The sequence below is a fragment of the Sorghum bicolor genome, chromosome 1 (genome assembly GCF_000003195.3).
Source record: "Sorghum bicolor cultivar BTx623 chromosome 1, Sorghum_bicolor_NCBIv3, whole genome shotgun sequence".
Classification (NCBI taxonomy): Eukaryota; Viridiplantae; Streptophyta; class Magnoliopsida; order Poales; family Poaceae; genus Sorghum; species Sorghum bicolor.
Window position 1 is genome coordinate 67,780,131 of NC_012870.2, and position 140,509 is coordinate 67,920,639.

Below are 140,509 nucleotides of genomic sequence, written 5' to 3' on the forward strand. Positions count from 1 at the left end.
CTGAATTCGACTGTACTATGTGTAAATCATGAATCATGTGGCTGAGCTAATCGAATCATCGTCCTTCTTCACAGAGTGGATTGACCCTCAGTTCAGAGGGCATCTTAGGACCATTGTCGTCGGACGCACCTTCAGAGGATTCTGAACCCACAGATGAATAGAAGCAGTTGACGAAGTGCACCAGATTTGAGATATGTGATGGCAGTTCATCATACTTATTTTTCTTGGAGGGAAGGCATGACAAAAGCATGTTCTGTTCAGATCGTTTCCCCCTTTCAGTTATTCTTGTCTCAGTGTGTAGGAAATCTGAAAATGTAAGAAGGTTCTGAAGACGCCGGAAAGAAATGTAATTTGCGTCCCTTGTGAAGCTATCCGATTCTTGCAGGAACCCCAAAGTATAGTTTGACCGTGACCGTGAGTGTATATTTTGTAACGCGTATTCAGCGGGGAACACGCAAAGTGTTCTGACGAATTGCATCACGTTTCACTCGAAACCGAGGCAAAAAGACGTGTCAACAGCAAATCAGCGTACGAAAGCCAAAGTTCCAAGCCAAATTTGCTGTTGCACTGTGGTGGAGCGGATGGTTGTGCAACACTTGGCACGTTAAAAAAGTTGGACCGAAAACTTGTTTGAGTTGCCCACAGCCCCTTCGGCACAGTGGCAGTGGCACAACAGATGTCCACACAAGTGTCCAAGCAAGCTGTTTCACCGAAACAGTGTCAAAAGGGCAAAGAGAAGCAAAGCAACTTTTGCATACTTCGCAGGTTGACAATCTTTAAACTCGTGTTTGTATTTACGAAAGTTAGTTGTGTCTGGAGAGCTGCTTCTCCTCATGGCCACTACTCGATAGACAGAGAAGATAGAAACGGTTTTAAAAACAGTTTGCTTGTACAACTGTGCCCCCCCCCCCCCCCCCCCGCCGGTTGCTCTTTTGTTCAAACATATCAAGCTGCCAAACCTTACTAGTTTCACTGATAGCTCCCTCCACTATATTTACATACCAAACCAAACATATATCAAATGCCCCTTTATTTCTTCAATCCGAGCCCATGTCAACTCTGAATAATTTTCTTCAGAGAAAAGGCTTTCACATTGTGAGGAAAATCTGGGATTATATCCATTGAATTACCGGGGTCAATTAGCTTTGCTGATGATCCTCAATCACGCGTAGCCTAGGCGTCTGCTGAGAGACCTGAACGGCTACCAAACTAACAAGGCAGCAGAGTCAGCAGGCTAGTAGTAGTGTCAGTCCCTTTCCAGTAGTTCATATTTTTCTGAACCCTTGTACCCACTGCAAATCCGGCGCCATATCCAGCTTCCAGCGATCGAGTACAGCTTCAGATTTTAAGTGCTTTCTCCCCAGTATATGGTATCTTCCTTCAGGTGGACCTACTGTTCATGCACGTCGACCGGCCGGTGGCTCGCTCTCTCGCCGGTGCGCGCGCCGATCAGTCTCCCCGCCCGCCGTGAGTGCGGATTGGAATTCGCAGGGCCGGCCGGCCGGATAAGCCTCTCCCGTCGCCTGCAACTTGCATTATATTCTACTAGTGGCTTGCTTGGCACCAAGAAACAAAAAAAGCGATCTTGTTTTCTCTCTGTATATCTTGAGCTCTCTGCACCGCAATGTGTAGGCATGTAGCTGTCGTCGATGGAATGGATCGGCAGAAGCTGCTGCATGTACAGTGCACACGTCCATGGACCACACGGTCCACCAGCAGTCCAGCAGCTGAGACTGAGAGATCTCATGTACGTAACGGCTCAGCAGTCAGCACGTATTACTTGCTTTGCTTGGCCCTCCTGGCTTCTCTTCGTTCACGGCTCACTGTGCTGTCAGCTAGTAGCTACGTGGTGTTTGACCATGAACAGCAGCAGTGAAGGGAAGGGATGGAGGTATCTAGCCTGTCCCTGCCTACTATAGCTCACTGCTCGATCGCTGGCTTAATAATTGGTATTTGACAAATGGAGTGTATACGTTGACCGGCAACTCTGGAGGATTAGGTAGCATGGCATAACATGACAGTACATGCACCATGCAAAGGCATATACAGTCGTTGTACAAGTTTATAATGAAATATATAACCACGGTTTTATTCGCATTCCAAGTAGGAGTACTAACATATAGTATATGACAGTCGTCGTCTGTCGTCTCTGAACACTTTCGAACCGCTAATTAACTCTTTTGCTTTCCTGCTCCATTTGAGATTGAGTTGAGCATGCATGCATGGTACGGTGCTACTAGTAGATTAGCAGTTCATGCTCGAAAAGGGCAAACGGCGACGACGCCGTAGTCAGTCTCGCTGCCGAATTCGATCCGGCCGGAGAGAGGTAAATTAAACCGACCGGTTCACCACCCAGGCACGTGGTTATTATACGCGTACGTATATACTACACGTACGTGTCAAGTGAGGAGCTTGAGGCCGATCGAGTTGAACAAACACGTCTACCAAAAGTCCTCACGCTGCAAGAGAAATGGTTTCTTTTTGGATGCTTTCATGATCTATCGTCTCTCGCCTTTTGAACTCAAATGTCAACACAGCATACGGCAGGCGCGCGGCCGCGACGGACCCATCGCCGTCGATGGCTTTCTGCCTCCACTGACCAGTACAGATACACAGCGCGGATCGGTAGATGGGTACACGTACGCCGCGCCGCGCCGCCCGCGCACCGAACCCTACTAGTCAAGCGAGCCGGAGAGACGCGCGCGTATACGTCGAGCACCTCGATCCATCTGGCCGCTGTCACGTTGCCTTGCTTGCGTGGCGGTAGATATGACACGCGCGCGGACACAAGCTCTAATAGCCATGCACACATGCTAGACGTTAATCCGTACTCACTGGCTCGTACGTATGTACAGCAGCGTAGCTGGTTGATCACGATCGATATCGAGTTGCACACTGCGCATATGCATGGAAATGGCTGATCGATCGACCGAGCTCGTTGTGCACATGCTGGACCGTGCCAAGTTGCATGCAGGTTCCTCTAATCGTGTGCCGTGCCGCCTTTCTAGCCATCTAACTCATCCCGTTGACCTGATGACGATGGCACCGCGATGATAGTGCATCATATGATATCGTGCACTATCGGGGCGCTGCGTGCACCGATCGATATGATGATGATGTGGAGGGCCGGGAAAGGGGCCGATATGTGCAACTAGCTACCAGATCGGCCGGCCGTGTGATCCATCGTACTACGTCCGTGCGCGCTTCGGCGTACGACGCCTATAGGCCTAGCTAGCTAGGCGCCTATAGCTACTAGTTGATCGCAACAACACGCGGCCACGCGCCGCGCCGCCTGCAACAGTGCGCGCAACCCTGAACACGCGAGGCCGACGCGTCGTCCGCCCGCGCGCGCGCGCAAGTTGCCGCAGAAAAGCTCAGTGGTCCGGCCGGGCGGTCCTGGTCCTGGGCAATCAACCCGATCGAGCACAGAGATCCGCCGAGTAAGCCAGCAGAAATGGAGCGCGGCTAGGTAGTGCACTATAGTGCGTGGCCGCGCACACACACGCGAGCGCGCTAGCTAGTGCATGGCGCACGAGAGTGACGACACGAGCAAACTGCGCAGAGGCGGGCGGGCGGGCGGGCGGTCGACACGCTTCTTCTTCGTCGTCTTCTTTTTCTTCTTCCCCAAGCCGTGTGTGCGTGCCTGCACTTGGCTTTGCGCATTGTTGGCCGCTCCACTATGCAGCGCGGGCAGGCGTGTCCAGATTAAGCGGTTTAATTGTAGCCTTCGTAGCCATGCATAGGCAACGACAGTAGTACGTAGTAGCATAACACTAGGGACGTACGCTAAACAACAAGGGCTAGCTATTAGCTTGTGGAATTTACTGCCAGTGTGGTAGCTCCAGCCAAGCCATCTATGGTGACACGCTGACACTCGTAGTGCCACAGCCAGTGGTGGTGCATCTGGATATATTGGGGGAGCTACCTTTAATCTCCGGAAAGCAAGCGTTCGAAATTGCACTGACGCCTACGTGCACTGCGCCCGGCGGCCGGCCGCGCGCGGCCGGGGCGGGGGCTGCCGGCACAGCAGCCAGCCCAAGCGCGCGGTCGCGGTCGCCTGCGCTTTCCTGCAGGTAGACGTACTCGACGACGGCGACGCGGACGCGGACACGCACACGCATGTCTTATCCCGAGTGCAGTGCGTGTGCAATTAAGCCCCGGCCCCCGGCTACCTAGCTGCTGCCTACATGCCGGGGACGGCCGGGCATCGGCCGGCTATGTGGCGGATGTGCTCTGTATCAATCACACTCGCGCGCACGCACATCGATCTTTTGTGCGATGTTAATATATTCCTTCATTCCACTGCGTGTGTTTTTCGTATATATACGTGGTTCCATCGTCGATCAATCAGTGCCCTGCTGCTGGCTTTATTGTAGGTGTAGGTCCCCGGTCTGCTGTTCCATCTGCTGCATGCTAGTAGTCGCTGATGGCTAGCTAGCTAGCTTTCTCGATCGATGATCGAATCGGCCGGCCGGCCGGCGGCTTCGCATCCATATAGCAATAGCGTGCATTGCTAGCTTATTAGCTTGTCCGATACTGAACCATGCATGCATGGTAGTATTATTACTATTAGCTATAGCTAGTGAGGACCCGAGCTTGATCCGTTGTGTCATGAGTGACGGCAACCGGCCGGATTTCGCGTAAGCGGATAAGGCAGCGGCGGCTCAAGCACAAGCAGTCAGATACAAACAGCTGCTACCTAGGCTATATAGGATATGAATTAGGAGTAGTGTTCTGCTGCCCATTTTTATCCTGTTTACTGTGCCACTTATTATCAAGATATTTGTACATATATGCAGTAGCAGTATGCCGCCTTTTTTTTCTTGGAGATATTTGCTTGTACCCGTACTGGCATATTGAAGTGCCACTTTTACAGATATTTGTACATGTTGCGCGACAAAAGGCGCGTACGAACTATTGGTAAAGCATGCTCTAGGCATATCTAATGATATATATATATATATATTAGTGATCTTAACTGTTTGATAGCTATATATGCTCAAATAAAATCGCATTTGCATTGTATCTCTGAAGTTTGATCAACGAACACTAGCTAGCTCCCGCGCGCTGGAACAATCGAAGTAGTGCTGTGTGATTGAAGGATGATGCACGATTGATGGTCGTGTGTTCCTGGAGGATCGTCGTGCATGCCGCAGTTGGGCACCTCAGAAGGTTGAGCTTATCTCACTTTAGGGGCAGAGGGTGATCGATGATATTTCTGATATGAAGCATCGATCGTTAGTGCTATGCATAATTGATGCGACATATATGCATCAAGGTAGATGCTAATTATTATTGTTTTTTCTTCTCCTTCTTCATATATACATGCATGTTTGTTCGATCTACACTTGCGTGGCCATTTGCTTAGTGGAATCTATGCAACCAGATCCGTCTCCAATCATCCTCATGGAACTGTGTATGCACAAGCTCAATATGGACTCAGGTTATATATTCGATTTAGCTAGATTAATTGCAGTTTGTAACAATCCAAACCTGGCTACATTGTTATAATCTAATAACCTCCCCACTAGCTACAAACTGTAATGATATGCAATCCATAATTCCATAATAATATAGGCAAAGAAACAAGGCCAGACAATACAACCTTGGCAATGCAACCTGCCTCAACCAATATATATAGATAGTTTAGGGTCTTTCCAAAGTTGTTTTTAGTCGTGTTTCGGGGTCTAGTGGTGTCTGCTTAAGGCAGTTCCTTTTTCATTGGGTAATTGTTAATGGTTTTGTCTTGTTTCGACCCTGGCTCAAGCACTTTTTTTTCTGATCTGTGTAGTGCTTGTATCCACTTTTCATTTTTCTCTCATCTAACAAAAATCGTGACAAATTTATCGCCGTCCTTTAAAAAAAACAAAATGGCCTAAGGTTTTTTTTTGTGCTTTGCTTTGCTTTTACTAGACTAACCTCACTAAATCATAAAGTGTAAATTACCATGTTTATGATAGGGAAAGTATTCATTTCTTCAAAAAAGATTAAAATGATCCAATCACTTAAGCGCCTTTAATTTGGAAAAAGAAATAAGACCTCACATCAAGAGAGAAGATTTGACCCTACTGCTATGTCTATGTCTGCAACTTTTCTGAATGCTTCCAAGGAATGGAAGAGGAATATAATGACGTCAGTAGGTCAGTGTTTGCTTAATTAGATTTATATAGATAGGGTTGAAGAAATTTATCGTCCCATCCCTTCGTTCTATCTTGTCCTGATAATATACTACTAGTATCTTAGTAGTTAACTGCTACTAATGCCATTGAACTTTTGACAGGCGATTTTTAATAGGAAGGTAGTTATTGTAGCTTGTTGTATGCACTGTCGAGTTTGACCACAGCGACGTAAGCAGCAGTTGGGACTAATTTGGGCCGGGCATATACACGATCTCCAGTCAAATCATGATCACCTCACCCAAGCGAGCTGAGCTAATAGCATTCCCTCCGACCCACTAATCAACTAAATTGCGGCTAATAATGTCGCTCGCTAGTGTTTTACTAGCTATAGAATAGATCGTGCCTTGTATCTTGATACTTCTAGATTTTTTTTTACCTTCTTTGGTGTACTTTGATCGACCTTATATTAATTAAGAGAGGAATAGTCAGACTGATGTATCAACTAGGTTTTGTCGTCTCAACTCGGAAAACAAAAGAAATATGTCACGAGTCAAATCATTTTCAACGAAATCATTGGATATGTATTCTTCAAGTATTCAACCTGTAAACGTTCTCTACTGCTTCAGTCCAAAAAACTGGACATCGATCAGTTTCAACGGAATCCTTGATATTCAACAGGTAAATCTGTACTAGTACATGAGGATGTCCATTTCATACCGACATGGTCTCAAATTTGACCATGGTAGTAATTTTCTAGTAGTGACATGTCACTTATTAAACTAGAAGCTTTTATTACTATATTATTAATGTGGTAAAGAAAACTAAGTGTTGAACTCATTTGACAATATTCCCTCTGTCTTGGAATGAATATATTCGTAGCAAGTTTAAGATAAATTACGCACATCCAACTGTAGAAACTCAACACTAGATTGAAATGGGAGGGAGTACAATAAAAGTGAGGAGACTTCGAGAGAAATAGTTGGGCCCGGTGGACTATTCGACCTCCTAGAGATTGATTTATTCATAGATAAATTCTTGACCTAGGAATTTATTTACTTAGGGACAGAGGAAGTAATATCTTTGAGTTAATGGCCATTATTACACCAATATTATGATGATGAGCTTGACCTGTTCCAAATTACTCCATCTCTTTAGAAAGATTGTTGTTTTAGTTTTGTTCAAAGTCAAACTTTTTTTTATGTTTAACCAACAGTTTGTAGAAATCGATACAATTTAACATCATAAGATTTATGTTTCTAAATTTGTCTTGAGAAGTACTTTCATAACATGTAACTTGCTCATATGTTGTTTTAGTTACTATATATGATCTTGTAAAGATTTAGATATACATATTTGACTTAGGACAAAATTAAAACTCTAGCCCTTATGAAACAAACCAAGGAATAATATTGAAACATAAATATTGTGGGATTATGTCCACATAAGGCTACTAGTATCATACTAGCAAACAGATGCAGCATATTTACGAGTGCACTTTTTTTCGGCGGCATTTTTTCGAGAAGGAAAAAAAATATCCGCATGCAGGACAAAATTAAAAGAAAGACTGAAGATACTAGGTTTGAACTGAGGAGTGAGGAGGCAGTTGATTCAGAATATTTTTTGCAGAATTCTTACGTGTTGTCTTCTAGAAGCGCATGCATGCTTCCAACATGTCTCCGTTTTTGTAGACCCCCCAGTTGCATGCATTGACACAACGCACACCGGAAAGAACTCCAAACCGGCGCATGCATGATTGAGAGCATCAAATCAAACACCAAATTAAAGTTGTCAGCGGCGTTTTGTACTTTAATTTGCACCATGCCATATTGCCATGCATGCATGCATCATCCCGCTGGCTGGCACCTAACACTGCCCGTCGTCGCTCCCAAAGTCAGCACGTCGCGCCCCTGTGCCTGTGCCAATGCTCACTCTGGGCCCCTCGTGCAGCCCTAAACATTTTGTCTCTACGTGTCTCCATGGAAAAATACCCCCCAACATGGCATCATTTAGTTTTGACCCTCTCGATCGATCGGCCTTTGGATAATCGCTCCCGTTTGACCACTGGTCTCTGGGGACTTAGGGCCTGTTTAGATTGGGGATGAAAATTTTTTGGGTGTCACATCGGATGTGTCGGAAGGATGTCGGGAGGGGTTTTTAGAAACTAATAAAAAAACAAATTACATAGCTCGTCAGGAAACAGCAAGACAAATTTATTAAGCATAATTAATCTGTCATTAGCATATGTGGGTTACTGTAGCACTTAAGGCTAATCATAGAGTAACTAGGCTTAAAAGATTCGTCTCGTGATTCTCAACTAAACTGTGTAATTAGTTTATTTTTTTATCTACATTTATTGTTCCATGCATGTGTCCAAAGATTCGATGGGATGGATGAAAAATTTTTTAGTGGGGAACTAAACAGGGCCTTAGAAAAAATTTCTCTGGCCATCATCGTCGCCGATCGTCCCATCCCATCAATGATGGATCGACCAGACCAGGGTCTGCTGGCTGCCGGTCCAAGCTGCGGGCCCGGCGTCCGGTCCGAAAGTTGCGTCAGGTCGGTAGTAGGAGTACTGCGACGACGCCGACGAGACGAGTATATTAAAACATGCAACCAAAGAGAGGGTCGAGTCGTTCGTCCATGACGCTCTCTGCACCTTAATTTGAGTTCAAGGTCTAAAGATTAGTGGTGCCGCTAGCTAGTGCCTAGTGGCAGTATACTTAAAGCAGGTTGAGTCAAATACGCTTCATTCAGCTCTGGGCTTGCCAGCGAGCAATTAGCAGCGACAACGCTGAATTAGCCGTCGTTGATTCTGCATTACGCGCATAATCAGTGGAGAGTTCATGCATGCGTCGTCGTCGTACGCTGAAATTTGAATAATATATCCGAGACCAGGAAAAGCTGCCGGGTAAATCTAAATGCATGCATGTGGGGTCTCACTTAGTTGTATTTGTATTATATCTTATCATTTTGGTCATTGACACGTTTGAATTTTACGTTTTGGGCTTCTCATGGCATATCTCTGTTTTTATATATTAATTAAGCATATAGTTAATTAGTTATAGACTTTCTAATGGTATGCCACAATTCCTTATTACTTAGGCACGTAATGAGTTTGTCCCACATTCAGTATCTTTAATTTGTGACGAGGCACTTCTTCGCTGTAAATAAACTAAGAAAATGAAATTTAAAAATATAAATAAAAGCTACATACAGCTGCCATGCCAACAAAACTAACAGCATGTTCATTTGGCTGAAAAGTCATGGCCAGAAATACTGTTTGTTAATTTATTGTGAGAGAGAAACATAACTAAATAGCTGACAGATTAGGTTCAAGCGAACAGAATAAGTTTATATGCATGGGGTGGCTGCCAAGTGGGCCTTCTTCAGCAGTTTTCAGCATGCATGGACTCCACTTGCCAGTGGCCAGCCCTTTGACATGTTCAAAAAGCTGAGGCCTTGTTTAGTTCACCCCAAAAAGCAAAAAGTTTTCAAGATTCTCCGTCACATCGAATCTTGCGGCACATGCATGAAGCATTAAATATAGATGAAAGCAAAAACTGATTACACAGTTTAGCTGGAAATCACGAGACGAATATTTTGATCCTAGTTAGTCTATAATTGGATAACATTTGTCACAAACAAACGAAAGTGCTACAGTACCGAAATCCGAAATCTTTTCGGAACTAAACAAAGCCTGAGTAAAGAAACGTCCACACACGTAGCCGCCGCCGCCGGCGTCTCGGCCGGCGAGCGAGCCCCCCGCGCGCGCGAGTGCTCACGCGTTCGACGAGGCTGCTTTGATCGTCGTTGTCCGTCTGCTGCACGCGCGCGCACCATGAGAACAGTGCGCTTCTAGAACTCATAGACTCAGTCACACATAATAATCATATAATTACTCGTATTGCTTCATCAGTGATCACTTAATCTGAGGCGAGAGTAGGGACCATAGTAGCCATTTGCAGGCATACTGCTCCTACTTGGGCAATGGGCATGCATGCACTTGGCACGAATATTTTAGAGACAGATCGTACTAAGCAGAGATGAAGTACTCGGCAATGGCGTGGCAAGCATTAGCCTATATGCACTGTGAGCCCTAAACTTTCAAGGAGCATTAGCGTGCATAGCATCTACTAAAGCTCTAACAACTAGAAATATATTAACAAGGAGCTAATAGCTAGATGAGGTGCTCATGATAGGGGATCAATTAGGTTGGTGGTGAAAACTACTAGTACTATCGAGCAACATGGATCATTACTTTAATTTCTACTCTGACATTGACGCCCTACTATAAAAATATGATATCGGTTACCTTGTAGGAGGATGCAAAATATCCTTTGGTAGTTGGTAACTTTTCTTGAAAGGCTGTAATTTTCAGTTATGTGGATAGAGAATGCATGACGATCATCATCAAGCTTGACAACGAGCGCAGTGCAACTTTGCAACTTTATTTGTGTGTGTATATATAGGTTGGTGATATCCTTTTCCTATGCCATGGTTACATTATGGCTCCCATCTATTTCACCAGGTTAGGGGAAACCCACACTTGTGTGCCTATATATATAGCATAATAATAAGAAATCAACTGTGTATTTGGTAACTCTAATTATGATGCGTACCACTAGAATTCAATTCCGTGTGCGTGTGTAATGATGCGGATTATCGTGCCGCACGGGCTTTATATATATATATATATATATACACACACACAACCACAATTTACTAATTCTCCTAGTGAGGTGGACTTCTCCTAGTGTTTTAGCATTCAAAATTTAGTATAAACTTTCCCTACTAAATGTCTCCTAGTAGAATTCCCTAGTGTTTTGACTAGTGGTAGTATTTTATAACTACTTAAAAATTCCACTATTTTGGTAGTGATATATATATATCTCTGTCATATTCAGCTGGAACTAATAAAAGTTAACTGATGTGTGCGTGTTATACTTGTATATACATCATTTTGTTTGGTGGTGAATTCTTCAATATAATGTCAATTAATAAAGAGTTCATCGAAGATATAAATATATTTAGAGATGGAAGACCTTCATACAACTTTTTGTCACTATGTTAATAGCCACCTCTTTGATTCCAGTATTATTCTATATATTATATTGTGCTGACCTGTCATCATGTACGTTCACACAGTATTGTAATATTGTACGGTCCTTGATGCATGGTCACTACTGCCACAAACATATTTATGTCCCAATTGAGGTTCTTTAATTTAATTTAATCACACTTGGAGCATACAAACTGTCCAGTACTTTCTAAGTTTGCCGCGTTCAGAGTAGACCTTTCCATACAAATTTGTTTTTTTTTTTAAAAAAACATCTCAGATTGGTACCAGCTGAACTAATGCTTACTTTTGTACCTACACTAACTTCCTTTTCCACAGCTAATGTTGATAAGATTACTGCAGAATCCCCAATCATTATACCCCTCAAGAAGTTTATTACTAGCTCATTGCTTGAGAAAAGAACCACCCAGATGCTTAATCCAAAGCATGGCCAATCCAGCCACATGTTTCAAAACTTTTTCTTGTTTATATGTTATATCTGGCCATGGTAATCATGATAAGAGAAACCCTTACCATTTTCTATGCTTGCTTTATTTACCATTGGAACCAACAGTGGTAGGACTGTGTGTTGCTGGAAAGTAGGAACTAGTACAAGCTTTGTGATTGTTAAAGGCAGACAGCTCGATGGAGCAATTTACTAGTAGTAGTACGCAAGCAGCAGAAAAAGTCATTGTTGCACCATGTTCTTATTCTTCCGGTTAGTAATTCTTTTGGCGATGCCCTGATGATTCTGACACACATTGCGACAACAGCAGCACAAGGCTAGCTCTAAACAATAATTGTGCCCAATGCAAGTATGCACAAAACAAAGCGCAAGAGAAGCTCCTCATTTCCACATCACTAAAGCAGTGCTGTAAAGCTTGGAATATGTTCTATATACTGATGACTTTGAGATGTAACTTCTAGATCTCAACAAAGTTGTTGCATATATGTACCGCTAGCCGCGGACGACGCGGTTGTTGGTTAGTTTCCCTGCAAGGATATAAAATATGCTCAAATCAAGCACCAATCAAGCAGAACAAGAAGGAGAAAGAAAAAGGTTATCATCATCAACTTTGTCAGTGTTTGTTTCACTATTGTACGTTGAATTGGGAAATGGGCAGAACAGCCATCTTGATGCCCATATATATAGGCCCTTTTCTAAAAGCTATTGTCCTATTTATTTGCTTGATGCTAAGCATATCAAACAAGCGGTGCTTGCTTTAAGGGACATATTCTTGAGCTGTCCTTAAGCATGGGGATGTTCCTTTCATCTAGATTTCTTTTTGTTTCTATCAACCTTATTTCAGCATCCATAAAGCAGTACCTAGCTAGGTATATATATAGTGCCCCTATTTAGGTTCTCTGCACCTCCTAATCATTTATTAACTAAGTTTACATTTTTCTCTAAAAGGAAAAAAATCACATACATAGTATTGTTTATTAAAAAAACACGCTGTGTGAAGTTCTCCAGAGTAGTATTCAGGAAAAAAAAAACCTAAACTACATACAAATACAAGAACTTGATCATCATCTGCCGCCTCCAGGATTGGAACAAGTAAAGTACCTGACCGAAACTACCTGAAACAAGTTATTATACTGATAGCTTTTGTACCCTCTGAGCCCTTTGAAGCCTACAAATACTGACCCACACCTAGTGCTCCCCTGATCGAACATTAACACGCTTATGCCTTCGCTTTTCCACTCACACTCACACATCACACACTAAACCTATGTGTCTCCCACTCAGCCATTAGCGTCCTGTTGCACTAATATATTTCCGACGGAGATAGAAAGCCATGCAACCATCCTTATTTTACTCGTCGCCGACGTGATCGTGTCTGATTTATACGAGGCCACGATCATCATTTTTTCTGTTCGTGTGTGGAGCGCCTTTTTTGCGAGCACTCTTGGATTCGAAAACGTGCATCGCGATTGATATGAAAGACTAAATTTTACTTAGGTTTTTTTTATATGGTGGTAGGAGCACTTTAGTACGTAATGGCTTCCCCTGTCCTATTCTATCGCCATATTGCCCCTCGTTGGAGGGCTCTTTGGGGACAAGAGCTGCCTCCTTGTCGATGGAGCAAGAGAGGTAGCTAGGTTGCGCAAAAGACAGGCCATACGTGTACATTCCTTAGTTTTTTTGGCAACCAAGAGTTCGGCTTCGGGAGCTATGAACATCGTGTGGAATTAATAACGAAATGTATGTTATTTGCCGCGTTTTGTTCATGCACGGGGTACTCCGCGAAACCTGTCAATATTGGGCTAAATCAATTTCACAAACACCCCTCCGCGTCCAAGACGTGTCAACGCAAGGCCTCCAACAGAAAGGATCAACTCTATCTTATCCTACTAGTACTATACTAATTGGAGTCCTCGTTTTTCTTTTGCTATTCAAAATTGAGGACTTGTTTTGGAGCATCCCTGTTAATCCTCTACAAAGGAAATAAATATACCTAACCATAAATTTACTAAACTCTAGTAAGTGTTAAAAGATAACTTTTCTTGAATACATAAGAGCGTTGCGTATCATTGTATTAAAAGAGACTGTCAGATAAAATATAAGAGTGGTCGTTCCCGACTGGACCGGAACCCGAAGGAGCTACATTTAATTATGACTTCATTGAGATCAACCTAACTACAGGCACAACCCTCTGCAAGCCGGGAACAGCTCGTCGAGGGCCTCAACTTCTGCAGTCAAAAGGTCGCCCTTGAAGGACTCATAGGAACACTTGACCGCAGAGGAAGGTGGTGCCGAAGGTTCGAGAAGCCCCAACTTCTTCTTGAGCAGAACCTCACCGCGCTTGGACGCCGAGATGTGGTTCATCTTCTAAGCAGTGATCCGCCTGCTTCGAAGAGGCAAGTCCGCTTGGAGCGGCGTCTTTTGCTTTGGAGGGGAGCTGATGAGCGGTGGCTCCCTCACCACCACCACCACCTCCTCCTCGATGAACCTGGTCAGCCACCACGTGGCCTTTGTAGGGGAGGGTGAATCCTCCTCCGTCATCGCCACAGCGTCCGCCGATGTGCCCCACACAGGAGACGATGAAGGTGACTCATGCTCCGTCGTGCACTAAGGGGCCGTCGACGTAGGGTCCCACAATGAGATTTGATCCTCCGACAGGCAGTCGGGAGCCTATGCAGACCCGGGACAGGTGACAAGCAGGGCGACAATCTCATCCAGCATCGGATAAGCATAAAGCATGCATTGAGATCGACTTCAGCGGGTGCTTGCCTCCGCATCGCTCCTCCTTAGGGGCAACAAGAGTTGACCAATAAGCCTAGGGAAATTTGGCCACAGGACACTGAAAATGATCACTCTTTGCCACAAAACATAGAAAAATTAGAGGCCCTATTTGAGGTATCTAATTTGTAACTTTAAGATGTTAATTTATACTCCCTTCATTCCAAATTATAAGTCATTTTGACTTTTTTCTTCATTTATTTGCTATGTATTTAGACATGTTATTATATATAAACACAGAGTAAAATGGATACCAGTAACATCAAAATGATTTATAATTTAAAACAGAGGGAGTAGAATATAGGAGAGAAATAAATTTCAACTTTGATCCATAAATACTTGTATTGGCCTATCGTTAACCACATGTGCCAACAAAAAGATGAGCACCGCGCCGGAAAAACGTGAGAGAAAACACAATCAGAGAACTTATTAGGCACGGAGAATGATTGCAGGTGTGATTTAACTGGCCATGCACTAACGCATGCACAATGATTAACCGATGCGTTTTTCTCAGCTCCTCCTCCCAGTCCCACACGCAGACTTTAATTTGCACGTGACCGTACACAAGGAATAATGTTTCACCATCGTGCACTACAGCATATGGACGGCCTCCGCCAGCCCGTACTCACGTACTGTGTATACCTATATATAGGCCATCGTCAAGTCGTCATCTGTATGTCCTCGCTAGTAGTGTCCTACAAAAATGACAGCCGGCCAGATAAAACAAAACCACCATTCAAATGAACGAACCATATGGCAAAACGTGCGACGCCGGACGGGAACGGCGACCACCTGCGGTTTCCACACATCGATCGGAGCCAAAACAGAGCTCAAAACCACGTACGCCGCCACATTTCGCGGGCGGAAGGGAAACGTACGGGCGGAAGGGGAAACGCCTGGATCCCGTGCCTCCGTGCATCGTGGTGGGGGATGCATGCATGACCCCACCCAATACGTGTCGCGTTCTGGCAGACCGCTGGTGGAGTTTTCCTACGCCTGATGAACCGTGGCCCGGGGGGCTTGTTCTGGCAGTCTGCCAATGCCACGGCGGAGAACCGTCGTGGTGGAGGAGTAGCTGATAGAAATGGTGAGCTTGGGATATTTGGAACATGCGAGTACGTATACATATTTTAAAAATAGTTAGAAGAACATGCGGGTTGTGCTATGTTTATTTGGTTAGATTCCCTAGTTACACACACTTTGCTTAATAATTAACATACAAAAAAAAAGTAAGCGTCAGCGTTCGAGCCCATTGCTCAACGTACGTTGGTGCTTGCAATTTTTGTATGTGATAATTTCAATGATAATTAAGCAATTTGTCTAACAACAATGGAAGTGATAATTAAGCAATGTGCCTATTAACAATGGACTACATATATAGTGACTTCATTAATCTTTAGATTATAAGATAGGACATATATACCTACTCTCTCCATCCTACAATACAAAGTCACCATGATTTTCAAATTTTGTACCAAAATATCCTGGTATCTCTAGCAGAACCCATATCCAATTTCCTATCATACTTGCGAGAGCTAGTAGGCAAAAAACCATTCTAGTAGCTCTCTACTCAAGCCCTTAAAAGTAAGAGGTCCTCAAATTCCATCCTAAGACACTCGTTTCTAAGGGCTCTAGAGAACACCCCTGTTTTTCGACTTCCCACATTCTCCAGCTTTCATGTGAACTGTGCTCACAACTAACCACCTAACTACCACCGCATGCAGATGCACCATCTATCCGCCTCCCTTTGTCCCTGCTAGCTAAAGGGCTCACTAATTATCAGCCAACTCCTCCATCGACGTTCACTCCCCTCTATGTGCCTCCTCATAGTGGAGCTCCTCCTAGCCGCCAAGCACCTCCCTGCTATGGCACCACCCTTGTGGAGCCTTTTCCCCCACCAAGCCTTCCTCATCGCAGATGCCTCTCCCTAGCAGGCACGTCCCGCCCCGAGCCTCTTCTCATTGTTGAGGCCCTAATAAAGGGGGCACATTTCCTCACTAAGCCCCTGCCGGCCTCGGGCGCCTCTCCCAACCTCTACCCTCATTGTACGATAATGGAAGATGGGAGAAAAAATAAATTGGATGCTGATGACATAAGGGTTGGAGACCCTCAAATTCTAGCGAGGGTGGCCCTCAAATTTCGGGTAGGGACCTTAATTTTAAAGGCTAGTAGTGAAGACGCTCTAATAGATTCTATATGGTATCATGTTCAGATTTAGCAAAAGTTGTTTAAAAACAAGATTTAAGGATAAATTTCTTAATTGAGTTTAAACCATAAGTATACGCGTCAATTGAGTATTTTTCTAAGTTATATTGATTTTTTTCAGAATGCTTTATATTAGGGAGTAGAATCATACACGTGAAGGTGAGTTTACGTATTAGGTCACAAGCAGCTTTCTTGGTGAAACTAAGCTGTTTTGAAAAACTATTTGGTAAAATAGCTTCATTAGCATCCTCATGCATGGCTGAAATAGGAAAATAAGGGAGAGAGCTACGATAAACTACTTTTTTTTCGAACTTCACCTCTATCAATCCTTTGTGAGAGCATAAAAAAGAGCTCAACCCATAATACTGTTTGAAAAAAGGTTTGGTAAAAACAGCTCACAACAACTCATAAAAGTTGTTACGAAGTTGTACCAAACAGAGCCTACATTATACTATCTATTTTGAAAAAAAAAATCTTAGAACTATCTCTGTGTTCACCTGCTTCCACTTTCACTTAAAAGAAGCAGAAAAGAAAAGGGTGACACCGGAACTTATATGTAGTTTTCTTGTTTTTTTTTTGTTTAGGGTAGCTACATGAAGTGCTTTTTAAAGGACGCGACCTAGAGCGAACAAACTGCAAAATGCGCGACATTCATTGTACTGATCAATGGACACGGGCTGTTGTACGCATCTGCACTTGGGCTCTCGCATAGTCGCATGAAGACAGCGATCGACATGCATCTCTGGGGAAAAAAAAAAGAAGGACACCACGCTGCAAGCCTCAGCCGCAGTTGGGGGTCAACGAGCACGACGGTCCAGCTCAGCTAACACTTTGACCTTCCATTTGCACGACACAAGCCAACAAGCAAGCACAGCTCCGCAATGCGGAACCCGGCCATGCTGGCCACCCACGATGAATCAAACCGTGGACTCCCTCTGACCGCATCCGGTTTGTTTAAAGCCCCAGTTCCAATTCAGAGCACGGACAAATCCAAACCCAGAGCAACAATACAAAACTGCTGCGCTGCGCTGACCAACTTGATGAGCAGAGCAGCCTGGACAGAATCCAAATCGATCCGGAGCAACAATACAATAGCAGCAGCAGTAGCCTGTCATTTTGAGCTGAATCGATGCATCATGCATATTCATATCGAGTAAACCATGTAGCCTGTCTAGATATCATATCCGGGAAGAAATGGATGCCCTGCCCTGCCCTGCCCAGCATGGGTTGAAAAACCGGCGCATAAGAATCCAGCCGAAGTGGCCGAAAATTTCAACCCCCAGCGTGGAATCCGACCACACCGGCGGCCCGGGGCCCTCTCTATCTCTCTGTGCAACCATTTTTTTTTTCATGCTGATACATATACAAGCGTCAACTTGGCGGTTTTAAATTAAATTATTTCACACAGCGCAGTCAGCAGAGGACTTTGCAGCGCTGTTTCAACTCACTCACTCACTCACTCAAGAGTTGGGAGTTGACTCGTGCGAAATTCCATCTAATAATAATCTTCTAATAATAATAGTACTAATAGTTATAGGGGCGACTCCGGCCAATTAATAACGCCACACTTGTGCAGTGGGAGACGACCGCCGGATCATCATTTGGTTTTCTTCGCCACGTTTGAAAATTCGAGCAAATCGTGTCCTTTTTTCTTGTTCTGGAGAAGAAGAAGAAGAAGAAGAAGAAAAGAAGATGGCAACAAATCTTGTCAGCTCGCTAGTGTTCCTGCTGATTGGTGTTCGTACGTAACGTGACAAGATTGGTAGTTCGATCGTGCTGTCGTTTCTTGCCGTGCCGGGGAGGGTAGCTAGCCCATCGCACGCACGGACGCTGGTGACCGGTGAGCTAGAGCTAGGTCGGTTGATCCATCTCGCGGTGACCGGTGCTCTGTCGGGGCTAAAATCCGAGCAAAAATGTCAAGTTTCGCTCGGTCCCGTCGTCGGTGCTGCTGTTTGTAGACCTGAGTTGCATGCATACTATAGTACCAGTACTTTCCGTAGACAACTGCACGAGTACCTGTCACGTATAGCTGCAGCGAGTAGATTCACACGGCGCAGCAGAGACTCGAGCGCTGCCGCCAGGTGTGCCGATTGGACAGTGTGTGCGTGGACATTGGAGTAATTGGCATGCCGTGATGGTGAACTGCTGGTGACGCGGACAGCAGGGGGGAGGCAACGGATCGCTGTCCCGGTGATCGAGGAAACAGCTAGTGTGTCTGTGGTGTTACGTGGATGCCTTCATAGCATATGTTGTGATCTTTTTCTGGTCGTCATTTGACCGTGTGAGGGTATGGACTCTGGAACTCAAAACTGGCGGTGGTTTTGAAATGAACCAATACCAAACATTTTCGGATAAATGTAGAGAGCGGCTGTCTTGAAAGTGCAGTTTGGAGCGAGCAACACGTTCTTGATTAGGTCAGGAAAAAAAAGTGGAGATACAACTTTGGCTAGATATTTAGGACTATAACTAGAGAACCGTGTATTAGCTTTGGGCCTATCGTCACATATACAGCATATGCAACAATGAAATGCAACAATGAACCGAGTATGCTTTTTGTGAGGTTTATCATACTTTTATATTATATGACATGTCAGTCTGTAGCTTTGGAAAAAAAAAAATCTAACATAATACAATGCATTGGAGTACATCTTACTCTCTTCATGATGTAAAGCCTTTGAAGTACAACTCAAGTAGAACCACGTGATAAGAAATAAACCATGGCTGAATATTGTTCGCTGATTTGTTATGAGAGAAAAACACTGTTGAATGACTGACAGATTCAATAGATAATCACAAGCGAACAAGCTGAACATGCATGGTTGTTGTACTTCAGTAAAAAGTCAAAACATCCAACACATTCATGAGTCTTGTTATCCATATGATTTTAACAGTTAAATCTTGAGTTACACTCGGTCCACGCATACTTTACCTTACTTTTAATGCTTTTTTGAGGGCATCGTGTATCTTAATGCATGATTTGCTCTTTAAATTTTTAAGATACACTTAAAAGTGTCTTCATTTGATATATATTAAGGAAAACAAGACGAGAAAATGTTTGGAGTCCTATTTGAGAGAAGCCACAACGGTTGGAGTCTTATAATAGCGATTTTCTCAAGACGAGAAAATTTTAATGAAATGGACCAATAAAAAGAATGAAGTCTATAGAGAGGTCTAGATATCTTTTGAGGTCTTCTTCCTTCAAAAATACGGTGATCACTAGTGATTGAAAAGTACATTATTGAGCTAGTAGATGCTATTTCCCCTATAAAACAGATTATTGTAGTAGTCACTCCATTGGTGATAAGATCTTAAAATTGAAAGAAGAGAACCAACTAGGGATTCACCCCAATACATGCTTGATTTGTACCAGAGTATAGAGGGTAGAAGGTACTAGATCTTGTTATAGAAAACAAAGGAAGATGTTGGATAATTTGTCGCTTCCATCAGTGTTGAACAACGTGAAACTCTTACAAAGAGGGGTAGAAGCACTAATGGAAGCTTGTCCTTTGTCACCGTTCCCCTTTTGTATGGAAAGCCTCAAGGGTCTTAAGTAAAATTTTTAATAATCAGATAAATGCATTAGATACATTTATATCTCTAAGAATATATTAACTCTGTATCTTTGTCAAACATCGGACAACACACATGGTTTCAACAGTGCAACTAGAAGCTATTCACAAACAACTCCTTATGATTGTGGTTTGGAGAGGCTAATTCGATTTGTGTCATTTTTAAATAATGAAATCCTAGATTTGAGATAGTTCGTCTATGGCAGGTGCACCCAAGATCCACATGTAGGTAGTAGACCTGATCAAACGTCGAGTTGGGTAAAAAAAATGATAGGATCAAAATCTTTGGCTTCAGGATGACCCGATAGTTGGGCCATTCCTTGAGATATTTTAGGTTTTTTCCTTTGTGTCGTCGGGTTTTTCTAAGTTGGGTCAGTCACGGGTCAAAATAATGGCATGAACCTGACCCGACACTCTATTAAGTCAAGGTTGGTCAGGTCAAGTGGTCTCTGAATAGGTTTGAAAACACAAACTGTAGAATATAAAGTATTATTTAAAGTTTTAAAACCAATACACCTAATACTTATCTTAAGATTGATGAAATCGCCATATAGACGATTTGTTGTCAAGGGCAATGTCTCTTACCACTTAGAAAATAATGAGCACCCATGAGAATCTGAACCTGATAGACATTTGATTTTCCACATCAAGAAACTCATTATCATTCAAGTAATTAAAATTATAATTAAATATACGTCTTATCATACTGTACAAGAGAAAACAGAAAACAAATTAAAGAAGAAAAGCAAGAAAAAGAAAGGGATCACTATCGGATCCACGTAAACCTCCCTATGGGCATATGCTCCTCGCCATCCAGGCGGCACCAACATTTGTGCTAAATTTGGCTTGGTTTTCCATGTGCTCAAAACTCCACCGATCTCCACCGAAGTACGTACCTGAGAGCTGGCCTACATGCGTTCACACCAGCTGTATCTGGCTCGTATTTTCTACGCTCAAATCAGTAGCCCTGCCCTTTTTTATTTCAAGCCGGGGCCCACATCCCGCGCGGCGAGCGCGTGACCGGCGAGCTCTGCCTCCATCCATGCCCGTGGTGCGGTGCGGTGAGTGCGAGTGAGCTAGCGGGGGCCCGGGCCCAGGCGATGGAGTCAACCAGTCAAAGTCCCCCGGAGCCCCCAACCCGTGTACGCTAGCCGATCGATTAATTAGCCGTTAATTAATTATAATATAATACTGTAATCGCCAGTAATTAATCCACCACCACACACACCCCTCCATCTCCAGTCGCGGGGAAAAAAATCTTAATCGCACCTGATTAACCCCTGAACTTTTGGCTTTAAAAGGGAAAGAAATGAAAAGGGATAAACTAATCTCCCTGGTTGCGGCGTGCTCCCCCACATGCTGCTTTCTTTCCATCCAAGTCCACCACCACCAGCAGCCTACTTCTTCCCCCTCCCCCTCCTCACCTCCGCCTCTGCGTCTCGACGTCTATATAAGCCCCGCCTCCTCCTCTCCCGCCCCACCTCATCGCACTCTTCTTCCTTCGTCTTCCTTCTTTCTCCCGCCTTCTCCTCCTAGCTCCCAGCAAAGCAGCAGCTGCGAGCTCTTCGAACTTTTGAATACTAGTCATCAATCATCCAGCAGCCAGCAGTCGTCGTCCGCCGCTCATCAGCCGATCAACGTCTCAAGGGGATCGATCGGAAGAATCTGATGGACATGGCGCACGAGAGAGACGCGAGCAGCGAGGAGGAGGTGATGGCCGGCGAGCTCCGGCGCGGGCCGTGGACGGTGGAGGAGGACCTCCTGCTGGTCAACTACGTCGCCGCGCACGGCGAGGGACGCTGGAACTCGCTCGCCCGATCAGCAGGTGGGATATATACATATATACATATATGTAGCTCAAATCATCAGTTACATGATGTTGATCGAAGCAGCTGCATCGTTATAGTATAGCCGCCTCATGGCTGCTGGGCTCTATCCTATCAATTCAGCCACCGATTCCAGATGCTTAGCTTTACTTGCGTATCGTTTTCTTCTCCGCGTTGCCGTACAAGCTAGCCTGAGCAATCGTGGAACACGAAGGGCTTTGGCAAAGCTGCTGTCGCTTTGCATCTGGTACGTACATGCTAATATGGAAACAGATAGCTGCCTAGGTAGGAGAGGCTAGAGAGCCTAGCAGCCATCCAGCTAACCGGAGCCTACAGTGAGTGAGAAAGATAGACCTTTTAGTGGTTAGCATCATTCCCCGCCACCGTAGGGATATTTACTTAACTCCATGTCTTCCATTCCATTACATCACGCATCTTGTCAGCATCACATACATATACTCTCATGTCTCATCTGCATAACTAATTAGCTTAGCTAGTTGGTGACATGTACCATATGCAATCAGCAGCTAGCAATGGCGTGATAAGCATGGTGACGTATGGATTACTAATCCTGTGTTGTGTGTTCCTGTGATGCAGGGCTGAAGCGCACTGGCAAGAGCTGCCGCCTCCGGTGGCTCAACTACCTCCGCCCGGACCTCCGGCGCGGCAACATCACGCCGCAGGAGCAGCTGCTCATCCTGGAGCTGCACTCGCGCTGGGGCAACCGCTGGTCCAAGATCGCGCAGCACCTCCCGGGGCGCACCGACAACGAGATCAAGAACTACTGGCGCACGCGCGTGCAGAAGCACGCCAAGCAGCTCAAGTGCGACGTCAACAGCCAGCAGTTCAAGGACGTCATGCGCTACCTCTGGATGCCCCGCCTCGTCGAGCGCATCCAGGCCGCCGCAGCCAACGCCAGCGCCGGCGGGGCTCCTCCGCAGCCTGGCGCCGCCGCGGACACGCCGCTCTCGTCGTCGTGGCAGCAAGGAGGCGCCGACGACGGCCTGTACGCGTCGCCGGAGGAGCTGCCCACGGACGCCTGCAGCTGGCCTCCTGCAGACTGCTATTACCCAGCCGCCGTTGGTGACGGTGATCACCACCAGCTACTGATGATGAACAACCCCGCCGTCGGCCCGGAGCTGTCGAGCACCACGGCCGGGTCGTCCTCCCCGTCCTCGGATTCCGGCGCGGGGGCACAGCCCTGTTGGCTGGTGGCGCCGGTGGGTGGCGCGGAGTGGTTCACCACCGCCTGCGACGCCTCCAGCGCCGTCCTGGCCGGGCAGCAGCAGCAGCAGCAGCAATCGTCGTGCCTGCTCGGGGAGACGACGACGTGGGCCTCATCCGAGCTCCCCGAGCTGGGCGTCGCGGACTTCGAGATCGGCAGCTTCGACGTGGAGAGCATCTGGAGCATGGACGACAACCTGTGGTTCACGCAGGCGCAGGGCGTGTGAATAATCCAAGTGCAACGAGCCACCACGCACGCGCGCGGCGACATGGAAATCCGCGGCATCATGTCGCCGGTGAGTGGATCGGACACCCGCGTCGATCGGACACGTCGGGGACGCCGCCTAGCAGAGGAGCAGAGGTAGCTGAGACACGGATTAGAAGAAGGAGAGAGATTATTTGGAGGAATCGAAGACGACGGCGTACACTTCTCTTTGTTCGGTTCAAGATGCTGTTCTTGGGCTCGTATTCTTCCGCTCCAGTTCTACTCCGTTTCTTAGTTTTTTTTTTCTTGTCTTAATTCCCTAGCCGCCTAGCGGCTAGTAGGGTACATACGCCAAAGAAAATTCCAGAAAAAAAACGTAGCTGTTGTAGTAGTGTATACTATACTAGCGTTAAGTGTTTGTACGTGGCCCGTCTAATTTTACTCATTCTTTTTGAGTAAATACATCATATATATGAACAACTGAAGTTACTGCAATGATAGAGTGATAGATAGACTCTTAATTTGGAGTGATATATATAGCATGAACAAGTTATAACGAACTGAAGTTACTGATGATTTGACTACTTCTAGAAGCGAGAAGGACGAAGCGATAAGAGAGGATGAGAGTGAGTTCCGACGTCAAGTCGAAGTCGCCTACAAGTACTACCGGAGGGTCCAGCATACGTACACCCCCTGCCAAATTCTCGCCGCTAATTGTGATCCTCATGCGCCCCCGGCCGCCTCTCGGTCTCAGTGGCGATCGATTAAATTCTCCTTTCCGTTTCTGTTGCAGTGGTGTTGGTTTAGTTATCACCATGATGATGATTATACCCCGACGACGGCGACTGCTGCGCGACTGATGTTCCGATCCATTTGTTTATATGCCGACATGGATGTGTGTTTCATTCCGCCTCAGATTACATATCACGGCTTCAGATCTATGGAGCGAGCGAGGGAGGGAGGGAGGGAAGGAGCCGTCGCGTCAGCGCCAACAGTCTGCCGGTGGCGTCGCGGGCGATCGATGTGATCGGCAGGCCCGCGGCATGACACGTGTTGTTTTCACAGCAGTTTTGCTATATTGTGCCTCGTCGATTCAAGAAAATATTTCTTCTATACATCTGGTCCTTTTGTTTTTCTTTTGTTCCAATTTCTTCTTCTTATAAACAGTACTCTCTCCATTCCAACTATAAGATGTTTAACTTTTTTACCTCAAATTTGACAACTCGTTTTATTAATTTTTTTTTGCGCAAATATAGTTAAATTTAAGTAATTCTTGAAGAATTTTTATTAATAAACCAAGACACAACAAAAGAAGTGATATTTTGCATAAATTTTTGAATAATACTAGTGGTCAAATTTGATGTCAAAAAAGTCAAACGTCTTATAATTAGGGACGAATTAAGTAGCATTTATAGAAAAAGAAATAAACTGAATCGGTTGAAACAATTCTTCTTCACACCCTAATTTTAGTTACTGCCTCTTGGATTTACACTAGATTTTACTAGATAGGCTTGCATCGACTATTTCGATGTGATTTCTAGATAAAATTGCTTTAACTAAAATTTCAGATGTAGGGAAGAAACATCTCACCGGATTCCTACAATCCTATCTAAGACGTGAAACTCTTGTAAAACATCTGACCTTTTTTTTTTTGTAACATGTTCACGAAAATAATGTGTAGTAAAGATCTTTTTCACCTGAGCACGGGGTAGACAATGCATGCCTTTTTGCAGGTGGTGATGACGAGAGCAGAGATGAGTTCGCGGTCGCTGATGAGCACCCTGACGATATATAGCAGATTATTATTAGCAGTGCAAAAGCTACTAAATGAGCTAGTTTCGAAGTGGTGGTGCCGAGCAGATAAGCTTTTAAAATTGCAGCACTAACGACATGGGCACGCCGCGAATGTGTGATCGACGAGCTGCAGCAACAACGACGGCGATGGTAACGCTTCCATTTGCACGCAGCTGCTGCTGTGTGGGCCCGTACTCCGCGTCGGATCGAATGATCAGTAGGGAAAAAAAAGAGCACAGGTGAAAAAGAGCGCGGGGGCCGCCGGGCCTTTCAGCTCTGGGTCTCTCTTTCAGGCCCTATTTTCACACCGTAAGTATGTATTTTTCCATCTTTTTCTGTGAGGAAATTAAGAAAATGGGAGAGAGAAAAAACGTAAGAGAAGGCGGCGGCGTGGCGTGGTCTGGCCGCCTGAGAAAAGCGGCCCCCCGCGCGATTGTCGTGCCCCGGCCGACCTGAGCTCAAGCTCCACTTGCAACTGTCAGCTTCTACCGGTCCACCGGTAAAACAGCGGGCGTCCCTGATGCTGTTAAGGAGGCAGGGCAGCACTAGGCCGGGTGCCACGAGGGGGAAGACTCGGCGCTGCATGCGCCGTACGTACGCCGACGCGCGCAGTGGTGGATGGATACGGAGACAGCAGGGGACTCCACTGGGAGCAGAAGATCCGCGCCGCCGGCCGCCCGCCCGCCGCCGCGGTGATCTGATGATGACGATGGACGCGTACACTCGTCGTATCATCAGCTGGCGAGCACGACGATCGACGAAGGCGGACGACGCGGCGGTGGGGAGGCGCGCGGGCCCTCGTGCGACGTCGGCGGCGGTCACGGGTCACGGGGGGGCGTCGAGCTGATGAGGCCCCAACCGAAGGCTTGCAACTCGCCAACTCGGGCCACTGGCGCGGGCGGCCCCGAGGCAGACCGCGGGTTGAGAACGGGTCAACGGCGCCCGGCGGACTCGACTCGCGCAAGACCCTCGTGCCGATATGCATGGCATGGCATGGCAATGGGGCGCGCTGCCTTTTCTCCTCGCGCTCTTTCACACCGGCCCGACGCGTGCCGCCCGGGGGCTGCTTTTCCCCGGGTTCCTACTTCTTCCTATTGGCCGGGCCGCCCTCGCTGCGTTCACTCTCTCGTGGACGCTAACATCGACCGCCAAGTGCTCGTGTTCCGCTGCTTCTTCCCAGTGGTTGCTGCCTGGGATGGCTACTGGATGTTACTCGTCGGCTGTACTATTAAATTTGCACTGGCACTGGATTTAACAGTCCAGCTATAGCTCGTGCTGTATATGTGTACGGACTAAAATCTTTTAAAAGGTTTGTGGATGAATTTATGATCCAAAGTACTGTACGTGCTAATCAAAATGCTTATATATGTTCACGCATGCCCCGTATGATCTCTATCTGTTATGAATTATGATAAACTTTCATCTAGTAGTACCAGTTAATCTATATGTTTTCTTATCTATATTATGGTTTCACCCCTTTGCATCACATAATTGCTGTGCGTATTCCTTATGTATTTAGTTCGCAAAAACTAAATTCCCTATATCTAGTTAAATGGGTTAGGTAAAAACATAATTTTAGGTTACAGATGAGAACTACTACAGTAGAATGACAAAACACGTCAATCGTAAAATATTTTCTTTTTTCTCTCTTCTCCCCCTTCCTCCTCTCTTGGTGCCACTGCTCGCCAAGGCCCTCCATGACGCCCGGTGTGATGGCTTCTTCACAGCACGGCAGATTCGCGAGCTCGCCTGCCGGCATGCAGGGGCAGATCCAAAGAGGGGGCTGGATGGGCTCCTACCCCCTACGAGTACGATTTATCCATTAAATTAGTGTTAATTAGCCTTAAATTTTATTATTCTCTAGCTTTAACCCTATATTTTCACTATTTAGCTCCTCTTTCGTCCCCATCTTAGATTCGCCACTGCCGGCACGATGATGTGGCTGGCCAGCGTGCTCACTCGCCTGGTGTTGGTGAGGGTGTGTGGAGAGATTTTAGAAGTTAAATTAGGAAAAAAAATAAAAGTGGGGATTTGTTGAAGCTTGTTTTCTCATCTAATTCCTCTATATGGTAATTTTTAAGAAATGGTGTTACTTTTCTCTATCGGTGAAGTTGCTCCAAGATGCACGCCGTGATGACTGACAGTAGAACCATAGCATCTGGTGAGAGAAAGAAGCATCAATAGACCATTTATATGCAAAATATGGCGATACAAGAGGATAAAAGGTACTGCACTAAGCTTGAGCCCCGTATATATGCAGCTCAAGTTTGTGGCGTAACATAAAGCAACAAAGTAAGATGTACTGTACCTTGCAGATCGCTGATGATGGATTTAGAAGTTCAGAACAACTAACGTGACGAAGTCATTGATTTAAGAGCTGGATAACTCTTTTGTTGGAGTTGCTCTCAAGAGACTATTTACATGTAAAACATGATATATGCATGAGTAAATGTACAAGAAGATAAAAGGTACTGCACTGCCTTGAGCCCCATATGTAGCTCAAGTTTGTGGCGTAACCAAGCAACAAAAGTAAGATGTAGCTTGCAGATCGCTGATGACAGAAGTTCAGAACAACTACTTAGCAATAAGAAACGTGACAAAATCATTGATTTAAGAGCTGGACCAGTTATCGTGATCAGTAAAACAGCAAGATATATTCCACAAGAATCAAGGGCGAATCCAGATGGGCGGACTGGGCATCTCCGACCTCAAGCTAACCAGTTATGCACTCCGCTAACCAGTTATGCACTCCAAACCAAATGGTTGTGGCTGCAGCAAACAGACCAAGACAGAGCCGGGGAGCCAATTACCTATCCAGACTGCTCCACAGGTGCAAGCCTTCTTCAGAGCTTCAACCTTCACAGCCATTGGCGACGGCAGGATGACTCTATTCTGGGAAAATCGCTGGATCAATGGCAAGTCAGTCTCCCAGCTTGCACCATGCATCTACCACCTAGTGCCGAAAAGAGTCCGGCGGAGGCAAACTGTCCAAGACGGACTGCAAAACAGAAACTGGGCGCGAAGCATCAGCGGGGGTATGTCGCTGCAGGCGATCCTGGAATATCTCCAACTCTGGAACGCGGTGGCCGCGGTGCAGCTCAACGATCAGCCAGACCGGGTTCTTTGGCGATGGACAACAGACGGAAAATACTCAGCCAAATCAGCGTACATCATGTTGCACCAAGGTTCCACCCCGATGTTTGGCCACAAACTGATCTGGCAAACCTGGGCGCCACTAAGGGTGAAGATTTTCCTCTGGCTCGCACTCAAGCGTAGGCACTGGACGGGCGACAGAAGGGCGAGGCATGGCTTAGAAGCTAGAGAGCTTTGCTACCTTTGCGATCAGGCCACAGAGACCATCGACCATATCCTTGCAAGCTGCCCCTTCTCCAGAGAGCTATGGTTTCATATCCTGCAAACTTTCAGGCGACAGCTACCGCCAACCACTGCAACTACGGTTCGCTGGTGGCGCGATCTGCGCAGCCTCTTCGATTTTGAGCAGCGGTCTGGATTTGACTCTCTCTCTTCGCGCTAGTCTCCTGGCAAGTCTGGAAAGAGCGCAATGCTAGATGTTTCAGAGGGCAAAGCGCAAGCTTCAGCGACCTGTTACAACTAATCAAAGCCGAAGCAGACTGCTGGATTCAGGCGGGCGCCGGTGATCTGGGGTCTATGGCGGCCGCTTAGTGCGCGTGCAGCTGCCTTCTACTCTTGGTTGTATTCTATTCAAAATGTAGCACCGGCATGTACTAACGGCCGGAAACGGCACTCTCTGTATTATAAAACTCTTTACCTTCTAATACAATGATATACACACTCGTGCATATTCGAGAAAAAAAAAGGTGAATCCAGGCCCCGGGCTAGGGGGGGGGGGGGGGCTGTAGCACCGGAGCGCAGCCCAAATTTTCTATAAGTAGGTCTTCCGAAACCCATAAAAATCTTCAACGTTCAGCTGAAGATAGCTCATTCTACAACCAGCCCAAATAGCTCTTTACTACTAATTAGTCACCCTGACTCGAGAATTGAATGGCACAGTAGCCGTTTAATTGTGCAGTCCACTCCACTGACAAAGATTACTAGCGAGGACTTTGACGGTGCTCAGTGCTTTCAGTACAGAGAGATTATATTACTGTGACGTATACGCGGTTGTAAGATTCGGTTATCTTACCCGCTTGCTTTAGTTTAGTCTATATGCATGCGTCAAACAAGCCAACTGTTGCAGAGCTCAACGGGCCTGTCGCCTTGACTCTCTAGCTAGCTAATCAACAAGAGTTTGATTCCCGCTGACACCTGCTCTGGTTATTAAGTGGCCATGTTCTGTGGTTTACTGTTAACTCTTAATTCCTGTTAGCAATTACTTTGACTTTTTTTTTAAAAAAAAGGGAAAATACATATCTTCTCTGTTGTTTCAACCCGTGCTCTATTTGTTGCAAGCACGAGCCCTATATAATTTAACCGAGATCGTGCCACTCAGTCGCGTCCACAATCACTGAAAACTGCTGGTATTAAAGCCTAGCTAGCTTAGGATTAATTGGACAAAAAGAACTTCATGATCCGGCAAGAACAATGATAGGATTTTGGGCTGCCGAAAGAGCTGAACAGGTAACTGAAAGTCCCCTCTTCCCAAACACAACCAGTATTTTGATTGGCTTAAGGTGGCATCCGGTGGTAATTGCACTTTAGTCACTAGACAACCTACTGATATGTGAATGGTAATGACATCAGAAAAAAGCAGAAAGCGCATGCACCCGGATATTAGTTGCTACCGGATTACTCAAATTTTCAGCCGTTCCAATCATGCGAAGCACTAAACAAAGAACGCGAGCACGCATGATCTTATCTGTCTAATCGCTATCGCCACCGGGGGCCATAGATTTACTGGCTAATTAAACTGAGAGACCAGAGTGATGACGACCTAGCTCTGCAGTCTGCTACTACTAGCCGTCATGTGCATGTGTGTGTGTGTGTGTGTGTGTGTGAACCTCGCTCCGTGTCAATATGGCTGGCTAGTGTTTGTGCACCATACATTTCGCAATCATCTAGACCAGATCTCCCATTCAGCGCCCTGGGGTTTCTGGCCAGTTTCATAGCGTCGTCTAAGCTAAGCCGCGCCCATCGGTGCGTCCATCCACCAGCAGAAAAAAGCGCATGCACTGCCGGCCCGGCTTGTTGTCAACGAAAAGAGGTCCGCCTCCTCTCCGGCTCTCCCCTCAAGCTGAAAGACTTCGGAAAGCGCAGCAGGAGAAAAAGGCGGGGGGCGACGAAACGGGGGAAAGTCCAAGGCTTGTCCGCAACAAAGCGGTGCCAAGTCGCTGTGAGGTTGTGAAATCGACAATTCATGGAGCAAGTTGCAGCTCGCGGATCTCTCCTGATCACGAATTTTTTCTGCGGCATTGTTGCGAGTGATGGCTGGTCAATCCCGCACGTTCTACTCGGGTCTTATACAAGCTTACCTTAAACTTGCCTTTTGGGATTATTATCCACGCTATCCAGATATGTTCGGTTCATATATGGGTGCCAGAGTACACATACATTATATATATGGATATAAAATATAAAAAGCGGTACTACTTGTACTACCAGATAAGCTAGCTAGCTAGTGGTGTCGTATCTCCCATGTGGTTTTCAGTGATCATACTGCCGCTCTCTGTAAATTTGAAAGAAACAGTAAATTATCACTTCTAAAGCGATCAGAGTTACCACTAAGGTAGTGGGTAACCGACTAACTGTTATTGCTGATCAGTGAAGCAGCTATTAAGCCAAGTAACTGAAATCTCTGATGATACTGAAAATCATATACAACGGCCCACGGATTTCATGTGATAGACCACTGTATATATTCTTCGTGATTTATTCCCCTCTCGCGCGCATTGTACTTATAAGGTAATTCTCGTCTCTTCTCCGGCTGTGAGCTGCTCTGACTTCCGGCCGTAGCACCGTATATTTCAAGCTATCTGCTAGGGCACACACGCAGCTTCGAGGCAGCTTCCGATCGAGGGCCACGGCCGTCTCGGTTCGGCTGGGTTCCATGAACACTGTGGCGCGCGCTTGAAGTCACGGGACTGACAAGATCAGCCACTAGCTTATTAGCTTGTCTCTAGCTATTATTTTCTCGATCCGATTTCCACCGCGATTTGCAATTCAGGCACCGCGCACAGTCGCCGCAAATGAACCAGATCCTACCTGCCCGCCGGCCTCCATATGCATGCATATATGCATATATGCATGCTTTAGTTCCTGGCACCGATCGAGATACATGTGCTCGCGAGCACTACTAGTATCTAGACACCTTTGGCAGTTGGCACCGGGGCATTAGCGGCGAAGCTTGCACGATGCATCGTCACCCCATCACCTGGACGGAGGCAACTTGCCGTTCCGGCCGGCTACGGTCAGCTGATCGACGACCACGCATACGCCTTTCCACTCGATTGCAAGGCTATATGCAAACAAATGCGTCCCCGATGTTGTATCTGGTGTGTATTAGGGGTACTTGGACTAAAGTTTAAGAGACGCCACATTGGATGTTACATGGGTGTCGATCGCATAGGGTGTTTTATACTAATAAAAAATAAATTACAGATTCCGTCAGTAATCCGCAAGATAAATTTATTAAAACTAATTAATTTGTTGTTAGCACGTGTTTAGCAATCATAGATTAATCTATTAGTAATTATGGACTAATTAGGTTTAAAAAAATTATCTCACAAATCAGTCTCTGTATTTAGTATTATAATTAGTCAATATTTAATAGTTCATAGATGTGTCCAAAAATATGATGGGACAACAACTAAATTTTAGCCGTGGAAAAACCATACCTTAGTACTGATCCTGGCCTTATTTAGTTCTCCAAAAATTTTGCAAAAATTTTCAGATTTTCCGTCACATCGAATCTCTAGACTTATGCATAGAGTATTATATATATATATATATATATATATATAAATAAAAACTAACTGCACAGTTTGGTCGGAATTGACGAGATGAATCTTTCGAGCCTAGTTAATCCATAATTGGACAATATTTGTCAAATACAAATGAAAGTGCTATTATTCATATTTGCAAAATTTTTTGGAAGTAAACAAGACCAATAGTCGGGACTTGGGCCGTGTATTAGCAGGGCTCCATCAAGTGATCTTGCATTCGTTTTGTTCCTCGATAGAGCTAAGACCTGGACCGTGTTATTTGAGGACGGAACCATGCATGACATGATTTTTTACGACCTAGGCCTTGTTTAGTTCCGAAAAGTGAAAAGCTTTCGGTACTGTAGCACTTTCGTTTGTTTGTGACAAATATTATCCAATTATGGACTAACTAGGATTAAAAAATTCGTCTCGTAATTTACAGCTAAACTGTGTAATTAGTTTTTGTTTTCGTCTATATTTAATGTTTCACACATGTGCCACAAGATTCGATGTGACGGGAAATCTTGAAAACTTTTTGGTTTTCATGGTGAACTAAACAAGGCCCTAGATCACAAAAATAGCACGAGATATTTTGGGTGGCCATGTCGTGAATTGGATCTCTGCATAATGGGCTAGCCCATTCGCTTGTCTTATAAGTCGTAATTTTCTGTCAGCCAACAATATTTTTCTTTCACGATGAATCAGCGAATAATATTTTCAGCCATGACTTTTCGTACCAGCGAACATGGACCCGCATGGCATGAAAGCAGCAGATATGCATACCTACAACGCTGTGCATGCAGTTTTCTAGTATTACTTATACCACCTCTCACATCTACAAATTGTTAAGGATTATAAAAATCACTGGAACTTTTCTCAAAAATGGTATATAAACAGTTTTTTTTAGAAAAATGACATGGTCCGACGTGCTTTACGTGCCTAGAGGTCATGATCTGAAACAACACGAAGCATGAGAAAACTACCATCTAGGCACGAAACGACCTTAAGTACCACTATTTCTGATAGAGGGAGCATTTCATATATCACCTTCTGTTTCATTTGAGACGATTCCCTCAAAACTTGTGTCACTTCATATATGGTCGTGGTCAGATCATAGTATTCCTACTTTTTTTAGAATTAGAACAATCATAGTACTCAAGTTTTTTTGGGGAGCAAATCATATACTCCTGGTGCCCTTGTTCTGTTTGTTGTCTTCATCTAAAATGGTGTGCACCATGGGCCCTATACAGCCCAGGACCAGGCTATCTGTGTATAGTACACAACAACTGGCATTACCAAACGGCCCAGTGCATCCCTGGAGCAGCCTACGATTTAGGCCCATGTGTGTGCTACTCAAGAATGCGTTAGAACTTAGAAGTAGCCCACGGATAATTCCACCATCGGAAGCGTGATTGATTATGTGATGAGAAAATTAGTTCCTTGTGCTACTGTTCAACATTGTTTACTTTTTTTTTCCTTTTTTTATTTTTATTTTTTTTACTATTTTTATTTTTTTTCTTTCCATTTCCCCTTCCATTTTTTTTTCCGTTTCCCCTCCTTGCCCGCACACCTTCGTAGTTGATTTCAACTGTACATATAATAGCAAACAGCTGCAGCGCTGCAACAGTGCAGCCAGAAAATCACAACCGACCAGGCTACGAAACGAACAGAATCATAGAAGACACCGGGGATATAATTAATATTCGTCAACGAGATTCAGCCAAAACTTACATTGCTTCCAAAACCGCAATGCCAATCATTCTATGGCTCTGATAATGTGCCTTCTCTTTCGCGAGAACTTATTGCTATAATAATTAAAAATCAGTCTTTACTCATATTTATTTATGAAAAGTATCTAATGTAACTGGTCCATCTTTAGTTGACAACGCTTTTTGGGAAAGACAGACGTAGTTTGAGTAGGCGTGTAGTATGTGGAGATATATTGAACGGCGTAGTGATTGAGATTACTTTTTCTTGCCGGAGCCGTGGTCTCGTGATATTGGGTAAGCAACTTGTATCAGACATATCAACAATAATTTAGCATAGGAAAAAATAAACCGTCAGGCTATTCTTCCATAGTAACAAAAAATTGTGTTTGAGAGAATGAGAGTTTTAGTTGCGAGAGGGGTGGTAGCTCGCAACGCCCCCGACTCCAGCACTAGAGTCAGAGCTGGAACTGCATTCCAAATAGGTTGTGTATTGAGGTGGATATGTAATTCTCCAACCAAAGAATATAATGTGGGGTCGTCAGAGGAGCAGGGGGCACATTTGCTGCAAAGGCTAACTATCAACAATGGCCATCGTGTTCCTTAGGCCGGGTAGGAACACAGTGAGCGAGTTCCGGAATTCACACTGCATTCAACGAGAGAATAGGTGCCTCGCAGAAGAACTAACCCAGAACGTTGGCTATGTGGAGAGGCCTTTTTGGTTGAATTAGAGCTAGTGCTAAAAGTGATTATTAAAGCTTGTTATTTTATTAACCACCTTGTATTACTGTTTCTGAGTTTGTAATGAATTATTTTTAGGATATTCACACACCTCTTTTGTCATCTAAATCCTTTCGCTGTTATATGAGAAGAAGGGATATGAAATTTGTTGCAATTGCTCAAAGGAGACAAGCCAGCTAGGAGGACGAGGCAAACGTGGGAGCATAGCGGCTAGGCGGTGGGGCCACCAACAATTGTGGGTGACGAGAGAAAGTAATTAGGCCAAGAGAGGACGTGGGATCAATCAGGCACCGTTCGGTTACTATATTCTCGGCCTGGTTTGGCCAGGAATAGTTCCAGCGTTATTCAATATCTTGAAGAAAAGACGGGCTAGGATTGATTCTGGAGCTAGATAGAGATAGGTGATAACCGAACGAGGCCTCAGTTAGCCTAACAACACTAGGTTAGCATAACGAGAGATAGAGGCAGCGAGGCAAGCTCAACAGTAGAGACGCCTCCAGGATGCAAGGCGGCTAACGATACGTGAAGGAGTGGGAACAAAGAATGTTTCTTTTGCTGTGACTCTGTGAGTAAAAAAGGAAAGGTTGAAGAAGAATAGTAGCAGCTGAGCTATGAACCATGTTGAACTGGTATATGACGGTTATTGTTCATGACTTGTAAAAAAAATATGAGCAAGTGGTATAGCAATTGCCCAGTCTTCTCTCTTTTACCTCCTTTGGATTGCAGGAGAAACGTAGGAAAATCATAGGAATTTTAGATTCCTGTAGAAATAGTTATTGTAAACCTCTTTGGTATGTAGGACATAATGGACCAAAGAAATATGAAATAAAACTTTCCTTTGCAATCAAGTTTAGTGGAAAAAGTACATGAAAAAATAGTCCACTCTAAGCTTTTTGTTTCTCTCTTGTCGTCTAAGATCTAGGAAGATTCCTGTGTATTTTCTACGAGCTCATCCAAACAACATCTCTAATAAAATTTCTATGTTTTTCAATCATTTGTTGTGCACATGAATTCATATTATAATCCTACATTTTTGTATTCCTATACTTTTGCAATCCTACTATGTTTCAAAGGAGGCCTTATCTACTAGCACTTCCAAGTTCCAACACACGGCGATGGTATTGGTGGTATGGCACGTTGCATATCTGAGACTTTGTGAGTTACTACGTGTGTCTACAAAAGATGCAATCTAGATGAAGTTTAACTAAATGTATAGGTAAAACTATTAATATTTATGATATCAAATAAGTATATTATGAAAATATATCTCATATATAACAAATCTAATGATACTTAATTAATTATAAATATTGATATTTTTTATTTATAGTTAGACAAATTCAAGATACTTGTAGTTTGCTATAATTGTATTCTTTTATGAATGAAGGTAATAGTACTTTAATGGTTGCTCTGGCCGTGTTGCTCAAAATCTATGAATTGAGAGCTTGTTTGGATGTATTGGTATCCATCTCGGTTCATGTGCCTTAGCTTAATTTGTATCCTAATCCGCTCTTGGACATATAGAATGAACTAGATACGAGTGTATTCAAAAAGTTCAGATATAATACATATTTTTTTTGAAAGTTTACAGAAGCACTACATATCATTTAAGAAGAGAAAGCAAGTTCAATACAGGGTTGTATTACATAGAAAACCAAAAGACGAGCGCTGCATCATATCACTGTTTCCAACTAGCTAATTCTCCCCTAAATGATCCAGCAGCTTCCAGAGATAGAAGCCACGTCGCCCAAAATTCTCCTAGCCATTGGATCTTCCAATGCATGCTCCAAATTGATCGAAGCAGATGTCGCCAGAAGCAGCTCCTACAAACGAGAGTCACTCATCTAGATTTGAGCCCTCATTTTCCTCTTTACTCACATCGAACCCTAATTTTAGCCTTCCTATATTTCTCTCGCCTATATGTTATACATAACTTCTAACTACAAAGTCTAGCATTTTTGTATGGCTAAATATTGGAGGAATTATTTAGTAACAGACGGGGGTCTACGTAGGCATAGCGATGGCCATGAGCGACACCACAACAAGGAGCAAAGTATGGGGACATATTGACTAGAAAAACTTCTAGGCAGCACACGAAGAATAAATAAGGCTTTTGATCAGAGTACCTCAAAATATAAGAGAGATTCATTGGGGATTGGATAGAAGATAGGTTGAAGAACATTTTGTGTTTTGAACTCTCAAAATGAGACTAAGGCTCTGCCTCATTGAATTGTCCTGAGCTGTCTCTAAGGCCTTGTTTAGTTGGCAAAATAAAAAGTTTTCGAATACTGTAGCACTTTCGTTTGTTTGTGGCAATATATTGTCTAATTATGTATTAACTAGGCTCAAAAGATTCATCTCACGATTTACAGACAAACTGTGTAGTTAGTTTTTGTTTTTGACTATATTTAATACTTTATGCATGTGTCGCAAGATTCAATGTGATAAGAAATCTTGAAAAGATTTTAGTTTTTGGGGTGAACTAGCCTAAACCTCTTTTACAAATGGGCACTAGATGCAAAGGTGCAATGCCGTTTCTCGCTCTTAATCGCATAGAGCTTACGCTGGCTTCTGCCGTACCTGTACCTATACCTGTAACTGTATCTGTAACTGTAACGGTAAGATCCTTGCCTGGACCAAGAGCCAAGCGATAATGGATTTTATTTTTTAAATCAAATATGAAAAAAGGGCAGAAGAAAATTTCCGGCACGCGAACCACAAATCACCCGCCACATCTGCCCCCTCAGCGGCTCGGGCGCTCGGCCCTTCCAAAGCACACCGGCACGTGTTTATTAACCGCCACGAGCCCACGAACGTGGCGCGCCCTGCGCCGTACGATGCCACAGCAGCCTATATTTTACACTTTCCCAATCCAGAAACGTTTTAATCCCGTTCCAAGCGCTGTTGCCTGGTAATTACCGCAGCGATCGAATCGAACCACCTTTCCGTCCTTCCCTTATCATCCCAAAATTCGGCAGCGCCGAACCCAATCGCCGCGGACAGCCGGAAACCTTCCTTCCTCCGCAATTCAAACCGGCGGGCGCCGCCGCCGGCTCCAATGGCGGCCGCCGCCATCTCTCACCTCCGCCGCGGCGCGCAGCGCCACGCCCACGCGGTGCTATGCATCTCGCTGTCGCGCCGCCGCTTCTCCTCCTCCGCCGTGGCCGCGGCCTCCCCGCTCGCCGCGGCCGCGCGCCGCCTCCTCTCCACGACGGCAGACTCCGCCGGGTCCACGTCGGGGGAGCACTACAAGCCGCCGCCCTTCGACCCCTTCCGCGCCGCCACCCTATCGCCCTCGGCTCTGCCGCTAGAGTCGCCCCCGATCGAGGATGAGCCCCCGAGCAGCCCACCGCCACAGGATGAGGCGGCTGCGTCCGAGGCGGCGCACGAGCAGGCGACGCTGGCGTGCCAGGAGGTGGAATTGGAGGGCCTCAAGGCGGGGGTGGAGGCGGTGAAGAGCAGGGAGGAGTCCCCGGAGGAGAAGGAAGCGTGGTGGCTGCTCAGCCGCGCGGTCGTCAACTACTGTGGCAGCGCCGTCGGGACGGTGGCCGCGAACGATCCGTCCACCAGCCAGATGCTCAATTATGACCAGGTGTTCATTAGGGACTTTGTGCCGTCGGCTATCGCGTTCCTCCTCAAGGGTGAGAGCGATATTGTGAAGAACTTCCTGCTCCACACGTTGCAGCTCCAGGTGAGTCGTGCAAACCTCGGAATGACTTAGTAAATGGCACTTCACTTGTGGTGTAGTGGCATACTTTGCTGTTTTTCTTTGAAAATGTAGTTTTAGTGAAGGTATAATTCTATTTGTGAAGTTGGCGGCTGTCTGATTGCTCTGGATTATTTACTTGAGTAACCGATTTAGAACCTGAGAATTTTAACCTCTGGTGAACAATCATTTAAATTATAGCTATATGCAGTCTCTAGGATTTAGACACCCTACCAGAAAATTGAACGGTTGAAAACATTGGAGTATTGGACAGTTCGATTAAGAAAATAAAAAGTTTTCTGACTTCATATTCTTACCTAGTACATCTAGTCCAGCAATACCATAAACTGCTCAAGTGCCATTTCTGTAAGAAGAGGGCACACATTGATCATAGTGGCCATTCCAGCAGCTGCCAAGAGGTTTCGAATGCTGAGTCAAGATCACATAAAAAACAGGATACCTGCAATTTGGTCGCATCGTTTTTGCTCAGAACTCTTTTGGTAGGGTTGCTGCACAATTGTTCACTTAAGATCCTCACAGTTTTGAGGGATTTGAATGTCTTTTGGCGCGTGCGCGAGCAGAACTAGTTTGACAGTGGTCCATAATTCTGTTGGACTAAGCTAATTTGAGCTATTTTAGTTATCTCTTTAGCTTTTTTTATTTATTAGATTATTAGGATTATCATGTAGCATTAGTGATATGGCCAATATAGCTGATTGCCTTAGGGTATTTGCCGTTAGTTATGAACTGAAGCTTTGTAGTCATATGTAATCCATAGGCACACATTACAATGCTAAGTGTAAAATATGATGCTTCTGTATCTAAAAGTAGCCCACATACTATGAACCAGAGAAGTGTAAGAGTCTGTTGGTTTGACCTACCATAAATGGTACTCTTGGTTGTCTGTGGGCATATAAGGTTAAGATAAAGAAAGTTACAGAAAGATTACATTATCAGTTTAGAATTCAATGCTGGTCACCATTGAGGTTCCTGTTCCATTCAATAGCTATGCCCTCCATGATCAGATCATAAGGCCTTGCAAAACTAGGATCATATGTCAGCATTTAGTTTGTGAATATTGATGCTTGTTGATTATTTATAACTATTTATATGTATGCTAGGAAAGATAGTTAAAATGATATTCTCAGGTAAAGTTATCAGAGAAGGGAATCTACTCAATCTAGTTTTATCACATGGATATGTCATGCATTGGTGACTTGGATTGTTTTAAAGCAATTTGGTACTTGATTTTGACTAATGTTATTGAGGATAGAGATATGGAGAACTGATATCGGAGTTCGGAGACATATATGATAAATGTTGCCTCGTCAAAACAAGCCTATCATTTTTTTTTCTAACCATCCCAAGTGGTATGCATGGAAGTACACCTATACCACAATTTATTATTTTTGAAAACCCTGTAAAATAGTACTATACACACACAAACACAATGAGTACATAGAGAAATGCACTGGTTGCTTTACTGGCTCACCAGTCGGCTAGTTTATCACCCCAATTCTGAACCTTTGGTTCCCTCATACTAGTTAGCTCGAGCAGCAGACCAGCACACTGAGCAACATGCCCAACCTTGTGAAGCTATGTTCCCATCAACTTGTTGAGTACTTGAGCCTTTGCATTAGCTGATCCTGCCTCACTTGTCTACTGGGAGAAATGATGTCAGGGTTTGTGTGGGCTGGTGTGTGTGAAGGGACAATGTAATCAAATTGCCTAGCATTATTCTGTGATGTCTACTATACTGGTATATCATCTATGTGATGACTATTGACTAGTCTGATTGTGTGACTTTGTATTATTTCATGATGCTCTTTCGTATACAGGCGATGCATATGCTCTTGGACATCCAGAACGATGCGGATTTGCTGAGGGACACCGCGGAAAGCTACATTTGCTGGTGGACACTCCTGACGCGGCCAATTTGCCACAAGACACCATCTTGCCCGAAGGGAGGAAGGGAGGCTACGAATAGACCATTTTGCCCCTGGCTCTTCTTCTCTATATCTGCCTTCCAGTTAAACACATGCTCAAAACTATCATCCTAGCCACCAAGGATCTCATCTAGTGCCATTTGTCGACCATCCCACACAACGTAATATGAGATCTGTCCAGTCAAGACAGGGGTGAAATGGTCTATTCACAGCCTCTCTTCCTCCCTCCGGGCAAGGCAGTGTCTTCTGGCAAATTGGCCGCGTGATAGAGTGTCCACCGGCAAATGTAGTTTTTTGCGATGTCCCTCAGCAAATCCGCATCGTTTTGGATGTCCAAGAGCAAATTTTGCCTAATTTCTAATACATGTACAGCCTCCTTTTTCAAATAATTCTCGACCTATTTATTTTCTTTTCACAAATATACTTGGTACTTTATGATTCCCAATGCATGCAACAACAAAGTCTTTTATGATCCCAATGAATACCTGTGGATTGATCCATCTAAATATATTTTACCTTTTTATGTGTGCTTGAAAATTATTGAGTGGTACTTTGGTCAAATTTTATCCAAAATCTTTGTGCTTAGCTATGTACGTTTGGTCAGAACTGTTAGTATTTGAAAAGGGAGGAAGTAATTGCCTAATTGGAATCTTCTGCTGAAATGATTAATTTCACCAATACCAAAATCCTAGCTCCACTGATCCTCCAGTGTTAGGGTGCTTTTCTGGTTGATTATTGGGTAGCTTAGGACGCTGCATTTTAATAGGTTTCTTTGCATCGTGGCATCATGCTGCTAGCTCATGAATGTTTTCGCTCACTCTAAATATCAAATTAGTAGGAAAAGTAACAGTTTCCTTTATTTTGGTCTATTAGAGTTGGGAGAAGACCGTGGATTGCTATAGTCCTGGTCAAGGGTTGATGCCTGCTAGTTTCAAAGTTAGATCCGTGCCTTTAGATGGAAATAGTGAAGCATTTGAGGAGGTTCTTGACCCAGATTTTGGAGAGTCAGCCATTGGACGTGTAGCACCTGTTGACTCTGGTGAGTATTTCTATGGAGTCATATTGTAATCATTATCAGGGGAGCTTTTTTTTTTCCATCTGTTTTAACGATAAGCTCTCTTTTTCTAAGGTCTTTGGTGGATAATCCTGTTAAGGGCATATGGAAAAATTACTGGAGACTATGCTCTACAAGAAAGGGTTGATGTGCAGACAGGCATCAGGCTAATACTGAATTTGTGCTTGTCTGATGGATTTGACATGTTTCCTACATTGCTTGTAACTGATGGATCATGTATGATTGATCGGCGGATGGGAATCCATGGTCATCCTCTTGAGATCCAGGCAAGCTGATGAACTCTTCTCCTTACATTCTCAATCATGTTAGGTAACTTTTGGATGATGTTATGGTCGGCCTTGATCATAAGGTCAAATCCATGATCTCTACTTAGTCAATATGTAGCTGGTCAAATGGTGTTTAACTTACGATATGTTTGGTTAGTTTTTGCATGATGATATTGTTTAGATTTTGAAATTTCTTGCTATCTATCTAGTCTCTATTCAATATTTCAATTTGACTTTTTTGGTTAGTGTTTGAATTGTCATATGTTTAGGTTGTCCATTTGATTTTGTGACTGTTATTTGCTATCTAGTACCTATAAGACCTTCAAATGTTTTTGAAATTGCATGGGCTCCTATATTAGATAAAATCAGTATATATGGAAAATAACTCTCATAAACATCTTATGGGATCTGTTTCACAGGCTCTGTTCTATTCTGCTTTACGCTGTGCCCGAGAAATGATTGGTGTAACTGATGGATCCAAGAACTTGATCCGTGCTATTAACAACAGGCTCAGTGCTCTGTCATTTCACATAAGAGAGTATTATTGGGTTGATATGAAGAAGATAAATGAGATTTATCGCTATAAGACTGAGGAGTACTCCCATGATGCTATTAACAAATTCAACATCTACCCAGAGCAAATTCCGTCTTGGCTTGCAGACTGGATTCCTGTGAAAGGCGGTTACCTTATAGGCAATCTGCAGCCAGCTCACATGGATTTCAGGTTTTTCTCCTTAGGGAATCTGTGGGCGATTGTCTCATCTCTTGCTACTCAAAGGCAAGCAGAGGGTATTCTGAACCTTATTGAAGCCAAATGGGATGATATAGTAGCCAACATGCCTCTCAAAATATGCTACCCTGCACTAGAGTATGAGGAATGGCGTATCATCACCGGCAGTGATCCCAAAAACACGTGAGCAACTGAACTTTTTATATTCTTTTGATTTTCTTCTGTATATTATGTTACTATGTTTTATGGGGATATAAAAGTCCAGTACTTAGGGAATAGGAATGTGAAAAATCCAGTACATACATCCTAACATTTAAGAACGCCAATATCTATATGAGGCCCTAAAATGTGTTGAAATAGCACCTCCTTTTCTCTCTTAATACTTATCAAAAGCAAGGCCAGATGCATTAACCAGGTTGGCTTGCATTGCCTTTATTTTCAGGCCCTGGTCGTATCATAACGGTGGATCTTGGCCTACATTGTTATGGCAGGTATACTTAAGTTATTGGCTACTTTTTGGGACTTGACATTCTCTGTCCATGATGCTCCTGAAAGCTCGCTCTAATAGATTGATGTCCAATATTTTGTCTTGGATTTTTCAGTTCACCTTAGCCTGTATCAAGATGGGTAGGCGTGACTTGGCACGGAGGGCAGTTGAGGTGGCAGAAAAGAGGCTCTCAGATGACAAGTGGCCAGAGTATTATGACACCAGGACAGGAAGGTTCATTGGAAAACAATCGCGACTGTATCAAACTTGGACCATTGCCGGATATCTTAGCTCTAAGATGTTATTGGACTGTCCAGAGATGGCATCCATACTAGTATGCGACGAAGACTTTGAGCTGCTGGAAGGGTGTGCTTGCAGCTTGAATAAGAATGCTCGCACCAAATGCTCACGTCGTGCGGCCAAGTCGCAGGTTCTTGTGTAGTTCCGTGCCTGTTCTTGACCCAAAAGCTGTAACGCTGCTTCAACTTTGTGCAATTGTTCATCACAGAAGCTGGTATTAGTTAGTAGTTGCTTCAGCAGGATGATCACAGACCACCTATGCCGATTATTTTGGCGAGTTTGTGGTTGATCCATTCATACAGGAGTATACGTTGTTGAGAGTATACTTTGTTGTGTGTACATTTTATGTACCCTGCCAGTCAACTCAAGTTGATTGGTAGTTTTTTTTTTTTTTGTAAGCAGACATGTAAATATCACCACTCCTTACAAATGTACTATGAGTCTTGTTCTTGTGGCCCGACATTGCCTGTCGTTCTTATTTCAGGTTCAGTTCAGAGGACTGGACCTCGGTACGTGACAGAACGGAGACATACTCAGTAGCAAAGGTCTAGCAGCAAACAGTCATGACTCGTGAGCCAAACTGTCGATTTTCAGGTTTTTCATCATGGCTAGATCATGTGTGCTTCCCGTGCAACTCTGAGCAGTCAAGATCTGGAATTGATTTTTGCACTGATGCACCATCTTCAACACTCTGCTGGTCATGCATCCTCTGGCGCCTGCAAGAACAGGTGAAATTTCATCTCTGCAGTCCTTGATTCTAATTTCTGCCGTAAGTTGTTATGTACTCCTATCTGCGTAATGGGTTTGAATTTCTGCTCTGTTGCACATAAGAGAGCATTTAACTTCTGGGAGAACAGACTTTTGTGACCACAGGGTCTGCCTGGCCACTTTTTAATGCGCTTCAGTTGCACAGTTTACTTGTGTAGGTGTTTTGTTACTGTTTGTTGATCAGAAGTTCAGAACACAATCATGCATTCATGCACCTCTTGCCTACTAGCGATAGGGTTTTCACTGCCCCGTCAACATGCACTGGGCGGCTGCTGCCCTGCTTGACTGCTTCTCTAGCCTGTAGCCTGCCGCTTTGTGTCTTGTAGGAGTAAACATCACTGGTGCGCCAGGCGCGCGTCCCCTCCCCTGGAACTGCGAGGTCTCCCACGCAGGACGAATGAGATCCAGGGGAGATCTTTGGCTTGATAACCGGTCATTTTGATTGAATGACAGCAGCTCTAGGAACTGCAATATTTATGGTGAAATTTTATGACCATAAGCTACCCATTTATGGTCATTCGATGATGTGTCACTGGCCTGTCCTGGAGAGTTCAGGTAAATACAGTGGTCCAAAACAAACGAGCCTTGAAGAAAAAGTGGGGGGCATCAGAGCTCTTGCTGAACAATAACCATTAGACAATTCAAATTCCTTGCTATGAAGGTGCACTTTGAGTTAGGCCCTCACTGGATCTCCAAGAAATTGTAAGAATGAGGTAGAGAAAATCGACACTATAGCACTTTCGTTTGTTTGTGGTAAATATTGTCCAATCATGGACTAACTTAGGCTTAAAAGATTCGTCTCGTCAATTCCGACTAAACTGTGCAATTAGTTTTTATTTTCGTCTATATTTAATACTCTATGCATACGTCTAAAGATTCGATGTGACGTGAAATTAAAAAATTTTGCAAAATTTTTTGGAAACTAAACAAGGTCTAAGAATGAGATTCAAACACTTGGGTTCTATTTTAAAATGAGATTCTTTTATCCTACTATCTATCCAAGTCTTACTATTCGGAGATAATTCCTAATTCCTATGCAAAAACAATAATCCACGATCCAAATGCCATTCATTTGTTTTGTAGCTAGAATTCAGAATCTAAATTCACTATCTAGAATCTAAATTCCCCCTATGAGAAAAGATTTTACTAAAAAGAAATTCTTGCTAGCTGGCATGCTGCAGTTGCCGAGAGATAACGAGATACACAACACACATGGTTAGCGTTTCAGATGCAGATTAAAATGGACACTTTTATAGGACGACTTGCAAGTAGCAACAGCTATTTTATTCATTCAAGAGCTAACTTGTGCGAGGTAAATCGTTTTTTAAAGAAAAAAAAAGAAGTAACAGATATTTTCTTCTAGTGTTATACTGAAAGAAACCTCTGGTCTCTAGGGTGCATCAAAGTTGCCTACAGCCAGCTTGAAAATGATATATTATCAGTCCGGTCCATGATCAGTATTCAGTCTTTAATTGACATACACATTTTTCAAATTTCCTGGGATTCATGATAGAACTCGTGTGGCTGGCAAGTAATGCATTCCATTCCATTCCAGTCCAAGCAATGCATGCTGTGTTGTGTGCACCTACCTTATTGATTTCTACTGACAAGAGAAAGGCTACTACTCCTACTACCCATCCTCTGAAAAAACTGGTGAGTTGTTTCTTTTTTCAAGGAAGATGCAAAGAGATATGTAGCCATTAACTCCGGAACCGCTTGCATCCATGCATGCGCGCATTAGATTTCGACTAGTCGGGTTGCTGCAGCAGTAACACGCAGCACAGTCTTGCATGCTTCATCAATGCCCTGTGTGTGCTGTTCTGAGCTGAGGCACCCTGTTGGGCAAAGGTAATGCTATTTTTTCTTTGCTTGTTGGGCCTTGTTTACTTCCCAACAAATTTTGCAAAATTTTTCAGATTTTCCGTCACATCGAATCTTTAGACACATGCATAAAGTATTAAATATAGACAAAAATAAAAACTAATTACACAGTTTGGTCGAAATTGACGAGACGAATCTTTTGAGCCTAGTTAGTCTATAATTGAACAATATTTGTCAAATACAAACGAAAAAGCTACAGTGTCGATTTTGCAAAATACTTTGGAACTAAACAAGGCCTTGCTGCCTCTGTTGTTGCTACTGTTTCTGGACATGGCATGGATTCCTTCCTGCACATCTTGCTAGTGCACAGTGGCCGTTTCGCTTCACTATTTGGAATTGAATCCATTTTGTCCAGTCACAGTCTTTGCAAGCATGCATGCATGCGTGACAGCCGTGAGACGGTGTTGATGCACCATTGTGCTGCATTCTGTAGAGAGATACAGAGGGGAAGCATTTAAGAGCAAAACTATACCCCCTGTGTGAACTGTGAAGCAGTTGTCCAACTGTGACAAGGGCACATTAAGGGAATAAGGGATAGTTTTTTCTTTCTCTCTTTTTTTTTTCCTCTGGAGGGGACAGATGGAGGTGGTGGGCGCCTCATAAATGTCTACCTCAAAGGCATTTGTGAATGGTTGGAATTGTACAAGGGGAAATACAAAGATTAGGGAAGCATCTTATTGCTATAGATGCTAGTACATCATCAATCCATCTTAGCAATATCAGATGCACAAACTGATCCTTCATCCTTGCATGATAGAGCCTATCATCATTTAAAACCATGCGCATGTCTCTTAAGGAAGATCAATTAGTCATTTTAAATATATTCTTGTTCTCTACATGTCCTTTGTTTGAAATATATATGCTTTCGGCCGAGTTCTGCATTGTCCTCACAGATAGGTCCATTCTGATTGTCTGTTAAGATACACCCACTCTTTTTGTTAACTAACCAATGTAAATCCTCTTCAAGAGGAAGTATGCGCTTGAGTTTATTTCACATCTTGAAATTCCTGAAAATTAGCGTGACTTTGATTATGATGATGAAGAACATGAGGAGCATTCCATCCAGTTTCTTCACATGGTGACTATAAGCCTTGTAGCATTCCATCCAGTTGGAGAAAAATTTTGGCTTTGACTACTGTAACATTTTCGTTTGTATTTAGCAATTATTATTCAATCATGGACTAATTAGGCTCAAAAAAATCATCTCATAAATTACAGACAAACTATATAATTGATTATTTTTTTATCTCATATTTAATGTTTCATACATATGCCGTAAGATTATATGTGACTGGAAATCTTAAAAAAATTTTGGAAAGCTAATGCTGATGTGGGAGCAGAGAGACATGAGAGAGATAATAATTTTCTCATGCAAGCACCAAGCTGGACACGGATGCATAGGTAGTGGTGGGTCCAAATAGCAAATGTTGTGAGAAAAAAATAGGAAAGAGAAGGTGTCTTAGGTCAGTCTCAATACATGTTTCATGAGAGTGTCATGCATATTAAATATGGTGCATATAAGCAAAATTGCTGACTTGGCAGAGTTATTAAATAAAGGAGTTTCATCAGATGAGAGAGGAGTTTCATCCCCATAAAACTCCTGTGGCTCGGTTACCTAGTTTATAGTCTTGGTAACTGTGTCATGAAACTATGCATTGAGACTAGCCTTAGAGACAAGTATGAGACAACTTAGGGCCTGTTTAGATCTCAAATCTTTACATCCCATAACTTGCTGTAAACTTTACATTCAAGTAGGTGTTTAGATGCTTTCCAAATTTTTTGGTCTGCAAGACACATGACACGGGTACCCAAGCAAGTTTACACAGTTTTGGAGCTCCAAGGTCTCAAATTCCAAATCTTTACAGCCAAGTTTACAAGCCTCTGTTTAGATCCATTCTTCCAAAAAGTGCTCATTTCTCCAAAAGTTTTGACTGTTTGGCTGCATCTAAACAGGTCCTTATTGTATAACTTAGCTCTAATCACTTGATTTATAGCTAAGCACTTGGCTCTATTATTGACCTTGCAAACCTCTTTTGCACTACTACCTTGACCATAGCACGTGTGTCTACCCTCAAGTGCGCATCGATGGAGCGGAGGCCCGGCTTTTTTGGCTTGTCGCGTTTGCTGTGTGCATGGGGAACGCCTTTCCTTCCTTTTTGTTCCCCTCTCTATTCTTTTCACCAGATTTTTGCCTGAATTCTCTCGTCTAGACAGCGCTTGGTGGCTTCCACAAAGGAAAGCGAGGCCTAAGGCAATGCAATGATATTCCCGTATATAGCCTTTGAGCTCCACTGTCCTTTTTACCTCTCTCTCGCAGTGCTATGTGAGCCAGCGGCTAGCCCATGTGGAGAGCACCAACCAGCTAGGGCCTTGTTTAGTTACCAAAAAATTTTGCAAAATTTTTCAGATTCTCCGTTACATCGAATCTTTAGACACATGCATGGAGTATTAAATATAGACGAAAATAAAAACTAATTACACAGTTTGGTCGAAATTGACGAGACGAATCTTTTGAGCCTAGTTAGTCTATAATTGGATAATATTTGTCAAATACAAACGAAAGTGTTATAGTGTCTATTTCTCAAAATTTTTCGGAACTAAACACGGCCTAGATCAGTCCATGCAGGCCATAAAGCCTGGATAGTGTTAGGGCATTCTGCTGCAGTTCTGCCTCCTAAATCCTGCCCCTACGCAATCGTTCATGCATGCATGCATGTTTACATTTGTGTTGTGTTGTGCAAGAAGGGTAGGTTGCTTCATTTGATGTCAATGGCTCATTTACTGTACACAGAGGATTGTGTGTAAAATGCCAGCCAAATAGACGACGACGTGCGTACCTACATGGCCTGCCACTATGATAGGAGGCTTCAATGGACCTGTACGTACTGCTGTTACAAGTGGAAGATGTATTGCAGTGGTGGTATTTACTTTGATTTGCATAAATTCAAGAATATTTGCATGTAAAAGGGATGTTTGTTTTTTGGGCATTTTGCTCTATATATACGCTCCTTCCTATAAAGGTCAGTGGTGTCAATGATTTATGAATTGACTCTCTATGCCTTGTGGAGCAACCTAGTCACAACCTTTTGCCCCTCTTTACCTAAAAATCTGTCTAGTTAGTGTCTGGTGTATGTCCTCCTTAATTGTTGGTCAGTATTGGTCCTCGTGTCATTTGTTCTTGCTTAATTAAGTACACATTTCAGCTACTAACATTCTCTTAATTAGTTTCAGAACAAAATTTTCACCTATACTCTTGATGTCATTACAGTTCTAGGATCGATATTTTTTAACATCCCAGCTTAGCTCGCGAATTAAACAGTAGAGCAATTAATCAGGCGCCCAGTATGGTGTTCTCTTTGGTAATAATATGTCCTATTTGGCCTTTTTGACCAAACCACCTCAAGTTGAGTGGGCAAGGATGGTCACGCTATAGCTAACGTTTAACCTTCTTTATTAAGATGGACTGAGTGTGATTGATACTCTATCTACTCATTCTGTCAGTTCGACCGGAGAGCTACGATTGACACTTGTAATGATTTCTATCCTGGACTCTAACTGAAAATGTTAGCTTTTTATCTCTCAGACCCTTAACTGGAACTGTTCTGCTAGGTCAGGATTGTACTACTCTCTTGGAGCTATCTATTCAGTTCTTTCCTGTCATATGGACATTACACTCGTCACGAGCTCTATCTATTTCAAAATTTAACTGTCCCAATAGGCCTAGTTGAACAAGAAATGCCAAACCTAATTGGCCTCACCGGCTCGTGCTTGTCGGCTTAATTTGAATTACTTGCATCAAAATACCGAGATGAGTTGCACCTGAGAAGGGAGGAACCTCGGATTGGGCTGTGTTTGTAGCGATGATGAGACACAACTTAACTATTACTGCTTCTGTAGAAGCATAACAAAACGAAATGACAACAAACTAGTCTTGCATTCAGTCTGCAGTGTCAAATGATCAGTTCTCAACAGTAAAGAAAGGATATGGATCCAAAATGTTTGAAGCAGTACATAGCCATCTTATTCCATTGAAGCAGTACAAGTAGGCGCCTACTTCACATGCCTGAGCATCATGGGCTCATGGCGCAACAGGAACATGCTTTTGTATGTTTCATCTACAGCACACTAGCAACCATCAAAACAAAATATACAACAAAGGGATAGTTTTTCACAATGAGAGTTCATATCATTACACATATGAGAGGCAACACACTAGCTATTCACCTCACGGTGAACACACCTATACCCTAAAATACTTAACTAGGACCTAACATAGCTCAACACAGCTCAGAAGGGATAGACATAGAAAAGAAGTAAGAATGAAGAGGAAGGTGTAAGACAGAGAAGATTGAGTCGAAGGAAAGAGATGTCGCAGAGTTGGGTCTTACAAGGTCAAGAAAAGGTCTTGCAAGGTCAAGAAGACCTCACCTTGCGAAACCACAAACATTGGGATACAAAGAATATGAAGAAGGATGAGAACGGTGGCTTGAATGAAAAGCTCAATCAGGATAACGCCATGATAATACTACGCATGAACCATCTGAACTGCTGCTCCCGGTGGCCACACCGGACGCTCTCTCGGCTCTTCATGCCAAGCGGACACTTCCTGCACATGGGGCTTGCCGGTCACAGAGCTCCTCTCCGCCTGATGAAAGAACAAGAGTACCATAAGTGCAAGATCAAACAGACACAGAGAAGAAGGCTAACATATATGAAGAGAGAACCTCTTGAAGTTTTGATAAGCTTACCGCAACGCTGCAGAGTTTCATCGTGCCTTCAATTCGACTCCAAGCTTTGTACGAGATAACACTGCGAGAAAGTGGCATCAAACATTAGCAGTGCAGCACACACAAACTGCAAGAAAGTAGCCTGTGAAGCTCAGGACGAGGAAGAGAGACTTCAAGAATGCACACACCGATCGAGCTAGCTAGGTAGCCACCAGCCGGGCCGGCCGGCCAGCGGCACGAGAAGGAGAACGAAAACGCCTCAGCTTCTCCCAGCTCAAGTGTTGAGTGTGTTTGTGTGTGTGTGTGTGGTAGTGCAGGAGTGTGTGCGGTGAATAAAAAGGCCAAGGAGGGAGGGGAGGGCCTGAGGAGAGAGAAAGGGAGAGAGCAGGCTCAGGCTCAGGGGGCGCCGGACATGGAGACTTGGCAGTGTGTGTATGCAGAAGCTGCAGCAGATGGAGATTTGGGGTCAGGAAATCTTTTGGGGAGTTAAAGGGGATTTGATCTCTCTTCAGGCTTTTCAAGAGATCCATGTTAGCTGGCCTTGGGCCGTGTTTAATTCACCCCGAAAATCAAAAAGTTTTCAAGATTCTCCGTCACATCGAATCTTGTGGCACATGTATGAAGCATTAAATATAGACGAAAACAAAAACTAATTACACAGTTTGTCTGTAAATCACGAGACGAATCTTTTGACCCTAGTTAGTCTATAATTGAACAATATTTACCACAAACAAACGAAAGTACTACAGTAGCAAAATCTAAAAAGTTTTCACATCTAAACAAGGCCTTAGTTCACCCTAAAGCGAACTTTTTTCAAAATTCATCGTCATATCAAATCTTGCGGCACATGCATGGAGCATTAAATATAGATGAAAATAAAAACTAATTGCACAATTTACATAGGCTTTGTTTAGTTCCAATTTTTTTGGGCGGGTTTGGTACTGTAGCACTTTTATTTTTATTTGATAATTATTATCCAATCATGGACTAACTAAGCTTAAAAGATTCATTTCATAATTTACAGTCAAGTTGTGCAATTAGTTTATGTTTTGTTTATATTTAATACTTTATATATGTGCCGCAAGATTCGATGTGACTGGGAATCTTGAAAAGTTTTGGATTTTTGGTGTGAAGTAAAAATATTTATCAAATATTAATATTTAGTAAAAGATTCATTTCCTATAAATCACGAGACAAATCTTTAAACTTAGTTACTTCATGGTTGGACAATATTTATCAAATAAAAATAAAAATACTACAGTATCAAAATCTAAAAAACTTTTTGATCTAAATAAGCCCACGAATGACATATCATGACGCATTTGTTAACGGGACTTTGAAATCTTTCATCGAGAGTCAAACATTTTTTTATAACGGAACAAAGTCCCGGCCTTTACCATATGGGAATGGTGTCGAGAGTCTATAAGTAGGATGTCTATCATCTTATTTCTTTTAAAATAGACAAAAATATAACTAATTTATCATATGAATCTATTAAATCTAATTAGTTTATAATTTAATAATATGGTGCTAGACAAACTGTAGCACTTAAGTTTGTATTTATTAATTATTATCCGATTAACTAGGATCAAAAGATTCGTCTCGTAAATTACAGACAAACTTTGCAATTGATTATTTTTTATCTATATTTAATGTTTCGTGCATGCGTCTAAAGATTCGATGAGATGTGAAATCTTGAATTTTTTTTTGGAAAGATCCAAATTTTTTTTGATTTTATTATTGAAGCATTTTCATTTGTATTTGGTAATTATTGTCCAACCATGGATTAAGTAGGTTCAAAAGATTCATCTCATAAATTACAAACAAACTATATAATTAGTTATTATTTTTCTATATTTAATGTTTCATACATGTACTGCAAGATTTTATGTGATGAAAAATTATTAAATGTTTTTGGATTTTGGATGTATGTAAGTACAAGGGCTCAGGTCTTGTTTACATTCGAAATCTTTTTGAATTTGGCCACTTTAGCACTTTCATTTTTATTTGATAATTAGAGTGTCCGCAATGGTGTTCAAATTGCTAGCTATTTAATCTCTAGGAAGAATGTGGCTCTCAATGGCAATTTGTAAATAGTTAGCTTAGAAAGTCGCTAGCTATTAGAAAAGTCGCTAGCTATTAGAAAAGTCGCTAGCTATTATGGAGAGTATTGTGAGAGAGTTATTTTTAGAAGATTGTGCTAGATTAGCTACTTATTATGAGTCGCTAGCTATTAGGAAATCGCTAGCTATTTCATCTCTCTCCTCGATAGCCAATGAGTGCTACTTTTTATTATTTTTATACGTTATCTCGCTAGCTATTTGTAAAGTGCTATTTAGAGCCAATAGAATTTCTTCTAGCTAGTTGTTTGATAACCATTGCAGATGACCTTATTGTCTAACAATGGACTAACTAGGCTCAAAAGTTTTGTCTCGCAAAGTACAAGTAAATTGTACAATTAGTTATTTTTTATTTATATTTAATACTCCATACATGTGTTACAAGGTTCGATGTTACGAAAAATCTTGTCATAATCTTGCGACACATACATGTAACATTAAATATAAATAAAAAATAATCCATAATTAGATAATAATTATCAAATAAAAACAAAAAGATTACGTACAGTACTTTCAGAACTTTTTATCTCCTCGGCCTCAGTCCTGCTCGCGGCTGAAGGAACCAAGAGCTAAAAACTCGCGGCGTCACGTCCGCCGGCGCTCATGCGCTTCGCGCGACCGAAATATTCTCTCCCATCGATTTGATGGGAGGAGTCGAAGCTGTCGTTACCGCCGTAAAAACCCGTTACGTTACACGTACGAGCGCACATGCCGTCACGCCCTCCCATTCCATTCCACGACGGAAATAATAAAAGCGGCTGCCTCGCGCGCCGTAGAGCCCGTAGACGAGCGGATGCGGATCCGAGCGCCGTTCCCACGAAATATTTTGCTGGAATCCCCAGGCGCGGGTGCATGGAACTTCACGTGCGCTGCCTCCCGCACAGCACAGCTGCACAAGCAGGCAGGCAAGCGCGAGGCGCCGTGCCGAGTCGGGACGCGCACGCACGCACGGGCGCGTCAACTGTGGAGGGCGGTCCGGTCAGGACGAGCTGGGGCGGCGGCCCGAGACCGGGAAAGGAAAAAACCCTCTGGTTGACCTGCCGCTGTGCCGGCTCGGCGTCGGCGCAGCGGCGGCCCAAGTCCAAAGCCGGAACTGACCGGAGCACGAGAATTTACACGACCATCGATCGGTTCGCTTGCATCGCATGCTTCACCGTCTATGGGTTGGGCGGATGAAGAAATGGAGGAGGAGCAGACGCGTGTCGACGTCCTGGGACGATGGTGCTCACTGTCACTGCTCGCTGATGATCCTGTGTGTGATCCATCACTGATTACTTTAGGATGGCACGTACTACAGTGCCACTACTATTCCGTAGGAGGGGGATATGCCTGGGAATCGCTCTTCAGTAGCCGCACTGTAGTATGCACGACTGCACGGCCTCCAAAAACCCTAGTGTGTCAGTATCACTCATACGGCTGTTATACTACTGGTCCACCAGGACCACCCCTAGTGAAAACTGGTGGTGAGTGAATGATGAAAGGGAATGGCACGAAGGAAATGGGTCGTCGGTCAGACGTAGCCCAAATTAGTTGGGCTTTCTACATGCTGCATAGGCTCCCTGGAATGGGTGTTCCCTACGAACGGCCCAAACCATACAAAATGCATGCGCCGTGCCTTTTCGTACATATCCTATATAGATAGTGGAAATCAAAAAACTTATTCCAACAGGCTACCTACTTGACTACCTAAATTTGTTGGCCCAACAAATTTCCCTCCCACTACCTACATCTGTTGGACCAACAAACCTGGCTATCTATTTTTTTCCTTCCTCCTTTCTCCTCCCGCATGCACTCGCACCCGACGCCGCCGCCTGTGTCTCAACTCGCACCCGACGTCAACACCTTCTCCCACCGGCCGCATGCCTCCTCCCCAATGGCGTGGACACGGGGCCCTTCCCGGTGGCTCTGCCCTTGTCCAGCGCCCTTCCTCGTCCTTGCTACTCTACTACCCATCTCCGATGCTCTCGACGGCGTCCATGTTTGGCCTCGGATCTCGGCCGACAGGTGGCACCTGCTCCGACTGTAGTGACCTCTGACTCCCCTTCATCCCCTTTCCAATGGCGTTCGGCCTCTGGTAAATCCCGCCCCATCTGCTTCCCGCGTGAAGGTATCGATGGCCGAGTTCTTCTATGGCAATAAGGAAGGAGATGACATGTGGGTCCTTAATGTCATAGACTACTAAAATAAAATTAGGAGCCATGTTTTAGATAGTACCATTGGAGTTGGAGGTAAAATATAGGTAGTACAAAAATAAATGGCTAGCTAACCAGATATTTAGGTAGTCTATTTTAGGTAGTACTGCCGGAGATGCTCTAACATAAAGGAAAAATCATTTTTGTCTACAAACGGAGTTCAGGTATTCTTCTCGAACATGAACAAATTGTCTCCTTCGACTCTCGAAAACAATTTAAACTATCTCTTTATCCTGGTTTTCGTTTACAAACTACCCCATTGGACGATCCTATGCACGTCTTGTTCAACTTGGCAATCCTTACTGAAGACATCGTATATATGATCTGACGAGCCTGATCAAATGATCTGATCGGTGATCCGATGAGAATCTTTAGGTAATGTTTGTTGTTTCTTATACTACGTTTCAACTTGGATCTTGATTAGGAGAAAACATAGACTCCGACGATACTTTGTGGGTGGGGTGGGGGGTGGGGATTCCTTGTTAGTACTAATCATGTTTGGTATTTGGAATTACTCTAAATTTTCAGAACAATTCAACTTCAATACTTCATACAAAATGTAAACCCTAGGTTTATAGCGTGGACCACACTTAACAAACATATTCCAGGCCACACAAAAAGTGCAGTTCAAACTTATCATGTTATTTATGGGACTCCTAAATCAAACTACATTTTTTATATGTACTCACTTCGTTCTAAATTATCAGTTGTTTTAGTTTTATCAATAAGTTAATTTTATCTGGTTTTAACCATGATTATAAAAAAGTAAACAAAGATATGCAATATCAAACAAGGCTTATTAATTATACCATAAAATATATTTTAATAGTATATTTAACTATTCATTAGATATTGTATAATTTAAGTCTTTCCATAAATTCGTGGAAAGATAGACAAATTTGTCTTAGACCATACCTAAAATGACTTATAGTTTGAAATAGAGTCAACAAGAACTGAAAACGGAAACAAAAGATTCAATATACCGAGAATCATTTTCAGAGAACTAAGATCATTTATGAATGTTTAGACCACTATTGTATTTAAAATTTTGATTTTCCAATTTCCTTCGGTGTTCCTTTCATACCATCAGTAATAAATAGTTAAATTGAAAGTGTTTCCAACTGAGCAGAAATCGTTTCCATATAAAAGGTAAAGTTTCTGACCGTTTTTAGCCCTGGAGTAACCCCTTTGTGTAAAAAATACATTAGTGTGCAACTAGCAAACTGTTTATGCGCTACAATAGAACCCAATACATTTTTAAAGTCAAATTCCATACCATCACCGGACACAAATGAATCTAACTCGTGTAAACATAGTTCATGACTCCATATCACAAAACAAAACATGTATGAGCATTTTGGGAATAAAATATTATATCAGGTAGAGAGCAGAGATCATTACATGGCTCTAGACGTTTGGATGATAGACCATGGCTGAAAGTATTATTTGCTGATTTATTGTAAAAGAAAAACACTGCTGAATGGCTGACAGATTTGACAGATAAGCTCAAACGAACAGAAGTACTGCACAAAATCATTGTCAGATTCAGATGAAATGAAAATTCCGAATCATCTCAATTTCAGGTGACGGAAGGGAAACATCGGCACTCGCAGCAGGAGATGTGCTCCTGAAAGCTGCAATGACCGCACCAGAGCAAATGCAAGGATGAGACGCAAAACCGTCCATCCACTTTCTGCCAAATGCAAGGATGACCGCACCAGAGCAAATTCAAGGATGTAATGCGTCTCATCCTTGCATTACTACGTTTTCGCAATTACATGTATGAAATTGGATCAATATGTCTGGTCATTTCATCTTCTCATTTGCTGTCGACTGCGTAATAATATGCATAGCATAGCTAGACAGTGTTCTACAGGGTAAACACCACATTGGTGATGTCCGGGAATTTCTCCTTGATGGCCGCCTTGATACCGCTGCCGATGGATTCCGGGCCGTCGTACCTCACCAGGCAGTCCTCGCCGTCGACGGCCAACACATCCACGCTCCCGCCGTAGTTCGCGATCGCTGGCCGAAGTATGTCCAGGTGCCGGTTCACCGCCTGCAGCAGCAGCGACAGCAGCAGGCCAGCAGCAAAAGATCCGCTTGCCAGTGAGTGATATTGCTTATAGTACCAGTGTACTGCAACGGTGCTATGTCTACGGTGGTGGAGTTCGCTCACTGACCTCGGGCGTCGTCTCCGCCGGCGGCTGATCCTCGTCGAACACCTGACGGATTTCCTTAAAAGCGTCGCCGAACTTCTCCTTGAGCACACGCTCGATGCCCATATTCATCGTCGTCGTCGAGCTGGGGCAGCTGCCGCATGCTCCTACATGTTGCAACCAGGGAAATCGGCTAGTACAAGATTTCGATCCTACCCTACCAATCGGATTCCAAAAGATTTATTTACCTTCAAGCTTGAGGGAGATGACACCGTCCTCGACGGCAACGACGGTGACGTTGCCGCCGTCAGAGATGAGGTATGGCCGGACGTCGTCCAGGACGCGGTCGACGTTTTCTGGGGTCAGCTCGTACGTCGCCGCCGAGTAAAGGCCGCCTCCCGGCGCCGACGGTGTGGACGCGGAGGCCGCGGCCAGGCATGCCCGCGAGCCAGAGGTCCAGATCTTGGTGGTTCCGAATTGGAGGCGCCGAGGGGGTGGGAGTGGGCTCGATTTGGTGATTCGGATGCGGATTCGTGGCGGAGGAAACAAGCCGGCGGCGCCGGCGGCGGCAAGGGACGCTTCCATGGGATTGTGTGGTGTGGGTGCGTGTTAGCGTGCGCGTTTGCTCTTTTGCTGCCGTCCAAGAAGTTGGGGCAAAGAAATTTACAAAATGTAGCGGAAATTACAACAGAATTTACTTGCTTCTTTCGTCGATTTTTTCTAAGCATGCTGTACTGTGTAATTTTTTTTTAAAAAAAGGGAGTGTTACAACAACATATGTGAGCGTTGACGGAACAAGTAGCGACCCGTCTAAATAAATAGAAACATCTACGAATTAAAAAAAACAAAACGTCCTATAATTTAGATGAGTATTTACTAATAATTTCCATATTAAAAAAAATTATAGGACGAGTTTTTACCATTAGCAGTTGTGTTTTTACATGGAATTTGTATATAGCTAGCTTTTTCTTTCCAATAATTAGTTTTCTTAATTTATTTATTATTTCAGTTTTACTTTCTACTAATCGTATTAGGCATCCGAGTTTTGCTATAATACAAGTTGTCAGATCATCGTAAAATCCAACATCATACGTCCTTATTCTTTGATTAATCTCGTAACTGGATTGTGGCATCATAAGACCCAGCGGTGTAGGTTCTTTTCTTATTTCTGTTCTCCAATTAATCTCATAATGGCATTAGGCATGATTTTTTAAATTTAATTTAAGTGGTTAGATCATCATAAAATCCAATGGCATATGTTATTTTCTTATTTTGATTAGCCTTATAATTGTATTAGGCTTGGATTGTTTGATTTAATATTAGCCGTTAGATTATCTTAAAACTCAACTGTATATTTTCTTGTTTCTTCCCCGATTAATCTCGTAACTTTTAGGGCCAATGTACAGTTTTTCTACGGTGAATTGTTTTACTCTGTGCATAGCTATGAGTTTACCACCTAAAAAAGATCTTGAAAATGTCCCCCTCAAAGATCGTGATACCATATATTGTCCTCTGTGACGAAGGGAAATACAGTATTTAGACCATGTCCCAACAACAAAATATGAGATGGCTAATTAAAGGAAAATAGTCCATAAGCCATTGATAAAGGAATAGTACATCTTTCTTTAGATATGGAAATTTATTTGATGAAGAATATACACTGTCCATTTTGTACATCCAAAGGTGCATGCACAGAACAGATACTTATTACAAGGTTTATAAACCAACAGACAGACTGAAATGAAACGAACAGGACACTACTTCAAACAAATTTTGAGTGAACAAACAAGTCCTTCAACACAATTTGTAGACGAGGGAAGCACGAGTGCAAAGGATCAGCAGTGCCGTTTCGGAATGCAGATCTGGCCAGTCATGTGCCAACTTTCACCTCCGTCAGGATGAGCATAAGGGCATGCCGGTGTGTACTCGTCCTCCATGACCAGGAGGTTCCACTGCGCGTGCGGGTCATGCGTCGAGAACACGGTCCAGGCAGGAGTGGAGTTCTCGTATCTGCTGTGCGTGACGCGCACGAACTTGTCCAGGTCCTTGTTCTTCTCCATGTCGTCCGGGTCGATGTCGACGGAGAAGATGTCACCGTAGGGCCTGACGGAGTGGAGGAAGGTCGGCAGAGACATCGGGTCGGCGGAGACCGCCGCGAGGTCCGATGTCACGGCGATGCTCCGCCCGTCCGGGCTGAACACCGGGTGGTTCACGTGCCCGGAGAGGTCGTACCCACTCCTAATTACCCTCACCACCGAGCGGTCGCTGACGTTCATCAGGTACACGGCGAAGTACCCCGGGTCCAGGCCGTGGTCGCGCTCCGGCGCGTCGGCGGGCTTGTCGCGGTTCGACGCGAACACGACCAGGTTCCCGTCCGGAGACCACTGGCAGTGCGTGTCGATCCAGCTGCCTTCAGTTAGCCGTGTCACCTTGCCACCTCCGACCTCCCCGAACTCGGCGTCCTCCATTATGTACAGATTCTTGTAGTTCTTGTCTCCTCCATCTCTCGTTGATCGGAAAACAAATTTCGTACCTACATACAGTACATATCATGATTTACAACTAAATCATGCTTAATTTCTGCCTTTCAGGAAGCATATCATAATAATTTATTCTAACTAGTAGTAGAAGTAACTGGAGCAGGGACGGCAAGACCGCAAGAGCGACATTATCTTACCATCAGGATTGGTGAAAGGGAAGGCATTGTTGAATTTTCCCTTCGTGAGCTGTCGCGTATGTCTTCGTGCACGTGCACCACGGGATACATCGGGGATGGCATAGATTTCTAGAGTTTCGTTAGCTTTGAAGGACGGCCCCATACATACGTACAGTATATCTTTCTTTTGGTTCCACACTGGTGAGAAGATGCTGTCTGGGCCATCTGTCTGTAGAAACAACACCAAATCGCTCATAACTGATAAAAAGGCATATTCCTCTAGTTATAAACCATCGCAAGCTTGCAAAATTCACCTGTTTCTCCATTGGAGTAACAGAAACTAAGAGTAACAGAAACTAAGGGAGCCAGTTCCTTACCTCGAAGACCACACGCAATCCATGGCTATCTGCCAACCACACGGCTTTGAACTCGTTATCAACGAATGCAAGCTTAGAGCCATCTTTTGAAAACGTTGGGAACACACCAGACACCCTAAACACTCCAACATCTTCGTGTGGCGACTGCACCTTATGAAAATGTCTCGGCACATCATCTCCATGCTGCAGAAAACAGTATTTCCATCACATGCGTTGCCCCAGATTATCCCCATAACTATGTATTGCAAGTGGATCGGAGGAGGTTAATGAACAATATGTACCTTGAGAAGGTCGCTTTTGCAACGATGATAATATGTACTTGCCACCGTCCATCACGAAGGGGTTGAAATGGTCGGCTTTTGCCCTGGTGTTCTGAGTTATTTGCAACGGTTGTTCCTGTGCACTCGTGTCGAAGATCTCAATGTGCCGGTACTGGGCTTCGTTGCGAACATCAGTGAACTCGGACTTCTGCCGGATGGTTGCAACTGCTACTCTGGTCTCATCAATAGCTGCCGGAGTCACTGCATCGAATGCCTCCGGGGTTACCCGGACTGTTTCACCAGTGCTCAGGTTGTACCGAAACACTCCCCAAATGTCCCCAACCTTCCTATGAAAAAATATGACATTTTCGCTGCCCCATGATGGCCAGCCACCATTTTCTATCACTCGCCTTCGCTCCAGAGGTGGATTCTCTAAGCTCGTCAAGTAGATGTTGGTCTTCAGATCCTTAATCTCGCCATCCCATGTCTTCCCTTGGAATGAAGCCACAGCGATCTTCTTCCCAGATGGGGACACAGAAGGACTTAGGTCAAAAGTTCCTGTTGAAGTAGAATCACAAGATCAATGGTAAGTTAAGCAGAAAGGAAATACTAATATCTAGTCATTCATCTAACCACAAGTAGGACTGTAAGAGGTGGATCAAACAGCAGAAGGCTTCAAGAGAAAGATCAGTAACCTGACCTGGTGGGGTGAGATGCTCAGTTTCACTGGTTCTAAGGTTGGTTTTGTAAACAACATTCCAGGGGCTGCGGCGTTCTTGGACTGGCTCCTTGGTGGATACATAGACAAGGTAATGGTCATTTGTAGACCCATCCACCTCGTAGCCACCAGCAATGCAGCCATTGTCCTCCAAACGAGCACCACTGAATAAGTCGGAGCCATAGATGTCTGCCAAGCTAAAGATCTTGACTTCATTGTTGGCAACAAAGCGAAGGGCTACATGAAGTGTTTCCAAGCTGTGCTCTCTTTCAGAAACAAAGACCAGACCAGTAAGATGGCCAGAATCAACATCGTCATCTATGACGGCTTCAGGAGCCAGTCTCAGGCGCTTGATGATCGTCTTGAGAGCCGCTGGTGGAATGGGTCGGCAGTTGTAATTGTAGGACAAGCCGTCCGTCAGGTGGAGCTCATCCTGCTTGGATGATGGCGGAACTGGACAGCAGAATATGTCCAGTGCCACCGGTGGTCTGTAGCTCGTAAAGAAGGCAATGCTGCCTCTACTCTCGCCCATTCTAGCGAAGTAGCTGTGTTTGCTTTTGGTGTTACTGGTGATGAGCAGATGTAAGAATGCAAGCAAGAGTGATGAAATTATCAAATGAAGCAAGAGTAAGGCATTTTCAAAAGGCAGAAATGCAGGGTATATACAGAGGGAGAAGGCATTTTCAGTATTTGACTCAACAGCTAGCCTCTTCACTATATTATTATTAAAATAAAAATAACTGATTTGTCACGTCCAGGTCCTTGGCTGATTACTACTTCAGTTAGTTGTTTGGTGAGATTTGACATCAACTAAAGATAATACTAGTATATTTGGTTTGTTTGGGATTTGCTACCAGCTAGAAACTTCCTCGCAATATAATACCAGTTAGAGACAGGATTAGTTTCCAATCCTGTCAGGGATTAGTTTCTGAGTCAAGCAATAAATAAGCAGATCATATTCCTTGCGGCTGCAGTTTGCTACGATCGTGCTGCTTGGGTGGACTGACATGTCATCACAATTATTTATATGATTTCATCAGATTTGACATATATTTTTTTATGTGCAAAGCGATGTTGCCAATAATTCTCTATAAAAGACCTTAAATGTGGTTTCTCATAACATCAAACAGATCTATATGCCACTTGACATTGAATACCTCAACTGGACCAGCCCACTGGGATACTTAATGAAACGATCATTATGAGCCATCATGATCTAAATTAATCTATAACAAACATCAAACATGTAAGGTGTCCGCATCTCGTGGATCAGTAGAATGAGTACATAACTCTATTCTAACATACCTGAGCATCCATCCTAACAACTATGCTATTTATATAGCTCAAGTGGTGATTGTCTTCAGTCTAGCACATGTTCTGTCAGTCAATAAGGTTTAGATTTAATCTTTTTTTTATTGAATGTATCGACCTTAATAGCTACTTCACTAAAATAACACAATGGTTTTGTTGACTTTCAAATGCCGTTCCATATTTTCTCTCCTCTGTGTGTAAAAAAGAACAGGAGGGAAATGTTAAGATTTTCTCAAAACATCACAAATAGAGAGAAATTTCTTCTAGGGATATTTCAGACACTAAAGAAAAGTCAACTCACTTGGATGCATACTTGTATCCCTTCAAGTCATATATACTTGGTTTAGCAAGTCCATGTTGATCCCCTCTAGCTGGACCTCAATCATCAATCACATGAGTGATGTTCGAACTAGAAGGAAAACTTACGAGACTGTTGCTGAGCCAATAGAAATCTTGAGGACAATGTATGGAACTACATACAATGAATTACTCCAGTAAACTATTGACTGAAACTCTAAAATAGAAGCCATTTTAGGCAGTAAGCTTTGGCTTGCAAACAGTACTAATCATGTAAGTTTATACAAGGTAATATTTTCTTCACCAAATAACGCTATAACCTTATTCATTATTTCCCGGTATTGAGAAGCTAAAGAGACAACAACTAGGGGCAAGGCAATGTAAAGAAACTAATGTCTTTTCTCTGTATGTACATTTAGCAAATATGACGAGTACTTTGGACCAAATGGAGTACCATCAAAGCCAAAATACCTACAGCATGCATGTAGTAGTAAAGTATGCTTCAACTCTGGGTACATATACAGCTTGTAAACATCTTTACACTAAGGAGTTAGCAGTACTTAAAGTAAATTTCTCAAAATAGAAACTACATTTTTTTTTGTCAGAGCTATCACAAGATTACATTTTCAATTTTTATTCCCTTGAACTACATGAGCTTTAATATAGTCTTTCATTGAACTCCTTAATCTAGCTAAAAACTGGTTAAAAAAAATCTAACAGTTGACTCTCACCCATAGTGGTTTGACATTTAGGACACGCCTATTAATGGCCAACCTATGTGTCCCTATGTGATTTTTTTTCTGACAGTTTGTGAAAACACTAGTTATGAAATTATCAGTGCACACAAGTTCGAACCGGAATCAATACTTCAACTGATGCATGAGAAATAAAGAATTACCATTGTTGTTTGCTTTGCACTTTACCAAGTTGATCTGTAAAAATACAAAAAAGGGGTTTTCAGTTGACATGCCAAAAATTAATATTTCAAAGATCTAAAACCATATATGTTGCCTCCCACCCAATTTACCTCAGTACTTTCAAGCCTTTTTAGATTACATTGAACCAGGTATAGTCATAATATTACTGCAGTCACTTACTAATCTGTTAGATACATACTTTAATCAAACAGTTAAATAATTGTTTTCTAATTTGATAGCTATTTCTATTAGTAAATTTCCAAGAACTCCATATATCTTAATGAAAATTAGCAGCAGATAGGAGGGGTACACATGTCAATTACAGCAGCATGAGGGTCTAGTCTGTCAGGTTTCAAATTCATTTAACATGTCAACTTATGCCAAAATTTGTGTAAAGTTCCAACTGAAATATACAATTTCAAGTTAGACCAAAATATTTCTACTTTTGTGAAAATTTATATATGAACCAACCTACCGAAATCCATTTTTATTCTTACCCCTTCCTGATCTATTACTGATCTTTTCATAACAAGTACATAACTCAGACAGAAAAGTAATTAGTCTGTGCATATCATTTTTTGCAACAGAAAACCATATCTTGACAAATGGTGTTGCTCCTCGCTCATTGTCAGATGAATAATTATTATGCTTTTGGAAGAGAAGGTAGTGATGCAAGCTTTATCTGAACTTGTTGGATGTTCAAAGGATGAATATTGCAATTATGATAATAGGGGAAAGTGTTTTAGTTGTATCTACAAAAGCAGATAGAGGAATCATGAACTGGATTACAAGACCTGAGAACACAGGTAATAGTTAGAACACAAGCTAAGCAGATAAAAGCATTGGATTCTGACCATGTAATTCTTCAGCTTAAACCACACTATATGCATTCTACTTTCTAATACCATCACATGCTAGAATCTCATGAAGAATGTGATGATTCAACCACACTACAGCCTGCAACTTTTGCTACATGTTGCTTCATGGAACCCCTTAGGTCCTTTACACACTGCCACATCCCCTCTGAAGCATATATGTTAGATAACATAGTTTGGAACCCATCATGATGAGGATCCAGCTTGACAAGCTTCTTGCCAACCCTTTCCCCGACCTCACTATCGCTGTGCTTCCAACAGGCACCAAGTAATGCACCCCATGCTGGAACATCAGGTGACATGGGCATGCTCTGGATCAGATCCTCGGCCTCTCTGACATACCCAGCACGCCCAAGGAGATCAACCATACATCCATAATGTCTGATGTTTGGTATAATCTGGTACTTGTTCTGCATCAACTTGAAGAATTGACGGCCCTCCTCAACTAAGCCACCATGCCTGCAAGCACTCAGAACTCCAGTGAAAGTTATCTCACTGGGGACAGCAATGCCAGAGGTTTCCATCTCAGAGAACATGTCAAGGGATCTTGTAACAAGGCCATTCATGGCCAGTCCCACAATGACAGCATTCCAGCAAGGTGTTCCTTTTTCTTCCACCATGTCGAAGACTTCTAGTGCAGCCTCCATGCATCCACATTTCATGTACATGTCAATGAGGCTAGTCCCAAGTACGATAGTGATGTTATATTGGTATTGCCTAATGTACTCATGCACTAACTTCCCTTGCTCCAAAGCACACAAATTAGTACATGCAGAGATGACGCTAACAAGCGTAACTTCATCCGGTTTGATTTCATGGGCTCTCATGTTGTCAAAAACAGTGAGCGCCTCGGATGACTGGTTATTTTGCACACAACCAGCTATCATTGCACTCCAGGAAACGTTGTCCTTGTCAGGCATCACATTGAATAATGCTTTTGCATCTTCGACGCGGCCATTCTTCAGATAGCCAGAAATCATCGAATTCCAGGAGAAGTGGTCTAAACTCTCACTGCTATCAAACAATCGTCGTGCTGCAACAACATCCAGACAACTTGAGTACATGTGGATCAGCGCATTCTGGACATTCACCCGCGAACCAAGGCCAGCTCTGACAACCAGTCCATGGCACACCTCTCCGTTCTGAATCACCTCTGACTTAGCACAAGCAGCGACCACACTGACCATCACTGCCTCGTCCACAGGCCACCCCTCTTCACGCATATCTGAAAACACAGCCAGCGCTTCCACGAACAGATCATTCCGCTCGAAGCAAGAGATCATAGCTGTCCACGTGAATGCATCCCTATGCTCTGCTCCGTCAAACACCCCCCTCGCCTCCTCTACCATCCCTGTCCTCGCGAACAACGCCACCATCGAGCTCACCGCCGCAGCGCTCCTCTCTGGCATCCTCGCAAACACCCCGACAGCCTGTTCGACATCCCCGTCCCGCACGTACGTGGCGAGGATCGTGTTCCAGGAAACGGCGTCCCACACGGGTCCCGCGTCGAACACCCTGCGCGCGCCCGCGACGCAGCCGCACGCAGAGTACATGTGCATCAGCGCGTTCCTGAGGTACAGGTTGTCGCCGAACCCGTGCTTGACGGCGTGGGAGTGGACCTGCCGGCCTTCCCTCGCGTCCCCTCTGGCGGCGCAGGCGGCGGCGAGGAGCGGGTGCGTGTAGGTGTCGGGCGCCGCTGGCATGGAGGCGTAGAGCGGGAAGCAGAGGTGGGGCAAGCCCTGGCGCAGAGCCGCCCTGATGAGAGTGTTGCAGGTGAAGGCATTGGGGCTGCGCACGAGCCGGAAGAGTTGGAGGGAGTGGTGGAGCGGTTGCGGCAGGAGGCGCGCGGCGGTCGCGGAGGTGGTGAAGAGGAGGAGGCGGCTGGCGGCGTAGGCGTCAGCGAGGAGGCCCGACGCGAGGAACTGCGCGTGGATTTCAAGGAGGTGGCGCGCGGAGCGGCAGCGGGAGAGTTGCGCGTCCAGAAGGGACACCGTGAGCATGATGCGCTGCGGCTCTGGACTCTGGTGCGCTGCGGCGGGCGGGCGGCCGGCGGGAGAGCGAGCGGCTCAAAGGCAAGCTGCAGGTTGCGCAGGCTAGGTGGGCTGGCGAACGGGTTCCAACTGAATACATGCAGTTGGTGGGTGGCGTGGCCCGCTGTGATGACCTGATCTGGTTGGCCCGAAGAACTGGTAACTCGCGGGCCCTTAACGGGCCAAATCCCAGCAAATTTGCAAAGATTTTCATCAGCACGGAAAGTAAAATCAAAGGCCATTTTTATCTCCAAACTATATCGTCGTAGCTCCAAAAAAAAACTATATCGTTGTAGTTTATATTTTTCTCCTTGAATTTTACTGAAAATTGTCTCCTCCGACTCCCAAAGCGTTTAAATGACCTCCTGGTTAGGATTCTGTCTCAACACTTACACCGGAGCTGCTGCCGACTGCCGTGCTGCGTTCTGATAATGGCATTTGGGACCTCGTCCTCGTCGTGCTACTGGGGTACTGGGTTAGGCAATTCCCACGCAGGAAATGGATTACTTGCTGCAATGCTGTCGACATGCTTCGATTCAGTGCCGAACGCATTAACCTCACGGCCTCACCGCTTTGCCAGTTTGCCACTAGCTCACCACTGGTAAGTTGCAACTCAGGCATTGGGTTGCACTCTCTGGACAAGCCTACGCTGGAAATTTGACTTCAAGTTAGTGTTTTGTTTTACATTTTTCTTTTCTAGCCAGCAGTTTAAACTATTGGCACCGGCCATTATGGGTCTCCGTATCAATTCCGTGTGGCACCGCACGTACAGCGCTGAGAGTCCCAAGTCACCACGCAGTACCATTGTATCAATCATCAATGGCGATCGAATAGGATATACAGCACGTACTGACAGAAGAAAGATCTTTCTGTAGAATCTGATGCTTTGACGAGCTGACCCCGCTGGGCAAGACGTTAATTGCTTTCAGTGCATCGAAATCTAAAACACACTATATACTAATCATCGAGAACGCCAAAACACAAGTAAACGCGGAGCTGCCGCAGCTAGATGCAAAATGCACCAAGATCCAGGCGACCGACAAGGGCAGCGATGTCATTTCGTAGAGCTTATCTTTTGTGTACTAGGAATTCACACTGTAGTTTTTTTAGGGAAAATTCACACTGTAGTAACATTACGTATTTACGTTAAGGCCTTGTTACCCAAAAAAATTTGTAAAAAGTTTTAAATTCCCAGTTACATCGAAATTTGCGGCACATGCATAGAACATTAAATAAAAATAAAAATAATAACTAATTGTATAGTTTTACCTGTAATTTGCGAGACGAATCTTTTGAACCTAATTAATTTATGATTGGACAATATTTATTAAATATAATAAAAGTATTACTATTCTTATTTTATAATTTTTTTTAAAGTAAACAAGGAGCATTCTGCACTCCGTTTGCGTATTTCAAAAGAAAACTAGAAATATTTTCCCCCCAACCTATTATTACCTCACGTCTCACCTAAACCAACCTAACTCCGGGCCGGCCACTTTTTAGTTACACCGTCACTTTTGAGACCCACCGTCTGCGGGTCCCGCGGCTCAGGGTGTTTCTCCCGGTCCCACAGTCAGTGGCTGTAGTACCAAAAGTACTCGTTCCTAGTCCCACATGGCAGCCTCAGAGAGACTCCCACTCCCTACGCGCACATCTGGTCGTGCACCACCAGACGACGCTTTAAACCGGCGAGTCCCATTTCCTCTCACATAAACCCGCGCTTATTTCTTTTTCTCTCACCTAATTTCCGTCCTCGTGTTGGCGTTGCTCGCCTGGGTTTGGATCCGAGCGGGGGGGCTCGGGCCGGCGGATGCTGTAGAGGAATGGCGGAGGCTGTCGCGTCCGCGGGCAGGCTCGCCATGGAGCCCTCGACCTCCGTCACGCCCGGCCAGGTGAGCCGAGCCCTAACTCGCGCCTCCTCGATCCGTTCCGCCGGGCTCTGGACCGGAAATTGCTGCTCTCCGCAGTGCGGCACCCCCTGGGAATTCCCGTCGTTTCGAGACTATTGGAGCCAGGTTGCTGAGATGGGTGGCTCGATTTGGGGGCACGGGAAGCGGGCAGCGGGGGAATGGGACGGGCGCCGGCTGGGTGGGTTCGTACGCGGTTGCGGTGCTGAATCGCGCGCTGGCTTATGAGCTTTTGGTGATCGCGGAGAAGCGCTGGAGATGCGACGCGTCTGGAATTTCTCGCGCGGGTTGAGCGATTGGATCATATGCTGCGGGCTTGGCACAGTAGTTGCCAAATTTGAGGGGTGCTGTGATCGTTGAATGTTGTTGGGTGCACGTGTCCCGTTGGTCGGTTGGTGCAACTTACTGCCAATGCAAGTGTGAAGTTCGTGTATGCTAAGGTCTTGTTTTGATGCACTCGTATCGTATCCACCTCAATCCATGTAGGTTGGAGTGGACTCGGGTGGAACTTAGTTTAATTTCGATTCCAATCCACTCCTACACACGTGGATTGAGTTGGATATGAGTGCATCCAAACAAGTTCTAATGTGGATTGTTTGTTTGTGGCTAGTTTCTTCTTTCTTGTGTTGTGGTCTTGTGGTGGATCAAATAGGGCTGGTCAGGTTGATGTCAGCTTTGCTGTTATTGCACCAAATATAAGGTGGCGGTTCCTCTCAGCAGTGCTGCTTGAAAATTGGTATATTCTGGGTTTTAGGGTTTAAAGGTTGGAGAATTTGCAAATTGCTTCTGTATGCAGTTTGTGGATCTGGAGATCTCGGGCCTTAAGGCTGCCATTAAGTTCTAGCAATATAATGTTTATTTTATTTGGGACCCCATCTCTGGAACTAAGTGATCTTTGTTTTGCTTTTCGTGCAGGTTTCTGCTATTCTGGGCTTTCTATGGGTTTTCGCAGCATGGGCGTATGCTGAGGTTCTCTTCCATAGGAAGAATACTGCTTCTATTAAAACGTAAGTAAATGTTAGTTTGATCCTGAGAATCTGCTATTTTTGTAAACATTCTAAGTGCTATAATGGTACTCCTGTCAGTATTGCTTGTTGTTTCTTACCACCAAACACAACTGACTACAAGTTAACATGGCTCTTGAAACATTAAGTAATACTGACTCTAGGTAGTATATATTATTTCTAATGTTTTCTGCGAGAAAAAAAATGCCTGTGTTAAAAGAACCTTATCTCTAGATGTCCTACCCTTGCAGTGCTTTCTGTATTTTGGAAGTCCTGGGATGCCTATTGCAATGCACTCTTACATGTTGCTTTGACTGAGATGCAGTATATATAGTAACATCACAATAATAACCATCTATAACTATAAGAGTCTTATTTGAGTTTCTGGATCTTCATCTTTGTCAGTAGACATTCAGATGTCAATCTAGCAGTAATGGATAACATTTCAGTCAAAGCAGAAGACCAGACAATGTTGTTGGAGGAGGGCGGCCAAGCAGTGGTTGCAAAGCCAGCTTACACTTCCCTCACATCACAAATACTCAGGTTCTCTATAAATTACAAATTTACAATTTCTCAACATCAGAATTTGAAGGCATTGAATCTCTGACAAAAGGAAAATGTTGGGTTCAACAGACTTATCTTCATGGACCAGATGCTTCTTCTGGAGAACCGTTTAACACTGAGGGCAATGTAAGCTACAGTTGCTCCTCCAATCATTCATGCTTCCTAGTTGCACTATTCTGCTAACTGGATTGCATTGGTGTTTTCAGATCTGAGTTTGGAGGGTATCTACTTTATTTTTACATATGTGATCGTACAAACTTGCTCGGAGAGTCTGCCAAGGTACTGTTGTGCTGATATTGTTACACCGTTTGGCCATGTGCCTAATTGACATATTAATAAAATTGCCATTTGATATAACCTTTCAATTCTGAATTATTCAGATTGATGAAAAATATCCCAGTGCATTCTTCATGTGCCATTGTTATATATAGTGTAACGCTTTAATCCACCAACCTTTTTATTTGTATGCTTCGTCTGCAGAATTACAGCCGAGATCTGTTCCTTTTCCTCTACTTTCTTCTTATCATCGTAGCAGCTATGACTTCCTTTAAGGTCCATCAGGACAAGTCAGCATTCACAGGAAAATCTATACTGTACTTGAATAGGCATCAAACCGAAGAATGGAAGGGTTGGATGCAGGTACTTATCATACTTTTATCTTCTGCAGTGTTTCCTGGGTCTCAGAAACAATTATTTTTAATAATTGCCCATAAACATAGTTGGGTGAGTAGCTATGTTTCATGTATGAGCATAGGTACATCAGAACTATAGAAGTATCGTTTTAAAAAAAAGAACTATAGAAGTATGATGTATGCAGTTATAAGCATGTACTCTCATCTGGCACAGCTAGCATAGTAGCATGTTTGGTTTGTCATGCTCTTGATGGTCCATTCATGGTTATGGACCTCTCTTGAGTTGCAAATAAGCTATTTGGTCATTAGCACCCATTAATTGTGAAACATAGGGTTTTGACCTGTCCTACCACCAAAGCTTTGCCATGCTAACTTTTACACCACACTGCCTTGTGAAGGTTCATTTCTCTGCCCTAAGTTGCATGTAATTTTGATTTTCTCAAGAATTTCCTTTTATGGACTGTATGATATTGGGTTCAACTTCTGTCCTACCACTAGCAGCCTGCAACAGTCTTCAGCATTACCTTATCTAATTTCCAGGTGCTATTCTTGATGTACCATTACTTCAATGCTAAAGAAATCTACAATGCAATCCGTGTGTTCATTGCTGCATATGTCTGGATGACTGGATTTGGCAATTTCTCTTATTATTATGTGAGGAAGGATTTCAGTCTTGGAAGATTTGCTCAGGTGCATCTTTACACCCCCACTGTTCCTGATTCTTTACATTAGAGTTTTCCTAACATAGTTGCACCTGCAACAGATGATGTGGCGCCTCAATTTCTTTGTGATATTCTGCTGCATTGTCCTGAACAATGACTATACACTCTATTATATTTGTCCTATGCACACCCTTTTCACCCTCATGGTTTATGGTGCTCTTGGAATTCTAAACAAATATAATGAGATTAGATCAGTGATGGCAATGAAATTTGTTGCTTGCTTCTTGGTGGTTGTCCTGGTTTGGGAAGTTCCAGGTGTCTTTGACATAGTATGGAGCCCATTCACATTTCTTCTAGGTAAGTTTCCTTCCCAAACCTTTTGTGGTATGATATCCCTTGCATTTTCCTTCCAAAAGATGGCCAATGCTATTTGCCTTTGTATGCAGGCTATACCGATCCTTCTAAACCAGATCTCCCCCGGTTGCATGAATGGCAATTCCGATCTGGACTGGATCGCTACATTTGGATTATTGGGATGATATATGCATATTACCATCCAACTGTATGTTTTCGACCATATGTTTTTTATTGTAGCTGTGCTGTATCTTTATATTCAGAGACAGCTTAGAATTGTTTGAAAGAGAGCAAAAGAAAGTTGTATTTTGGCATTGATGAAATATCCTGTCTCAGGTTGAGAAGTGGATGGAGAAGCTGGAAGAAACTGAAATGAGAACCAAACTCTATATTAAGGCCTCAATAGTTACAGTGTCATTGATGGTAATTATCAAACACCTGATGATTTTTTAAAACACCTTACTTTCGGTAACACATGCTGTGTGTTGATCGCAGGCTGGTTATTTGTGGTATGAATACATTTATAAGCTGGATAAGATTACTTACAACAAGCTGCATCCATATACTTCCTGGATCCCCATAACGTATGTACCTTAACTTTCTAATGCACTTTTTGGGGGTCTTTAAGTGTGCAAAATCTGATTTGCTGCATGGCTGTGTGTGTACTCAAAAGTGTCTATATATGCCTACGCAACTTCACTCAAGAATTCAGGAGCTTCTCCTTCACACTATTTGCGTAAGTTTTGGTTTTGTGTAATGTGCTGTACCTTTTATTTTTAACTTTTGTGTCTTGTTGTGCGAATATGTGACTCCTGTATTTGTTCATTTGGCTGTTCCAGCTGGCTTGGAAAGATTACACTAGAGACATACATATCTCAGTTCCATATCTGGCTCAGGTAACCATTTGCTGTTTCTCTTTGTAGTTCGTCCTTCCATTTGCACCAATGAAAGAAAAACTTCTTCACATTGTCAATCACTGATGTTGTCTCGTTTGCTTTGTTAACTTGTGCAGATCAAGTGTGCCCAATGGGCAACCAAAATGGCTATTGTCAATAATCCCAAATTATCCACTGCTCAATTTCATGCTCACTACTGCGATATATGTTGCGGTATGTAGATCTGCCCTATGTAAGATACCAAAGACGATAGTCTGCAGCAACTTACACGTTGTCATGTATTACCAATGCAGGTTTCCCATAGGCTCTTCGAATTGACTAATACCTTGAAGACGGTATTTGTACCAAATCGTGACAACAAGCGCCTCTCATACAATTTTGTGGCAGGAGCTGCCATTTCGGCTGCACTGTACTTTGTATCATTTGTTCTAATTGGCATTGCAGGATACTAGGAAGTCTAGTTATTGCCCTTTCTTTTGTTCAATTAGTTACAACGACAAAGCCTGATCGACAGAGCAAATTTAAGGCGACACAGCACGCACTGCTAGGGGGGCTGCTATTTCAGTCACTGGACTCGGGTTTTATCTGAGTTACATGGTGAAGGAAAAAATTGCTGTGCAAGGCAGAAGATCTCGAAGAGTGTAACATATGAGTGAACCCCAATCCCAAGAGGGGATATGATAAAAAAAATATATATATATATCCCTGTATAGGCGTTGGAACGCAAACCGACTTAGCGAGTGATCACGTCAGCTGTGAAAATCAGATTTTGTTCCTTGTTTTGTTTAAAAGCTTGAAATAGACAGAATGGTTCCTCCTTTTTTGGGGGGGTTTAAAGCATGAAAGTCAGAGGCCTCATATTTTTCCTCCGGTTACTAGGGAGTCGTCCTGCAATGGCTGCTTGCTTTGAATGCATATGCATATTCCTGAAACTCTGAAAGCGTTCATGGTTTCCCTATCCTTAAAACCCGTGTCACGTTATTTTAACTTGTGAACACAGAAGCATTATACTGTCCCAAAATAATTGATGATTAAGATTTATTCTAAATGAAACAAATTTACTTTGACTAAATTTATTGAAAAAAACATCAGTATTTATGACATAATAATTCTCTTTTAGTCTTGTAAACATTAGCACTTTCTGACTTCTTCCTTTTTAAATTATAAGTCATTTTGTCCCAAATTAAATGTTGTTTTAGGTTTTCATGCCACGGGTTTGACCCAATTTATAGAAAATATATGCAATATTTGTATCTCCAAATAAATTAAATTTGTTTAAAAAAACTAGACTCCAAGATCTTTCTAATGATACTAATTATGTACTATAAATATTAATATTTTTAAATATATATTTAGTCAAAATTATTTCTCGAGAAACGCAAATGACACTTATTTTAGAACGGATGGAGTATACATCTAAATATAAATGTCTAGATACATAGCAAAATGGATGAACAAAGAAAAGCAAGACGACTTATAATTTGAAACGAAATGAACTTCATTCTAGATTGTAGGTCGTTCTACCTTTTTTAATATATAATTTTTGTCGCGTACTTAGATATACATTAAATTTAGATACATAATAAAAGCTATGTTCATTCAAAAAAACATAATAAAAGCTAGGATTTAGAAAAAGGCAAAACGACTTACAATTTAAATGAGTGGTGTTTTTTTTTTAGCTTCTAATGGTTTGACTTGGATCAAAGCAAAATCATCAGATATTTAGAAATAAACCGTGTTGTTCAAAGTTATCAAAAAGATGATAACCGGGTAAGGAAGGCACAGAGGACGCATTTGGTTCTCCGCTACACTGCCACTGACTGGCATATTGTCTGAATTGCAAATGAAGATTGGCATACCACAAGCTTTTGCACTGATCTACAGCGGCAAATCTCAGCCAGTGTTTGAACTGAAAATAAAGTTAGGAACACCACAAGCTTTTGCATGATCTAAAGCAGCAAATCTCGCCACGTGTGCTGGCCGTTTTTGGCGCCATAGTAGCCAGGAAAACATGCCCGGCAAGTGCTAACATTGTACCCACTATAAAAGTTTCCATTTTGACACACATTAGATAAACACAATCCAATTGTTTTTTTGGTATCATCAATCTAATTTCTTTCTGCCTAAGCATGTTAGAGCATCTCCAACCGTTTAGCAAAATTTGTTCCCTAAATCTTGTTTCTTGTCAACTCCCAAAATAATATAGAAAGAGGGGAAAAAAATCTCATCTCCAGCAGTTTAGCAAATTTCGTTTCCAAACCTCTCAAAACTAGCTAACAAAACGAAGAGCTTCACTAAGCAAACAAAGAGCCCCACTGAACATGAAAAGAAAGACCGATGCCAAACACTGAACCCGTACACATATTTGCGTACTAAATAGGAAAATATACCAAGTTAGAAAAGATAAAAAAATAAGAATAACAAATTGTTGCAGAGGGGTTTTCCTCGTTTTGCTAAAAAAAATGGAAAAAGTCTACATAACCCCCTAAACTATCTAAGATGGAATACTTTACCCCCCAAAGTATAAAATTGGATATTTTACCCCCTGAACTTTCAAAACCGGTCAATAACCCCCTCGAGTGGTTTTAGAGGGTGGTTTTGTCTTTTTCTTTTTTATTTATTTCCGCTGAATCTTTGAAAAATCATAATAAATCACAGAAAAATCATAAAATGAAAAGTTCAATTTTGTTGGACTTCTGATGAGTAGATCTACACAATGAATATATAATATGGTATACTTTAGTACAAAGTTTTGGTTGTAGATTTAAATCTATGTTTTTCTATAATTAAAAAGAATAATTCATATATGTAGTTCCAATGGTTCAATTGTGGTAAATTTTTTATGGTGGACTCATTATTGTATGCTTGAACTATGGTAAAAGTTTCGTATCCATTGGATCAAGTAAAATTTAGTTATAGATTTATTTAGCTTTATTCTTGTTAAATCTATGCTTTATCTATAACTAAGTTATATGTGATCCAATGAGTATGAAATTTTTACCATAGTTCAAGCATACAATAATGAGCCTACCATAAAAATTTTACCACAATTGGACCATAGGAACTACATATATGAATTATTTTAATTAATTACAGAAAAACATAGATTTAAAGCTACAGAAAAAACTTTATACTAAAGTATATCATATTATATATTCACTATATAGATCTACTCATCAGGAGTCCAACAAAATTGAATTTTTTTATTTTATGATTTTTCTATGATTTATTATGATTTTTCAAAAATTCAGCGTAAATAAATAAAAAAAAAAGACAAAACTATCCTCTAAAACCACTCGAAGGGGTTATTTGACCGGTTTTAAAAGTTCAGGGGGTAGAATATCCGGTTTTATACTTTGAGGGGTAAAGTATTCCACCTTAGATAGTTTGGGGGGTTATGTAGACTTTTTCCAAAAAAAAATTATAGACGGTTAGTTGTTTACCAAACTATTAGAGAGATGCTCTTATATCGCCTATCCTTGACGTATCACACAGAAAGTATTATATTAAAAAATGGGGGGACAGAAACTTTTCTTCAGTGCCAACCTCGTTCAACCCTTCCTCTTGCATCCGGAAGTAGGCATAATAGGCATACATAACCCCAGCTAAGATAATAAACCAAAATCAGTGAATTTTCATTCCAACCAAAGGATAACCAGTTAACCACATAGAAACAAAAAATATAAATTTCTGATGCATACAAAAACAAGGAGATTGGCACACAATTAATCTGCATCACAACTAATTGAGCTGCTAAAGGATTTCTGAGGATGTCTACATAATGATCATGCTGATGAAACACAATAGGCAATACGGTGTAGAAGACGTCATGGTGACGCCTTTGCCTATGCCAAATGGGGTGGCTATCTGTGACAACCAAAGCTTGTATAAGGGCTCTGGATAGACCTGCTGTGGAATTATGATTCACCAGGTTTGTAGTATCAACTTCAGCCTCTATTTGAAGCTCTTTCCCTCTCCCGCTTGTTATACAGCCTCTCAAGAACACGCTTGGCCTCACATGACGGGAAATTGCTCAGATCATAGTAATGTGGCGCGATATCAATTAGCCTGCACATAAGTCACACAGAAAATATCAACATATCCATCTTCAAAAGGTCAAACTAAACAAACGATCAGCTTTGTTCAGGTAGTAGCAACTCACCATTCCCCACCGATATCGGTGACTGTGCGGATGAAATTCCTGGTGGTCAAGACGTATTCATTGTAGATGACCCACTCTGGCTTATGGTCCATACAATTGGAGGGATGAAGATGGACAACCTAACAAGGAAGGGTTACAAGACTTCAATATACCACACCCTAAGCAAGAAAACTTAAGATTCTTTGAACATGGAAAATAGAAACCTGGTTGTCTTTTACAGTCAGGTAATGTCCAGTTCGCTCCAGGTGAGCGACCTGCATGAAATACCCTGCAAGCATGGCTTTCCTTATATTGACATAGTACTCACGGCTATTGAAATCCGTGCTGCACATCTTGAGGTTGAATCTAGTCATGATGCGAACAAGCTGTTGTCTGACATTGTCTGCAGACTTAAGTGCTCTGGAATTGATAAAGTTCTCGTAACACCACTGGGGATCTTCATCTGCATCGCCAATAAAAATAACTGTTAGGAAGGGAAAACGATGGAAGCAACTGAGACAACTCAAAGCCTCTACTGAAATTAGTGGTTCACTTTGACTTTCAACAGGTGGTTCAACAAGGATGGGTCCATAAGCCCAACAAATAGCCACATGCATCCGTAATTGAATTTGAAAGAGGCTTATGGACTTACTGTTTTGCTTGTATGCATGGTATACATTCAGAAGCGTCAGATGGTCCCCATCAATATGGCCAAATCGAGCCTTCGCCTCATCAGCAGCCTTTTGAGCCTCCCTAGGCCGGAGGAAGCAATTGGGTACTAGAGAAAGAATATGGTAATAACAGACGAAGTCCACGGTGGTCAGCAGATGCAAAGAGGCGAGACGATACCATTTGCTTTGTCAGAATAACTCAACAAACAGCAATTATCTGCATCAGCCTAAACTGTATGATCATTTCGACCAATAGCTCAAGAAGCCAGGTGAATGACAGTTGCTGATGACAGCCGATTAAAGAAATGCACAAGAAAATGATGCTAAGTGCACATGCAGTAGTATGCATGCAAGCTCACATGCTACTGCCTCCATCCCAAATTATAAGTCATTCCAAGGATCTTTGGGAGTCAAAGCATCTCAAGTTTGACCAAATTTATATGGTAGGATAATAACATTTATGATATCAACTAAGTATCATTAAGTTCTTCATTAATTATATTTCCATAGCATATCTATTTGATGCCACAAAACTTTGTAATTTTTTCTATAATTTTGGTCAAACTTGAGATGCTTTGACTCTCCAAGATTCTTGGAATGACTTACAATTTGGGATGGAAGAAGTATAATAAAAACCTAGCACTCCGCTTGAACAGAACTGACAAGCAAAGTAGTCCAGATAAACATATAGACAAGATAATTTTTAGAACTGCAATTTGTTAACATACCTGACAGCATGGCAGATATTGATAAGATCTCGTTCGAACAGTTGTACTTTGGACTGATGACAAGCATCTTCGACATTTGTGGATCCAGGGGAAACTCACTCATCATCTCACCTAACTGTGTTAGATTACCTTCATCATCTAGTGCACCCAAATAGTTCAAAACTTCTAAGGCCCTCATTAGAGTTTCTGGCGCTGGAGGATCCATAAAGTCAAAATGTACTAAATCATCAATTCCAAGTTTCTTCAAGGTCAGAACTGTATTTGCCAGGTTCGACCGAAGAATTTCTGGGTATGTCTGTGGTTGCAAATCCTCATTGAAACTCTTCTCTGTGTATAGCCTAAAGCACTTCCCAGGTTGCGTTCGTCCAGCACGACCAGCTCTCTGATGAGCACTTGCCTTAGAAATTGGTGACACCAGGAGGGATTCCACCCTTATTCTTGGGTTGTAAACTTTCTGTTTGGAAAACCCTGGGTCTATCACATAAACTATGCCATCTATAGTTAAGGATGTTTCAGCAATGTTTGTGGAGACAACAATTTTCCTTCCAGGAGGACCTCCTTCCTTCAATGGGGCAGGAGCAGGTTCAAAAATCTTCTGCTGCATGGCTGGAGGCAGTGTAGAGTATAAAGGCACGACTTTAACTGTGCCAACCTGATCTCCCATATTATTAATTTCCTTATTGATTTTCCGACATGCATCCTCAATCTCCTCTTCTCCAGTAAGGAATACAAGGATATCACCAGCAGGTTCACACATATGTATTTGCACAACTGTCCTGATAGCAGCCTCTAGATAGTCCCTCTCTGGTTCTTGGGTATAAAATATCTCAACTGGATGAAGTCTCCCAGGCACCTTCATCAAGGGTGCACCACTGAAGTAACCCTGGAATTTCTCTGCTTCAAGGGTAGCGCTCATAACAACAAGCTTCAAATCTGGTCTATTTTTTAGAACCTCCTTTAGAAGCCCAAACAGAACATCTGTTGCCAAAGTCCTCTCATGAGCCTCATCAAGAACAATCACCTTGTACTTCTCTAAAAGTGGGTCTGCCATTGCTTCTCTCAAAAGCATACCATCTGTCAAATATCTGATAGGAAGCAATAGTGTTCAACACAACAGGATTAGATCAGAATACCTAAAAAAGAAAAGAAACATACACTCCATATCAATCTGCCAAAAGGATAGTGCATCTAATCATGTTCTTAAACGAAACATATAGAGACATATAAAAAGGCTTACTTGAGAACAGTTTTGTGGCTGCTGCAATCCTCAAACCGAATGCTGTAACCCACTTCTTCCCCAATAGTAACATCCATCTCCTCCGCCACACGCCTGGAGACTGACATTGCTGCAACCCTCCGAGGCTGAGTGCAAGCAACCATGGAACGGTTACTCAAGCCTTCCGCCTCAAGAACAAATTGGGGGATCTGTTCAACATAACGCAAATCAATCATTAATAAACAAATGACCAATTGGCCTTGCCCATAAGTGGCTAGCCCCTAAAACATCTATCCCCTGACCTTGGCCATAAACAATAGATAGAATAGAAAATCAAAGCCATCCAGTAACCTAATCGGGGATCTGCTCAGCATATAACCCAAATAAACCATCACAAGTGTTGAGCAAGGCTACGGACAAATACCATATAATATAATAACAAAGCCATCAGCCCTTCACACGAACAAAACGAACAATAACCTGGCCTCAATCATGCAAACAAGTGCACAAATATGTCTGACCACTTTACCAAAGGAACGATTGGGCAATCTATATAGCACTATCTCCTAACCTTAGCTACAAACGATATAATTAATAAGAAAATCAAACATGACAGAAACCTAATCAGCAGGGCATAGCCGCGTAGGAGAAGGCGTATGGGTATTGTAGCGTTTGCGGTACCTGAGTTGTCTTCCCGCTTCCCGTTTCACCGACGAGGATGAGGGTCTGGTTGTCGCGGAGAGAGCGGAGGAACTCCTCCTTCTGCTGCCACACGGGGAGCGTGCGGCGCTTCTCGAGGATCTCGAAGTACCGTGCCGTGTAGGGCCGCCCGTTCCACCGGTTGACAGACGGGTTGCCCCCCGCCGCGGTGGCGGCGGCGCCGTTGGAGGCGGCGCGGCCCAGCTTGGCGGAGACGGAGGTCTCGTCGACCACGTCGAAGAGGCTCACCTTCCGCTTCCGCTCCGTCCCCATGGCAGCGGCGGCTGCGGCGGCGGCTGCGGCGGAGGCGAGAGACGACGAGCGGTCCTTGGCTCACGCGGTTCCCAGGAGGAGGCGGGAGAGCGGGAGGAGAGGAGGGTGGGGGAGGCAAACCCTAGCTTTGTTCTGGAGGTCGTTCGATTTTATATTTGGGAAATTTTGCACAGACAAATAGCAGGTCCGCGAGAGCGTGAGGCCGAGGCGCCGAGCGAGCAATAGGAGTAGTAGTAGGACGGTGCGAAGGCGGGTTCTTGGAGTTATGAAAGCGGGTTCCTTCAGTTATCCAAGGTGCCTTTCGCCCTTTCCTAAGTTCTGGCTCCGTTGCAAAATAAATATGATTCTTGCCTCCTAAGAAATCAAACGTTTTTATTTTTAATTAAATATATATTAAAAATATTAATATTTATAATGTATAATTAGTATCATTAAATAGACCATTAAATATATATTTATAATAAATTTATTTAGAAATATAAATACTACATGTATTTTCTACCAATTTATTCAAATTGAGAAAGTTTGATTTACATATATCTCATAGCGACTTCTATTTCGAGATAGACATAATATGTAATAACATAACTGAATTTTTCTGAATAATTAGGTAAACCTCATACACAAAGAAGCGGGTGTGCCTCCATCAGGATCACATCCACAACTGTTCGAATACAAACATGTGCAAATGCATCCCCTTTTATGTTTATGTTTTTTAAAACAAAGTTTTTCAAGTGTGTTTATTTTTGCAAAAGGGGTTTTAAAGTATGGAGAATTATCCCATATCGATTTCTCATCCATATTTTTTTGGAAAAAAGAAAAAAAAACTCATTTTCAAGAGTACCTCATGTCTCTTCCCTATCTGTTGACAATTGGCAAATAGGACGGCATCGTGCATAAAAATGTGTGAAGCTTTTGTCACGAGCATCTCTCTTCTCGGCGTCGTCTTCTAAAGGTGGAAGGGTGTGGGAAAGAGTAGAGAGTAAAAAATGATTCCCTATGCAAATGTACCAGAGAAAAAATAATATATGAAAATGATTATGATAATTTAGAAATAATATAGTGATGTCAAATTGTCTTTTATTTTAGAAGTGAATTATTGAAAACTCTTAGAAATGTTTTTATTTTTCTCTCAATACTTTTTTAGGAGTTACAAAATTATATGTTTTTGAGAGAAAAAATAGATACTCTTAGAGCGGAGACTTTGCTCCACTGAAGGTGGCAAAGGCAAAATGTTGCCGAAATTGATGGTCCTCACTTAGTCACTTTTGTTTTTGTACACTGGGTATAAAGTTTTGAGATGTCACATCTGGTATCACATAAGAGTATCTCATGGGGTGTTTAGATACTAATAAAAACAAATTACAAAATTCGCCAGCAAACCTGAGACATATTTATTAAGTCTAATTATTTTATTATTAGCACACGTGTTACTATAGCACTTTATTATCAAATCTTAGACTTTCGCAAAGTAGTTGTAATATTGTGCAATTAGTTATTTTTTAGTATATATTTAATGATTTTTATGCATGTGTCTAAACATTCGATGATGGTGTAACTTTTGGGGGGAGACACTAAACAAGGCTTGGTTGGAGAAAAATTTTGGTTTTGGCTACTGTAGCACTTTCATTTGTATTTGATACTTATTGTTCAATTGACTAACTAGTTTCAAAAAATTCGTCTCATAAATTACAGATAAATTATGTAATTAGTTATTTTTAAATTTATATTTAATACATGTGTTTAAAGATTTAATCTGACTGAGAATGTTGAAAAATTTTGGGAACTAACTTAATGATGAAGTACAGAAATTTAGCATGTCCTCCGTTTATGCCACGACGATGATTGACCCACATGACAAACCTATCAGGCAATGGATGGGCCTCGTGCGTCCGAGCGCACCAGGCCTGCAGGCCCAGGGCAGCCCAGACGATCGCCCTCAGTGCCAGACCCACCGGCCCACCGCCGTGAATGCGATGCGCCCCTCGTGGCGGAGAAAGAAAACCCGCACCCCTCCACCACGCCTAGCACGAGCACGACGGCGCGCCACGAGCAGACGGGAGCAGCAGTAGAACACGTTACACCGCCATCACATCATCGCCCCCCCGTCAAGACCAAACAAAGTGTCAAACCAACCAAACAAACAACACAAGACGCCTCGAGCCACTTAAACAGAAGAGCCGCTGCGCCACAGCGACCGGACGACCGACGGCCGACGCAGCGCGCGCCCTGCCCCAGCGCCGGGATCGAGAGGAAGGGAGGAGGGGAAGTGGGGAACCAGCCGGCGCGCGTGGAGCCCGCCGTCGCCGCGCGGCCTCGCCTCGGCGGGCCCATGGGGGGAAGGCTGGTGTCCGTGCTCCGGTGGCCGCCGGACCTGGGCCTGCCCAGCCTGGCCGCGCTGCTCCCCTCGCCGCCCGCGCACCTCCGGGTCCAGGTCCAGGAGTGGTGGCAGTGGCAGTGGTCGCGCCCCGATGAGCAGCTCGGCGCGTCGGCGCGGCGGTGGCCCGAGCTCGTGCGGGACGTGCCGCTCCTGGTGGACGCCGCGCTCTGGGGCGTCGTCACGGCCGTGGAGTCCGTCGCGCTCGTCTCCATGATGTGCTGCTTCTTCCTCTGCTGCGGCTGCACGCTCTGATGAACCTCGCAGTGCCACCGAGCAAGTGCTGCTGCTGCTGCCAGTATGGATGATTCCTCCATCTCCATGCGATTTCTTCGTTTTTACTGCGTGTGGTTGTGGTGGATTAGCTTTCTTAGGTAGATTTTGTTTTGTTTTGTTTTGAACTTTGTTGGGTAGAAGAGTTACTGTCATGGCAATGGTAACTAGGATATGATCTGTGATCTGTGATTGTATTTGACCGTCGGTTGTGCGCCATTTGGGGATCTATGACTTGGAGCAGGCTACTGTAGCGAGAGTTGTGGAGGGGGGTTACTAAAATTGGAGGGTTTTAGTAGTAGGTGCGTGGTGGGAACGGAGACGACTTTAGTTGCGGGAAAAATATCCCAGTTTCTTCTTATCTTAATCACCCGAGTCAGTGGCTTCAGTTGCGTACCAGTGTACTCCTAAGCAGAATTCTAGAATTATGCCATTTGACATCCTCTGGCATTGGCATTCCTCCCATCTAGAACCGGAGGTACAGGCCTCGTGCTACTGTCACGTCCTATTCCTTGGGGCATGATCCACCACTACCTGGTCTGGACCATACTCGTCGTGAAGTCGCTCGGCCAGGGAAGATCCTAACCACGGGTTGGTTCAGCATTTGGGCCTGCAATGCACACGGAACCGTACGTACATCTTCTCTCTTCCGGTATTTTGCCGCCACCGAGGCAGGATGTGGTTTCGATTTTTGTTGTTGGAGTCGAATGCCCGATAATAATCCCATTGTATGTGCCATCCCACATGCAAAGGGCCAACTCCAAGCACCTGCAGACACGACTCTTGTCGCATTAGCGTTCCTGCCAAAATCAGCCAGCCTACTTCTAGTAGTACGTTACTACGTACTCCGTAGTAACTACAGTAGCACAGCAACAACGCCCAGATGCCAGCCAGCAGCAATCATGCTCCCATCCGAAACCCACAGGAGCCGCGGTCCCTCCCAGTCGGGGCGCCCCGCGCCCGCCACCGCCACGGCGCCAAGCGAACTAGGAAGAGACGCCGCTACCTCCCATAGTCAGGCCTTGTTTAATTCCGAAAAGATTTCGGATTTTGGTACCGTAGTATTTTTGTTTGTTTGTGGTAAATATTGTCTAATCATAAACTAATTAGACTCAAAAGATTCGTCTCGTAAATTACAGACAAACTGTGTAATTAGTTTTTGTTTTCTTTTATATTTAGTGTTTCATGCATGTGCCACAAGATTTGATATGACGGAGAATCTTGAAAAGTTTTTAAATTTCAGGATGAACTAAACAAGGCCTCGGTGTTTGTCGCCGGCAAGCAAAACGCACGGAAGAATTTACCCCGGCAGTCTTCTGTGCCGTGCAGCAAAAAAAACGGCTATCGGGAGCTAGTATTGGGTGGCTGGGTGCTGGACGGGGCCCGGATAAGGACGAAACACCGTTTCTGGGGCACAACCTCTGGTGTGGTGTCAATTCCGAACGGGTGGCTGCCTGGCTATTAAGTTCGTAAACCTCCTTTTCCGTCGCTATCGAGCATAATTTGCTTTTCATACGAATCAATGTGTATGGAGCCAATGTGAGCATATCCAACGATAACCGAAGTCTATTATTGCTTTGTATGCGAATCAATGCGTGTGGAACCAATTTGAGTATATCTAACGATAACCAAAGTCTGCTTTTGCATCATTTCAGTGCTTCCGATAACTCCCGAAGTCTGCTCTTTGCATCATTTCAGGCCGTGTTTAGTTCCTCAACGAAAACATTTCATTATCCCGTAGCACTTTCGTTTGTTTGTGATAATTATTGTCCAACTATGGACTAACTAAGCTTAAAAGATTCGTCTTGTCAATTTCGACCAAACTGTGTAATTAGTCTTTATTTTCATATATATATTTAATACTCCATGCATACGTTTAAAGATTCGATGTGATAGAGAATCTTGAAAAATTTTAGGTTTTTGGGTAGAAGTAAATAAGGCCTCAGTGTTTCTGAAAATTGGAAATATCATCGCAGAATTGTTGTAGCTTCGAAGCGGCACAGCAGATTTACATCCCACAAGACCTTAACAAAGCAACTTTCACTTGTGTTATAAATCGTACTATTTCTAGCAGTTAGTAATATTTTTCTCTTACAATAAATCAGTGAACAATACTTTTAGCTATAACTTTTTAGATAAACGAGTATGCTCTTAACAGAAAGTTTGTTTTCTCACACCGAAAGAGAAACTATTTGTTTTAGTATTGTATGCGGCAACTAAATAAAAATAGCATAATATAAGCATTTTTAGCTTACCGCACCAGGCGTTGCAAAACAACTCCGTACTTATAAAAAATCGAGCAAGCAACTTTTTTAGCTCGATAATTTTCCACCAAGATACAGCTAGCATAATTCATTGAGGCGCATTTTACATGTGCCAAAAATATCATAAATGAGAACCACGTAAATTATTATCTTGGTGGACAATTCAGACGCCACGACGCATTGAATTATTGTTTTCTAGGGTTCTTGTCTGTTTTCTTTTTCTCCATCGTTGTCAAAAAGAAAAGAAAAATGTGGAGAGGATTATCCATCTTTAAATCCAGATTTGAATGGCTGACCTTATCAGTCGAATCTGTCAGCCATTCAACAGTGTTTTTCCCTCACAATAAATCAACCAACAGTACTTTCTGTATGGTTTATTGTTAACACTTGCTAACACCACTTGAATACTAGGTTGTCATCCCTAGCATGGCACTAGAGTGTACTATGGTATTTATACGCACACAGATAATCCGCAAGCGCACGGATACCGTTGAAGCTTTTACCCAGTTAAAGGTTTTATCGTATCCACAGGGAAACGGGAGAACTGATCTACGTTCTAACTTAACCAAGATAAGTAAATAGGTGTGAATAGGAAAGATGGTAGAATCGAATAAGAACAATATTAAAGGTAAGATAACGGTGAGTGATAATATGGGAATAGAGAGTAGAGCAATTCTAGTATATGGGCGATGGTAGCAGAATAGAGAGGATAACTATGGTTTCTCTACTTCAAAGGGGTATGTCTATGTCTGGGACGAACCACGTGATAAGAGTACACCACAAAGGATGCTTATCCATAGGCCGATAAACCCTACCCGTCCTGCTAACGAGAGGTGGACTACAGGGGACCAACGTAACTGTCACTTACGCGGCCTACCACACGATCCAGCTAGTCAGGGGATATCCACAAGTAATCTAGGTCTAAGCACCACGCTTACACCTATACTACAACTCTAACCTATAGGGTCCTATAGATTAGAAGTACTCAAAAGAGTTGTGAACCAGAACATACATGATTAGTAATTGCATAATGAATTAGAAGTAGATTACCAGAGTCATCCCATGAGCAAGCTTGATTAGAGCTTGATCATGGCGAAGTACAACCGGAGAAAGAACCGACAGGCCGGCCTCTCCTCTAATCCTCCTTCGCTCTCCATCTTGCTACTATCTAGATCTACTCTAGTTTAGAGAAGAGAGGAGAGCTCTCATCTCTAAACCCTAGCTTTTGCTCTGTCTAAGAATAATGAATAATGATCAAGGGGTGTCTCCTCCAGGGGCCAGGGGGTCTGGTTTTATAGTCCCCTCAAGTGAACCTGGGCCGTCGGATCAAACCGACATTGATTGAACGGTTATTCTTGATCCTTTAGGTCGGTGGAGCATAATCCGCGAGATTGAGCGTGATTGGCCACAACTCCTGGGCGGGCGCCCAAGGGGGGTGGGCGGGCGCCCTGCCCCCGGGCCCGTTCGCCTTCCCGTTCGTTCCCGTGGCTTCTGGAGTCTTCTAGATGATGTAAAATTGCGCAGCACGTTAATATCTCTATGTAATCCCGACGTGTGGGCCTTTCTTCCATATTTCCTGATAACCCCCTGCAGAAATAGACAAACACCAAAACTCGTGGAATTCTGTCAGATAAAACCCTAAGTCTGGATGTTGATTTCATTTGGATCCTTTTCTTTGTTTATTTGATAATTAAATTTGATACTTAAGGACCGTCAACAAACTCCCCCAAGCTTACCTCTTGCTCGTCCCTGAGCAAGGATAGACTCAGCTATGGATCGTAAGTTGTTGCAATATCTTTAAAAATTGACGGTACACATGCTTTTAAATGAGGTCTCATCTCTGAGTTAGAGTAAACTGTCAAGACTTAAAACTTACTTACTTTACCTTTCACCATGGGACTTGTAACCGTCACTTCTGTCTTGAGTGGTTAAAAGATAGAACAGTCCCGTCAAGTGCCATGTCTCTTATTCTTGATCAGCTATATCTCTGGAGTTTTTGCAGATTTTCAAATAAAACTCAGAGATTCCTTTGTATGACTCTCTCATATCTCTCTTTTGTGGTATTTCTGGATCCTTACCAAGGCAGTGATGGTATATGCCTTCTCTCAAAATATGTGGTATTTGTGGTATAAGGGATAGTGACATTGCCTTCTCTCTCACCCTACTCTAATAAGGCTTTAATATCTGGAGCTCATAGGTGAGAGATAAAGTATACATACTTACAAGACATGTATTGCATAGTCAAACCATGGATCCAAAGAAACAAGTCAATGAGCCAAATCAAGATGTGCATGTGTGGCGAATGAATGGTGTATGGTGATGATGGTGATAACAATGGTGAAAGTCTAATTCTACTTTTGCTCTTATGAGGGGATACATACCTTCCTTGCTTTTTGAAACTTTATGAGGAGAATGAGATGCTCTTCTTTTTCTTTCCTCTCAGGTGGGTATCTTGTACCCCTAATTCTACTGTCGGACACTTGTCCATTTTTACCTCTCGTCTCACTCTTTTTCTTTTCTTTCGAGGTTCCGGGCACTTGCCCCTTTTTATTTCCTCGTTTATTATTTTTTTTCTTTTCTTTTTTTTCTTTTTTTAGAGCACTCATCTCTTGAGATAATATAGCAAGTGGTAGTAGCAAGATAACTTGAGCATTTATTTCACAAGGGAAAAACACAGATGTTTTTGGCTATTCTCTCCCGAATTAGGAGTAGAATATTTTTAGGTGATTCTGGAGATGGAAATGTATGGATATATGTGGATGATACTTCCGGAGTAGAAGTAGCATATATATGAGTGAACGTGCAAGTGAATCTTGATTTAACCACATGACAAGCTCCTAAGGGTCTACACAGCTTGACCACACTCAATGCTCATAAGCAGTAAATAATAAATGTGTGGCTCAAAGTCTAGCAAGCATGTATATATGGCTGTGGTAGGAATTTAAACTTTCATCATACAGGAACTCATCATGCGATATTTTAAAGATTTTTCAAAGATAAAATTCTCCAGAATTCTAGCATCTCTAGGAATAGATAAACAGCAGCTCAACCTTCCCATATCATATCCGTTAACAACTTAGATTTCAGATCAAGTTTTCATCCCACAAGTTTAGATCTAGAGCAAGCTTTAAATTATAACAGTTATGTCTAAACTTGAGAGAGAACTTTAAATTTGCAAATTAGGCAGAGCAACTATTCATCATATCCATGCTAGAGTTTTATTATTAAGATTCAGATTAGCATGGCCACTTTATTTATTTAATAAACACACTAAGCAAAAGATATATATATAAGCATGAAATCTTTATTTGGTTTTTCGTAGTTTTGTATAATTAAATTCTAAAATAGTATAAGTATAAAGATAGGTAGAAATACTTAGCGAGATAAATGGGGGTGCTCTCCCCCAAGCTGAATTTTGACGTAATTTCCCTTGATGTAGCTAGCAGGTGGCAGAGGTGTATTTGAAAGTCAGCAGCATTCTGACAGCGATTAGAATGTCCTCCGTCTGCTAGTCTTCTTGATTCTTAAATTCTGTGGAGCTCAAATAGACAACAAAGCTTGTGGAACTAATTAAGTGTTAGCATAAATATCTAGCCTTCATCACGTTGAGCTTCCTCAATAAATATTACTCCCTGTTTTTATATTTTTATTTTATAAAGTAGAAAAGAAATATTTATTTTATTTTTATGCCACCACAGTGAAGGTACTTATGGGTTTTATGCCACTCGTATACTCATATGGGGCTTAGTATTTTTTAACATTTTTATTTTCTTTTCAAGATAGCATGATTAACTAATAATCTATTTAAGGATAGTAAATAATTAAATGGAAAAGGGAATGCAGAAAGGATAAATATGGATAACTACCAATCTTACCTTTCGGCGAGGGTTCAATGTTTTAAGTCTTCTTGTCAAGACTTCTCATCGTGTTCATTCTTCAGGTGCATAATTTGATTCAGGTGCGGACCTTGACGTCTGCACCTCTTGATACGGTGTCACCCACGTTATTTGTGTTGCCCAGTAGTTCGAAGTGCGGTGTTGGCAGTATCCTGCTCAGTGTGTTTGTGCTCGTAGTGTACCTGCTCATAGAGACAAGGCAGAGATCAAGTGCATGGGCCCTGTTGGTGGAAAACACCAACAGAACCAAAAGTGTATTTGTTCTTCTCTAACCTTAAGCATAGTGAGCAAGACAAAGTTGATGGATGATAAGTTCATGAGTGTAGCACTTATAACATTTGTCAGATCAGATCGCTCAACCTTATGGAAAGATAATCTATTTATGTATATGTCTTTTTCTTTATATCTCTCAATGATTGAATGTGTAACATTTTAGCTCATATGATTAGGAGTGTGGGATCATGGAGGTAGTACTAAGAACAAGGATTAAAGGACTAAACATGTTGAATCAGTTGGGTTGGTTAATCTAGAGTTGTAAATCATACACGTTTGTCTATTTTATTTATATGAACGCCAGAACCAAGGAGAAGCTTATAAAAGTGATAGTCAAGTACCTTAAGATGTTACCTTGCTCGAAGAGTGATGGTACAGTATCATCTTGTGGAAGCTTTCCTTTCTTAGCGGTTGTGCGTCGTGTTTGTGGCACCCTCCATGGATCATCTCTCTATGATGAATGAGCTATGTCCTTCTTGTGCAAATTGTTAAACTTCATGTGTCACTCTCTTCGTCTCTGATGTGAGTTTATCTCAGGACTTCCCAAATCGATATTGAAAGTTTTTCTGCAGGGGTTAGTCCGACAAAATATACCAATATCTACTCAAGCAGTTTTTTTAGTTCAATAACCAAACTAGACTCCATGTCTAATCAGATTAAGGAAGGCTATTTAACCTAAGCACCATGCTTAATTTAAATGCCAATGGAAGTATGGCGAGTACTTCCAAACCAACACTTGCTAGTAAATAGACAAAGGTAGCATGACAGCGTTTATAGAGATCTACTCAAGTGGAGATGAAGTAGTGTGATTAGTATTTAACAAATTGAGCATGTCTCAAAGGTAGGGACAACCAACATAGCAACATGGCAAAGGATGTTTTTATGTAAAGTACTCCCCCAAGCTTGAATTTTGCAAAATTCAAGTTTGGATGAATTTAATTCAATGTTGTATGATGATTGGTTGGACATACCTTGTGCTTGTCATTCATCCGATCTTCTTGCTCCAATCCTTAGAAAGGTTAGTGACAAGAATACCCGAAGGAATATTTTTTTACAATTATCCTTATATGCTCAATACACAAGGTAATGTTGCAAATAATTAAAGGCTCATGTTACGATCTGATCAATGCTTATTTTAAGACACTAAGCTTGTCCTTGGGAAACCATTAGTTTATGTTGGCGAAGTGGTTTCCCCTCCGACGCCAACCTATCAACTCAACGAGATCTGCAATATTTATTATAGACATATGCATCGACAACCGCCCTTTTAAAGTTTTTATAAATAGAAAGGAAGAGGGGGTTGGAGATCTCAAGTGTGGTGATGTCGGAGAGACCAATAGATTGGGAAGATGTTGCATATGAGCATGGAGTAAACAAAGTGGCTATGAAATAAATTCCATGCTCATTAATGTTATCTTCGTCTCCAATCTGAATGTTCAGAGTTTCTCTTGGATTGGTCTCACTTATGTCCTCTTCTATAGTTGGATGAATCTCATCTTCAAAGGGAGTCAAGAACTCACCGTTTGAAATTGAGCCAAAGTCAGAACCCATTAAGGCTTCTTCCTTATCCATCCATTCTACACATTCTAGCCATTTAGAACTTGTGATCAAAATAGGGGAGGTGTTAGAATTTTCTATATGGCTTAGCTCTCCTTCTATGGCATTACTTGACACGCCATCCTTATGGTCTTCATGACTCCTATGGTTTGGTCGTCTTGGTGAATTGCTAGGATCATCATGAGACTGAAAAGAAGAGGGATAAGAGGGATCTCTAAGGTCAAGGATGGATTTAGAACTTGTGAACATGGAAGGGGAGTAGATAGAATTGTCTATATGGCTTAGCTCTCCTTCACTTGATATGTCATCCTCGACTTCTTCATGATAGGAACCAGGACATTCTCTAAGAGAAACATTATTGCAAGGATTTGAATTATCCCTGCTTGAAGGTCTCTTATAGAACCAGAAGTCTAAACCATCAGCATCTAAAAGATTTAAGGTCGGAATTCCTTCCTCCCTTGGAGAATTTTGGGGTATTGATGGTTTAGGATCGATAGCTAAAGTTTGGGATTGAAGTGGTTGTGATCTGGCTATCGAAACTTCTTCTTCTTGTCTAGGAACTGGTTCTTTCTCTTTCTCAGGGATATAAAAGCTAGGAGACTTTCCGCTCATTAAATCAATCAAATTCCAAGCTTCACTAGCGGATAGGTGGTGGAAAGATCCTCCAGAGGCCGCATGAAGGGTTTGCTTATCTTCCTTACTAAGGCCCTCAAAAAAGTGAATTAGAAGAACTTCTTCTGGAATAGAAAGTTTTGGGCCAGTGAGAGTAAGGTTAATAAAGCGGTCCCATGATTTGCCAAGAGATTCTTCTTCCAGTTGTCTAAAAGAAAGAATCTCACGCCGAAGTTCCACCACTTTGGAGATTGGAAAATATTTAGAAAGAAAACTACTATATAACTCCTTCCAATCTCCATGAACACTCCCTACTTTGAGTTTATACCAATGTCTAGCTTTTCCCGTTAAAGAGAACGGAAAGAGCTTCCATTTAAGGGTCTCATCGGACATGCCTTCTATGCGAAGGAGGTCACAGACTCGATAAAACTCTCTTAGGTGGGTGTATGGGTTTTCCTCACCTTCTCCTGAGAAAGGTTGTTTTTGAATAAATTCTATGTATTCGGGGTCTATCTCAAAACTAGATGCTATGATAGGCTTTGAAGATTTTGGTGGTTCGAGATGTGTGCCCATAGGTCTATGAAATTCATAGATAGACATGTTTGAATTCATAATAGACCAGAGATCAAGGATTAGATAAGAAGAAAGAATAGCAGAGATGAGGCAAAGGATAAAAGGAAAATATTTATTATTTTTATTTTTCTTTTAGAAAATGATTAAGCTAGTTCGTAGTCAACTCAGCAACCGTTTCCCCGGCAACGGCGCCAAAAATGCTTGTTGACACTTGCTAACACCACTTGAATACTAGGTTGTCATCCCCAGCATGGCACTAGAGTGTACTATGGTATTTATACGCACACAGATAATCCGCAAGCGCACGGATACCGTTGAAGCTTTTACCCGGTTAAAGGTTTTATCGTATCCACACGGAAATGGGAGAACTGATCTACGTTCTAACTTAACCAAGATAAGTAAATAGGTGTGAATAGGAAAGATGGTAGAATCGAATAAGAACAATATTAAAGGTAAGATAACAGTGAGTGATAATATGGGAATAGAGAGTAGAGCAATTCTAGTATATGGGCGATGGTAGCAGAATAGAGAGGATAACTATGGTTTCTCTACTTCAAAGGGGTATGTCTATGTCTGGGACGAACCACGTGATAAGAGTACACCACAAAGGATGCTTATCCATAGGCCGATAAACCCTACCCGTCCTGCTAACGAGAGGTGGACTACAGGGGACCAACGTAACTGTCACCTACGCGGCCTACCACACGATCCAGCTAGTCAGGGGATATCCACAAGTAATCTAGGTCTAAGCACCACGCTTACACCTATACTACAACTCTAACCTATAGGGTCCTATAGATTAGAAGTACTCAAAAGAGTTGTGAACCAGAACATACATGATTAGTAATTGCATAATGAATTAGAAGTAGATTACCAGAGTCATCCCATGAGCAAGCTTGATTAGAGCTTGATCATGGCGAAGTACAACCGGAGGAAGAACCGACAGGCCGGCCTCTCCTGTAATCCTCCTTCGCTCTCCATCTTGCTACTATCTAGATCTACTCTAGTTTAGAGAAGAGAGGAGAGCTCTCATCTCTAAACCCTAGCTTTTGCTCTGTCTAAGAATAATGAATAATGATCAAGGGGTGTCTCCTCCAGGGGCCAGGGGGTCTGGTTTTATAGTCCCCTCAAGTGAACCTGGGCCGTCGGATCAAACCGACATTGATTGAACGGTTATTCTTGATCCTTTAGGTCGGTGGAGCATAATCCGCGAGATTGAGCGTGATTGGCCACAACTCCTGGGCGGGCGCCCAAGGGGGGTGGGCGGGCGCCCTGCCCCCGGGCCCGTTCGCCTTCCCGTTCGTTCCCGTGGCTTCTGGAGTCTTCTAGATGATGTAAAATTGCGCAGCACGTTAATATCTCTATGTAATCCCGACGTGTGGGCCTTTCTTCTATATTTCCTGATAACCCCCTGCAGAAATAGACAAACACCAAAACTCGTGGAATTCTGTCAGATAAAACCCTAAGTCTGGATGTTGATTTCATTTGGATCCTTTTCTTTGTTTATTTGATAATTAAATTTGATACTTAAGGACCGTCAACACTTATTAGACGAACAAAGTGGGCCACTTCTCGATGTCTATGGTCAAATCCTCCGCTAGCCCAGTATAAGAGTGTGGGGTTAGCTTCGAAAGCTTTGATCGAACCTCCTCTGGTAAGTCTAAATCATCAATGAATTGCTGCATGCTATCCTTGGTGACAGCTTGGCCTCTCGTCAGTTCCTTCAGCTTCTCATATCGTTCAGGTATTCCATATCTTCGCATCACCTACAAATAATAATAACAGTAACGCGATACATGTCTGATGCGCACACAATAAGCACTTTCTGACAGCAACCAGAACATAATTCATGGGGAAATGGACAGAAGAAAACAGATGCCTTACTGTCTGTATTGGCTCAGCAAGAACCTCTCAAGTTTGCTCCAAGTCTTCAGCTAAACGTGATTCATTCACCTGTATAGGCACCAATTCAGCACATAAGTTCTAGCCTGATCATAATTACTTAAAATGCATGCAAAAATTTAACCAAGTTATCTCAGGTCAATAGTAAAGAAAAGTAAACGTCTGATATTCGCATGCAATGGTCCAAGAATGCAAGTATGTGCAGTTGAGCACTGCACAAAAGGAACATCCTCATCCTACTAAATCAGTTATCCTCATCTGGTTTGAGTGGTGTGAACTTTTAGTTGGGTAAACGCCTACCGCTTAGCAGTCAGCACTAATTTATAGTGTATTTTTCTCCTGTCAGGCCAAATCTTATGAAAAAAGCAAGTGGTAAGGTAGGTCTATCTGCTTGATCATCAAGCTTTCTGCAAATACTTAATAATCATAAACTAAAAATTAAACATGCATCAACTATATTGAAGGTACAAGTACAACTACATCATCTGTAACGAGATGAAGGAAAGTTCTGTTCCACCTACCTGAACCTTGCTGATTCCACGCATGGTAGCTTTGTAAGCCAATAGAGAATGACCTAATCCCATACCCAAGTTTCTCAAAACAGTAGAGTCTGTCAGGTCACACTGTCAATGATACAACATGGTGGTCCATTAGTATTAGTATATACGTGTCATGAATACTGGCACCAGATTTTCATCCTGACATCTGATGTTAGAAAAACTGAAATTGGCACAAAATTGGATTAGTGACAATACCTGCAACCGAGATATTGGTAGTTTCACGCTTACACCGGATAATATAGAATTGGCCTGACATAAATTTCCATCACTATTTTCAAAATCAATGGGGTTGATTTTATGAGGCATAGTCTAAGAACCAACTTCACCAGCCTTTGGTATCTGAAAAAAGAATTTTGGAAGATGTTTCAAGTTAATATGGAAGATAAAAATCAATCAATTTGTTTCCTTGCAGTACAAGTTTAATTCTCCCAAACTGCGGTGTCAATCCTTTTTAGTTTATCTGCTTGAAGTAGCCTAATGATATATAGGACCACATGTCTCTATCAAAATCAGTCAACACGTTGTTGAACTGGTGAAAGGTCCTAATATGGCTAGAGGGGGGGTGAATAGCCTATTTAAAAATTCTACAAACTCACTAGAGCAAAAGGTTAGTAAATAACAAAACGAAGTTTTTTGCTCTAGCTCTAAAGGGGTGTTTGCAAGCCACCTACCCAACAATTCTAGTTGCTATGATCTCTATGCACACAAGAACTAAGTCTCTACAAGTTACACTAGAGAACTAAGCTACACAAGGCAAAGTAAGCAACTAAACTAATTACACTAGTTTGCGGTAAGTAAAGATAAGATGAGATATCTATACCGCCGTGTAGGGGATGAACCAATCACCAAAATAAACAATCAAGCACCGGGAGAATGCCAATTAAACACAATTGAGACACCAATTTTTCTCCCGAGGTTCACGTGCTTGCCGGCACGCTACGTCCCCGTTGTGTCGACCAACACTTGGTGGTTCGGTGGCTAAGAGGTGTAGCACGAACCTCGTCCTCACTAGGACACCACAAGAACCTACCCACAAGTGAGGTAGCTCAATGACACGAGCAATCCACTAGAGTTACCTTTCGGCTCTCCGCCGGGGAAGGTACAAGACCCCTCACAATCACCGGGAGATGGCCACGAACAATCACCAACTCGTGCCAATCCTCCTCCGCTGCTCCAAGCCGTCTAGGTGGCGGCAACCACCAAGAGTAACAAGAAAACCGCAACTAGAACGATCCCCAAGTGCCACTAGATGCAATCACTCAAGCAAATGCACTTGGAATCACTCCCAATCTCACAAAGATGTATAATCTATGAAGGAGATGAGTGGGAGGTGTTTGCTTAGGCTCACAAGGATGTCAAGTATGTTAGAATGCCAAGGGTATTAGCCCCAAGCCGGCCAAACACGTATTTATAGCCTCTCAAACAAATAGAGCCGTTGGCTCTCTCACTGGGTCTAACTCGAGGTCACCGGACGCTCTTAAAGGGGCACCGGACGCTCAACACCAGCGTCCGGTGCTCCAACGTCAGCCGCGTGTCAGAGTCTAACGGTAACCTGCAAAGCACCGGACGCTGAGCAAGTTAGCACTGGACGCGTCCGGTGCACACCGGACTCATGCGCAGAGAGTTCCGCAAACTCGCAGGGTCACCGGACGCAAGCCACCGGACGCACCCTAAGCGTCCGGTGCTCACCGGACCCATGCGCAGAGAGGGTCGCAAAACGCCCGCACACCGGACGCTAACCACCGGACGCACAAGCCAGCGTCCGGTGCCTATCGTCCGGTGCCTTACCCTAGCTGGGCCAGGCACTGTTTGCACCGGACGCTCAGACGCAGCGTCCGGTGCTCCAGAAGCCAGCGTCCGGTGAGTGTTTTCTCAGCGAGAAACACTCCCGTGACTTCTCCAAATTTCCCACCGGCGCAATAGAAAATATGCACTTCATTTTCTCGAAAAGCGCCGAATTTCGAACTCCATCCTCTTTCTCTACCCTTCAAACTCCACCTCCTTCTCAAAGTGTGCCAACACCACAATGTGTAAACCAACAAGTGTGCACGTCTGTTAGCATTTTCACAAACAATTTCTTTGAAGGAGTTAAGTTAGCTCACTAGGTTCTAAATGCATGCACATGAACAATGACACCTAGTGGCACTTGATAACCGCTTAGCCAGAGAATTCCCCTCTTTATAGTACGGCTATCTATCCTAAATGTGATCACACCCTCTATGGTGTCTTGATCACCAAAACCAAAACCCTAAGCAATACCTTTGCCTTGATCTCCATAGGGTTTTGTTTTTCTCTTTCTTCTTTTCCAAGTTGAGCACTTGATCATCTTGTGGTCATCACCATCATCACCATGATCATCACTTGCTCCATCACTTGGCATGTACCAACCTCATTAAGTCTACACGCACTTAGTATAGAGGTTAGTACTAGGGTTTCATCAATTATCCAAAACCAAACTAGGGCTTTCAACTGGGTAAATAGATTGAGGAGCTTTGATATGTAGTCACGAGGCTCAATCTGTAAAAGGGATAAAAATGCATCAGAACCAACAACTTTGACGGTTATGATCATCCTAGAATTTGACAAGCCTCCCTAATTGTGAAAGAGCATTGAAGACCAGAGAAGAAACTAATGTCAAAACAAAGAATTATCACCTGAGTAACATAGGGATTAAACTGCAAACCCAAGAATCTAACAATTCTTCTGCCACCTTAGGCCAGTCCCCTTCAGGATATGCAACCACATTAGCATTGTAATTGCCGACAGCTCCAGCAAATTTCCCTAGTATCTTCACCTATGAGAAACTCTTTCCTATATCAGATAATCTGGCCACAAAGTTTGCCATCTCCTTTCCCACGGTTGTTGGTGATGCTGGCTACAAGCAGGAATTGAAAACAATTTAAGACAGGGTTCCAAATCATGTCTTTCTTGGCAAAGCAAGCGCATTCCACTAACATACAAGCAATTGAGCAAGATAACTGTGTTCACTATTGCATCGAAAGAGTTACTGAGCTGTACTCCACAATTCAACACTGAAGAATAATTTTGTCACTTATAATAATTTTCCCTTTTCATGTACAAATTGAAAGGCTCAAGATTATCCGCCAGAACAGTATAATAATAATAATCTTTTTAACTCTCCTAGACTATGTTGATAAATAATGCAGGTTTGTATTTCCTCCACCCATGTTGTCTTGGAAATAGCTGAATGAGTTGACCAATCATTCAATTCCATTCTTTTCATTATGAACTTATCAATTTACTATCACTCCAAATCACCTTGCTGCATCAACCAGGCAAACTTACAGAACATCAAGCCCCAGTAAGTAATTATTTTATATCGTATATCTCACATGGAAGGTCTTTAAGAGCTGTCAATGGAGAAGATATGCTTCAAACTAAGGGTACAAAAACCTTCTTGTTCTTGCTGCATAACAATAATACAATATTACGGTGAAGGTGGCCTCATACGTCATACCTGCCCATGAGTTCGAACCAACATAGGGTAGCCTGAATTTTGTGTTGCCAAGGAACACAATGCTCTACATATGTCAATCATGACAGGGAACATAACTCTATTTATCCCCTCTTTCCGAGCCAATGCATGTGACAAATTGTTGATATCTTCAGACGTACAACCGAAATGGAAGAACTCTGACACCTGGGAACAGGTTCAAGATGCCATTCAGCTTAAAGTCTAACCAAAAATAATTACTCCTAGACACATTAAGATCCTAGCTGCAACCTTTGCAATCTCTGGATTTGTGCTGCACCTTTGCTTCAGAGAGTACTCACGGCTTTCACGTCATGGTTGGTTACTTTCTCGATTTTCTTACTTCTTTTGCATCATCAATGCAAAAATTATCGATAATAGAATTTAAGAAGGCATGGGCTTCCTTGCTGAACTCAACTGAGGTACCTCAGTGATCTCAGGAATATGAGAAAGTTTCAGTAGCCACTTGATTTGAAGAAGAAGAAAGGTGCGTCAGATAAGCAGCATTGACAATAACACCATAAACAGGCTCTCAAGCGTCCAATCTCCATTCAAAATTGTAGGCAGATACTGTGTTTGCAAGGATCTTAAACTGTCCCAAATGTCAGATACCTCGATGAGAACGCGGTATCTGATTAGGCCGAACTCGCTGAAGAAGGGCATCAGCTCCTTGACGAAGCGATCGTACCGCCCGTCCAGCGGCGAGAGCGCCATCAGGCAGAACGTGTCGTGGTCCGGCAAGCTGCGCAACTCCTCCAGCGACCTCCCCGCCCAGTCCAGCCGAGCATCAGCCATCGGAACAACACGGCACAACCCGTAAGTCACAAGCAACCAATACCTCACTAGCAGGATTCCGAGAAGTTCCACCCGGAGGAGGCGTGCATCGTCACCTCGGCGGAAGCTCCGGCTACGGCGGCGGAGGCTGAGCACTGGAGGCGTGTGATTGTGTGAGTAGGGATTTTAGGAGCAGGATTTGTCGAATTGGTCACTGTAGTTGCTCTCGACTCTCATCCGGGCCGGGACTTCAGACTTGAGATTGAGAACCACTGCAGGCCTGATGGCGCATGTGTTTGGCTTTGCACTGCAGCCTTTCGTTTGGTGGGACCAGGGCAAGCACATATTCTCTTGTCTCTCCTACATACCGTCACATTTCAAGGTTCATTATTGTTTCTAGATCACTTTCTTATTTGATTAAATGGACATCAACAGTCAACTTATACTAATAAGACTAGCAATATAGTAGATATACATTTCGTGAGTACCACTTATATGCACTCAATAACTTCTAAACACAACGACCTTGATTCTTATTCTCAATGGATAAGGATATAGTAGTTAAATGTATCTAAAATTCATGTATTTGAGCTTATGAGAAAGGATAAGCAAGAAATTAAGTGTGGTTAGGGAAAAAGATGAGGCTAGTGCACTTCCATGATGCCGTGTATTGCATGGGAGCATAGATCCTAGCTTTTCTCTGTGCTATAAATTTACCATTGCTGTACTTAAAAATGTTGATGGTGACAACTTATTTTACTTCGTAGAAAAAAATGAAGCTTATAGAGCAATTGACACTAAATATGAAGCTATAGCTCTCTCCATCCAAAAAGAAAGTCGCAGGGTTTTGTAGGAAGTTTGACTATGTTTGTAAAAGAAAAACTTTAACAACATTTTTATCTCCAAATAGGCATGTTATGAAAATTTATTAAATCATTAATCTAATCATACTAATTACGTACCACAAATATTAATAATATCTTGTATATATATTTGGTCAAAGCTAAAAAATACTTAATTTATTATTGGGATGTGATAATGACACTTTTTGTAGAAACGGGAGACTACTTCTTCCTTTTTCTTTGCCCTCCATTTCTTTCGTCCAATAATTATCATGGCCCATCATTTAGCCATTCTACAGAATAACTCATTTCACCATGTAGTCATTTATGGATAATATGGGATGTGATGCTACTGTCAAAATTTTATTGTTTTGCACATGTTTGTTTTGGTATAGATTTGATGTTGATTCGTCATAATGTCTCTTTTACTTTTGTTTTATGCACCAAATAAAAGAGGATTTCGGCGAGCAAATGTGGTCCTAGAACAACTAACAACAGCATAAAGCTTTAGAATTAGGAAAGGTAACTTATAAAAAGCCAACAACAGTACAATATTCTTAATCTATCAAGTATCGACAGCTCTGAAGCGAAGCGAGCACACAGCGTTATATAAAAAACGCATAGTCTCAAAGAGCACATCAGCACTGCGACCTTTTCCTCCTCTGTCGTTCCTCGCCAGCCAGTCAGCCACCCTGAGGCAGGGACAGCCAGCCAGGCAGCCAGCCAGCTACCGCGCGTGGCACGCCCCCAACTTCCCAATGTTGCGCCGCGTCGGCTCGCGACTCGTACCATCCGGCTCCGGCCGACCAAACCCCCGACGAGGCAGCGGCGCCCATGTATAAACCCCATCCTTTTCTCGTGTCGCTGCCCCCTCCCCCTTCTCCGATCCCGTTCCGTTCGGGTCCATTCCCTTTCTAACTAAACCCCAAAGCTGTCTCTCAAGTCTCAGCGATTTCAAAGCGACAAAGCGTGAAGAAGCTCTGTTCGCGTCGTCGCCTCCGCGTCCGCCACCCACTCAACAACGCGGCGGCGAATCGCGGCCGGTTCGCCGCCGCCGCCGACCGCCGCCTCCGTTCCCTCTCCAGCGGCCCCCGCTCCAGAAGCAATGGCACTGGACCTCGCCGTCGGGGGCTCGGCGGCTCGCAGGGCCGAGACCCAAACCCTAGCGCCCGTGCTGCTCATGGGCCCGCCGCCTCCACCGCCGATCCCACCGACGACGGGGGTGTACCTCCCGGGGCCCCCGCCCCCGGGGGCGCTCCTGTCGCGCCCGATCCCCATGGCGCTCCCGCGCGAGGTCATCGTCTACATGGACGAGTGTCGGAGCCGCTCCCTCCTCAAGGTGAACTCCGGAGCTTAAAGCTCGCACGCACGGCTGTCCCTTACAGTGTAATTTCGTGTGCGTTGGTGGTTGATTTTGGGAACTGACGTTTTTATGTGGTCTAGTTCATTTCCGACGCGGGGATTGTGCCTTCGCTAGAGGACGAACGGAGGAGGGAGCGGGTAGTACGCGAGCTCGGCAAGGTAATGGGGGTTACGGTTTTGGGCTTAAAGGCTTCCACTTGCAACGCCGGTAGAAATTGATGTTTTGATCTGGTGGTGATTTTGTTGCAGATAGTGATGGAGTGGGCAAAGAGGGTGGCCTACGAGCAGGGCAAACAGCACTGGATCACATCAGCCACGGTGTTGACCTTTGGCTCCTATGCCTTAGGGGTAAGGAGGATGCCAAATTTGTCCACAATTTCTTGGAAACCTTTATGGTGATGTAGCATCCAGTTTAATTGTTCATGGTATGATTTAGAATGATATGTAGTGTCTGTGTTGCATTTAGTGTATCTTTTGTATGTTGTGTTCTATTTAAACAAATCAATTATTGCTGAAATTGGTATCACCAGTCTTTATTTGCCCGGATATTTTCCAGCAAGGCATTACGTTTATCAGCTAGCCATGCAGTATTGTAAGTTTGTTACATCAGTATTGTAAGTTTGTTACATTATTCATTCTATTTCCACAAGTTATCTTCTGTGCAAGTATGTGTTGGAGTTGCATGTGACATGATCGGTTTAGTAAAGGGTGTCTCTTGCTTTGACAAATCTGCCAATTATGACGACTTTGATAGTGTTTCAACAAAGCAGCATATAGCTCCTAATCTTTCTGTCATTTGTTTCCTGAGCTCGCTGAGTTAATGATCTAGTTGAGTGATCTGTCTGATTGTGTTGCTTCTGTACATTAATGTAAGCCCAATGATTGGTAGGTTAATCAAAATATGCAGTCATAAATTTAAGAAGAGAGTTGCTGCTCATATTAAGTTCTCTCCAGTAAGAAAGAAGTGCTGTTTTGGGCATACATGATCTCTAATACACTTTGTCTCAGCAAAATTGTGTTGTAATTTGTAAATAAAACATAGCAATAACAAATGTGCTGATAACACGGCGACAGGACCCCCATGCCGAAGGCGGCGCTGGTCAGGGTTCTGGCCCTGGTTTGCACATGAAAAAAGTTCACTCGTTTTGGAATCCACGTAGTAGTTGCACGATGCTGGCTTGGGCTACGGCCTATGGTGTGGCAGTATGGGTGAAGTCAGGGTTCTGGGCCTTTTCTCGGGCTTGTGTGGTTGAGGCTCCTATTGATAATGCCTCAGGGAAGGCTATTCCCTGGGATCAAGTTTTTTTCTTAATAAAACATAAGTCTACTCATGTTGTTTTCAGACATTGAATCTCAAATGTATAAAAGATAGCTGGGATGTGTTTAAAGCTTAACTGTGCACAACTAAATACAACATATTTGTATGAGTTTAAGGAGCATGGGACAATTTTTATGTTCAAGTCTGCTTCTATGGTAAATAGCACACATGAGCTTGTATAAACTGTGTTCTACTGTGCTCTGAAAGCCTTAACAGAAGTCCAAAGAGCTTCTAATATGAATTTGTATTGATGACTTTATGCAGATTTTAAAAAATGAACATGACACTTGTGCGTAGAATGCTTTCTTTTGCATTCCAAATCATTGTTAGCATGCCATCATTTTCGGTCATTGCAAGTTTCTAAACCGAGTTAATTAGCTTTTGATAGTTTAATTGCATGTAAAGCAGCTGAGCTATAGGAGAATTATAATTTTAGTTTGCTTGTTTATACTTTATATGGTATTGCTCCTGTAGTTGCTCCTTTGAATGTTGTGATTTACCTTTTTATGACAAACTTTGACTTAAAGTTTTCTACTTTGAAGGCATATGGACCTGAATCTGATATTGATGTCCTCTGTATTGGTCCTTATATTGCAACACTGCAAGTAAGTGTCAATTTTGTATTTTGTTTGTGCTGACAAATTTTGAAATTTACTCAGAATGTGTTCATGTGTTGGTTGCAGCACCATTTTTTTGTTGTCCTGCGACAAATGCTTGAAGGGAGGCCAGAAGTATCAGAATTGCAGTCAATTGAAGGAGCTAAGGTTCCATTGATGCGTTTTAAATTCAATGGGATTTTAGTTGACTTTCCTTATGTTCAACTCCCATTTATCAATGCTGCAGAGGTAAGCATCTGGTCTTTCACTACATTATATGTTAAATGTGTTATTTTTGTTGATTCCACGTAATTTGTATTTCTACTTTTCTCAGAACATCCTTTTTGTCAGCTCACCCTTAACATTGTGCTTTCGTCTTGGTCATGCTGTATCTTGTTGCTTGCTACAGCTTTTGGTAGCATGCAGTGAGGCATATGTAATAACTTTTGAAAGCTATGCCTAATTCATAAGACAAAGAAATTTCAGTCCAACACCTTAATGAATTGTATACATTTATTTCAACATTGTTTGGGTCTTTCACGTGATTGAGCAAAGCATGGTAACATTTTGTGAGAAAGTATCTTTGATGTCCTTATGCATATACTCCCTCTGTTCCAAATTATAAGACATTTTTACCTTTTTAGATATATAGCTTTTGCTATGCACTTGGATATGCAACATGTCTAGGTACATAGGAAAAACAATGTATCTAGAAAAGCCAAAACGTCTTATAATTTGAAATGGAGGGAGTACTACATCATAACTCTGTCCTACCTGGTCCATCATGTGTTTTAACTATTAGTTTGAATTCGTTAAACTATTGGTTAGTTTGTAGAACAAAGATGCTGTACATGATATCTGGTGCTTTTTTAAGTTCTCACAGGCTGTACACTGCAGGCTATGCATGCATTTGATCCCCATGTGCTAGAGAATGTGGATGGGCCAAGCTGGAGATGTCTATCTGGAGTTCGTGCTAATAGACAAATCATTCAATTAGTTCCTAATATGAAGGTCCAAAAACCACCTCACTAGATTTATTCATGTACCGTTTTCCTTCATTTATTTTGTTTTACTCTGTGCCTTTTTGTATCTGGGACCTAATGTTATCAGCAATTGTATCACTTTGTTTGTTATATACATTCTATATTTCTCAGTTTGGTCTCTTTAATGTCTTTCGTCAATGCTGAATCAGATATCCTTTTTGTTAGCACTGTTGAATTCTGTTGTGCACTTGCACTTTTTATGACTTCTTTAAACCCTTCTTGCTACCACTCTTCCTATTCTAATTTTCCCTTTTTTTATGGACTATCAATACAGAAATTTCAATATCTGTTGCGGTGCCTCAAACTATGGGCGAGAAAAAGAGGACTTCATTGCCATGTAGGTGCTTTGTCTACAGTCGATTATGATGTTGTCCTTTATTTTCTACAACTACGCTGTTATTGATTGCCTGATGGTATTTCTGTATTTCAGCTACTTGGCTTCTTTGCTGGAATCCATTTGGCGATTCTTGCTGCATATGTTTGCCGCAGACATCCGAATGCTAGTATAAATACTTTGTTGTCTTTGTTCTTCGATATTTTTGCTCACTGGCCTTGGCCTCTTCCAGTGAGTTTGCTGGATCCGCCAGTTCTTTGTCGGGGTCCTGATGGGTGCTCTCTCATGCCCATAATGTTGCCCTGCAATCCACCAGAATTTTGCTCCTCTAGTACAACAGAAAGTACTTTCAGCAAAATCAAAGAAGAGCTTCGGCGTGGTTATGCTTTGACAAAGGTATAGCAATTCTTGCTAGGGTTTTATTTAATTAATGCTTTTTTTTTTCTCCCTGAAAGGTTCCTTGTTTATGTTTCCACTGTCATACCATGCTGGAATTTCATATACAAATTGCTAGAATCTGTATTTTTGTCAATTGAGGTTGCAAGTTATTTCTTTTGTAGCATTTTGTTGCAAGCTACCAAGTAATTTAAACTGAAAGGTATTGTTTCTTATTTTGAGGTTCTCTTTTCAATTTTCAAAATTCGCTTTTGTGTGGTCATGTTCCCATTTTCGCGTAACAGGATTAACTGGTTTTGTTTATTGGATAGCTATAGATTTCTTACAATGCAATTTCTGGGTGTGTTGGCTTCTCGTAGTCCAGGGTGGACATGGCTCAATACATTTCTCATTTCCCAACAAGGCATTATAATTTTTCACCATTTAACTACTCAGGAAATCATTACTTGTGTGTGCCCACGTCCCTGCCCCCACAGTGGGACTCACCCAACTCCAACCCACCAAATTAGCTCTCTGGATCAGTTGCTGTGTTTATGGTTTAGATTTTTACTCACTGATAGTTCTCCAAATATGTTATGTGGTAAAGTATTATTGCTAAGTTCTCTAAAATGCTAGATGTCAACAGTTCCATTTCACCCACCTCTATTATTGGTGCAATGTAGGATTAAGGCTTGCATGTGTCCCTAATTGTCAGGTTGGTAATATTTCATCTGCTTCTTCCACAGGATACCAGAAGTACTGATTTTGACTGGAGTTGGCTCTTTGCATCTTTTCCGTATGGTGCAAGATACAAATGCTTTCTCCGCATAGTTCTCTCTGCTCCATTGGACGAAGAATTGCGTGACTGGGTTGGATGGGTGAAATCACGATTCCGCAACCTTCTTCTTAAGGTTATTTCACATTTTCTTTGTGCATTTGTGCTTTCCTTTTCCATATTCTGGGTAGTAGCGCTAATGTTGATATTCAACTCTCCATTGATGTTCTGCAGCTGGAGAGTCTTGGCGTTTACTGTGACCCAGATTCCTCGGAACAAGTTGATCACACCATCACTGAGCCAAATGTTGTATTCTTCTGGGGTCTCGTCTTCACAAGGAATATTCAAATCTGTACAAGTTCTCTCAAAGAAGATTTCATGAAAAGCGTCTGCAATAACATCTATGGAAAGGAAAAATGTGCCCATTCAGACATCACAATGGCCATTGTTGGGCCTCCCCAGCTGCCTAAGAGTATCTTTGATCTCTCAGTTTACTCAGAAAAGCTGCCACAACATATGATGGGGCACCAACTAATGAAGCAGAGGTACAATGCAGTGAGTTAGGCTCTGCTATCATATTGCTCGTGAGCTTGGCTTGTGAATATGACAACAGTAAGAAGCTGCTGTTGTTTGTGACATCAGATACAGGATTTTTTTTCTGTTCATGCCTCTGGCACAAGGAATATGGGAGTTTTTGTTTTTTGAGAAGCTGGATGTCAATAGCTGGATCTTTCTTCAAGCATCCAGCAAAATAGGGTCATTCGGGCGACTTATTCCTGTTGTGAGGTTTGTGCAGGTACATGCATATTCATGTACACAGCATAGCAATTGGTATACAAGTCAGAGGGAGGTAACATATAGCTGTATGTAAACTGTAGGTGTAATGTTTGTACCCAGCGGCAAAAAATGTGTAAATTGCTCCTGTTAGTGCTGCTGCTGGGCACAGATACTGAGGTCTATGTGGAGGAGGTTGTGAATGGTAACTATAGAATCCAGGCCAGTATGAAAGTGTTTTGGATCGATGCGATCAAATTTTGCTTTTGTAGGCCAGCAAAAACTTTTGTGTGTCCAATCTAAGGATTTTTATGGTAACTGGTAATGAGTAATGACCATGACTTTGAGGAAGAGGAAATGTTTTCTCATGCGAAGCTTTGATGTAATTGCGGTATTATTCTTTTAACTGAATTGTGGGCAACAGAATTTTGGTGCGGAAAGTTTGTGTCCAGGTGAGGGAAATATCTGTATGCATGCGTACTGATTGCAATTCTCACTATGCCCGTACCTTGTTTTCAGTGTAAAAAGGCAAAAACTGGAAAAAAAATCCATGAACATGGTACTGTATTATCTTTACTCTATTTTTTTCTTTAGTTCGTGGAGAAGAGTAGCTTAATTCATCACTATCTCATTCTTATAAGCTAATAATTGGTATAAGTATTTGGAATTAAGTTATTCCAAGAATTAAACTTATTAAAGATAGGAATGGCTTGGTCAAACCTCGGCTTGGGGGGAGCGCGTCGAGCCCTTGACCCTGCCCTCTACGTGCCCCTCCTCCGTCTTGTCTTGCTGTCATCCTCACCCTCGTTGTCGGCCACCGCCCCTCCACGGATGCTAGGGTTCGCCTTTCCCTTCCTCCGGTGTCATGTTCTCCAGCTCCGGTGAGCTTGCCTGCCGCCATCTTCTCCAACACCGGCGAGCCTTCTCCGCCCTAACTTGGCCCGACCACCCCTACAAACGCCCGCTCCCTAAAGCCGTCCGCCCACCATCTCCACCGCTTTTGCCTACCTACCTTTCTCGGTCGGGCCCTTCTATACTCTTCAGAGTTGGAGAAGAAAGAGGGAGAGGGCTCGCCAAAACCCTAGCCACCGCCTCCGTCATCTTTGATGCTCACGGATCTAGGAGGAGGAGGAGGCCTACCTCATGGGAACCCACCGCAACCGTTGGAGGGGAAGGAGGGAGGAGCTCGTTGGGTTTCTCGGTATCGGGTGTGGGAGGGGAGGGGAGGATCTCAAGGGGGGAGGGTGAGGTGGAGGAGCTCACACGGAGGAGGCGAGCGTGAGGAGGGCGACGAGTCATCGCACACCCTGTCGTGTAATAGAGTTTGCACTCGGCTTGAGTCCGACCCACGAAATTTAGGTCAACATACAGACAATAATAGAGCTTTAACCTATTAATTCAGTGAGTAGGGTGTTGTTTAGATGTGAATTTCGCTACTGTAGCACTTTCGTTTGTTTGTGACAAATATTATCTAATTATGGACTAACTAAGATCAAAAGATTCGTCTCGCGATTTACAGCTAAACTGTGCAATTAGTTTTTGTTTTCGTTTATATTTAATGTTTTATACATGTGCCGCAAGATTCGATGTGACGGGGAATCTTGAAAACTTTTTTATTTTTAGGGTGAAATAAACAAGGCCTAAGATGGACGGACCCAAATACCTAATCATAGCGCAACAACTTTATTTTTCTTGAGATCGGATAGAAAACATGAACCCTTGGAACAACACAATGATTTTGATGGTTAATTAACAATATAACTATTAGAACTAACGATGCTCACTAGTTTAAGTCTTAAGAATACATGGATGGATTTGAGCTAGATTAAATATCTCCATCAGATCCCTCATATAGGCTTTTTAGATTTGACACTGTAGCACTTTGTTTTTATTGGACAAATATTATCTAATTATAGAGTAATTATGCATAAAAGATTCGTCTCACGATTTACAGACAAACTGTACAATTAGTTTGTTTTTATCTATATTTAATGCTCCATGCATATACCTCAAGATTCGATGTCATAGGGAATCTTGAAAAGTTTTTTATTTTTTGGTGAACTAAACAAGGCCTTAGACCCTGTTTGGTAAGGCTTCTACAATGGCTTCAAGAGTCGTTTGAAGCCGTTTTCTGCCAAACATGCTAAAATAAAATAGCTCCACCAAAGAAGCTCTTAAAAATGTGCTATCAAAGAGCTTTGGGGGTGCAAAGGAACAAAAAATAGTGGCTTCTCCCGGCTTCACCTCATCTACGTGGCGTTCTGTAAGAGCAAATTTTAAGAAATGAGTTGTTTTGCCAAACGATTTATCAAAATGACCCAACCTCCACTGATAAAGCTATTCATGGAGCTAAAGCCCCCCTAAAGCAGCTTCATTAGTGAAGTGGAGCTGTGCGAAATGGAGCCTTAGTCGTCTAAAAGTTATTTTAGAAGAGTACCTTAAACTTAATTTAGAATATAAAAGAACTATATTACAATAGATTACTTAAAATATGTCTCCTATATTTCTTTGGAAATAGGAAAGATGTCCTTTATTTAGGAGAAATGTTGTTTTCTAGGAGATCACTTAAAAATTATTAAAGAAAAAAAAAAGAGATAGGAGATTGGTTATAGCATCTTTTTATCTTCAAATAGCCTTGTTTAGTTTATCTCAAAATCTAAAAACTTTTTAAGATTTTCTGTCACATTGAATTTTACGGCACATGCATGAAACATTAAATATAGATAAAAAATAACTAATTACATAGTTTACTTGTAATTTGCGAGACAAATCTTTTAAACCTAGTTAGTCCACACTTAAACAATAATTTCCAAATATAAACAAAAGTATTATGGTACCTAATTTTTTTTCACCTCTCTTAACTAAGGCCTTGTTTAGTTCACCTCAAAAATAAAATTTTTTTCAAGATTCTCTGTCACATCGAATCTTGCGGCACATGCATGAAGCATTAAATATAGATGAAAATAACAAAAAATTGCATAGTTTGTCTGTAAATCGTGAGACGAATCTTTTAAGTCTAGTTACTCTATAATTGAACAATGTTTATAAAATAACAACAAAAATAATACAGTGTCAAAATAAAAAAAAATAGATCTAAATAAAGACCTAAACAAAGTTTTAATTTTTAGGTACAGTAGTTTGGATAGGATATACTACGAAACTCGTAGACGATCAAACAACCTGACGTCTCGAAAGAAGATCAAAGAGCAACTCTACGCTAGCTAGGGCCTCGTTTACTTCCATCCAAAACCTAAAATATTTTAAAATTCTCTATCACATCAAATCTTTAGATATAAGTATATATATAGTATTAAATATAAATAAAAATAAAAATTAATTGCATAGTTTGGTCGAAATTTACAAGACGAATCTTTTAAACTTAGTTAATTTATAATTAGATAATAATTATTATAAACAAACGAAAATGCTATAGCATGTGTGAAATTTTTTCAAGAACAAGACACGGCTTACACCAGGCGAACGAAGCAACGGACATGCGCTCGGTTCACAAGTCATGCCGCAGTGAGACGTGAGAAATGAGGGACTATCGACAGAGACCGCGAGTCCACTCGAACTCGATTGGCCCTTTGACCACCGAGGACCTCGCCTCGTCGACCGTGGTGCGGCGCTGCGTCCCACGGACTCACGGAGCAAGCAGAGAGGAAGGAGAAGCGGAAGCGAGCGAATCGATTCGAATCCATCTCGATCTCGTAGTAGCAGGCTAGCAGCAGCGTATTGTAGGCTATGCTAGCTACTCCTAGCAGGCTAGCACGTCGTAGTACGATCTGGCAACTCAATCGCAATCAGTCACGTCCGTGCGGCAGCGCAGTCTTGCCGTGCGAAGTCGGCACGTCACTCGCAGTTCGGCGGACGCGCCTGCGGCTGCGGCTGCGGCTGCGGCTGCACTGCCTCCGGCTCTGGCCGGCTGCCCCTGCACGGCTGCACCAGCGATATCGACGACTGGCCGTCTGACACCGAGGGAACGGGACGAGGCGAGGGGTGGCATCATCATCACGCCGGTACCGCTTCGCGCTCCCCGCGCGGGGCGACGTCACTCCTTTACATTGCATTTTTTTGAGTTATTATTTTTGTTTATTTATTTATACAAAATATTAGAAAAAACTCAAGTCTCAAAGTTGTTTTAATAAAATATTTTTAAATCTGACTAATGTTAGAGTAAAGAATACTACGATTTGTGATACCAATTTTAAGTACTTGGTAGCCTTTCGTTAAATCATCATTACATATAAAAGTCCAGGACTTTATAAAATCAGATTGAATCACAAGACCGACCAGCTAGTCTAGCTGAAAATGAGCTACCACATCCCAACATCTACTAACATAAATAAAATAAAATAAAAGCCACCGGAGAGTGCCCCCTTCCATTAATTGGAGCTTCTGGATCACACAGAAGCAACGCCTTGTTAGGCCTTGTTTAGATGTAATTTTTTTTTTTTGGATTTCGCTACTGAAGTACTTTCGTTTGTTTGTGGTAAATATTATTAAATCATAGACTAACTAGGATCAAAAGATTCGTCTCGCGATTTATAGTAGAGTCAAAAGATTAGTTTTTGTTTTCGTCTATATTTAGTGCTTCATGCATGTGCCGCAAGATTCGATATGACGGAGAATCTTGAAAAGTTTTTGGATTTTGGTGAAAGCTAAACAAGGCCTTATATGGGATATTTGAGACGAAACAAACAACATGCTATATGTCTAAGGGCGTGTTTGCTTTCTCTTACTAAATTTTAGTTAACTAAATTTTAGTTAATTTAGTAACTAAACTTTTAAACACAAGGACCAAAATAGAGCTAAAATAATTTAGTTCTACTAGTCATCCAAAAATAACTAAAATAATTTTATATGGTAATTTAACAAGATAAACCAAACAGACTCTAGCATTTGCCTCTACAAGTTGAGATCAACGGTCAGCAGCCAAATAGTCATTATTGTGGTCTTTGATCGCAAAACCAATTCCCGTTCTCTCTCATGCAAATAAAGCATCATCAATGTTCGTCTTCACCCATCCTTTCGGCAAGCCCATTGTTTAGATTTTGCAGGGTTCACATCTTTTGGAATTAATAGGTTTGTTAAAGATGCAGCATAAACATGAAGTTGTATTTATTAGAAAGCTCAACTTAAGGTCACCTTAGGCATTGTTTAGGTTCAAAAAGTTTTTAGATTTTAACACTATAACACTTTTGTTTTTACTTGACAAATATTGTTCAATCATGGAGTAACTAGGTTTAAAAGATTCGTCTCGCGATTTACAGGTAAACTGTGTAATTATTTTTTATTTTTATCTATATTTAATGCTCTATGCATGTGCCGTAAGATTCGATGTGACGAAAAATCTTGATTTTTTTTTTGTTTTTGGGTAAACTAAACAAGGCCTTAGAGTATCTCCAAGAGACTAGGTCTAAACTACAAAATTTAGCCATTGTGTAAAATAAAAAACTCACTCAAAGCATAGAGTCCACAACAGTCTTTGTATATGATAGCTAGTGAGGACGATATGCTATATTTGACAAGCGAAAGTTTATGAATAGAATACTTGTTATTTTAGCAAACCAGATAGCACATCTGTTAGACTTTAATTTTTACTTTAAAAATATAAAAATAGGCTAAATAACATGGATAACATATCTGCTGAAATTGCTCTTATAATTGTATTATTGCGGTCGTATTTCGAAATGAGATGACCCAACTCCCCATCGATCCTGAGACAGAGTGATACTTTTGGCCACTTGAATACTATTGTCCAAGAGTCGCTTGCGATACATCAGAGTGCGCCAGTCTATTATAATTTATCGAGTTCAATTTACTCATAGGTTAACGGGTATGGGCAATGCAGTCCCATACTCTTACCCGCTGGGTAAAGTTTTTTTTCCCATTATCTTACCCATGGGTACAAAAAATAGGCATACCCTTACCCTAACGAGGTAATTACCCATCGGGTTTCGGGTAAAAATTGTCATCTCTAGTTGCGAGGTGGTCTAGAATCCATGGGTGAAGAATTTGGATAGTGTCTAGCCTTGTTTACTTCTACCGCAAAATCCAAAATTTAAACGAAAATAAAAACTAATTGTACACTTTGTTCGAAATTTACGAGATGAATCTTTTGAACCTAGTTAGTCTATAGCTGAACAATATTTATCACAAACAAACGAAAGTGCTATAATATTACGTTTTTTTCCTTGAAAAACTAAACACGGCCCTACTTTTAAGCACTCCTGCATAGAGGGAGAGGTCAGTTCCTAACCGCCAACATAAAAAATTGATATTATTAGATATATACCATGAACTATATTATTGTACAATATAACTTGGTGTCACATTTTTTTTGTACTTTTTTTCTATAAATACAAATTTGGTCAAACGAAAAATGATTGAAGACAACTTTACAAATTTATTTATTTAGAGACGGAGAGAATACTAGAATAAATTGATTTTTCATCATCTCATCTCTCATGAGCTAGCAAGTAGGACTCATTTGGTAGCCCCTCGAGGATTTTGACTCCTGCTTATGCGTATTGTACGTAGCATTATTGTAGATCATTATAGCATCCGAAAAATGACATGGCTCTACAGAAAATAATGGTCAAATATGACAATCATGATTTGGGCTCCACCGGTGGAGCCAGAACCGACAAGAACCCCTCCAAAATAAACACGAGAAATAGATGAATGAACTAATGATACACCGTGTAGCCCAACTAATGATAACCCCTCCAAAATAATCAATTGGTTTCTAAACCAAATATTCTCAATGCGTGTAGCCCAACAAAAAACTGCACTAGCTAAACACCCAGATACATAATCAAATGGCTAAGATTGTGCTATGATGTAAAAACTCACCGGTTTAGGCTATCTCCAACAGGAGACCCATTTGGAAACCCAAACCTAAAATGGGTCTCCAACACAATACTTATAGCCTCCAACAGAGTACCTATACAGAAGACCCGTTTTAGGTATCAGGAGAGGCATAACCCAAATTTGGGTATCCTCTCTCCTCGAGACCCATTTACAGAGAGTGTTGTCTTTTAGGTCTTGTTGTTGGAGAAAACTAAAAATAGTTATGGAAACTTTTACCTGTAGCGCTACCCAAAGGACAAATGAGTCTTGTATTTTGGGTGACGATTGTTGGAGATAGTCAATGGTAATATTATTTGCTCGACTGTTCTAGCACGCTGGAAGTGGGAACTAACTTATAATCCATGCACATAGCATCTATCAATCTTTACTATAGATTATAGAACACTCATCCTATTTTAAATTATAAGATATTTTGATTTTTTTAGATGCATACTTTCCGCTATACACTAAATATATGCATTATGTATGCATAGTAAAAACAATGAATATGTAAAAAACCCAAACGTCATATAATTTAATTCGAAAGAAGGGAGTAATAGAGTATCTTGAATGGTACATGATGCATTTTGAAATACTTTGACACGCTTACTTAAAATAAGATGATTAACCAGAAGTACGCTTACTTAAAACAAGATGACTGCCCTTACAATTTACCGTCGGTATTCTGTCCGGTAATGATATGTTACGGGCGTCCGTCCTGTGACTTTTGTCCGGACGATCCTCATCCATTTATTTATAGACCCAACCGTTCATCCTCATCCACTTATTTATGAACCCAACCGCTCATCCTCATCCACTCATTCACGAACCCAGCCCACATCGCATGCCCACTCTACGACTCCACTCGCCTGCGCCGCCCATGCCACCTCCGCTCGCATGCCCTCCATCTCCACCGCGCACTTAGCCACTCCACGACCATCTCCGCCTGCGCCCCATGCGCACCTCCCTTGGTCGGCGATGGTGCCGGCTGCCTGCACCAACCCCGACGTTCTCCTCCTCCACCGTGGCATCGTCCTCAACCACCTCGGTGGCTCCTTCCCCCGTACTAGTGCCCGCACCTACCTCGGCTGTTCTCTCTCTTTTCGCCGCGGCCTCCATGTATCCAGAGATGGAGGGCAACGACGGTGGCTTCCCCACTTTCCCACAAGGTAGGTGAGGTCCTCGCCTAAATCTTAGCCTTCTTCTTCTTCTTCTTCTTCTTCTTCTTCTTCTTCTTCCTCCTCCTCCTCCTCCTCCTCCTCCCTCTAGACCGAGCTTGGCGTTATCCTCGTTCTCCTTCTCCACTCTCTGGGTCTGGATCTAACGTATGCGGCGGTGGCTAGGGTTTCGGCGAGCCCTTGGGAGTCATATCTCGTCGTTGTTGAAATTGTTGTTTTTCAATGTTGCAACGAATGATTTGGAAATGTTGTAATAATATTTTTTGGATTGTTGCAACAGACATTTTTCTGATGTTGCAGTAGCAGTGTTTGAGATGTTGCAATAGCTCTTTTTCATTGTTGCTGCAGATCCCCCTGATGTTGCAATGAATGTGTTAAAATGTTGTAGGAGATATTTTTTTATGTTGCAGTTCATATTTTTATTTTGTTTTATTATATGTTCTTTCGATGTTGTAATAGATTTTTTTGTGTGTTGCAGCAGTTTTTTTCCATTTGTTGCATCATATGTTCTTTCATTGTTTCAATAGCTTGTTTTTTTGTTGTTGCAGCTGGTGCTGGGCGAGGTCTAGGGGTGAGCTGGCGATGGGCGGATCGGAGGTGCTGGGGGCCGGTGAGGTTGGTGGAGGGCAGATCTCGTGCATGTGGGAGGCAGGGTGAGTTGTTGCACGGGGAGTGGGGGACGGATGGGATCGGCTTTGGGGGCGGTGAGGTTGGGGGCAAGTAGATCCCGTGCACGTGGGAGGCGGGACGAGTCTTTCACGATGAGTGAAGGAAAGAGACATAGGGACAGATAGGATCGGCTTAGTATATTTATTTTTCTTTTTTTTCTTTTCCATATGGGGGGTGAGCAGGGAGAAGACCCGGTGTTCGGACGCACTCACGCGCCGGACATCCGGACACTAGCAAGACCGTATTCTGTCACACGTCTTTCTGATAGATTTGACTAGAAAAAACACTAGACTTGTATTTACAGGCAAATTCTGGTATTTGGGAGATCTAGTACGTTTACTTAACAACTTCGATTTTGAAATGTGACGAGGAGAGATCAAGAGAGGGGCTTGTGACACACACGCGTACCTTCAGACCTTTTTTTTTTCTTTCTGTTTTCTCGTTGCGTTCACCCTGCCATTTCCCTCAGATATTTTAAAACCGAGGCCTTGTTTAGTTCCCAAAAATTTTGCAAAATTTTTCAGATTTCCCGTCACATCAAATCTTTAGACGCATACATGAAGTATTAAATATAGACGAAAATAAAAACTAATTGTATAATTTGGTCGGAATTGACGAGACGAATCTTTTAAGTCTAGTTAGTACATGATTGAATAATATTTGTGAAATACAAACGAAAGTGGTACTATTCCTATTTTGTAAAATATTTTGGAACTAAACAAGTCCCGAAACCGCCGTAGGAGAGGCGCTGTTCACCGGATTCCGCAGCCGCAGCCAAAAGAGCCCAGCACAGCAATGCGAAAGACCCGGGCCCCAGCGCTGGCGAAGACCACCCTCGCACCTACCCCACCACCACCCCCAAGCTTCAATTGTTTTGTCCGCTTCCGGCGTTGATGAAGACCGGAGGAGAAGCGCCTGACCTCCTCCTGCCCCCATCATTTTCACCCCGCGCCTATAAGTATCCGCTCCTCCGTCCTCTCCTTCACCTCCTTGCCCCCCCGCCTCTCCGCCGCTTCTTCCGCGTGCGGCGTGCTCCCAGCCGCCCTCTTTACCCGGCCCTCCACTTGTTTCCCTTCTCTTCTAGCTCCGCCGAGAGAGAAAAACCCCACAAAAACCCAGGACGACGAGGAAGAGGCTGAGGCCGATCGTGGAGAGACGATGTCGCCACCGACGAACGGCGCCATCTCGCTCGCCTACGCGCCGTCGTCCATGATGCTGGGGGCGGGGGGCCTGACGAACCCGCCGCTCCTCCCCTTCGACGGTTTCACGGATGAGGACTTCCTCGCCGCCGACGCCGCTCTCCTTGGCGGGGCTGGCGCCGACCAGACCCTCCTGCTGCTGCCCTCCTGTCCTGGGACGAACGGCGGCGGTAGCTCCGCCGCCCAGGGTCTCGGAGCAGCCCTGGCGTGTGGTGAGGTCACGACCGCCGTCGCCGCCGGATCCATCTCGCTCGCGGGCCAGCCTGCGCCTGGGCAGCAGGTTTTGTGGGAGGTGATGACTGCCGTCGCCGAGGACTGCAACGCCAACTTCTCGCCCTCACCACCGTCCCCGGCGCTGCCGCTCGTGCAAACCACCTCCCACAGGACCTCCATCTACCGCGGGGTGACCAGGTACCAGCGTGCGTGCGTGCGCATCGGTCGCAAGTGGAGTAGGGAGTGTAATTAATTAACGGCTATCACGTGACTAACCGCTGCGCACGTGTGGGCCAGGCACAGGTGGACGGGGCGGTACGAGGCGCACCTGTGGGACAACACGTGCCGTAAGGAAGGCCAGAAGCGCAAGGGGCGCCAAGGTAATTAGCACCGTCGACGCCGTCGTCATTCGTCAACCAATCCTGATTCCTACATATAGTAATCCTCTCTGAGTAGTGTTTATTATACGGGACGGGACGGGATTTCTCTTGTTGGATCTTTTTTCTGTATATTATACGTACTCTGTGGCCTTGTTTAGTTCTCGAAGTTTTTAAAATTTTCGGTTAGATCGAATCTTTAAATACACAGAACATTAAATATAATCTGTCTTTAATTTGTGAAACGAGATAATAATTGCTAAATATAATAAATTTGTTTTGATGGGGATCCCGTTTTGATGGGACGCCGCCGTCTCAGGAAAGGATGAAGTGACCAGCATCCCTGCGACCGCAAAGCAATGATGACCACAGGAGACCACACCACTCGCGCATAGGAGTTCCCGGATTCTCTGCGTAGCCGGGGCCTCCCCTTTTGAGACTTTTGACCGTGCACGGTGGTGTCTGTAGGCACATAATGCCTGTTTTGTTTCTCCTGTGCCTAAACGTCGGGGGTAAATCCGTTGTTTGCGGGGTTTATGAATGAGTCAATCCTGGAATGTTGGTAGTAGCAGTAATCTCCTGGCGTCGGAATCACAGCCTGCCGCTGGCGATCGAGTAGGTACAGTACATGCCAGTTCAACTTGCCAGGGTCAGAGATGCAGCTTTTGCTTTTGCACTTTATAAGTTTTTGGCTCATGCGTCTTTCTTCGACGCCAAGTTTCGGCCTTACGTGGACAGGATTTTGAATTTTGAAAATGGTAATGCCTGGCCACTTTGTAACGCTAGCTGGAGTGCCAACAGCCCATAATAATGCGTTTTTCTGTTGATGTTCACGGAGGCCTTGTGCCTGTTGGATAGCCTGATAGGCACGTCAGAGGCACTGCTGCTATTGCTGGCGAGTGGCGAACAAGGTTTCCAATCGTTTGCAGCTGTCATACGTGGAAAGTTTTTTATTTTTAATTTTTTATTAAAACTGAATTTGGAAGTGTCTACTAGACATTATGTAGCGCTAGCTAAAGCGCCAACAGTTTAGCAATACTTGCAGTAACATGTTTTTCTTGTTCAGTACTTCTCTGGTGTCAGTGTTCATCTTCACCAATCACCATAGTGTTTGCCCATGTTGGATGATAGGCATGCAAATGTACCTAGCTAGAACATCACGTACTGCAAATCAATAAATATTCCTCTATTGAAAATTAAAATATTTAGTTTTCTATGATGCATGCTCTAAATCTGACTGCAGCAAAACTAGTGCTATAACTTCACAATGAATTGCTGCACTTGGTTGCTGAATTGCTGTTGCAGCTGTTGTGTATGACAAGTAGAAGATGAAAACAATTGAAAATTTTGCTGCTAAACTTCTTGTGGGCTTACCACAAATTTTACACATTTCCCATGACTTGTTTGAAAATAAGATACAAACAATACAATTTGAGCTGAAGTTGAAGTGTTGAACGCATGCTGAAGTTGAGGTCAATTAGGTGCTAAGGCTCTATATATGAATTAAAAATTGTGAATTACTCCCTCCGTTCCAAATTATAGTTACTTTGGGTTTGCACTAAGTCAAACATATCTAAATTAGTACAAGTTTTTAGAAAAAATGTATTAACATTTATAATACCAAATAAATGCAGTATCAAGAAATTGCATAGTGGATTTAATGAAACTAACTTGATGTTGTATATCTTGGTGCATTATTCTATAGAACTTGGTCAAATTAAAGAAATCTAACTTAGAAGTCAGGACAAAAGATAAAGTGATCTATAAATTGTAATAGAGGGAGTAGTCCGTACTTTTCAACTTTTTGACTGTGTATTTTAAGTTTTCTTTTTGTTCTCTTTATCTGACTGTGGTTTCTCATGTCTACTCTGTTTATATCCATTATCCTGCCGACTATATGCGGATCTTCTGCAGTTTATTTGGGTACGAACAGTTACCTCCTATCTTTTTTTTTTCTTCTAAGTATACATTTTAGCATATATTGTTAAGTAGAAGCTTAAAATATCTGCGGTGTAGGTGGCTATGACAAAGAAGATAAGGCAGCTAGGGCATATGATATTGCTGCTCTGAAGTATTGGGGTGATAATGCTACTACTAACTTCCCTGTAAGTTTTGTACTTCTCTTCATTTCTGACAGTCAACACATCAGTTTTTCCAGCGTCACGAAGGTGAGTTGCATATCAATAAATTACAAAAGCAAGCATCACGGTTCAGTTTGGATATTGCACATAATAAGGCATCCTGGTGCTATGTCAAGATATACAGGCATGCATTGAAAACCATCACATTTCACCTTTTCTTTTGCCAAAAAAGGAACATAAAATTTATTGTTTCAACCTGCAGATCATTAATTTCTTGTTTGCATTGTGAAAATCAATTCAGTTGTTTAGCAACATTATGATTATATTTGCCATCTAAATTACCAAAATCACATTCGTACACCAATCCTTGTTCCATTTTGAACTTAATATGCTGGAGGTGTTCCATTTTGAACTTAATATGCTGGATGTGAACTGGGCATATCATATGTTCTTTCTCTATTATATAACACAAACAGAACTTATAGATGTAATCACATCTTTGCTCATGACATATTGACTGAAAATGGAGCATCTCTTTTCAGAGAGAGAACTACATCAGAGAGATTCAGGATATGCAGAACATGAACAGGCGTGATGTTGTAGCCTCACTGAGGAGGTATTTTTATAACTTCATACTACTGCAACTACGTGATGTCCATGGCTGCTTCCATGCGTGCTTACATATTTGACGTGTCAATCTTCAGGAAGAGCAGTGGCTTTTCTAGAGGAGCATCAATCTACAGAGGAGTAACAAGGTAAGTTTCAGTTATATAGGAGGCCGTCCTTGATCGATATCTTTTTTGGCAGTTATTTTCACATGATTTGTTTTGTCAGGCACCACCAACATGGACGCTGGCAGGCAAGAATCGGCCGTGTTGCAGGGAACAAGGATCTATATCTTGGGACTTTTGGTAAGGGCCTGTAATTTTGATGTCTCACACCATATATCCTCAATGAATTTAGCCTCTCTGTGTTTTTAATCAGAGCATGGCATGGAAGTACCCTTGGACTTATCTATAGTATAGCAGTCTTATAGCTTTCCTGAAAATAAATAGCATAGGTTTCATTATGCAAATGCAATGGTTACTTTTATGAGTGATTTGGTGTTGTCATGACTCATCTGGACTAATAACATAAACCCTGCTCCTTCCAGCAACCGAACAAGAGGCTGCAGAGGCGTACGACATCGCGGCACTGAAGTTCAGGGGCGAGAATGCCGTGACCAACTTCGAGCCCAGCCGGTACAACCTGCTAGCAATCGCTCAACGAGAAATCCCCATCTTGGGGAAGAAGCTGGTTCAGAAGCCGGCTCCGGAGGCAGAAGACCAGGCCGCTCGGAGCGCTCCTTCATTCTCCCACTCCCAGCAGTCGAGCAACAGCCTGCCACCGTATTTCCTCACCAACCTCCTGGAGCCGCTGCCGTCTCAGCCCTCACTAGCTCAGCCTCTTCCGAGTTACGACAACTTCGGGTTCTGGGAGCCGCCCAGCTTCTACCGGCCCTGCCCCTGCCCCTGGGGTAACCCAGAGCAGAAGGTGCAGCTTGGCAGGAAGATGGAAATCGTCAACGGTCTCATGCAGCTGGGCAACTCTGCTGCGAACTGACAGTGCTTATGTGAAATGCCGGTATTTTGCGAGGAAACTGCGAGGAGGAACTGACGTTTTGCTTGGGTGGCTTGGGGGCATGTTCATGGAACTGATAACCTGAAGATAGCGGGGGTATAACATACCGTTTCTTTGTCGTTTTTTTTGGTGTACAAAGGCATCCAAGAGCCCAGTTAAGCTAGCTAGATGCTGTTAGTAGAAACACCACTGGGAGTGTGGTCTACCGTAATGGCTTTAAGGCATTCACCTCAGACTAAGTGCTAGATTGCTTTATTTTAATCAATGGGAAACATCACTGGGTGACTGCGTGCGCGGTCTCTCACGGAAGCGCAGCTAACATCACTGGGTGACTGCGTGCGCGGTCTCTCACGGAAGCGCTGCGTGCGCGGTCTCTCACGGAAGCGCTTTAGGGCATGTACAACAGACAGCCGCCGTATGGAAGTTCTTGAAATTTATAACACATATAACTTAACAGAAATTTATAACACATATAACTTAACAGACAGCTCATACAATCCATAGACAGCTACTGTCTATTTGGTTCTCCACAAATTGGTTAATGCTTGTATGTAGCCATGATCAGATATGAATATTATTTCTATATATCATTATGTTGCTAATTGATACTATACAAAACAATTTCTTCAAAGTATATATGAAATATATATTTCATAAATCAAATATAACATAAATCTTCTTTCTCATAAATCAAATATTAAACTAGATATCTGTAACCGAAAATATTCAATAACTAGAATTGCAGGTTCCATATATGGCATGTTTAATTGGTTCCGATCACAAGTAAAAAATTACTTATAGAACTAGCACTATCAAAGTATTAAGTGACGCATGGTTCATGCTTGTTGTCTGTATAGTGTTGCTATAATTGTATTCTAAGTGTATTTCCTCTTTTATTTTTCTATAGAAAAACGGAAAGGTGACACTGGTGGACGTTGGCCACAGCTAATCTCCACGCACCCGCCCGGATGAGACGTCCCTTGGAGCACGCGCCGCTGCTGTCGACTCATGAGACGCCGGCTCTTCTCTCTCACTTCATTTAATACTATCGGAAGTGGTGTTTTTTTGCAAATATACACGGCACTCCGGCGACTGTTGTACGTGCCCTTAGCAGCAGACTCTATCATATAGTCTAAAGTTATTTATTACCTCGAACAATGTGGACTTAGAGTCTAAATAAGACTTAAAGTCTTGTTTTTTCTACCTCTTTTTTCAATAAATATGCTGCCACATCAGTAAAATATCATAAATAATAGGTAATTAATTGTCTTGGACTCTGTGATAGAGTCTTGCATTGTGAGTGCCCTTAAGACATTCAGCTCAGATGAAATTAGCAATGGGTCATTTTCGAACATGAAGTGTTAGCACATTGTTCTGACGTTCCACTATCAGTGATTAAGGGCACTCACAATGCAAGACTCTATCATAGAGTCCAAGACAATAATTACATATTATTTATGGTATTTTACTGATGTGGCAGCATATTTATTGAAGAAAGAGGTAGAAAAAACAAGACTCCAAGTCTTATTTAGACTCTAAGTCTACATTGTTCGAGATAATAAATAACTTTAGACTCTATGATAGAGTCTGCATTGTGAGTGCCCTAATAGGTACTCCCTCCGTCCCTAAATACTGCTATTTCTAGGAGAAAATTTTGTCCACAAATACTGCTATTTCTACTAGCATACTCAGTCCAGCAGCCCATTTAATTTCTCCTCGGAACTTCCGTAGTCCACCAATTCATTTAATTTCTTCTAGAGAGTAGTACTTTGGTGCATGGTAATCGTTTGAGCATGTTTAGTTGCCATTAAATGCAGCTCGTTGGAACTAGAGAACCATGACTTAACGTGCATGATTAAATGGTGGAACCCAAATTAATTGAGGGTAGAATGGTCTTTTGTTTGCCACACTAATCTGTCTGAAATCTGCTAGAAATAGCAGTATTTGGAGACGGAGGGAGTATTGAGAAAATTGGTACGGATAACAATACTCGTAATGGCATGCTAGAGGCTGCACCGTCTGCACGGCAGATCGAAATACTCGTAGAGCACATCGACAGCATCCCATGATGATGCGCGCCCGCCGATAGCCCCTGGTTTTTCCTTTGATCCCGTCAGTATGCCAATTTGCCACCGAAGAACGCAGCTACAGCCGACGCCCTGGCCCGGCTGCGCGACCAGCAATCCAGTTCAGATCACCTCCCGCACCCAACCTGGGCCATGGGTGTGCCACGCCAAGTTACGCTAACCACGGCTCTGGCTGCCGTTAACAGGCCAGGGCCAAACCAGATTCACACTCCACCATCACCATGGGCCGATGGCCACCAGGCAATGAACTCCAACTAGCATTCAATATTTCGTCATCATAGATTATAACGTCAAAACAAACGATGTTCAGGGCATCAAGTATTCATGGACAACAAATTTACTGTGTCGAATCACTGAGTTCAAATTCACTCTTTGAAGGTACTCGCCAGAAATTTATTCTGCTCGGAACAAGCACATTGCTGGCAGATGACACAAGAAACTAGTCCCTACTCAACGCAGCAAAATGTGAAATGACATAACCGGGAACGGGAAGAGTCATCTTTATGCCTTCACTTGGGGAGGAGCATCGCCTTGCAGAGCGGGATCAGATTTGACAGCATCTAGTGTCTTGAAGAACTCCTCAGGCAGAGCAACAGGCCGGTGCTGAGGAACATGCTTAGGAATTGGGGTGTCGTCTTCAATCACCTCACATTCATAGTCATCAGGAACACCCCATGGATCCCATTCTGCCATTCATTCAGACAGAATCACATTAAAACAAAACGAAGCACAAAGTTTTGCATCAGCCAACAAATACATGCAAACATATATGCTGCAATTGAAAGCCTAGAACATCAGTTTGCAGACAAGCAGTATTGCAATATAGCAGCAGACATGTGTTCATAATCAAGGAATAGATGAATGGATGAGAAGTAAGCCAGTGTAACAGTGTGAGTGTTGGCCACCCAGCGGTATAGTAACAATAACTTGCAAGTGATAAATTGAAGGTATCCTCAAACCCATGCACTCAACATAATTTTTGAAACTAAAAAGTATGTTCTTCAATTATCACACTGATATATAAAATTAAAGTTCTGCAGCTACATGTGCATGGCAAAGCATATACGAGCACACTGTTGAAGTAGAAGGTATTCACAGTGCATTGCTATTACCAGCTTGATTTGCATTCTTGATAATGCTAAAAAACTAAAAGCAGAACTGCAGAATAAGAAATAAGATTAAAGGGCACGTAAAACATTGGGATTTATTTCAGTTATACTCTGCTAACTCAGAGACACAAACAGACTATAATTAAACCCATTACATTTTTTCCTCAAAAGATATGAACACCGTAGACTGTCACCTTCATCAGAACTACCACAAAATAAGAGGTTAAATGTTCCACAATAAATTTAGTGGTATAGTACAAAGGATACAGTGTGATATATCAGATCCTAAGGAATCAGTTTAATACTCTGACACACTGCTCCTATATAGGTGGCCATTTCCAGATGCAGCATGCACCATGAGACCAGAAGCACACAAGATATAAACACTCTAGTCACCAGTAGTACTTTCAAGTACTAATCACTGATCAGTCCATAAACTCACCCTCATTTTGCTAGAGGCCTAGAGCCATAGACTAATTGAACAATGTAAAAGAGAGTTCTAGGGATAATAAGGTAACCTCACACCAACCTCCCATCTATCTACAATTCCAATGACTATGCAACAAATTCCAATCCTACCACCAACTATTATCAAACGATAGCATTTTTCCTAGATGAACCTATTGCGTGTATTGTATTATCAATGTCCCCAAATCAGTGAAGCCATCTATCACACAATAACTTACACATCAAATACATCGATTACACTAACTACTGCCTACGGATCAGAAAACCATAAAAATGGAATAAACTGTAGAGACAACGGGGGTGACGGGAAGGTAGCCAAGAATCACATACCAATCATTTTGGCGATGAGCTTGAGCTCGTCCTCGGCCTCCTCGATGAGCTCCTCGACCTGCCCGCATCCGATTCGGTCCTCGATGGTCTTCCAGTCGCCCTCCTCCTGGCAGATCTGGAGGCGGTGATTCGTGAAGGACTCGACGGCCTTGCGGTAGCCCTCGTCTTTGGGGACGGCCTCGATCTCCTTGAGCGTGCGCGTGTAGAGCCCGATGAGAACCTCCCGCGCGTTGGGCACCACCTCAAGGCCCACGATCCCCGTCGTCTCCTTCACGGCGCGCGCCGCCCTCAGCGCCGCCAGGCCGCCACCGCCGGTCAAGATCCGCCGCAGGAACATCTCGCCGTCGTCGCTTGCGGTGGTGGTGGTAGTGGCGTCTCTCTGCTGAGGTGCGGGGACGACTCACTCGAGGGCTGCTGCTGGATTGGGGAGAGTTGGTGTGGTTTGTGTGGGCTGGACTCGCAGTTGAGTGGGCTTTCATTCTCTTTCTTCGTTCAGGTGGCGTGGGCTTTCTCTCTCTCTCTCTCTCTCTCTCTCTCTGCAGTTTGAAGTATATTAGATTAGTGTCTGTTTATGTCCACTAGAGATTGTGAAAAGCAGATTGTGGATTGTAAAAAACTTGGATTGTAAGAGCAACTCGAGTCTATCTTAACTAATAATATGTATGTGAATAGAGATTTTAGTAAAAACATATCCTCCAATAATTTCTTTAATTATATCTCTAAATAATGTCATCCGCTATTCTAAATTTTTTCGCTAGCGAAAGGTGAAAAAGTGGGACTGGTTTTCTAGAGTGCATACAAGATATAAAAGACTATTAGAAGGTAGAAAGATATAGAGAGTGTTTTTTATTCAAATGATCTCTAAATAATAATTTAGACAGCGGATTAAAAAAGACTCTTGAAGATGTTATAATACTTTATATTGTAAAATGCTATTGTTGTTTGGCATCCTGAATTGTAGGATGGTGGGATTGTTATCATTTGCTATGCGATGTCTAGACTACTACTGGACTTGTCTAAGTTTATATTTAGTTCTTTTATTCATTTTAGAGTGTTGTTTGTCTTCGCTTGAACTAAAAATTAAAAATAGATTAATACTCTCTCCGTCCATGAAAGAATCAATTTCTAGAATCCGTGCCAGTCAAACTTTTTAAAGTTTGACTAACTTTATAGAAAAGAGTAACAACATCTATAATATAAAATGCACATTATATGAAAATATATTCTATGATGAATCTAATAATACTAATTTGATACTATAAATCTTAGCATTTTTTTCTAGAAATTTGGTCAAAGTTTAAAAAGTTTGACTTAGGACAACTCTAGAAATTGACTCTTTCGTGGACGGAGGGAGTACATCATCTAAAGTATTTTCAGGAAATGTCCATTGAGCATTGTAATAGAAATGCAAATCAGGTGGCGCATGAACTACCAAGAAGACCTATGCAATCTAAGCAAAATTATACTTGGGACAATGAGCCCCCTAGCTTTATTATGAACTTTCTGATTAATGATGTAACCACTCTCAATTAATAAAGCTTGATGATTTGATAAAAATAGTACATGATTCGATAAAGATGCTTCGGTTCGAATGTAACTTTCACTTTAATCACACATGTCAAAATTTCTATCCTAATTAACTTTATTAAAAGGATCATCCTCCGTCTGTTATTTTAAAAAATGGCAACAAAACTAATATTGTTTACTATACCTCATAATATTCTATCTTCAAGGTGAAAACAAACAGAAAGTAGCAGTATTCGATACTCTAGCTAAAACATGGTTCTTAATTACTACTTGGAATCTCACTGGAGTGATGATTTCACTTTTTTATCTCTTTGCCTAGATTTATGTTGCATCTCAAGCTTTACATAAGCATAGAGATTTGAATCATGTACCCATCCAAATTTTTATGGATTTTTTGCATATTTTGTTGCATTTTTAATGAGAGCATGGGACGTGGGGGAGGGGGTTGTATACACCATTTTAGCAACAAAATATTGCAACTTCTGAAAATGCTCTAAGACCTTGTTTGTGTACCTTGCATGTTGTTATATGATAACTGAAATAAATAAGTTCCAAATTATAACCAGATCTTAACAACCAACAACATTTACTTCCCCGCTAGCTTACATGTTGTAACAATCTACAATAGGAGAATCTAAGTGCATATTGTAACAATATGCAAACTGATCCACAACCTATAGACAAACAATCAAGGTCTAAAGCCAGTCTTAGTGAGAGTTTTATTCTCATTCAAAATTATGACATATCTAGTATGGTATTTATGGGAAAAGAAAGAAAGAGTTTTATTATAATGAAACACATCTACCATGTTTACCAATACAATGAAACACAATGCAACCTCCCCTAAGAGTGATTTGTTTTATTCTAACGCGCTTTCAAAGATCTTCTGTGCAAGATAAGCAAAAAATTATTTGCAATTGCAAGACAATATAATCGATATGTTGATTATAGCATCTTATAACAATTAACAAAAATGCTTAATTATGTCTATGCACGCTACATCGCCCGTACCCGCACTCAGTGCCTGCTCGCGCACTCAAAGCCTACCCACATCTCGCGCCCTCAAACACTATCTCTCTCTCACCGGCGGCATCCCCCCGCGCCCGCACCAGCCATGGCGGATTCGGTGCATCCCATGGCGGCGGTGGCAGATCTGTCGGATCCGGCTACAGCGGTGCTGGATCTGCCAAATCCAGCGGCAGCAACACTATGTAGGCCTCCTCTTTCCTCTCCTCTTTCTCCCTCCTTCTTGATTTCAGACCTAGGGTTTTGGCGATCTCTCCTTTTTCTTCTCCAACTTCGACTAGGTATAGAATGGTCGGCTAGGAAGAGATAGGTAGGCAAGCGGTGGGAATGGTAGATGGGCAGCTTAGGGGAGCTAGCGGCGGTAGGGGCGGTTGGGCAAGGTTGGGGCAATGGAGGCTCACTGGAGCTGGAGAAGATGATAATGGGCGAGCTCACTAGAGCAAGAGTAGATGGCATCGGTGGGGGAGAGGGGAAGAGGGAGGCCGCCGTGGGTGCTCAGGCAAAGCCTAGCGCCCGCGGTGGGGCGGTGACCAACGGCAGGGGCGAGCTCCATTTTTTTTCTTTTTTGCAACTAAAATATTTTATTTCCTAAAATGGAGTGTGCATCTAGAAATTTGATTTCCTACACACGCACACTCTAGTAAAGGTGAGCGATTAAATGATATATTGCTCCCTACTATCCAGTACATATTTTACACTTCATGTCTCCAGCATGAACTTTTGTGTCGAACATATACCATTTCTGGGAAACATGGCATATTCTTTCTCTTAAGAGTCATGTGCGTGGTTTTTAAATGTAGGCTCTCTTCAGCTAGCTGAAAAGAGGTTTTCAAAAGCCAAAATGAGCCACTTCCTTGTCTTCTTCATCTTCATCTTCATCATCCTTAGAAAATGACACCTAGTAGTTTGTTTTAGTTTTCTAGATGATATCCCTAGACAAGTTTAAGAATCATTGACGTATTTCACTCTTCTTAAAACTACAAAGGTAGGTGAGGACGAATCAAGTTTCAATTTAGTATATAGTTCTTTCTCGCCAATATGATCAGAGCATCTTCTTGATAGAAGAATTCTAAAGATTAGAGAGTAATGAGCCCCCATGCCGTTGTAATGTTGTATTCATCTAGTTTCACAATGTTTGGTACCGTAGTGATTGTGTCCATTGCCACCCGACCCATCACAAATTTCCAATCATTGTTTTCACTGTATCTGTTGTCTGTTCTCACTTCTCCACTCCTGCACTTGATATTCTCTTGTTGTCTTTGCCCACAAATCATCCTGAGTCCTAACTACAACAAATCGGATGATGCTTTTGCATGTTGTTCTTCTGCTCTACTACCTCAACATCCCGCCCAAGTGCTTTCACCAACCATCAAATTGTTGCCGCCCATGCCCTCAGTCTCTCTGCCACCAACTTGCATCCAACCTTTCTACACCAAAAATGTCCTTATCAATCCTTCACAATCAGTTTTTATTGCAGTTGCCCTACCGTAGCTGCACTCGCCCTCCCTTTTCAACTGTGCTCACCGACCCTCCAATGTTGCTGCACTTGCTGCATCCAATTATTCCCATCAAACACCACTGCCCCACTAAAACCAGCCACATAATCATCATCTACTTTTTGCAATCATTTGCTAGCGCTTCTAAGTTTTCTGTTGCTACCTCCAACAGCTAGCTCTACAACACTATGATAATTTTGGATCATAATATAACTTTTATTAAACTGATAGACTTCCTAGTACTTGTAACCTTGTTAAGGCTAATAACCCTCTTAATATTGTTTCCATATCAGGTGCACTGTAGAAATAATAAGCATCCTGTCACGATGTGCATGAAATTATTTATGGGGTAGACTATAATATTTAATGTGTTGTTTTGATATCTTAGTCTTCTCTTCATTGCAGGTAAGTCTGAGGTCTCTGCTATTGTTTACAAAGCTGGGGAATGCATGCAAGAGCTGCTGAAATCATGGACAGAGTTCAGTGCAACTCAAGATGCTACAAACACTAAAAGTCTACAAAATGTTCCTACCCTTGAAATTCGAATACCTGTGGAATTTGTTACATCCAATAATCGTCAGGTGAGTATACAAATATGGTAGACAATCTCTGTTTTGGTCACTTCTAGCTACCCTAGCTCTCCATGTTGGGACTGAACTCTGTCAGCAACTCTGTTATGGCTTAAGAGTAATACTATTAGAGCTTCACTTGCTTGTTATTAGTTATGGACTTGTTTTCTATTTTCCTCATAGCTACACCTATGCATACCTACATGTTTCCATTGTTTGCATTTTTCTAAAAAAATATCCTCCAAGCTTGCACTACTTGTATCTCCTTTTTATTTGTCAAGATTGCTATTATGTAGGTAAAAGGTGCTCAGCTTTGGGGAACTGATATTTATACAAATGATTCAGATCTTGTGGCTGGTAGATTTCCTTCTTACTATTCTAAGCTTCAAAGTAGTTTGGAAAGTTTTCCTATGTACTATGTTCTAAGTTTCTAAAAGGTACTCTACTAACGTGTGTTTTTTAGTGCTAATGCATACTGGTTACTACTCCCCTACATCCTCTGCTCCACCATCTACCATCCAAGAGCTCCGTGCAACTGTTCGGGTTCTACCACCACAAGATAGTAAGTTTCCATGCATTTTGTGATAGTTTTGTCGATCTTGGTTGGAACAGATGGTGCTTACTCATAACACGTTATGTCGCAGGTTATACTTCAACATTGAGGAACAATGTGCGTTCACGTGCTTGGGGTGCTAGGGTTAGTTGTAGCTTTTGGATAGAACGTTGTTGCATTGTTAAGGTATGAAGGGTGCGGTCAATATAGAATATTACCATGCCTCCTTTTTTGTTGGACTCACGATGTCGTCACCTTTTGAAACCTTATAATGGTCCTATTTCATGGAGTGTTTCCTTAGTTTCCTTTACATGCTTTTTCAGAAAGGTGGTGGCACCATTGACCTCGAGCCACGCCTTAGCCACACATCAGCTGTGGAGCCTACTCTTGCTCCAGTTGTAGTTGAGCGTCTTCCGCAATTTTCTTTTGATTTTCATTTATCTTTCCCTATTCTCTCATAATTTTATTTCTAATTTAATGGATGTTTGTTTTGGTCTAAGGTAGATTTCGTAACCAACAAACTTTTCTCTACTCTAACTAAGAATTTTCCAATATGTGTTTATTACAGAATGCTTTGTGTCAACAAAGATTTGTCCGTGAAGTGACTATACAATATAATCTCTGCAATGAGCCATGGTACCCTTGATCTGCACTCAAAGATGTCATTTATATTTCATCACTACAATTATGTTCAGTTCATCACTTGTATTGCCATTTGTGATTTTGTATAGCGTGTTTTCAATCTTCTTGGTACAATAGACTTAATGTGCCTTTTGAAGTTGTTCTCTTGTATTTAGTTATATGTTTAGTTTTAGGATACTTAATATGATCTAGCATTCTTTTTGTCCAGGTTAAAATACAATATAAGCATTGTTGCGGATAAGGGACTTGAAAAGTCTCTTTATACTTTTGCTAGACTGAAGAAAGGAGAAGTCATATATTTAGAGACAAACTTTGATAGGTACGAGCCTTTGCTAGTATTTTTATTTAGTTCTAAATATTTGTTCATGAATTCTTTAGTTGCTTTCCAAGTTTTACTTTGATAGAATTCACTGTTGTTACAATTTTACACAGGTATGAACTGTGCTTTAGTGGAGAGAAGTCTTGTATTCTTGGATCAAGCTCTAATGCATCTAAAGCAGAAGTGGAGAAACACCAAAGCATCAGTCACCACTCACAAAATGGTGATAGATGCATTGTGGAGCATGAAACACGTGATGTGTTCCGATGGTCTCGTTGTAAGAAGGCCATGCTTGAAAGTACCATGCGCTCCTTCGGCATCCCACTACCAGTAAACCAGCTTGAGGTATTTTAACTTAAATTTGTTGGTGATTACACTTAAAACTCTTCATCAAGAGACAATTAGAACTTACATTTGGCATTTGCTACCTCGACAATGATGTAGGTGTTGCAGGATAACCTAGAATGGGAAGACATGCAGTGGTTGCAGAGTGGCGTCTGGGTGGCTAGGAAGGAGTATCCCCTGGCCCGAGTGCACTTCCTCTCGGCAAACTAAAAGTTGTTGTTGCTTCGATTCTTTCAGGCAAGAAAGAAGCTTATGAACGATTCTTCTGGGCAAGAAAGGAGCTTATAAACATTGTGTTTTCTTCTTCTCCTGTTAGTGTATGTATGATGTTGATGCCCCATGACATGTTTAAAAAAGAGAAGCTCACCTGTAGTTGCTTATTTGTGTGGTAGTCTACATGTCTTGACAATAACCATACTTGATAGGGAGGATTGCCTTCTTGCTCCTCGTGCCTATTTCTCAAAGATAGGCCTCAATTAAAATAATTATGTTTTTTTCTTAACTTGAATTGTTATTGAATATAATAAATATCTCAAGATAGTAGTACTTAGAAGTCTCGATCGTGGGTCCTAAAAATTTATTATAAGATGTGGGTTCCTTTAAATAATCTTTAGCTATCTGATTGTACGTCCAACGTCCATGTTGCAAGTATATGTTGATTCTTCTTTAATGTCATGCCCGTCTGACCATCAAGTGAAGCATTTATAGGTTCCTCCTAAACTCGAGGTACTAGCAGGTTATAACAAATACTACCTTTCTTGATGTAATTATAGCTTCATCACTAGTTAAACTTTGTAACATAAAATAGGTATAACATAAAAATATATCTCATCATAAATTCAACAGTACTTATTTGGTACCATACATAAAAATATATCTTACCATAAATTCAATAGTACTTATTTGGTATCAAAAGTATTAATATTTTATTATGAACTGATTATAGATCAGCTTGTTAGGTTCCTTGTGGTTGAACCTGTCCACCCAGGTTTAACTCCTTGACTTAACACGATACTCATATTTTCTTGGATTTATTCGGATTTACGGCGTTATGCTTTTAGTGGGAGGTGACATCCCTGTCAACAGCGAGGCATCTATGGTGGTGCTATGCTTTCGGTGGTAGGCGACGTCCCCGTCGATAGCGAGGTGCCTGTGGTGACTTTATGAATTTCATAATCGACCGGCTCAGTCCTTCAGAGATGTTCATAGGGGTAAGGCTTGCATACACGTGTTCATAGGAGTAAGCATACGTGTGTTCTGAGTGTCTGTGTTATACTGTGTAATTCTAAAAAAAATTAAAAAAATTAGCCAAACATAAGATAATAATTTAGCTTTCAGAAATGTATTGTTTTCGAGATGGATGTAAGGAAGCAAAATATAAAAAAAACCCCATAAACTAGATGAGTGTATGTGCGTTGTGAGTGTCTATGTTATACTGTGTAGTTCTCAAAAAATTAACATTTTATTAAAAAATAGCCAAACAAAAGATGATTTAGCTTCCAGAATTGTATTTTTTATAAGGATCTAAGGAAGCAAAATATAAAAAAAATCATAAACAAAAGCTGAAGCAGACAGATGTAGAGTATTGGTGTTCATGGAGCGCGTTATCTTATTTCATTCATTTGACTTTGATGAATAAGACGATACCCATATGCAGTGATGAAGATAGATCCAATTAGACGGTGGAGCGTCTACTTATAGATGTGTAAACTTTAGTCATAAACATAATAATAAAAATCAATTTGCTTCATGATATTTTATTTTTTTAGGTGTATCTGCACCCACAACCATGTATATAGCTTCGTCACTCTTAGACTATCTCGAACAATCATCACCTAAATACAAGACCCATTTGTCCCTTAGGTAGCGCTACAGGTAAAAAGTTTCATACCTATTTTTAGTCTTCTCCAACAACAAGACCTAAAAGACAACACTCTCTGCAAATGAGTCTTGAAGAGAGAGGATACCCAAATTTGGGTTATGCCTCTCCTAATACCCAAAATAGGTCTTCCGTATGGGTACTCTGTTGAAGGCTATAGGTATTGTGTTGGAGACCCATTTTAGATTTGGGTTTCAAATAAGTCTCGTGTTGGAGACAGCCTTATGTGGTCATATCCTGATCCTTATGCTAAAATGTTATGGAGAGAAACAATATTCAGTTACTAAAAAAATACTGCTAAAGTAGTGTAGCAAAATAGAGCAACGTCTAGTTGAAAAAACCTGCTCATGTTGCTAATTTGTTGTGAAACAAAAAATACTGTTCCATAGCAATCACCAGTATTATTTGGACTCTAAAATTTCTGTCACACTTATATTCTCGTGACTCTTTCCTTTCTGCATCCCGAGCTCATCAGCCAATAAAAATGTTGAAACGCCAATAAGTGGTAAGCCAAGCGAAGAATTACGTACAAAGTTATGGCACGACCGATTACACAACACAATTGTATCCTTGCACCTTTACTCGCACCTACAATGAAGATGATTATATTAGTTCAGCTCAGCGACGGGATAAACTTTAACGTACGGTTCAAAAAGAGCTTATATATGGTCCTAAGAAATGTCTCTTTTTTGTCTCTTTTCTTTTGAACTTACTTGTAGGGGCTCAAAACAAAATTTTCTTTCTTCTATAACCAGGGGCGAATCTAGCCTATACTATTGGGGTCACCTGACCCCGATGACTTTGAAAAAATTAATGGAGAATTATTGTTCATCATAGTTAAACAATGGTGCCGACCCCACTGTATAAATGTGATGACCCCGATGAACTTCATAGCTGGATTCGCCACTGTCTATGACCTTTTACCTGTTTTTAACACTTGACGGTGTTAAATCAGGTGTAAAATAACCATTTAATTTCTTGTTCTCATAAGTTATAATTGTTCCTATTCTTGTGCTTGCTGTTGTATCGTATATAGGAATAGTAGAACTCTAGATGTGTAACTAGTTCATTCTTACATAGTTGGATTACTGTGTATAAATGAGCGAATCCAATTTTTCTTGCTGAACCTTCGTGGGCAATTACAAGTTGCTACTTGCTAGCACGCTTCTGCTGATGCCAACTAGCTCAAACGCCTAGTTCGATCAACACAGTCTAATGATTAATAGGATGTGTCCGTGCAGGGCAGCGATTAACATCTTGAACCAGCCCATCAACCCAGGCGGCCAAGGAGAGCGGGCATCACCGGCATCGGTGCGCTTCGACGGCGTGCCCCCACTACATCTGTCCCAGTCTTGGTCCCGGTCCAGGCCATGGCCCTAGCGCCCATCCAATTCAAGCCGATCACACTCGACTTCCTATACGGTCGCTCGTGGACACAAACTGCAGCATGACCACCGTCGTCCCATACGTCGATGCCTGCTCACCGCCGCCGCCGTAGATGGTCGCTCTCCGCGTGGTGGTGACCTCCACCGTGGAGCTAGAAGCGCGCTAGACCGAGTTCATCACGCGCAAGATGCGCTGCCTCACCGGGTTCGTCAACCTCAAGGTGGAGAACTCGAACAGGGAAACACGATGGGGCTGGTGATGGAGCAAGCATCCTGGGCCGGGCCGTGCGTGGAGAGGGAATAGAGGGGGCAGGGGCATTAGCGGTCATTTTACCTAGTCCTTTCGCCTCTTGCTAGTGTGGCCAACTAACTTGGTGCGTCACGACTGCAAATATGGTAATTTTATATTACTTTGGTGCTTGTGATGCTAAAAGCGTAGTGCCAAATATAAGAATGTGATCTCAAGAGGTGTCCTCCGTAATGATGGTAAAAAATTAAATATCTCTTTTCTAGCGCAATTACAAACCCTTTGCCTTCGGCCGCCGGCTGCTCCAAATTCCTATCGTGGCTCGCTAGTTCGGCAGTTCGTGACTTTTCTTCTCGGTCTCAGATGCAGACGCGGTGCAAGCATCAAGTCAACAATAGAGATAATAGAGATAAAACGGATCGGATACGGACGGATATCTCGATATCATATTTGTTTTCATATTTTTGGTCGGATTCGGATTCGAATACGGATAATATCAATCATGTCGGATAAGATATGATTAGATGTCGACATCATAAATATACGATTTAAGTATTCAGTATCGGATATTGAATATTCGGACTCGAATACGAACAAATCTGAACCCCTCTAAACAAATTCGGTCTCAAATACGGTCGGAAAATATACGTACCGTTTTCATCCCTGTTCAGCAACAGCAAGTCGGCAATAAACGACGTTGAGACGAAGGCCTTGTTTAATTGCAATTTTTTTTTTCAAAATGAACACGGTAGCACTTTCGTTTGTATTTGATAAATATTATTCAATCATAGACTAACTAGGTTTAAAAGATTCGTCTCGCAAATTACAAACAAACTATACAATTAGTTATTTTTTAATCTATATTTAATGTTCTATGTATATGTCGAAAGATTCGGCACTCACAGTTCACATTCGCAGGACACAGGTCGCATCTCAGCAGATATGCAGTAACTCGTCTAATTCTGATATTTTTTTTAGTTTTCTCATTGTTATTATTCAATCTTTTGGGTTTCAAATTAATTTGCTTTGGTTGATTTTGAAACGCAGGGAATTATAAATTATTAATATGGAAAAGATGACTTTGACTCAGATGAGTTCGAACAAGCTGTCGCTACAGTTGAAGAGGAGATAGAAAATAAAATGGCAGCATTACAAGTTGAGGAGGAGATTGAAACTGATGGAGAAGGTATTATAACTCAGTTTAATCCGGATCACGTTATAACTGATCCGGGGCTTCATACGATATTAGATCCGAAGTTAGTTGACTTTATTTGCTTGTATTTTCTATAATTATTTGTATCCTTAATGCTTGTACTTTGTGTTTGACTACCATGTCTAGTGAACTATTTTAAGAGATACTCCATCCGTACCCGTAGAAGGTGACGTTCTGCACTCTCGGCTCATTTTTGTTAAACTTGACGTTCTCAGCTCCCAAGGCCTCGCAGAGACGGTATTACACCTGCCCTCGCTCTCCGCATGCACAGTCTCTTCCTCTCTCTCCGCATGCACCGCGTCTCTTCCTCTCCCCGCATGTGCGTCAGGCCGCATCTCTTCCTCTTCCCGCATGCAGCGTCCGGCCAATCCGCCGCGCCCATTACCTAATCAATGCGTCTGTGGAAAAGTAAGCAAAAAAAAGGCGCCTAGGAGGGGCTTTGAACTGCCAACCTCAAGGCCAAGACCCCAACATACCAACCGACTGGACTATGAAATCTTCTTGGAAAGACTACACCTACACACATATTTAATAGGGGCAAAGGAGGAAAAATACCCTCTAATTAGTCACTCCTTGGTTACCACAATCATGTCATAAACGTCAAGAATTTCGGGTATAGAGGGAGTATTAGCTTAGTATATATTGTTATCGACTTTGCCCATCTTAAATTTTTTTCATCCTCTGCCACTGCCTGGTCCTCGATCGAGGTCCATCTATGTGGGCTTGCTCGAGGCGGCCAGGTCTGAGTCGACGTCCATCGGCCGCGCGGTGGTTTAGCGGGAACAGTGGTCGCCAAGCAGTTAGGGAGAGGTGTAGCCGCTAAACCCTAGGCTTCACCATGGGATGCGTGAACGATCGAGTCATCTGCGAAGACGACGAACACGAGGAAATTAAATGAACAAGAGGATGGCAGAGCTAGGATGTGTTGGGCTCTTGGATGTGGCTCCCCAACTTACAGAGGCCTTGTTTAGTTTACAAAATTTTTTGGGTTCGGCTATTGTAACACTTTCGTTTGTATTTAATAACTATTGTTCAACCATAGACTAGCTGTGATTAAAAGATTTGTCTCATAAATTACAAATAAAATGTGTAATTAGTTATTTTTTATTTATATTTAATGTTCCATGTATACATCTAACGATTTGATGTAATATAGAATCTTGAAAAAAAATTGAAGACAGTGAGCTACGTGTGGGTTAGGCCCATGCCTCTACGAGATTGTCTGTGTGGGCTGATCCAGCCCATGCTGCGACACTGATATATTAGGCTGTTTCGAGTTTCATTTCACGGTTTTTAAACTCGACCTTTGTTCTCATAGCATAGGCAATGACCCTTATCTTTTTGAGAGAAAATACACCAGGGGAGGCTCCCACTGTTTGCTTTATTAATAATGATTTAAAAAAGGACAACACTGTCCAAAAATGGCCCTTATCTTGTCGGCATTTTTGTTTTTTTTTTCCAAAATTCTTCCTTCAAATGTTAGTCCATGGTTGAACAATGTTCAAACCCCTATGCTTAAGAAAATGATACAAGGCCCTATTTTTTTTTTTGACGAAACGATACAAGGCCATACTTCCTTCTCATGTTCAAACCCCCTGCACACCACTAGATGCCCGGTGCAACAGGCCCTCTCTAATAATGTACCCCTGCGTCCCCTTGGACCTAATTCATGTATGTTGTACTTGATTGATGTTTAATGCTTAATGAAGTTCCTTAACAAAAAAAATAGATGTTGAAATGATCAATGAAACAAGATCTTCTATGCATAGTTTCATTTAGTTCCATAATTTAATTACAATGCACGAGTTTGAGATAGTTAGATGAAATAAAACTCTATCCCTTTATGCTAGTTTCAGCGTGTTTTATAGTGCTGGAACATTATGAAATCCATCTCATCTCTCTACCTTAACTTCTTGCAAAACCACCACTAAGAATAGCCTAAATGTTAATGAGACAATTTCTTTTGTGTCACTGAAAAAGATGGTTGACCGTATAAAAATCACTGTGACTCCTATACCAGCTTTTAAACTTTTTAATGATTTCCTGTATAAGAGTCGCAGTACGTGCACGATGACACTATCGCTTTTATGAGTTAAGGTCAGTCTAAATATATGTTTTATGAGAGTGTCATGTATATTAAATAGAGTGTTATATAAGCAAAATTGCTGACTTGTCAGGGTCATTAAATGAAGGAGTTTCATCAGATGAGAGAGGAGTTTCATCCCCATGAAACTTATGTGGCTCGATTACTTAGTTTATAGTCTTGGTAACTGCGCTATGAAACTATGCATTGAGACTGACCTAATAGCTTAACGCCGGTCTTTATTTAGTTGGCCTTATCTTTATCTATAAAAGAAATTTAGCATCTTATGCCGTGTAATAGCTTTTGTAATTAATAAAGTCATTATAGATGTATCGATGTTCATGAGCAATATAAAGGCATCATGGTGAGTCAAGGGCCTAAAACTGGTTGTACAAAAATTCATGATCACTTTTTTCTCTGGAGAACGTGTCCTAGCTATTTCATTAAGAGGATTATAAACCGTTTACAGCAGCGACACCAATGCGAATGCAAGGGGCATAAGCCATGGACCCATGGTGACCGGGCAAGCAATGCTTAGACAAGCTCAATTAGACACCGAATTACATGATGCTGACTACATTGCTAACAATCACTACTACATAAATCTTAATAGAGGCAGGCAAAAACGGTTAATGGAGACGGACATTGCAACCACCTCCAATTAATAGCATCGGTTAATCATCAATTAACGGGCTTTGCCCACCTCCGTAAATCAAATAGAAAAAAAGAAAAAAAAATTGTGAATAGGCCCGCAGGGCCCATCCATCGGCCTGTTGGGCCCCATCCACGGGTGTCGTCGCTGCAGCTGCTTGCAGGAACCGCCTGGATCCGGCCTCCCAACGTCGTGATCTAGGCTCCCGCTATCGCATCAAGCTACCTACAGTCGGATCTGGGGAATTGTTGGGCCAGAAAAGGAGGCCCTATCCACCGAGCGCCCTCGCTCGCTTGCTTGGGAGAGACCCACACACGCGGCCACCGTCACGAGGGCCGGATCGAGCTAGATCTAGGGTGCCACCACAGTTGCCAGAGTAGGGGATGGGGTAGGGGTGGGCGCGCTGGTTGATGGAGCAGCTCGGGGGATGAGGGCACGCGTCGCTGCCGATGGAGCAGCTCGGGGGAGGAGGACGCGTCGCCACTTGTGCAGCAGCTCGGGGGTGGAGCGAGCACGGTGGAGGAGGGTGCTCCGGCCGCCCGGGGAAGTGCCTCCGCCAGTGGAGCGGCTCATGGGAGGTAGGTGCGCTCCGTCGCAGCCGAGGGAGGAGCTCATGGGAGGAGGGAGAGGGCGGGCTCAGGTGGGGAGGAAGAGGGGTTTCGACACTAGGAAGGGAGGGAGTTGGGAGGGAGAGGAAGAGGGCCATTGACTGTGAGAACGCAGAAGGGACAATGGCTGTTGTGACGAGGGGCTTGGGAGAGAAATGATTGAGAAACCCTAAGTGTGCCTTATATGTCAGCCGGTACAACGAAAGATTTGGGCATTGCATGGGTCGAAGTTGGGCTTGCATTTTTGGAGGTAGACTTTAAAATGTGCTCGCCTCCGAAAATGGATTTACGGTGATGGTTGCCTTAAGATAACTACCTCCAAAAATAAATTATTTTTGAAGGCCTCCGTAAATCCATTTTCCATGACTTCCATTCATCCTCATGTATTTTAGTAGACGGTTGGATTTTACGATTGCCTTGGTTTATAAAAATATACCGTCTTGCAAAATCATTTTTGTAGTAGTGAATTCGGCAACCAGAATAGACATGCTTGCGTTCTAAAGCATGCCAAGCAGCGTCGCTAGGTCCGACAGTTCCCAGCCGCGATCCACGCACTTCCCTCGACCATTGGCGGATTCAAGGGGGGGGGGCTGGGGTGGCTGCAGCCCCCCTCTTGGACTCAAAATTTTTTTAACAGATTTTATTTTTAGCAAAAGACTTCATGTATTTAGTATTTTTTTATGTTTATTTTATAAATATTTGCTTTTGAGCACTTTAAATCAATATTGAATTATCAATTTTAGCTATATATCTATTAGTGTACTGGATTGAGCGAGAAAAAAAAATTTAGCTATGTTATTTAGCCCCCCTCTTGGTCCGTTTTTGGATCCGCCACTGGATATCTCGGTCTAAAATAACGCAATTCTTGATTCGCAGTCAAACCAATTTAAGTTAGCTATATATCTATTAGTGTACTGGATTGAGCGAGAAAAAAAAATTTAGCTATGTTATTTAGCCCCCCTCTTGGTCCGTTTTTGGATCCGCCACTTCCCTCGACGATGATGTCTTCGGTAGCACATGGTGTAGACGTGTGTTTAGCAAAGTTACTCTAGATGTATTGTTGGTCACGAGCAATATAAGCACATGGTGCTAAAGTCAAGGACCTTAACTGGGTAGTATAAAAAAATATATGTATATAATATATGTATTGTAGTATAATATAAAGCAAGAATTTCATGTAGGAATACAAGTACGAATAAATTTAAATCAAATAACATATCAAATAAATCTTGAATGAAAATAATTTAAATCTTGAATAAATTGTATTATATATACTATATATAGTATGTTCCTGTCGATGGACAAATCCTAAATCATGGACACATAATCGTCGCAGAGCTTCTTTTCTTCTTGTATAAGCGCACGAGTGCGAGAATTCGTCACTCATCGGAGAGCTTGTCGAGCAGCATCCGCATCACCTTGACCTGCACCTGCAAGTCCTCGATATAGGTCGCCGTGTCCTGGAACAGCTCGCCGAGCCCGCACGGCTCGCGGCAGACTGGCACCAGCCTCCGTAGCTCCCTCACCTGCTTCACCAGTCTAGAATCCTCCACCATGTCCCTCTCGCTAATCGCCGGCGGCGCCACCATCGGTCGTGTCGCCTTGCTCCTATCTCCTCTCATCCTCGATCGTCCAGCACCTGCCTTCCCGCCGCCACCGGCGGCAGCCGGCGG

General features: G+C 42.6%; 15 protein-coding genes, 1 long non-coding RNA gene and 1 pseudogene across 21 annotated transcripts in view; 8 read left to right on the forward strand and 9 right to left on the reverse strand.

Annotated features, from left to right (window-relative positions):
• The window catches only part of LOC8081054 (30S ribosomal protein S1, chloroplastic), a 5,066-nt gene extending 4,613 nt beyond the window's left edge, over positions 1-453 (forward strand). Inside the window, exon 7 of the mRNA XM_002465312.2 lies at positions 75-453. Within this exon, the coding sequence (XP_002465357.1) occupies positions 75-161 (87 nt within the window). The 3' untranslated portion in view covers positions 162-453. The remainder of the gene's footprint in view (positions 1-74) is intronic.
• Positions 21,615-23,979, forward strand: LOC8083710 (transcription factor MYB2). The gene is made up of 2 exons (XM_002465313.2): positions 21,615-22,018; positions 22,617-23,979. The coding sequence occupies exons 1-2, from the start codon at positions 21,862-21,864 to the stop codon at positions 23,468-23,470; spliced, it is 1,011 nt and encodes a 336-aa protein (XP_002465358.2). The 5' UTR covers positions 21,615-21,861; the 3' UTR covers positions 23,471-23,979.
• Positions 37,476-43,709, forward strand: LOC8083711 (neutral/alkaline invertase 1, mitochondrial). The gene is made up of 6 exons (XM_002465314.2): positions 37,476-38,279; positions 41,114-41,279; positions 41,370-41,581; positions 42,001-42,494; positions 42,754-42,802; positions 42,914-43,709. Exons 1-6 carry the CDS (start codon positions 37,647-37,649, stop codon positions 43,238-43,240), a joined length of 1,881 nt encoding a protein of 626 aa, XP_002465359.1. The 5' UTR covers positions 37,476-37,646; the 3' UTR covers positions 43,241-43,709.
• Positions 49,744-50,936, reverse strand: LOC110431632. The gene is made up of 3 exons (XR_002449044.1): positions 50,663-50,936; positions 50,496-50,556; positions 49,744-50,392 (listed from the first exon to the last, which is right to left on the reverse strand). It is a non-coding gene; the product is annotated as an uncharacterized LOC110431632 (long non-coding RNA).
• Positions 56,337-57,599, reverse strand: LOC8083712 (nifU-like protein 1, chloroplastic). Its single transcript, XM_002467910.2, has 3 exons — positions 57,194-57,599; positions 56,970-57,112; positions 56,337-56,845 (listed from the first exon to the last, which is right to left on the reverse strand). The coding sequence occupies exons 1-3, from the start codon at positions 57,528-57,530 to the stop codon at positions 56,657-56,659; spliced, it is 669 nt and encodes a 222-aa protein (XP_002467955.1). The 5' UTR covers positions 57,531-57,599; the 3' UTR covers positions 56,337-56,656.
• Positions 58,549-60,155, reverse strand: LOC110431631 (protein TolB-like). The gene is made up of 3 exons (XM_021450817.1): positions 59,979-60,155; positions 59,623-59,830; positions 58,549-59,478 (listed from the first exon to the last, which is right to left on the reverse strand). Exons 2-3 carry the CDS (start codon positions 59,762-59,764, stop codon positions 58,781-58,783), a joined length of 840 nt encoding a protein of 279 aa, XP_021306492.1. The 5' UTR covers positions 59,765-59,830; positions 59,979-60,155; the 3' UTR covers positions 58,549-58,780.
• On the reverse strand, positions 60,021-61,621 carry LOC8081055. Its single transcript, XM_021450816.1, has 3 exons — positions 60,939-61,621; positions 60,260-60,796; positions 60,021-60,161 (listed from the first exon to the last, which is right to left on the reverse strand). Exons 1-3 carry the CDS (start codon positions 61,486-61,488, stop codon positions 60,151-60,153), a joined length of 1,098 nt encoding a protein of 365 aa, XP_021306491.1. The 5' UTR covers positions 61,489-61,621; the 3' UTR covers positions 60,021-60,150.
• Positions 64,159-66,415, reverse strand: LOC8081056 (pentatricopeptide repeat-containing protein At1g05750, chloroplastic). The gene has a single exon (XM_002467912.2). The coding sequence runs from the start codon at positions 66,354-66,356 to the stop codon at positions 64,404-64,406; it is 1,953 nt and encodes a 650-aa protein (XP_002467957.1). The 5' UTR covers positions 66,357-66,415; the 3' UTR covers positions 64,159-64,403.
• LOC8081057 (protein REDUCED WALL ACETYLATION 4) lies at positions 68,088-73,280 on the forward strand. Of its 2 annotated transcripts, none has more exons than XM_002465315.2 (15): positions 68,088-68,278; positions 69,209-69,300; positions 69,703-69,840; positions 69,931-69,987; positions 70,068-70,140; positions 70,342-70,500; positions 71,034-71,183; positions 71,257-71,512; positions 71,602-71,717; positions 71,846-71,932; positions 72,005-72,093; positions 72,183-72,245; positions 72,349-72,405; positions 72,522-72,618; positions 72,699-73,280. In XM_002465315.2, the coding sequence occupies exons 1-15, from the start codon at positions 68,210-68,212 to the stop codon at positions 72,855-72,857; spliced, it is 1,662 nt and encodes a 553-aa protein (XP_002465360.1). In that variant the 5' UTR covers positions 68,088-68,209; the 3' UTR covers positions 72,858-73,280. The 2 variants fall into 2 exon arrangements, with proteins under 2 accessions (XP_002465360.1, XP_021307483.1); XM_021451808.1 differs by having other exon boundaries at positions 69,706-69,840.
• LOC8083713 (probable pre-mRNA-splicing factor ATP-dependent RNA helicase DEAH3) lies at positions 76,017-80,321 on the reverse strand. Of its 3 annotated transcripts, XM_021450148.1 has the most exons (7): positions 79,843-80,311; positions 79,183-79,370; positions 77,946-79,030; positions 77,199-77,324; positions 76,771-77,009; positions 76,568-76,686; positions 76,017-76,473 (listed from the first exon to the last, which is right to left on the reverse strand). In XM_021450148.1, exons 1-7 carry the CDS (start codon positions 80,131-80,133, stop codon positions 76,353-76,355), a joined length of 2,169 nt encoding a protein of 722 aa, XP_021305823.1. In that variant the 5' UTR covers positions 80,134-80,311; the 3' UTR covers positions 76,017-76,352. The 3 variants fall into 3 exon arrangements, 2 of the variants coding, with proteins under 2 accessions (XP_021305823.1, XP_021305827.1); XM_021450152.1 differs by lacking the exon at positions 79,843-80,311 and having other exon boundaries at positions 77,946-79,078; positions 79,183-79,323; XR_002448695.1 differs by lacking the exons at positions 76,017-76,473; positions 76,568-76,686 and having other exon boundaries at positions 76,987-77,009; positions 77,199-77,434; positions 79,843-80,321.
• Positions 81,980-84,432, forward strand: LOC8081058. 2 transcript variants are annotated; one of them, XM_021455221.1, is made up of 2 exons: positions 81,980-82,808; positions 84,013-84,432. In XM_021455221.1, exon 1 carries the CDS (start codon positions 82,007-82,009, stop codon positions 82,763-82,765), a length of 759 nt encoding a protein of 252 aa, XP_021310896.1. In that variant the 5' UTR covers positions 81,980-82,006; the 3' UTR covers positions 82,766-82,808; positions 84,013-84,432. The 2 variants fall into 2 exon arrangements, with proteins under 2 accessions (XP_021310896.1, XP_002465361.2); XM_002465316.2 differs by having other exon boundaries at positions 81,985-82,808; positions 84,027-84,432.
• LOC8081059 lies at positions 93,432-99,006 on the reverse strand (annotated as a pseudogene).
• Positions 100,348-106,492, forward strand: LOC8081062 (nuclear poly(A) polymerase 3). The gene is made up of 10 exons (XM_021450969.1): positions 100,348-100,868; positions 100,973-101,050; positions 101,141-101,239; positions 102,752-102,814; positions 102,893-103,054; positions 103,703-103,816; positions 104,123-104,185; positions 104,279-104,578; positions 105,304-105,468; positions 105,567-106,492. The coding sequence occupies exons 1-10, from the start codon at positions 100,635-100,637 to the stop codon at positions 105,894-105,896; spliced, it is 1,608 nt and encodes a 535-aa protein (XP_021306644.1). The 5' UTR covers positions 100,348-100,634; the 3' UTR covers positions 105,897-106,492.
• Positions 113,824-120,617, forward strand: LOC8083715 (AP2-like ethylene-responsive transcription factor AIL7). 2 transcript variants are annotated; one of them, XM_021462498.1, is made up of 8 exons: positions 113,824-114,130; positions 114,688-114,792; positions 118,512-118,520; positions 118,614-118,702; positions 119,221-119,294; positions 119,383-119,433; positions 119,513-119,589; positions 119,832-120,617. In XM_021462498.1, exons 1-8 carry the CDS (start codon positions 113,917-113,919, stop codon positions 120,278-120,280), a joined length of 1,068 nt encoding a protein of 355 aa, XP_021318173.1. In that variant the 5' UTR covers positions 113,824-113,916; the 3' UTR covers positions 120,281-120,617. The 2 variants fall into 2 exon arrangements, with proteins under 2 accessions (XP_021318173.1, XP_021318170.1); XM_021462495.1 differs by lacking the exons at positions 113,824-114,130; positions 114,688-114,792 and adding exons at positions 115,771-116,418; positions 116,518-116,600.
• LOC8083716 (probable NADH dehydrogenase [ubiquinone] 1 alpha subcomplex subunit 5, mitochondrial) lies at positions 122,641-124,756 on the reverse strand. Its single transcript, XM_002467918.2, has 2 exons — positions 124,293-124,756; positions 122,641-123,071 (listed from the first exon to the last, which is right to left on the reverse strand). The coding sequence occupies exons 1-2, from the start codon at positions 124,627-124,629 to the stop codon at positions 122,887-122,889; spliced, it is 522 nt and encodes a 173-aa protein (XP_002467963.1). The 5' UTR covers positions 124,630-124,756; the 3' UTR covers positions 122,641-122,886.
• On the forward strand, positions 126,841-131,259 carry LOC8081063. The gene is made up of 10 exons (XM_002465319.2): positions 126,841-127,030; positions 128,747-128,922; positions 129,207-129,267; positions 129,374-129,472; positions 129,555-129,649; positions 129,787-129,864; positions 130,032-130,099; positions 130,314-130,424; positions 130,538-130,769; positions 130,869-131,259. Exons 1-10 carry the CDS (start codon positions 126,934-126,936, stop codon positions 130,977-130,979), a joined length of 1,128 nt encoding a protein of 375 aa, XP_002465364.2. The 5' UTR covers positions 126,841-126,933; the 3' UTR covers positions 130,980-131,259.
• The window catches only part of LOC8083981, a 718-nt gene continuing 147 nt past the window's right edge, over positions 139,939-140,509 (reverse strand). Inside the window, exon 1 of the mRNA XM_002467919.2 lies at positions 139,939-140,509. This exon is cut by the window's right edge and continues 147 nt beyond it. Coding sequence (XP_002467964.2) covers positions 140,216-140,458 — 243 coding nt within the window. The 5' untranslated portion in view covers positions 140,459-140,509 and the 3' untranslated portion in view covers positions 139,939-140,215.

What these genes read in the sequence shown, in the direction of transcription:
- LOC8083710 (XM_002465313.2), top strand. Translation starts at nt 21,862, where the DNA reads ATGGACATGGCGCACGAGAGAGACGCGAGCAGCGAGGAGGAGGTGATG. An exon ending in CTCGCTCGCCCGATCAGCAG is followed by an intron (nt 22,019 to 22,616) that starts GTGGGATATATA and finishes CCTGTGATGCAG; the next exon opens with GGCTGAAGCGCACTGGCAAG.
- LOC8083711 (XM_002465314.2), top strand. Translation starts at nt 37,647, where the DNA reads ATGGCGGCCGCCGCCATCTCTCACCTCCGCCGCGGCGCGCAGCGCCAC. An exon ending in TGTAGCACCTGTTGACTCTG is followed by an intron (nt 41,280 to 41,369) that starts GTGAGTATTTCT and finishes TCTTTTTCTAAG; the next exon opens with GTCTTTGGTGGATAATCCTG. An exon ending in GGCCTACATTGTTATGGCAG is followed by an intron (nt 42,803 to 42,913) that starts GTATACTTAAGT and finishes TGGATTTTTCAG; the next exon opens with TTCACCTTAGCCTGTATCAA.
- LOC8083712 (XM_002467910.2), bottom strand. Translation starts at nt 57,530, where the DNA reads ATGGAAGCGTCCCTTGCCGCCGCCGGCGCCGCCGGCTTGTTTCCTCCG. An exon ending in CATCTCCCTCAAGCTTGAAG is followed by an intron (nt 57,113 to 57,193) that starts GTAAATAAATCT and finishes TGCAACATGTAG; the next exon opens with GAGCATGCGGCAGCTGCCCC. An exon ending in CGGCGGAGACGACGCCCGAG is followed by an intron (nt 56,846 to 56,969) that starts GTCAGTGAGCGA and finishes CTGCTGCTGCAG; the next exon opens with GCGGTGAACCGGCACCTGGA.
- LOC110431631 (XM_021450817.1), bottom strand. Translation starts at nt 59,764, where the DNA reads ATGGGGCCGTCCTTCAAAGCTAACGAAACTCTAGAAATCTATGCCATC. An exon ending in CCCTTTCACCAATCCTGATG is followed by an intron (nt 59,479 to 59,622) that starts GTAAGATAATGT and finishes TACTGTATGTAG; the next exon opens with GTACGAAATTTGTTTTCCGA.
- LOC8081055 (XM_021450816.1), bottom strand. Translation starts at nt 61,488, where the DNA reads ATGGGCGAGAGTAGAGGCAGCATTGCCTTCTTTACGAGCTACAGACCA. An exon ending in TGAGCATCTCACCCCACCAG is followed by an intron (nt 60,797 to 60,938) that starts GTCAGGTTACTG and finishes CTACTTCAACAG; the next exon opens with GAACTTTTGACCTAAGTCCT.
- LOC8081056 (XM_002467912.2), bottom strand. Translation starts at nt 66,356, where the DNA reads ATGCTCACGGTGTCCCTTCTGGACGCGCAACTCTCCCGCTGCCGCTCC.
- LOC8081057 (XM_002465315.2), top strand. Translation starts at nt 68,210, where the DNA reads ATGGCGGAGGCTGTCGCGTCCGCGGGCAGGCTCGCCATGGAGCCCTCG. An exon ending in CGTTTAACACTGAGGGCAAT is followed by an intron (nt 69,988 to 70,067) that starts GTAAGCTACAGT and finishes TGGTGTTTTCAG; the next exon opens with ATCTGAGTTTGGAGGGTATC. An exon ending in CTACTGCGATATATGTTGCG is followed by an intron (nt 72,619 to 72,698) that starts GTATGTAGATCT and finishes TTACCAATGCAG; the next exon opens with GTTTCCCATAGGCTCTTCGA.
- LOC8083713 (XM_021450148.1), bottom strand. Translation starts at nt 80,133, where the DNA reads ATGGGGACGGAGCGGAAGCGGAAGGTGAGCCTCTTCGACGTGGTCGAC. An exon ending in GAAGCGGGAAGACAACTCAG is followed by an intron (nt 79,371 to 79,842) that starts GTACCGCAAACG and finishes TATGTTGAACAG; the next exon opens with ATCCCCCAATTTGTTCTTGA. An exon ending in AATATCTGCCATGCTGTCAG is followed by an intron (nt 77,325 to 77,945) that starts GTATGTTAACAA and finishes TTCTTTCTCTAG; the next exon opens with TACCCAATTGCTTCCTCCGG.
- LOC8081058 (XM_021455221.1), top strand. Translation starts at nt 82,007, where the DNA reads ATGGATGGGCCTCGTGCGTCCGAGCGCACCAGGCCTGCAGGCCCAGGG.
- LOC8081062 (XM_021450969.1), top strand. Translation starts at nt 100,635, where the DNA reads ATGGCACTGGACCTCGCCGTCGGGGGCTCGGCGGCTCGCAGGGCCGAG. An exon ending in CATTTATCAATGCTGCAGAG is followed by an intron (nt 103,055 to 103,702) that starts GTAAGCATCTGG and finishes TGTACACTGCAG; the next exon opens with GCTATGCATGCATTTGATCC. An exon ending in GTGGTTATGCTTTGACAAAG is followed by an intron (nt 104,579 to 105,303) that starts GTATAGCAATTC and finishes CTTCTTCCACAG; the next exon opens with GATACCAGAAGTACTGATTT.
- LOC8083715 (XM_021462495.1), top strand. Translation starts at nt 115,967, where the DNA reads ATGTCGCCACCGACGAACGGCGCCATCTCGCTCGCCTACGCGCCGTCG. An exon ending in ATGCTACTACTAACTTCCCT is followed by an intron (nt 118,703 to 119,220) that starts GTAAGTTTTGTA and finishes ATCTCTTTTCAG; the next exon opens with AGAGAGAACTACATCAGAGA. An exon ending in TCTATATCTTGGGACTTTTG is followed by an intron (nt 119,590 to 119,831) that starts GTAAGGGCCTGT and finishes TGCTCCTTCCAG; the next exon opens with CAACCGAACAAGAGGCTGCA.
- LOC8083716 (XM_002467918.2), bottom strand. Translation starts at nt 124,629, where the DNA reads ATGTTCCTGCGGCGGATCTTGACCGGCGGTGGCGGCCTGGCGGCGCTG. An exon ending in GCTCATCGCCAAAATGATTG is followed by an intron (nt 123,072 to 124,292) that starts GTATGTGATTCT and finishes AATGAATGGCAG; the next exon opens with AATGGGATCCATGGGGTGTT.
- LOC8081063 (XM_002465319.2), top strand. Translation starts at nt 126,934, where the DNA reads ATGGCGGATTCGGTGCATCCCATGGCGGCGGTGGCAGATCTGTCGGAT. An exon ending in TGATTCAGATCTTGTGGCTG is followed by an intron (nt 129,268 to 129,373) that starts GTAGATTTCCTT and finishes TGTGTTTTTTAG; the next exon opens with TGCTAATGCATACTGGTTAC. An exon ending in TACCAGTAAACCAGCTTGAG is followed by an intron (nt 130,770 to 130,868) that starts GTATTTTAACTT and finishes ACAATGATGTAG; the next exon opens with GTGTTGCAGGATAACCTAGA.